The 140,955-nt window shown below is 42.1% G+C and overlaps 10 protein-coding genes across 10 annotated transcripts; 5 read left to right on the top strand and 5 right to left on the bottom strand.

The window, feature by feature from the left end:
* Positions 1-1,414: 1,414 nt before the first annotated feature.
* On the bottom strand, positions 1,415-11,891 carry tnfsf10 (TNF superfamily member 10). The gene is made up of 6 exons (XM_069667767.1): positions 11,760-11,891; positions 10,743-10,868; positions 7,097-7,142; positions 6,356-6,472; positions 5,877-6,121; positions 1,415-3,831 (listed from the first exon to the last, which is right to left on the bottom strand). Exons 1-6 carry the CDS (start codon positions 11,865-11,867, stop codon positions 3,622-3,624), a joined length of 852 nt encoding a protein of 283 aa, XP_069523868.1. The 5' UTR covers positions 11,868-11,891; the 3' UTR covers positions 1,415-3,621.
* Positions 11,892-27,983: 16,092 nt separating this feature from the next.
* On the bottom strand, positions 27,984-38,009 carry LOC138595943 (neutral cholesterol ester hydrolase 1-like). Its single transcript, XM_069667473.1, has 5 exons — positions 37,810-38,009; positions 34,812-35,034; positions 34,072-34,141; positions 33,244-33,415; positions 27,984-32,591 (listed from the first exon to the last, which is right to left on the bottom strand). Exons 1-5 carry the CDS (start codon positions 37,942-37,944, stop codon positions 31,971-31,973), a joined length of 1,221 nt encoding a protein of 406 aa, XP_069523574.1. The 5' UTR covers positions 37,945-38,009; the 3' UTR covers positions 27,984-31,970.
* A 1,574-nt stretch (positions 38,010-39,583) lies between these two features.
* On the top strand, positions 39,584-43,157 carry LOC138595700 (uncharacterized). Its single transcript, XM_069667067.1, has 4 exons — positions 39,584-39,616; positions 39,803-42,903; positions 42,980-43,027; positions 43,102-43,157. Exons 1-4 carry the CDS (start codon positions 39,584-39,586, stop codon positions 43,142-43,144), a joined length of 3,225 nt encoding a protein of 1,074 aa, XP_069523168.1. The 3' UTR covers positions 43,145-43,157.
* A 1,410-nt stretch (positions 43,158-44,567) lies between these two features.
* emc9 (ER membrane protein complex subunit 9) lies at positions 44,568-48,190 on the top strand. Its single transcript, XM_069666865.1, has 6 exons — positions 44,568-44,718; positions 44,989-45,191; positions 46,234-46,310; positions 46,448-46,517; positions 46,772-46,866; positions 47,736-48,190. The coding sequence occupies exons 2-6, from the start codon at positions 44,997-44,999 to the stop codon at positions 47,914-47,916; spliced, it is 618 nt and encodes a 205-aa protein (XP_069522966.1). The 5' UTR covers positions 44,568-44,718; positions 44,989-44,996; the 3' UTR covers positions 47,917-48,190.
* Positions 47,963-83,053, bottom strand: LOC138595699 (E3 ubiquitin-protein ligase RNF31-like). The gene is made up of 33 exons (XM_069667066.1): positions 82,908-83,053; positions 81,019-81,221; positions 80,716-80,862; positions 80,369-80,524; positions 80,221-80,277; positions 79,536-79,653; positions 79,257-79,418; positions 78,630-78,771; positions 77,138-77,289; positions 76,687-76,829; positions 75,305-75,550; positions 74,677-75,018; positions 73,478-73,663; positions 73,181-73,387; positions 72,789-72,962; positions 71,101-71,199; positions 70,005-70,094; positions 69,769-69,883; positions 68,476-68,588; positions 68,153-68,266; positions 66,417-66,465; positions 66,022-66,118; positions 63,438-63,603; positions 62,992-63,029; positions 60,953-61,013; positions 60,177-60,299; positions 59,911-60,091; positions 56,096-56,253; positions 55,267-55,351; positions 54,295-54,354; positions 52,425-52,814; positions 50,585-50,700; positions 47,963-50,296 (listed from the first exon to the last, which is right to left on the bottom strand). The coding sequence occupies exons 2-33, from the start codon at positions 81,217-81,219 to the stop codon at positions 50,132-50,134; spliced, it is 4,653 nt and encodes a 1,550-aa protein (XP_069523167.1). The 5' UTR covers positions 81,220-81,221; positions 82,908-83,053; the 3' UTR covers positions 47,963-50,131.
* A 616-nt stretch (positions 83,054-83,669) lies between these two features.
* psme2 (proteasome activator subunit 2) lies at positions 83,670-88,167 on the top strand. The gene is made up of 11 exons (XM_069667642.1): positions 83,670-83,847; positions 84,121-84,153; positions 84,262-84,324; positions 86,237-86,323; positions 86,461-86,509; positions 86,618-86,715; positions 86,842-86,910; positions 86,988-87,055; positions 87,288-87,342; positions 87,633-87,719; positions 87,811-88,167. The coding sequence occupies exons 1-11, from the start codon at positions 83,800-83,802 to the stop codon at positions 87,889-87,891; spliced, it is 738 nt and encodes a 245-aa protein (XP_069523743.1). The 5' UTR covers positions 83,670-83,799; the 3' UTR covers positions 87,892-88,167.
* lsm5 (LSM5 homolog, U6 small nuclear RNA and mRNA degradation associated) lies at positions 88,161-91,054 on the bottom strand. Its single transcript, XM_069667643.1, has 5 exons — positions 90,989-91,054; positions 90,396-90,491; positions 90,258-90,285; positions 90,087-90,159; positions 88,161-88,433 (listed from the first exon to the last, which is right to left on the bottom strand). The coding sequence occupies exons 1-5, from the start codon at positions 91,038-91,040 to the stop codon at positions 88,401-88,403; spliced, it is 282 nt and encodes a 93-aa protein (XP_069523744.1). The 5' UTR covers positions 91,041-91,054; the 3' UTR covers positions 88,161-88,400.
* Positions 91,055-91,821: 767 nt separating this feature from the next.
* avl9 (AVL9 homolog (S. cerevisiase)) lies at positions 91,822-117,476 on the top strand. The gene is made up of 16 exons (XM_069667686.1): positions 91,822-92,013; positions 95,302-95,422; positions 99,289-99,374; positions 100,783-100,854; positions 102,778-102,867; positions 102,956-103,022; positions 103,392-103,432; positions 103,513-103,551; positions 103,647-103,716; positions 105,135-105,610; positions 105,758-105,892; positions 105,981-106,200; positions 106,425-106,542; positions 106,674-106,727; positions 114,363-114,451; positions 114,634-117,476. The coding sequence occupies exons 1-16, from the start codon at positions 91,930-91,932 to the stop codon at positions 114,759-114,761; spliced, it is 1,890 nt and encodes a 629-aa protein (XP_069523787.1). The 5' UTR covers positions 91,822-91,929; the 3' UTR covers positions 114,762-117,476.
* A 2,116-nt stretch (positions 117,477-119,592) lies between these two features.
* Positions 119,593-129,393, bottom strand: kbtbd2 (kelch repeat and BTB (POZ) domain containing 2). The gene is made up of 4 exons (XM_069666846.1): positions 129,267-129,393; positions 125,484-126,065; positions 123,344-123,509; positions 119,593-123,236 (listed from the first exon to the last, which is right to left on the bottom strand). The coding sequence occupies exons 2-4, from the start codon at positions 125,654-125,656 to the stop codon at positions 121,677-121,679; spliced, it is 1,899 nt and encodes a 632-aa protein (XP_069522947.1). The 5' UTR covers positions 125,657-126,065; positions 129,267-129,393; the 3' UTR covers positions 119,593-121,676.
* An 867-nt stretch (positions 129,394-130,260) lies between these two features.
* On the top strand, positions 130,261-133,279 carry buc (bucky ball). The gene is made up of 7 exons (XM_069667924.1): positions 130,261-130,267; positions 130,405-130,557; positions 130,645-132,099; positions 132,613-132,714; positions 132,866-132,955; positions 133,037-133,106; positions 133,183-133,279. The coding sequence occupies exons 1-6, from the start codon at positions 130,261-130,263 to the stop codon at positions 133,087-133,089; spliced, it is 1,860 nt and encodes a 619-aa protein (XP_069524025.1). The 3' UTR covers positions 133,090-133,106; positions 133,183-133,279.
* Positions 133,280-140,955: the final 7,676 nt, after the last annotated feature.

The raw sequence follows: 140,955 nt of genomic DNA, 5'->3' as shown, positions 1-140,955 counted from the left end.
CTTTTAATGCGAACCAGCAGGGGGCAGAATACCCCTAGAAATGGCAAAATCTACTTCTGTTGAGCAAGCTGTTTTTATTCTGATAACTATATATTTTATTTTTAATGACAGCTGAAAGAAATGAAATGACTGCCAAAATAATCGACAGTGTACATCTGTGTTAACTTGCGAAAACTGAAGCTGATTTTGGATATTTTCAACTGTCTTTCCTCATCGTCATGTCTGAGATTCCTACTCTAAGTAAAGGTATGTAAATTATACTTTTTACTCATGTTTTCTGACGGCTTTTTATCACTTCTCAGATTACAGTATGTCAAACTCTTGTCCTGAAAAACATGCATGGATGGATGACGTGATTTGAAGGCCTAAGCATTCTTTTTGTGTTGAGGAAAATCTCATATTTGTTTAGCTAAATAAACTAAATAAATGTTCTTATTAGAGAAATAGTTTGCACAGGACAGAGAAGCAACATGACTGAACTACCCAAGAGTATATAAAGAGGTAGCAGTAAAAAGCAACATATGAATGCAGCAGTAATGGCAATCCAAACTCCTTTTTCAGTGTCTTTATTTCACATATTTACAGACAAAACCACCTGTTTATTTACATTCACATTGCGTTTTCATGTATCAGGTAGACAATTCAAATGTGTCCTTTTTTTGGTGCCTTTCAGGTGTTTCAAGGTTTCGAAGATGAACTGTGGTTGTCAATTTCTTCCATATGGAGGCCGAACATAAGGTACTGACTGCATTTACATCCCGCTTCCCGATAAGTCGACGCAGAACCACAGATTTATGTCTGTACTTTCATAGCAAGGAGCACAAATGTGGCCTAAATGCCTCAAATTTAACATGTTTGGTCCTGGAGTGTACATCTTGCACATAGCAGTGATATTTCTTGGTATCAACATAAGAGAACTATTTAAAAAAGTCTAAACATTCATAGCAAAACAAGAAATTAAGGAGAAAAGGGGAGATTGTTTATTTACACTATTGAATGCTGCATTCAAGTCCTGTTGGAAACTTTTGAGCTCATTACTGACGACGTCTTGGAAATTGAGTTTGATTCTTCACGTGCTTTCAGCCACATCTCCCACATGGCTTTCATCAGCTGTTGGTAGTTGCTCAGTTATGATCACATGACCTAAATTTGACACCCTACTCACACCATAACAGCTAGTTGAATGTGAGGTCTTATCTTTTAACTCCATCAGCTGATGAAGGCCAGGAGAGCCTTGAGTGAAGGACTTTTTAAAATCCTAAATCAACAATCCGTTTCCTTCACACAAATATATCTGCTAATTTGGGTGCTATGTGTCCCAAAATAACCCCCCATGTCTGCTAATGAACACTGATGTGCTTCAGATGTTTTCAATCTGCAGTTAATCCAACATGACATGAATGCCCAGAGCATCAACCATCAGGGAGCGTTTAATGCACCATTTGGAAAACATGATGCTGAAGGAGAGACTGTGGAGCTGCAGCCAACATAAACGCAGTACAGAGGTGATGGTGTTACACCTTGAGCAACAACTCTGCTAACTTTTAAAAGGGAAATTGAACTGAGGGAAATTTAAAAGTGGGAGAGAGTCTTCTTAATTCAGACCCCAGGCTCATTAGAAAAACAAACGCATAAAGAATCAAACAATATTTACACCTTTGCACAAACGCAGATCCAGAGAGACACCTTACATTTATACAAGAGACTCAGGTGAACAACAAATAGTTTTGTTCAACAATTCTTCCTGTTTTTCAGTAATTAATCATCAGTTTGTTTAATGTATACAAAGGGCTTAACTGCTACTCAACAGGTTTGCATGACTGAACCTCTGGGAAAAGTGAAGCCAATGCAGAAGTGCCTTACACCTGCATTCTTTTAATGGCCAGCAGGGGGCGACCACAAAACGTGGTTACTTGATTTATTCCCTTATGGTCTAAGTCTCTAGTTTTAAGTCTTCTTTAACACAACATGATGTTCCATTTTGTAAATTATTTATAAGTCAAATAGACGATAAAACATGGTGTCTTTTAGGGCATGGCTACCCCAAGATTGACAACCGACCTAAGAAATGTCTTGAGTTCAGTTGTACTAAAATAAACTCGGAGGAATCAGCTGTTCTGTTTTTGGGTGATAGCTTTTGTTTAAAGGGTAATTTGGCGATCCAAAGTCAGCACAGGAATCAGCATCACAGTGACCATGAATGGTTAATGGACTGCACTGATATAGCACTTCTCTAGTCTTCTTCAGACCACTCAAAGCGCTTTTACACGATATATGTCACATTCACCCTTTCACACTCTGATGGCAGAGGCTTCTATGCAAAGTGTCAATCTGCAATCAGGATTTTAGTCATTTATATGCTGATGGCTGAACCTTTGGAGCAATTTGAGGTTCAGTGTCTTGCCCAAGGACACTTCAACAGCTGTGCCACAATCCACAGGCTGCATCCTTCGAAGGAGGGCGTACGTTGTTTTTTTTACATTTGTATCTCGAGCTATTCGATTGAGTTAAAACCAAAGACTTTGAAACCACGTTGAATCTCGGGATACATTGGGCTGCAAAGGATGCACACACTGGATCCTTCACGTCCCTGGAAAAGGAGGATGCATTTGTCAGCCGCATAGGAGCCTTCAAAATGGGACAGCCTTCGACAGACTTCAAATACGTCCTTCAAAGGATTCAGCCCCTGGACCGGGACACAACTAACAGCTGGGGATCAAACCGCCAACCTTCAGACTGGGAGACAACCGACTCCTCCACTGAGCCACAGCTGGACCTTGCTGACCAAGCTAGCATTGGCTGATAAGATTTACTAACCCTTCACTCCCCTCCAGCTCCACTCTCTCATCCAAATATGGCTCCCTCGGGCTCCATAAAGACAAGCTGGCGACGGCAACCTGCCAAAGCTGTAGCCTATAAATCAGTCAAAGGTGTATCTGAGCTTAAAATGAAGAAACAGGTCCTCCTGAGGGGAACTTATGTTGGCTCTTTGTGAATTTGAGAGTTAAAAGATGGTCCAGTTATGGTCTATTATCACTAGGTTAGCACAGTGCTACCAGTTTATTACACAACGTAGCTAAACCTGCGACCATACTGACCTCAAGTATAGCCTGATAGTCCACCTTAAGGTTTCACGTTTTCATTTTTAACTGCGTAACAAATAAAAAAACGGTAAAAGTTGGCAAACATGGTCAAAAAATTGCAGGAATGGTGAACACAGAGACAAACAACCAGGCAAAACACATTGCAATTAAACTTTTTAGCATGTTAGCTAACCTGTCGAAACTATTACCATTTGTTTTTAATGATTCAGGACTCTACTTCTAACCACTTAAATTTACCCTAGAGCTTCTACTTCTGCCTTTTAAAGAGATGTTTGTACAACTGTCGCAATCACTTTGATGCACTGAAAAACAAATGTCTCTTGTGTTTGATTAGATTAAGAATCTGTACAGAGTTCTTTCTTCACCAGTGAAACCAGGTTTTAGAAATTCCTTTGGATTGTGTTCCTGATTGTTTTTCCTCTTCTGGCCTCGTTAGTAGAAGAAGTCTCGAGGTTGCAACAAAGTTTGACCGGACACATTCGAGTCCAGTCGAGTCACAAGTCCTGCATCTGGATGTCTAGCTGATGAGAAAGGCCCCGAAGAAGCTGCTCTTCTCGTCCATGTCCACAGCAGACGCGTTTGTCACAGTGACAAACAGGCGGTCTCCGGTGCTCAGCGGGAACAGCCCCCCCTGGTGGGCGGAGTGCAGAGAAAACTGGGAGCCCCGGGACCAGCAGGAGGTCCGGCTCGTCTTCATCAGCAGGATGGGAACCGGGTAGGAGCTCACCTGGCGGGAGAGGGAGAGGTGGGTGAGAGGGTGTGGAGATGTGACGTGTTGTGGGCAGAGCGAGGCGTTAATGTTCAGGCGTTTGTTGTTCGTAAGAAGGTTGGAATTTACAGCTTTCAGGCCGTTTAACAAACTAATACAGACCATGCACCAGCTCCCACAGACTCCATACACCCCCAACAATGATATGAAAATAATGTCCTTTAACCCTTTTAATTATGATAATGTTTGTTTCTTAATTAGGACCACAGCTCAGGGGGTCGTGATCTACATATAAATTCCTTTACTATTACAGCAGCACACATGATATTGGAGATATTTGGTAATGTAAAACAATCGTCTAAGTTACTTAGGATGCAGCCAACAAGCGAGGCATGACTTTTCAGATTCAACATGTATCACACCCGTTAAAAGATGGATCTGAACGACGAGCGTTTGTCAATATTGGGACAATTTGGACAAGTTAACAAGTCCTAAAGTTTCTTAATGGAAACTTGATCTGAGAAGTTCCTTGTGATTCCTTGAAGGCACACATCTGTGGCCCATCTGTGATCGTTCAAAGCACAGGACATGGAACATTGACATCGCGTCCACAAGAATTAGCAACTCTTTTAACATATTAGTTTACTGGACACATCAGTGAAAAACCTCTTGCATCAACTTAAGGAACTTTTATGCCTTAAAACAACAAACATAACATTACATTGAATCCAATAAAAATCCTCCTTCGTTCGACACTTATTTCTGTGGCTGCACGCTGGTGCAGTGCTTAACGCTAACGCTGCACAGCTAGAAGGTTTCTGGTTCAGACGTAGTGGGCCTGTCTGTGTGGAGTCTGCATGTTCTCCCCGTGCATGCGTTGGTTCCCTCCAGGTACTCCGGCTTCCTCCCACAGTCCAATGACATGCTCGATAGGTTCATTGGGGACTCTAAATTGCCCGTAGGTGTGAAAGGTCGTCTGTCTCTATGTGTCAGCCCTGTGACTGACTGGTGATTAGTCCATGTTTAACCCCGCCTCTCGCCCAATCACAGCCGGGATCGGCTCCAGCCCCCCGCGACCCTGACCAGGATAAGTGGTATAGATGATGGATGGATCTGATGGTTGAACCTTCTTTCTTTCTCAGCCATATCGGTATTGTTTGGCTGATACATCTCACCCTAAAGCCTGATTTAATTTACAGCTGCCACAGATTTCTTCAGTGACACATGCTGTTCAGTTAAATCTGGGTGATTGTCTTGTAAAGGAACAGATTTCATTTGTTGGACACTCTGTCAGCAATTATAATGCAACAAAATGCTTTGCAGATGCGACTTGTGTTGCACGCACTGCCCCTCAAGGCCTCCACACCACTCCCGTCTGTCTCTCTACTTTCAACCCGAGACTCAATTTACTCGCACTTTACTGTTAAAATTTTATGTGAATTTATACTTCGACTCCACAAACTTTGCTGCCTTTTCTTTTTAGTTTTTATAGTAATTGTGATGCTTCTGTCATAATTTAGAGGTTAAGACTGTTTGTTTTAAAAAACATTGTGGGAACATTTCTCACTTTTTACAGCATTTTTACAAGCCAAACAATCGATTGATTATTTGAGAAAACAACAGCAGATTAATCCGTAATAAAAATAATCATTAGCCGCAGGTAAATAGTGCAAATAGTCCAAAACAAGCTCAATCTTAAGCAACTACAACAGTCAAATGCTGCTTTACATTAGAACACAAGTAATAATAATGAAATGATGGAGTATATAAAGGCAGGACAGTCACAGGGACATTTTTCTACATTACATACTTGACCTACATTCGCTGGATAATACTTAGCATATTTTATAAGCATGAGTTTTTACCGTATAATTTTAGCACTTTTACTTAGGTAAATCTCCACTGATTAAAATAAGTTTAAAATAACTCAAGTAGAGGTCAGTGAAAGGAAATCCATCATAAAGCAGCAGCTGATGAGTCAAAATAATCATTTAAAAAATATGAAGAATACCCGGGTTAAATCAACCCGAGAAACGAGAGACAAGTGTGAAAACGATATTTACCTTTTTATAGACGTACTGCAGCAGCGGCTTCCCTCTGTCCTCCGCCTCCTCGCCCTCCTCACCCTCCTCCTCCAGGGAGTGGGTGTGTCTGAAGTAGGTCTGGGCGTAGACGTAGTAGAGGCCGGGCTGCGGCACCACCAGCTCCCCGTCCACCAGCTGGACGTCCTGGAGGAAGGCCAGCCCCTTCCGCCCCTCCCACCACGAAATCTTCTGGCCCTGAACCCGACGGCCAGCGGAGACCGGAGCTGAGCCAAACAAACAAACGGACCCAAAACCAGAATTATAATCACATCAGAAGAGGTGAGGGCCTGTTGTTAAACCACATTTCAATGTAAAAAGGAAATGACGAATAATAAAAAATTAACAGGCATGTTAGCGTCCATTAGTCACACTGAGTTAGATCAACAAAAGTCTAAATGTTCTCTGGTGCATGTTGCTTTAATCAGACGTTATTGTGATCAGATTTCTGCAGGATTCACCTCCTCCCTCTTGCTCCAGTTTGGGTACAAAGCTGCCGGTGACATGGGCTGCAACTTTAGGGCGAGGTGAAGCCCTGTCCACCATCACAAGTGAGGGCAGCACCCGAGACACCTCATCTAACAGAGGGGGAATAAAATAATATAAGAAATGTGACCATGAACAATATAACACACCGATCATAATGAATTTTTACACGTCTTTGAATGAAACTTCCATCACAAAGAGAGCAAAATACCAAAGACAAGCCATCATCCGTTTTTAACAGAAAACAGACACCAGTAAAGTTTAGGAAGGAACGGTAAAGAAAGAATATTTCTATAGGAAATAAAAGGATAAGGAAAAAGCTTTATGCTCAAAGTACGTTCTAAGAGGGGACTTAAAGGAGATCACCGCCTCGGCTGAGTGGGTATCCTCGGGTAGACCCTCAAGGCCCTGACTGCAAACTCTCTGTCGCCTTTTCTCCTCTGCCCGAGGATCTTACAGTAATTTGTCTGTATAAAATAAGTCTTCAAATGTTGTCTAAAACAAACTAGGAAGGTGTAGAAAGATGCTAAAAGAGCAGCGATGTGATCATGTTTTCAGATTCTGTGTTAAAGCCCGGCAGCTGAGTTCTGCACAGTCTGGAGTTATCACGTTTTATTGTGGAAAAGACGTGTAAAATAGTTTCTTTGTCTTTATAAGTAACAATAGGAAGTATTTTTAAAATATCCTTCCCATGGTCACGTGTTGTGTTTTCTTACCTCTGACTGCCGAGGAAATCTGCCTCTGGTAGCGCTGGGACAGAGACTGCAGGGGGAACAGCAGAGAACATTTATCAAAGAATGCATGAGCGATATCAGCCAAATAATACTTTGATAAGACGCATTAAAGGCAGGATTATGTTCTCAGAAAGGGATCTGAGCTTCCGTCAAAACACCCAAAATGATTCCAGACAAATAAAAAAACTCGGCAAAGAAGAGCCATCAGGTTGCATCACAGGTCGACCCAGCAGACGTTAACCCTGAAATCCTGCTGACATCAGGACCAGGAAGTTTGCCCCGGTGAATGAAAAGAAGCCTTCATGTCCTGGTAATCGACCCCTCTCCTCTCCTCTCTTTTTCTCTTCCTCGTGTCTTACGTTCCTTTACCCGAAAGATTCGGTGCACAAAGACGCACTACGCTGCCAAACTGATGAAAACCATTCTCTATGCTGGAGTGAATTCTGGGTGTTTATTTCTGTTTGTTTCCAGAAACCTAAAATAAATTGGGAAAACGTGGAAAACATTTTGGAAAGCATCAGAGAAGAGAGAAGAGGACACGTTGTTACATTAAAGGGGATGTTTTCCACAACATTAAATATTGTTATAATGAATTTAATGTGTCGGAGGAGAAAACTGTCACCAGCTCTGATGCATTTTCTTTTGGTTGCCAGACGAGGAGGCAAAGGTTAATGACTTCCCCTTTAAAATCATTTCTTCAGCAATAACAACAAAGAAAACAACTGATTTAAAAGCCACATTTACCAACATTCAGTCAGCAGGAAGAATTAATGGCCGAACGAGCCCCTAAATGTCTCTAAGAAAGAGATGTTCTCTGGAAACCTGCAGGTTTAATTCAGAGCCTCACTGACGTGTCAGAGGAGCAGGACTAATACACCTTGTTTTTTCCATTGTGGGTGTTTGTTACTTTGTTCGTAAAACCCAGAGACTCTGTAAAAAGATGGACGACATGACAGCTCCCTCAAAGTGAAGCCAAACCCTCTCTGTCGCCCCCTGCAGGCTGGCTGCAGTATAGCTCATAAGCCCCGCCTCCTCCATGTTAACAGATGAGACATGAGTCAAACTATAAAATCAAAATACACGTCAAATACATTTTTCTCAAACATTATAGTTAGTTCTTATCATGCTGATTTATGTCCAAGTGTTCATTTTTCTGACAAGTTTACTTTTAATTAGTTATTTGATGCTATAAAAAGGGGGTGTGGCCTCATGATTGACAGCTCTGTTGACAAATGGGGCTCCTGCAGCGTTCTGTTCCCGTCATTGACAGTCATTAGTTGGACCAACAAAGTTCAGAGTGGTTAACGGGTCGACACAGGACTGTTCCTCAACAGAACCACCGTAAACAAACTCACTGCTTCCTACTTTTAGGCCAAAGTCTGATCTTTTACTTTGAGCTGAATTTTCTCTGAGTCAAAAACATGACGTGATCTTCTGGGTCAAACTGTCCTGGCGTCATGTTTGTGTTCTGAACTATATTTAACCGAGCAGCAGAGGCGGAGGAAGAAGAGAACATAAACCAACACAAAGAGAAAGTAAAGAAGGAGGAATCACTTCTCTCTCTCTGTGCGTGTGTGTGTGTGTGTGTCTGAATATGTGTGTGTGCGGGTATGAGAGGCGGGCAGGTGAACACATTCCTGTGCTGATTAAACCACACAGGATCACATCACATCTCCGGCTATGAAGGAGCTCATTGTGCGTCTGCAGACAGTCATTTGGATCATTTCAGCATTTCTCTGCTCCTGCTAATGTTCAGAGCTCAGAAATCCTCTAATGATGATAATATTCAGAAGGACTGTGTGCTTTATTCGCTGTAATGCACTTAGAAGCACTTCATGTCCTTGCTAGTCTCTGATGTTGTTCTCTTCTTTTGCTTTAAAGAGAAACAAACTGTGGAAAGATTTAAAATGCGTCTCTTGATCTTTTTAACGTCCCGTCTGAGTCTCATTTTTAAAACAGGCTCAGCATGTGCCTAACATAAAACAAACAGGAGGATATGATGCATTTTTAGGAACTATCTTCTGCAGCGGATGAATCCACATTTGGCTCTCTTGCTAGTTTTATTATAAAGGAAACAAACTGGTAGGTTTGTTGATGTGTTGTTGCTGCATTGACTCATTGTTATCACTGTTATGTTCAGAATCTGTTTTTCCATAAATCAGTGAATCATTTTGTCTGTAAGACGTCTTAAAATCTCACAGCAGAGCTCGAAACTGATTTTTTTTACCTTTTTGCTTAAACTTCTTAAATCGAGAATTATTTTAGGGCTGTTTGTTGGCAAGAATTTGTTACAATATTTATCATGATACGTCGATTACGATTAATTATATTATTATATATTGCGAATATACATGCATCTATTATCTTTACTGCCTATCCTGTTCAGGGTTGCGGGGGGCTGGGGCAGAGTTACACCTGTCAATCACAGGGCTGACGCAGAGACAGACAACCTTTCACGCTCACACTCATTCACAGGGGCAATCTAGAGTCACCAGTGAACCTAACGAGCATGTCTTCAGACTGTGGGAGGAAGCCGGAGTACCCGGAGGGGACCCACACATGCACGGGGAGAACATGCAGACTCCACTCAGAAAGGCCCACTACGTCCTGAACCGGGATTCAAACCAGGAACCTTCCAGCTGTGAGGCAACAGAGCTAATCTTGCAGCCATATTGCAACTTTCTAAATCTAATTTGAGGAAGGTTCTTACATGAGAGAAACACAACACCATGTGCACTAAATCTAAGTTGAAGTGATAATCTCGAAGTTCTTTTTCCGGGAAAGCAGCCGCTTAGCTCCGCCTACCCTCTCTGGCAGACCAACCACTGCTGGCTGATGGAGAATGCGTCACTAACTGGGCGCTGCTTGTGATTTTTGTCACCATTAACCTTAACAGACATTTATTTACATGAGATTATATCTTTAAACAGCTTTTTTATGCAAGCTACTTCCTGTTCCATCTAAGATTATCACACTACTCTACTAGAATAAACATTTTCCTTTAATAGCAAACATAATAAAATCATGAATTAAAATCTTTGCATTTAAACTTCAATTTAAGAATCGATTCAGTGTTTTTGTGAATGAATGCAGAATCAGAATATGACACTGAATCAAAATGTTCTTATATCCCTGATTAATCTGTTGATTGGTTTGTTAAACCTCCACTTTACTCATGGCTAAATATTTGTCTCACTGAAAGGAAGAGCGGTTTGATTTCTGAAATGTCTCCAAAAAGCGAGCGTCGTCAACAAATAAGCGTTGGTATTTAATGAGGAAACTTGTGCTGAACTCTGATAACAGTCAGATAACACGAGAGACCCCCGATTATTAATAACAGCTCTGCTGGCCTGTGCAGATGAAGTGTGGGGGGATTAGTAATGTCTCCGAGCTCCAGTGGGTGGGGAGTTTTTGATCCACAGCAGGCCGGGGGGAGAAAATTGCTCTCTGAATGCCAAAAATGTCAGCAGCTGGCCAAATAATCAATGAGTCATTAATAGTGATCGACAAATACTGATGTGTGGAGGTCACTGTGAGCTGTGAGGCAGTGACGTCACGCTTCAAAGAGAGAATCGCAGTCAGGTGCAGACTTTTGAGAAGGTGTTTGTGGTTGTGTTTGGTTATTTACCTTCTCTATGAGCAGGTGGAGCTGCTGGGTGACCTGCCAGCACGGGTCCCCCCGTACGGCCGTGACGCTCTGCAGGTCGGCGCCCGTCAGGCAGGAAACGCTGCTCCTGGCAAACGTCTCCTTCATCTGCACGGAGAGAATCAAACCATTAGAAGGAACGTCTCTTTTCATTTCCCGTCAATCACACCCTGAGAAGGTATTCCTCGTCCCTCTATTGTTTGTCTGCCACTGACATTTCACCATATTGTCAGACTTCATGATAACTTCTTACATAAAGTAGATGAACTTAATGTTAAGGGGGAAACAAGGCATAAAACTTTTACACAATCTCTGCCTTAAAGTTTCTCCTGAGTCAACATATTTCCTGGCTCGTGTCCACCCTCTCTTTTTATCTGTTTAGGTTTCATTTCCGCACATACTGCTGCTTTAATGATTCACTCCTGTAAACACAGACTGAGAGGAGTTCTGGCCTGAATCCAGGTTACCAAAGGACTCTGGCTTCACCAAAACAAGCAGAGTGAGTCCAACACACACACACACACACACACACACACACACGCAGCTCTGTGAAAACTCTTCCTGATAATCACAGCTAATCATAAAATAGCTCCAGTCCACCTCTGCTGCTGCTGCCAGAGCGCTTTACTTCCTTGTCCTCTGTAACAAGGAGAGTGTGTATAAATGCATGAAGCTGTTCTGTGCAGAACTGAACTGTTTAACAATTAAAGCAGAAATTAATTGTGCAAAGACACATAAGAATTAGACGTGTGCTGTGGAGCGAAGCAACAGAATCAGAGCGCATAAAAACGAGTTCAAAAAGTCTCCCTGAATAACCATCAACACTAAGAGACGCTCTGAATTCTGCAGAAATAAAAGTCAAGTTTTCAAAGTCAACAAAAAAGTCTGTTTCTCGTGTTGCTGCGTTAAACCTCGCGGTGCGTAATGAGCGCTGATGCGTAAAAGTCTCCGCGCGTCTCCGGTTTGCCAAATCCGAACTTTTCCCCTCTTCCTCCTTACCGAGTTGAGAGCCGTGGTGAAGTGCAGCACGGTGATGGTGACGACCACAGTCTGCAGCAGAACCGCCAGCAGCAGCAGCACGCCGAGCTTCGGACCGGAGCCCGTCATAACGACAGACCCGCAGTCCGGTACCCGACCAGCGCCGTCCCGTCCCGTTCCCAGACTTCCAGGACAAGAACAATGGCAGAGTGCTGCCTCTTCCACTTCTACCCTCCCCGTCCTGCGCAGGCAGGAGGAGGCGGGGCCGGCCCGGAGAACAAGAGCCCTTTCCCTCTTTGAATTTCTCCAGGAGAGATTATTGTTTCATTTCTGCGCTGGAAAAACACAGATAGCCTTTTGGTTTATTGTGCACGCGCGTATCTTTGCTGTAGATCTCTGCACGGAGCTGTACTGTGAGAAAAACAGGTTTTACATCAGTGAGATCAGAAAAAATGTTCTACACGTGCACAGAGAGGCACAGAGGCTGGATTTGGGCATGTATGTGACTTTTATCACAGTTTTATAGAGTAAAAACTCTTAAAGCTCCTGTGAGGAGTTTTTCGCTGGTTATGAAACAGACTGAAATTAATTCTGATAACTCTGTCAGGGGTTCTTAAATTCCCCTTTTCAGGGAGAACAATTTCCAAGAACCCCCTCATAATCATAATCGTAACACCAATTACGCATAAGCTTGCAACCATTTAGACTCTTCGATGCCTTTGGATCTGTATGTATTGTACGTTTTTTCTCTGTCCCAAGCATAACACACATTTCAACCGCCGCTGGAAGTACGAGCTACTGTGCAATTGTGTGTGGCTTCTTAGCTTTAGCAATATATTGAGCCACCAAATAAGAAGCCTTCTGTGCTTTCTGAAGTTGTGGCCAGGTGTGTCGTCTGTGTTTTCTGCGGGGCGTATTCTCCACTCTTTCGTCAGTTGTTCTGTCCTTATATTTGTAATCAGATGTCGCTTTAGCTTGGCTGGCAGCTTCGCTCACTAGCACCTGAAGACACGTGATGCATTTTGGTCTCCCGTCACTGTTCTCAGTGAAACTAAACTCTATACACCTGTCTTCATATTTTCTCAGTTTAGCTAGTTTGGGCTTAGCATCACGTGACAGTGTGGACTGATTCAGATAGTTCTCCATGCTCGCCAGCTAGCTAGCTGGCTAATAAGCCATGCTAAGCAGCCGCAGGAACAATTAATTGTGACCTGAGTGATGAGTGATTAATGACAGATTGACGTGATGTGTCACAATCATGTCAGTTTCTATTGGTCCAAAGCTAACGTGGAGTAATGGACACAACATGCTTGTTTCATTGGTGCAAATTTGTAGTTAAAAAACACCACTTACGCATGAACAGGACAAAATCAGCAACGAGAGAAGAGGGACGGCTTTGTCCACAGGGGGCGCCAAAACCAACACAAAGTTCCTCACAGGAGCTTTAACTGAAGTTTTCATCTCTTATATTAAATCTCCGTGATGCTGAATCAGATATTTAGCATCGCTGAACAGCAGATTTAGGTTGATGTATTATTCACAGGGAATCCATAAATTCAGATTTACTCGAAAGGCTTTGCTCTATCAGACTTATTCGCCCCTGTTAGCTGATTTAAAACACACGTAGCAAAGATTAAACACTTTTCAGACGTCCCTGAGATTTCTTCCCCCTTTTTTAGTTTACTTAAGTTTAGTTTAGAAACCAGAACTCTCCACATTGTATCTAATCTCTAACTGTACATCCATCATGCTTCTATCGTGAGCCCAGAAATTTACTTCAAGGACACAAAGATCTTTGTGTCCATGTTTTGAATTTACTGGTGCTGGAAAAAGATTTGATCTCCCTGGACAGATATCTGAGGATGATGTGAGATTCCTGGAAGCTGAAGGCCTCTCGTCTTTATCAGGCTACCGAACAAAAACATGATGTTGTATTTCTCTCAACATCGTTGCCATCATGTTGACAGATAAAGTGCGTCGGAGGGAAATCTGAGGTTAGTCGATGAGGTCGGCAAGAGAGACAGAAACATTTGTTTTTCATTTCTCGCATTGTTTCACATCATTGACCTTTAACCCCCGGATAAGGTGGGAAATTCCAAAACGGCATCGTGACGCTAAAGTGAGCTGTTCTCTTCTGGCGCTTAATGTGAGTATGATTTAAATGAACGGCTCAGGTCGTATATCAAAAGACAGCGTCCTGCTGTGTGACGAAAAACGAAACAAATCTGTCAATTTTTGTATATTTTACAGCCTCGTCTCTCTTGTTTTGGTATCTTCTGTTATAAATCATCCCTTTAACGTTTTTGTGTCACCGTGATGACATGTCTTTATTGGCTCGTTTAATTGGCTGAATTGGTGGAAAACTGTTTTCTCATCTGGTTGTTTTGTTCAAAAACGTTTGCTGTGTCATGATATTATATGTATTAACATTGCCATAGAGTGAAATGTCATCCACTGAGCCGCATTAAACTTTTCCACATTTTGCAGAGTAAAACCAAAAGGTTTAATTGGCTCTTTATCATTTAATTATCAAAACTAACGTGCGTAGTTCCTTTAAGGTGCAAAACACTTTCTGTTGGATGAAGTGAAAAGTTTTCACCTGCCTGTCATCAGCTGCACCTGACGCTTGTTCGGAGTTTTACAGTAAAGCTCTCAAAGCTTGTTTTATATTCATAGTGATGATACAATAAATACAACCGATGAGATCCATTTTAATTTGGAACATGACAAAGTTGGGGCTGTACGGTGGTGCAGTGGTTAGCGCTGAGTCCTGCCAGCTAGAAGGTCCCTGGTACGAATCCTGGTCAGACATAGTGGGCCTTTCTGTGTGGAGTCTGCATGTTCTCCCCGTGCATGCGTGGGTCCCCTCCGGGTACTCCGGCTTCCTCCCACAGTCCAAAGACATGCTCGTTAGGTTCACTGGTGACTCTAGATTGTCCGTAGGTGTGAAAGGTGTTGTCTCTCTGTCTCTGTGTCAGTCCTGCCTCTCACCCAATGACAGCTGGGATAGAGTCCAGCCCCCCCCACGACCCTGAGCAGGATAGCTGTGTCCCAATCCACGGGCTGCAGCCTTCGAAGGAGGCGGTCCACGGAGGATGCTCATAGCCTGCGTAGACCGTTAAAGCCGACCTGAAGTGAAACGGTCTGGTCTGCCCTGGTCACCAAACGCTGCTCCTGACGCCTAGCGGGCTAACTAGCTAGCATTACTAACGTCGAGTAAGTTAACTTATTATTTTAAAGATAATTTGTTTCAAGGGCCCTTTCGTTTTCTTAAACATGTGTAACGCAGCTATTTGATTTAGTTGAAACCAAAAACTTTAACATTTTAAAGTGTATTCCTCGGCCGCGTAAAAGTCCGCCATTTCATTTTAATTGGCGCCCAATGCATCTCAGGATACGGTCCTGCCGTTAATGAAAGTCAATCACAAGAAAATCTGTTTGGGCTTCATCCCGCTGCAGTAAGCCAGAGTGCAGCCTCTGTGTAACTTCCTGTTTACAGTGAGACTGAGACTCAGCACAGACAGATGAACGGGCGCTCCCCCGGGGGATGGGACGAACCGAGAGATGACTGCGTTTATTTAGCAGACGTATCTGGAGGGAGAATTTCACTTCACTTTGATCTGAACACACGGTCGCTGCTCGAGCTGCTAACTGGACTGTAAACAATGCAGCGCACGGAGAAGGAGGGCTTGGCTGGAGGTCGTTTGTCGCTAACACTGGCTACACCTGATTCCCCACATGTTCACTGTTGCTCCTGGAGGATACATCGATGTCAGCCAACGTCTGACGTGACGTGATGTTTCTCTTCTTGGGCAATTCTTACATTTCATCATTATGGCGATGCCTTTGTTGCCTAATGGTCACTGCACAGCTTTATTTATTATCTTATAAACTATGTTCTTGAGTGCAGTTGTGGCGTAACAGTGAAATATGATGGTGCAGCATATCTGTTCCATTGTTCCCAGGCCAGAGACGGCTCATAAATCACTGCGTGCTGCTGGTTTAAGAGGAACATCTCAATACATCTCTTTTAGTATCTGACAGTGCTTTTTATTGGTTCAGTATTTTCAGACTTCTACTTTTAATCAAAGCTAATGACAATTCATCTTTTCCTCGTCCCCATGTTATATTTGTTATTGTTTAATTGTTACAGATAAAATTAGAGTTTCTGAACATATTTGTGCTCTTTTCTTTGCCTGTTCAGCCCTGGTGGCGTCCATTACTACTCTGTCTTCTTCTTAATGACAAATGTAAAATAAAGGCGCATCTCTTCTGTGTGCCAAAGGGTTTTTCCCAGCAAAAGACCTCTCTGACACGTCATGTTTGGAACAGTAAAGTCAGCAGTTTGGCTCTCTGTGGCGGGTTGGAAGGAGGATATTGGAGATCTGTTTCAGTGGTTAAAGCTGTGTGTTATATCCTCAATCTGTACTGTTTGTAGGTAACACAGAATAAACATCATACCTGCAGGAAAGAAAGTCTGAAAGCAAAAAGGATACATTCTCATTCATACCGTTAAAATGTCGGCTTCTTTTTCCCATTGTAACCGGTTATGTCGCTGCTCTCTAGTGAAATCCAAATGTCAACTTCTTACAACTTTAAACCGACCGAACACCAACATCCAAAAGCCGTACGAGCTGATTCACGAGCCAAAGGATGGCTCGGTCTAACTCAAACAGAAATAAAGACTTGAGCCGTGTTGTTATCAGTGCATTTCTGTGCAGTGAGGCGGGCTGAGCCTATAAATGGATCCTGGTCCTGTCTGCTCGTTCCTGCATCTGCAACATCTGGCCTCAATCTGGTTCCTAAGCCCCACCGCTGCCCCCACGGGAGACGCTCTCCGCTTAGGTTTCACTGTTCTCCACCGCTGCGGGCCTGCTGGGGGTAACACACTGTACAACTGTGTGAGTGTGTGTGTGAGCACAAAGAGCATGTTGAGGTCAACATCTTTTATGAGAGCATCCTGAGTACAAGCTGGAGAGAGACATAAATATTTTCCTTTCACACACAGACTTGATTTTGTCTCTTCATCGACTCGCAGTCATTCCCTGGAGACTTACATCGACCTTAACGACTAAAACGAGCCTTAAAACCTCGAATAAATCTCCTGCGGACGAGCTCTTTGTCCACGTTTGGCATCTCAGTCCTCATAATGTGAAAGGATTGTAGTCCCCACGTTGTCATTAATACAAACTCAGCCACACACTCTGAGTGTGTTTCTGAACGGCGGCCAAGTTTTGACAGGGATACTCTGACGAGAACTGACCGACTCCCCCGCAAAGTCGACTCCCTCGCTCCTCAGTCGCTTTCCAAACTTTGTCTTCCACTCCCTCATTCCTCCGCTCCCTCGCTCTCATTGTGTCCCTCTGCCTCTGCCTTTGTTTCTCTCTGCTGGCTCTGTCCTGTAATTTTTATGACATATCATATTTATTCCATCACTCTTCCCCTTTTATTTTACTCGATTTTAAATGCACTACAATTTGAATATAACCCACATAATCATGAAAACATTTGGACCCATCTGCCGCATCTTTAGAAACTGAGAGCAGCTTCTCTGGTGGAAAGTCAGACAGTCGATCTGGGGTGGTGGTCGGAGGTGATGGAAGGGTGAAACAATGCAGACTTAAACCAAAGCAGACCGGGGTTTCAATCCCCTGTAAACAAAAATCAGTGTTGAATTATTATTATAACCCAAATCATGAGTGTTCTTAATCTGACAATGTAATTTAATTTATTTTATTTTTTGCATAAACCGAACCAAGCAGGCCGTTAACCACATGTTGGACAGGAAGACGGATGCTTTGTACTAAATGGTATCCTGACCCAGAAACTAAAGGGTCCATTGGAAGATACTCTAGTAATAATAACTGAAAGAGACAATAACTGGTACCTTAAAACGGACACTTAAGGGTACACTTGATCAGAGGCTACCTGGTACCTTAAAACAGAAGCTAAAGGGCATCATAAAACCTAAAGGTTTTATGATGGTTACCTAAAAAATACTTAAGGGCACCCTAAAACTGCTGCTAATGTGTACAGAAAAACAGGGGCTACCTGGTACCTAAACTGAACCTAAAGGGCACCTTGAAATAGGCACTACATGGTACCTTAGAATAGACACTAAAGGGTACCTTTGAACAGAGGATACCAGGTACCTTTAAGCAGAAGCTAAAGAGTGTCTTAAAGCCTGAAGGATACCTTAAAACAGATGCTAAAGGGTAACTTAAAGGGGAAGCTAAAGGGCATCTTAAGACCTAAAAGATACCTCCCAACAGACCTGGGTAACCTGAAACAGCTGCTAATGGGTACATAAAAAAACACTACCTGGTACCTTTAAACAGAAACTAAAGGGCACCTTAAAACAGACAGTAAGATATGCTTGATTGTCCTCGTAGGAAAATTTGTCTTGGACTCGAATTCTTCATATATTTAGACACCAGAGGAAATGCTGAAGCAGATGCTAAAGGTTACCTTGAAATCTGTAATGAAAACATGTGTTAATTCACATTTTCAGCTTCTAGTTTTTAGAAAATTAGGTTAAAATGTGCGCCACATTTAATGCATATGAATACTAAGGATGTGTATCTAGTCCTTCTTGATCACAGTCCTTTGTCTGCATGGACAAACAGATCACAGTGTAAAGTAATGTTACCATGGTGCAAAACATTTAACTGTTTATTTCTCAGAATAACACTTAAAAGAAACTCCACGTCTTGCTTTGTTGACAACATGTTTGCAGAACTGCTCGTCACCCACTTCAAGTGTTATGAGCTGGCTAAAAAATTGGATTCTTTTGGGGACATGTGCATGCTGCAATAAACAAGTGCTGTGTTCAATGAAATTAGTGCTGTTGTATTCCTTAAGCCGAGTTTATGACCTCGTTAAATGATCGGTATGTTGGTGAGCACTGGCAGGCGAGTGGACTCTGTAAGATCCAAAACTCTCCATCTGAATGAACTGAACTGGCAGAAACACTTGATGTCCTGATGACTAAAGCAGTAAAACTAATGAGGCGATAAATAAGAACTTCATCGTGCTGAAAGCAGATAAGAGTGTGTGTTTATCTGTGTGTTCGGTCAAAAGAGACTCACTCCACTGATCCTGAGACAAAGAGTAGGTCCTTACAAGGTAATCTGAATGTTTGGTTTTTGTGAGGTTACGTGAGGTCAGAGCAGGTATGTGGAAAAAAAACAGTCATAATTTAATGTCTGTGGAAATAGAGGATTATTAATGTAAACATAGGCATTACCTATTAAAACAATACCTAAAACATAACACACTTTGAATCTTTCTCTCGCTCTGTCAGACTGCCTGCCAAGGTAAACACCCCCCTCACACACACACGCTGCATTAATTTATCCCTCCCATTAGAAAGAACATGGCCCCCAGAGCACCCAGAGCTGAACAATATCACTTATATCTGGCACACACACACACACACATCGGGAAGGGAGAGGCGGGACAAATGACTCAGCCAATGGGCAATCAGAAACCCCAGAGCCAACCAATGAGCAATCAGGAAACTTTTTGGGGACTTTCCAAACAGTTTTTTGGCTCCAACTAACTTTTGTCAGGTTTTGTTTTCTTTCATGTTGACGTGTGTGCGTGTGTGCGTGTGTGCGTGTGTGTGTGTCCTGCATGTTCCTACACACATACACACACACTTATGTGTGTGTGGTGGGTGTGAAGGCGTAATGGCTGAGGCTGCTCACTGCTTCATTTCATTTCAGGAATCAGAAGTCAAGAGAGAAGCAGGCAATCGAGGGGGCCACCACTCCCGAGAGAGAGAGAGAGAGAGAGAGAGAGAGAGACCCTTCCAGATACAATTACTAAGATGTGTATGTGTGTTAAATGTGTGTTTGTTTCCATGTCCAAGTAGTTCCTGTTTAGTGTCAAAGTGTATAGTATGTGTATATTTGTGTCAGTGCAATTATGTGTTTGTGTGGCTTTTATCTACCACACAACATGGTCAAAAGTCATTGGATCAACTTCACAAAACACAACAGTATAATAGCCAATTTGAAGCTTTAAGTTTGTCTGTTGCCATCTTGTTTTGGGGGCCGGAAGTGACCATATTTGGACAAGAGGGTGGAGTTGATAAAGATCAAGGGTCTTTTAAATGCCAAAGAGAAGCTAGTTAATGAAAGAAAGTTTACCCACTGAAAATTGGAGCTATTGCCTCATAAAGCACCTAAACATAAATGCAACTACTGTAGGACTCATCAAGTTTCAATAATGTAAATGTAGCTGGGATCACCCAAGTGTGAATAAACTACACTGCTACTGCATGCACATCTTAGAAAACCCAGCGCAGCATCGACTTTTTGCCACAACTTATTTTTTTTCAAGCACACATCCACTGAAAACAGCTCCGCGACCCAATTTTGGGTCCCGATCCACTGCTTTGTACCATAGACTGTATTAAAAGATGGCCGACATGACAGCTCCCTAAAAGTGAAGCCAAACCCTCTCTATCGCCCCCTGCTGGCTGGCTGCAGTATAGGTCATAAAGCCCGCCTCCTCCATGTTAACAGATGGGACATAAGTCAAACTATAAAATCAAAATACACACCAAATGACGGTTTTTCGTGGTTTGAGTTTGAAATGCGTTTCCTTTGTGGTGTCATAGCTGAACAAAAACAAATGTGTGCAAGTGATTTAGCAGTTCCTGGTCTTGAAGTAGCATACCTAACAACCCCTACGCTCTGGTTTCCCTGGATTTGATATGGTTTCGTTTGATCTTGGACTGAGATGTGCTGGTACCCCCTGTTGGTTTTGGCTGTGTAACACAATGCTGTGTTTGTGAGCCCTTCGATGTAGGTCTTAAAGGACTGCTATTCCTATAAAACAAACGTTGACGGTTCTGCAGATGACATCTAGTTCATAAAAGCTCAGCTTCAGGGTTCTGGAGTGCTTCATAAATGTTTTCTACTTCAAACTTCCAGATGTGTGAACGTGCCGTGCCAAAGGAGTGAGCTGCTCTCCACAAGAGAGGAGGATGCAAAATGTCTAAATTTGGGACTAGACTCTGAGGTCTTTAATCCTACATCATCTTTTTTAGACAAGAGTCCAACTTTGTGAAACTTTTTCTCAAATTTTGCTGCAACATGACATAACCCCCGCGTACACTGGCAGCTCCATTAAGCTCAAACAGTTTAGTGTTGTAGACGTGAAGAGAATCCTGACCTACAACCAACACCTTACCCTCCAACACCAGCGTTAAACACCACTGCCTTGGCTGACTGGAGTAAATCCCTGCAGCCCCTGACTTGTTACAGCAGCACCATAGACTGTAGACTGTATAAAAAATGGACGTAGCCAACGTGACATCACCCATCGGTTGCCAATTTGAAGCTTTAAGTTTGTCTGTTGCCATCTTGCTTTGGGGGCCCGGAAGTGACCATATTTGGACAAGAGGGTGGAGTTGATAAAGATCAAGGGTTTTTTAAATGCCAAAGAGAAGCTAGTTAGTGAAAGAAAGTTTACCCACTGAAAATTGGAGCACACACTCCTTGGACAGACAGTTAGTGCAATTCAATGTTGTTACGTCCCCCTGCCTTGGCTAGGGGATGAGGGGAGTAACAATAGATTTAAACCCAGGAAAAAGAAGGGATGAACAAAGTATAGGCAAAGTTAAAGGAATTTGTTTACAAACTGAGCAGAAATGGAACACAAAGCGCGCTTCTTTCTAAACATAAAGTAAGCTGTTCTATAAGACAAAAGACTACAAACCACTAAAGCCTCGAACAAAAACACCTTCCTTCCACTGAAGGAGTAAGCACGAAGACGTCTGACACGTACACAGCCGAATGGTGAACTGGCACTGGCTGTCTCCTCTCTGCTGCTCTTTATACTCTCTCCTGATTCCTGAATTAGAAACAGGTGAGCTTAATCACCTGCAGTGAAGGGAGAGCAGCACCTGAGGAGCACACAGGAGAGAGACACACACAGAAAACACAACACTACGGCATGTAACAATGCACAGCGAGCCATATTATTTGTCTGATATTTGCATGAAAAAGTCATTAAAAAAGAAGCATAAACACGGGCAAGATGTCAAGGACAGTGACTGAAATTTAGCTGAGGTGACACCTAGCAGACAGCTATCAGTTCCTGTATCAATCAAGTCGGCCACGCCCCTAATTATGCCTAACTTTAAGCATTAATATAATCTCAGTGGGTTGACTTATATAAATTCGCCCCTGTACACTTGTCATGAATAAAGAAATGAGGAATAGAGATCAAACCCTTTTTTCTACCAAGCTGTAAACATGTTTTATTCGGCTGGAAAGTCCAACATGTTAACATGGGGCCTAATGGGGATTGACTCACTTTTGGGCTCGGCCTCTAGTGGCCACTCGAGGAACTGCAGCTTTTGGCTCTTCTGCATCGGCTTCATTTTCCAGCCCTTTTCACTTAACAGTGAAAATTGTTTTGGAGCCACATGTTCAACAATAAGACATGACTGTAATGTTCAGCTGTCCACATACTTTTGGTCATGTTAGTAGGTGTGTGTGGTTTTGTGTCCATGTCTTTGCATGTGTGTACAGAATGTGTCCTTGTGGAACTTGAGGCCCACTCTGTGGTTTTGTCTTCCTCCTTACCAATCTTTCTCTGTCCTCCCTCTCTCTCTGCCATTTTGCAGTCTCACCCTCACTCGCCCTCCCTTCCACCTCTTTCCAAATTGCCTTACACTCCCTTCTCTCTCTCTGCCTGTCAGGAAGAAGTGAACAATATGACCTTTAGTCGCAGCGATAACATTCTCCCTCATGAATTCCCCGCCGCTCCGGCTTTCCTTTCACATTCTCACCGGTTTGTTCTCGCTCCCGGCGCCTCTGTTTTTCTTAGAAATGATCATCTCGGCACCCAGTGATTAACGAGCAGCACCGGGGGGGCCGGGGGAGGAAGCGTCAGGCCTCCATGGGGTCACACACAGACTACATACACTATATATATGTTCACACTGCAGCTAAGATAGTCTCATCATTGTCATCTTCCCACGAGTGTCCCAGTCTTACCTGGTGTTATTTTTAATCAGTGAGAACAGTAAAAAGCTGCATGGAGATGTGTGTTTTTTCCCCTCTTGGCCGAGTGGAAATGTCTGCTAAGAGACCCACAGGCAGGGATGGATCTCGCTGAAACAGGGCCCTGGGGCAAAATATGATTTATTGACCTCAAAACCTCCCCCAGCACTCCACATACATTATATCCTGTCATTTTGAATAGCCATCAAGTACAGTGGACACATCTCGCTGCATGCGACACCTTTAATATGTTTTGTCTGGTGCTTATTAATCTCTATTTACAGATTCTACATAGTAGAATAGTCTAGAATATGTAGGCAGGGATGTGGATTTCCAGCAAGGCAAGTCTTCTGGTTTACGTTTAGCTTGTAATCCGAGGAATATTGACCAATCACGTATCAGTTGGCTGCGTATGTAGGAAAAACAGTCCGTTAGGGGAGCAAAAGCAGGCGGAACGTAATCCGCTATAATGCCATCCCTGCTCCCATCAGCGTGATCTGACGATGATTCAGCTTCTTCTTAATCTCTATAAACAGACATCTGCAGCAAGTTCAGCTAACAATCCGTTCTAGATCTAAAATTCAACTTGAGATGAATTCCCTTGACGCTGTGTCACGAAAGCCGTTCAGCGTTCAGATTTCCCGACTTCCTCGAATGCATCAGGGTCGATCCGACCTCCGTTCAACAAACGAGCATTTTAAACGTTTTCTTCTCCTCTTGAGGACAGACCTGACAAAGCTTGAAGTTTTACTTCTTACAAATCTGCATCGTGATGATGAAATTTCGGCAAAGGTAAGACCCGTTAATAACAAGTAAATCGAGAAAGAAAGAAAGAAAGAAAGAAAGAAAACGGGTTCTCTTTCTGTAATAACCCGGAGGCTATATTGTCTCAGATTATAGCCGATGGGATCCGAGATTAGGTGTTTATTGACCAAAGGTACGGCTTTAAAATAAGTTAAATGATAAAAATGTAGTCAATATAGCATTTTTGCTATCACTTCGACAGCTGCAACCAATAATTATATGTCAGTATAAATCTAAATTTGAAATAGTGTAATGTGTTTCATAAACTTTGCTGATAATGGGTTTGAAATGGACCTGTTTAAATGATACATCATGGCACAGTCAAACAGCAACTATTCCGTGGTTTAAACCTTTTAAGAGACTGTCACTAAAAAATATTTGTACCTTTAGCTTGAAAAGGATTGTTTACTGACTAAAACTATTAATTAATTATGGAAATATTCGTCAATTAATGTTCCTTTCAATTTTCTGATTAGTTCGGCAAATCTGTTTCAGCTAATTGCTTCGATTTGGGTTATTGTTATCTTTGAGTTCAAGAAGATTGTTTGTGTGGTCCTTCAGACTGCATCTCTTCCTTCTGTAAAGTCTTGTTGTTGTTTTTGACTGTTGTTGTTTTACTTTCATAAATTGCTTTTCTATTTCTGTTTCTTGATTTTTTTTGTTTTTCTTATGGGGCCAAAAAGTCCTTGAAATTAAAAGACAAATGTTTGTCATTGAGTGTTCGGATCTTGTCTGGGTTTGGTTAAGCTAAGGCAATATAACAAACTTGGTTAAAGGAAGAACAATATAAAGGTCATTGTTATAAGAAACAATTATGTGTGCACAGTGCAAACAACTTGTTAAATGTTTTATTGTGTGGTAATGTTGCATGACTTTTAACACTTTCAGTTTTACATTACATGCTCACATTATTCTTAATCGATTTTGCAATTGATCCTCTTGGTAATTAGAACACAATAACTAAACATGACTGTACTGTTTTATAACTGCCTTCATAAAGAGAGCGAGACGTTTTCCCCAAAATATAATAGGCTACATATTTCTGTTTTCCTGGATCTTTCTGTCCTGCAAAGTCACCAATTTACTTTAATTTCCTGCAGCTGTGAGCAGTTCCTCCATTTCCTTTATATAATGCATTGCATTTATGGAAAACAGCACACTGAAAATCAAGCATTTCTTAGTCTGCTAACTGCCTTCTTTTTGTTTCTTGATCATCTATTAAAAATCTTAGATAATACAATATCAGTGGAGGGATGTAATTAAGTAAATTAACTCAATTGTTTTCATTTCTCACAAAGGTAATGTTATCTAGAAAGTGCTTTAATGCAGCTAACTAGATGATATTACCGTTACCTAGTCAGCGGCTGAAAGCTTATTGCCGTTCAAAGTTTTACATACTACAAAAGGTAAGGCTTAACTGAGGCTTGACTCGTTAACGTACTTTCCCTCCAAAGTAATTTTAGCTAAAGTCTTGTCTAGGAAATGCTTCAGTGCCACTAACTAGATAATATCACACATCATTAAGTGGCTTACAGCTAATATCACCATTCGGCAGGTCTACATGATACAGCAGTAAAGACTTAAATTAGCAGCCATAATATGAACTTGGAACAAATAACTAGTTAATGTACTTACCCGCTCACGTAATGTTAGCGACAGTAATGTAATGTTTTACTGCCACTAATTACATAATATTACTGTTAGCTAGGAAAGGGCTGAAAGCTAATATTACTGCTTTATAGTTTTACATGCTACGATGTAAAAGGCTTAATTTCCTAGCTAACATAGTATTAATTGGAACAAATAACTGCTTACTGACTCACATAATGTTAGCTAGCATAATGTTATTTAGTAAGTGCTTCAATGCGACTAACTCGATAATATAAACGTTACCTAGAAAGTGGCTGAAAGCTAATAATACAGTTTGGTAAATCATGTTAGCATGCAACAAAAAACTAGTTAATGTACTTACAAGCAAGTGTAATTATTATTAGCTATTAGCTAACTTAATCTAGGAAGGAGTCTTAGTCTAGGATGTGCTTCCATGCTGCTAACTTGACAATATCACTGTTTGCTAGGTAGTAGCTGAAACAAACATTACCATTTGGTACATAATGTTAGCATAGTACAAATATCAAGTTAACATACTCTTATCTAATGTAATTTAAGCTCATGTAATGCTGTCTAGAAAGTGTTAAATGCCACTAAATATAATGTTACCGTGAGCTAGGAAGTGGCTAAAGCTAATATTACTGTTTGCATGCTTGCAAGCTAATGTAATGTTAGCTAGCGGAATGCTGTCTAGGACGTGCTTCAATGCCACAAACTAGATAATATTCCAGTTAGCTACAAAGTGGCTTAAAGCTAATATTACAGTTTGGCAGTTTTACATAATTAAATAGTAAAGGCTTAAATTCTTTGCTAACACAACGTTAACTTGGAAAAAATAACTAGCTAACATACTTTTAGCTGACTTAGCCTAATGTTATCTAGGAAGTGCTCCAATGCTAGCATTAGCCGTGTCCAAAGGCAGCTAATAAGTTATATAAGTGTGTTGTTAAACTTTGAAATATGAGAGATTTCCTTAAGATTAAAATTGTCTGTTTATTGGCTCATTTACTGAGAAGTGCTGAAATGATAACGATTGTCAGGTTCCCTGCATTTAAACGACATACAGCCTGGATTAGAAATTTGGCTGCTGTGTGATTACGGTGAAATTTTTCCTGGGATCTGCGGTCATATTGCCTGGTGTGAGAACACGCTGATCTGTTGTGACTAAATGGGAATAGGTGGTTAAGGTTAAAACAATGGCTGAGAGAATATTCATAAGTCATGCAGCCTGTTTGGCAGCAGCTTCAGTTCAGTTCCATTCAGGCACACGCAGAACTAATACAGTTTTGGTAATCAGGACCTGATGGGCACACAAATCAAATGTTAGTTCTGAGAACTTAAACACTGCCCTGTGGCGCTCCGGATGCAGCTTTGGTTGCCAATGCCTCAAAAACAAACAAACAAACAAACAAACAAACAAACAGACCTGTCTGTCAGGAGACACCTGCTCACCTCTGATCACATGACCTGACAGGCATGTTACACTCTGTCACGCAAACATCTGACGGGTTTCTGTTTCTCTGCAGGCTTTGACTTGAAGGACTCGTGTTTATGCGAGGAAGAGAAAAGAAAGTGAAGCAAGGACAGACGCAGAAAGCTGTTTCTTTGATATCCAATCAGAGGTGAGGAAACCACGCCGATGGTGAAACATTTTTATCACAATGACAGATGGGGAATGTTTGGCTGATTTATTACACTCTGTTTTTTTTATTCCTCTGAAATATCACAGGATGTCAGATCACAGGCATGGATCAAACGCTAAATCCAGTGATTGAAGAAGAATTTGTGTGTAAATCATAGAAAAGCTAGAAAATGTTATAATGCTCAAAAATAAAAGAAGAAATGGAATAACAGACTCATAATGTGATAAATGAAATCTACGCATATTTACATCAGCTGATTTAAAGACACAAGGCTGCTGTCCGGGAGGGGGATCTGGCGCCATCTCCTGTGTCAGACTTTTAAAATGTAAGCGGACACAAACAAAACTCTAGTTCCAATACCAGCAGGAATTAACAGCCAAGTAACTATTTTAATTTAATTACTAATACTTATATATTTTTAAAGAAATAATCCTTTTTTAAATGTACAATAACTACATTGTTTTTATGAAACTGCAACTTTTTATTAAGAGGCAAAATTTCAAAATATTTCTGAATTACCCATAATTTATTAAATTATTATTTATTTATTATTTTATAACAGTATTTTTGATCAGACAAATCCTTTTTTATTTGTTACAGATGGAAGCCAATAATCATAAATAAGAATTCATACCTTTGATAACTCACAGCCTTTTTCTCGCTGCAAATATTTATTCTAACAACTAATAAATGCTTTTAAATTAAATTGCTATATTTGTATTATGTGTAAACATATTCAAACCTAATCAATCCAAAATTAATAATTAAAAATAATGATTGAATTACTTTATAATAATTATAAATTTCATACAACTAATTATTATAATGTATCATTAAATTAACTGTAATTTCATAACTAATAAGCTACCAGTGCTAAATTAAATACTTAATATGATGACCGAGTTATTATCAATAATTACATGATAATCTGTTATTTAATGAGAATAACTTTTAAAGCACAAAGCTAAACAAATCTACCTGTAATTAACATGTACATTTTTAAAGGAAACACTGTGTTATTGATTTTATAATTAAATATATTGTATAGGCTATTAAAAATGTGAAACAGTAGAATTTAAAACTGACATGATATGTAATAACTAATACATAACCTTATAGATAATAACAAACAGTAGATTATTTTATTTTGCAACAAATTACACTTTTATTAGCAGTTTATTTCCTTAAATAGAAATTTGTGGTGAATTTACGCAAAACAAGAAACCAAATCATCAATCATTTTTTCATAAATAAATCACAGCAGTAAATTGTGAACACTTGAAATATTGTACGGATAAAGTAGCGGACAAACTGAAAAACGTAGATTTAATCGTGAAACCCTGCGACGGTAAAACAGTTGAACACGGAGAAATTTACTGCGTCTCTGAGTTTTCTGCAGCTGCGCCTCAAAGCGAGAAACAAACACATCTGGAGGCGTTTTGGAGGTCAGACGATGAACTGATCAAACTTGACTGCATGACAGGTTGTATTTTACATGAAAACAGAGACGTCAAGAAAGCAACACAAATTATAAGCCCGAAAATAACACTAAAAACTGGCAGAACAAAATCCCAATGTTATTCGCACGGCAGCTTTCTTATTTCATCAACACAAAAAGTGTTGTACACTGTGAAAAAACATGTTAAGTGTTATAGTTTACATGCGAGTCTTTGAAAGCCACTTTTGTCTCTATAATGGGATTTTTTTAACGTGAAATGGTCTCACATGTGGGATGAAGGGCAGGAACTGTCAGTAATTTTAGCGTAAAGTCTGGGGGCGCCGGTTGAGCTCCGTCTGTAGAGCAGGCGCTCCACATACAGAGGGGGCGGCCCTCACGCAGATGCAGAGATGGCAGGCGCGACTCCCGCCCTCGGCCCTTTGCTGCATGTCTTCGCTCGCGCTCTTCTCCCCTTATTTCCTGTCTCCTTTCAATAAAGGCAAAAAATAATCTTAAAAAACAAATGAATTAAGGAAAATAAATATTGAATTGAAGATCATATCATGTGATCAAAAGCTCCAGAACAGCTACTACATAGAATTTTGGGTGACATTGTTTCTCATCAATTATTTTCTTCATCAATAAGCTTCTGATTATTTTTAAGTACATACATTTTTTGGTGTAATTAGTGTCAGAAAAAAGGAAAAAAGTCTGTTAAAAAATCATCAAAGAGTCCACGAGACGTCTTCAAATGTTTTAGCTGACGATCCAAAACCAAAAGATATTAAATGTACATTTATTTTAAAACAGAGGAAGAGCAGAAAATAATCACATCTCAGAGGATTTTAAGTTTAGGCATCTGTCTTGATTGATTCACATTTCCTTTAAGAGATTTATTTTTCTGTAAGAGCAAAAAGAAATAAAACAAAACTCCACTTGCGGCGTTTAGATTGTATATTTTTACAAATATACATATCAGCAAGATATCAGATCACGAACGGTTTGGGGTTTTTCTGAATCGGCTAAAATATCTTTACCAAACATATTAAATTTAGCGTACATGATAAAGCAAATCCTCTGCTTTTATCTCTACTTTAAATTCTCTATAAAAAGCTGACGACCTCCAATATGGCCGCCAGAGCTCGCCCTCTGCAGGTGCTGCCGCGCCTCTTGTCCTTGCAATCACACTCAAACATGGTCCAGGAATGTAAGGACACACGCTTAGACACATGATGACACTCAAACCGTGCACGGGGAAAAACAGTGACATAGAGAAAACATTGTAATCCTGCTCCCTACACACCGCTAGGCATGTCCCAGGAGCCAATAAAAACAGCTACTTTAGGATTTACTGGCGCTGCAGGGGTACATCTGGGGCCGCTTTGGGATATTGTCTTGGCTGAAACAACCTGTTGTATAATCCGACGTAAATTAAAACCTTATTTATACAATAGAAACTATTTAATGCATCTTTTCACACAGAAACATTCAGAAGTCTTCCTCTACAGTCTTTAACTCCATGGTTTCTTATTTATAAATTATTTATGAACTACATGTGCATATCAAACATTTTTTATCTACAAAGCGCACAAAAACGTGTCAAATGGACTTCATAAAAACTGTCTGGAATAATTTCCTCTGAAGAGAAGAAGAAAGTCTCCTGATAGCCAGTGTTTTACCTCGACGCCCTGCAATGACCACACTCAGCTCAGTGTTTCTGCAGCGCTCTTGGCTCGCCGCCTCTCCAGGGCCGAAAGCCAAAACCGAGTCAGTCTGACGCTCGCTGTCGTCGGTTCATTATATTAGTTTTGGGCCAGCAGCGGTCGGGGGAGGGAAACATGAGAGTCCTTTTGGGACGCCTCCTCTCGCGGCGGTACAGTAATAATCGCAAGTTTCTTCACAGCTATCATCATCATCATCATTGCATTTGGCCGTGCGTGTCCAGTGGTCATCAGAGGGTGAAGTTACAGAGAGTGACGGATGCTGTCAAACACACAATATTGCACAATCCAGTGAATATACACAGATGTGAACTCTGGCATAGTTTTTCCACACACACATACACACTGCAACCTTGACTTGTTTTTTGTGTGTGTGTGTGTGTGTGTGTGTGTGTGTGTGTGTGTGTGTGTTGAGGCTTTTTCAGTGTCTCAGTGCAACATAAAACAATAAAAGAGTTACTTTGACCTCAGATTAGGAGTCTGTGAGAACTCAAGGCTCATCATTTTAAAAGAAACACTGCTTTGCACCAGATTGTGACGCTGACACCATGCTGACGTTGTACTGAAATAGTTGGCTGTGTTAAATACCTGATTCTGATTGGTTAATTACGGCATTCCGAGGTCTGTTATTTCTCGATAACAGACTGTTGTTATGGAGAACAGACCGTTGCTAGGGATGCAGCTCTAATCACACAATCTTGAGGACTGACTGTAATCATATCAATCCGCCAAAAGAAGTCCGGTAAATTTGACGCCGGTCTGTTTACAGAGGGGAAAAACATAAAAGAGGCGGAAGAGTTAAGAGACGCAAAACCTACGAGAGAGCTACACACCTGAAGACGGCACACGAAGTAGACAGTAAACAGAACACAGATATGCCAGTGTTTAAAGACGGGGAATGGAAAAGAAAATGTCAACATCATCCCTTACTGAAGTCAGCTGTAAGGACGTGTAAAGTCTTGAGCCCGACTGACATATATAGGAGGGCCGATATTACCTGGTGGCCGATATGGGCGTATTACAGATATATCTGTATCTTTGTTTATGTTTACCAACGTGTAAACTTGTTTTACAGAACATATAATGCAAAAGTCAATGTTGGGAATGATTTAGAAATTTAAGCCACCTCCATGCTTTCAGCAGTGTCTGCACAGCGGAGCAGATGGTGTGCTCCATAACACACTTAATGCTTCAGAATGAAGGAAAGCAGCTTTCTGAGTATCCTTGCTCGGTCATATCGGCGCAAAATCGGTGCATCCATCCACGTAGAAAAGCTCTATTTCCATTCCTTCTCATTAATTCACTACGTCAGCTGCCATGTTGGTAAATTTCCCCTCTAAAATCGGCGTCAGTCGGGCTCTACACGAGTTTGAATCATGTTTTATTTTGCACAGGCCTTGAATAAACTCCTTGATTTTGTTTCTCCTAGAAATAATGAGCCCAAAGCCATTTGTCTTTGACTCGAGTGTGAAAGCGTCACTTTCTTTGGTTACATTTGATTGGAAAGGTTTTGGTTTCAGTGAGGACGCTTTGTGATCAAATTGCCATGTTTTGTTTACTTTCTGCAAAGTAGGCAATTCTCTGAGGAAGCTTTTCTGGATGATCCGGCCCTGATTTGCCCCCTAGTGGAGATAACTATTAATGCTCCAGCTGCACAGGCCGGTCTGACCAGAAACAGAGTCGGCTTGTAGGTAGAAGCAAGAACATCCTGAGCCTGGGATTTGGATTTGTTGATTATATGTCTTTAAATCTTACACAATATGCAGATAATCCTTTTCCCAGCAGCTGAGGACACGTGGACACAGTATATTAAACCTATTGACCTCACATCACAGGTCTGATTTTAACCAGTCGTCACATGGAGTTCATTTGTGATAACCAAAGACACTTCTCCTCTGTGCTGATCCAACTAGGAGCTCTCTGAAGTACCAGACTTTGTGCTCCAGGACTTCTTTGGTTCCACGAACAAAGAGGATCAGCCGCGCTTTGATTGTCTACAGATTCTGGTCCAGCCAGCGGATGTAGTTGTCCATGCTCCTCTGGCCAACACAAGACATCATGGGCAGGAACGCAAACACCATGCAGCCATGAAAGCCGTCCTCGTAGTGATCGCTGAACACCGTGACTCCAGCGTCCTGCAGGCGCCTGACGTACATCAACCCGTCATCCCTCAGCACGTCAAACTCACAGGTCATTACGTATGCTTTAGGCGTTCTACCCAGAACCCCCTGCTCTGCTAGCAGTGGCGCTGCCCTCACGTCCATCAGCCCCGGTACTTTGCCCATCACGGCTGGCGACCCCGTTTCTTTCAAAACTGGCCGGAAGTTTTTCCTGCGATCAGCCGGGAGCAAAGCAGTCCAGTCCAGCCTGGAGCGGGTGCTGGCGCTGATAACCGGCTGGTCCAGGGAGCTGTGGTTGTTGGCGAGCAGGAGCTGCTCCAGGGAGCGGTCGGCGCCCAGGTACTCCAGCCAGAAGCGAGCCATGTAGGGCCTGTAGAGGATGGGCACGGCCTGGTTCTGCTGGTAGGACGGGGTGTAGAAGTCGAGCGCCTGCAGCACGGGGTAGACCAGCGCCTGGGCCTTAAACTTCACTGTCAGACTGTCATCTGAGCTGAGCTGTGGACACAGACAGGCTTAAGGTCAAAGGTCAATAACGACTCTAGTTAGTTTTAAACAGAAAGAGCTGATTGCAGATCATTTTTGGTCAATATTTAATACATTTAATACCTTTAAAACCCCTTTGTGTTTGTGAATGTAGGTGATCACAGCATCTTCTACATGATTCTCATGATAAATGTTTGTTTTCTTTCTTTTTAATTCGACAAATTGTGCACCACAGTGTGTTTTTTACTCCTCAGGAGCCACAGGAAATGTTTCTAATGCTGCAGGTCGTTACATTTATTGATTATTTCTCCCATTAACACCCCTTTTCAGGGTTTAAGGCCCCCTTAAAGTAAAGGATCCAGATTTTGTCAGTTGAATTTCTGCACTTTTGTTTTTCAGCTGCGTCACTGTACAAAGAGCAACAAACAAACATAACCAGGCAGGCTGTGGATGACTAAAAATGAGTCTCTAAGGACCCCTGGTGTTCATCGTTCAAGAAGCTTTTTTCTGTGCACAATGGAGACCAAATGAGGACACCAACCCACCAAAGTACAACCAAGTAATCATTTTTTATGCTACTAGATGCCATTTTTTTGTGCATAAAACTGCTGTCATAACAAGTAGTGAGTCTTGTGTGTGTGTGTGTGTGCGTGTATTTTCGTACCTCCTGTGCCACAGCAGCAGCCAGGTTCCCCCCGGCGCTGTCCCCTGACACACACACCCTCTTTGGGTCGATGCCGTAACGCTCCAGGACCTGAGGGGACAGGAAGGCCCGCGACGCTGCCAGCGCATCGTGGTACTGATCCGGGAACACCGCCTCTGGAGCAAGGCGGTAACTATGGCAACAGGACATCATAGGAAGATAAAAATTATTTCTGTTACATAACGCTGTGACACATGAAGAAAAGGCAGAGCGGTGTGGGTGTTTCGCAGCAGAAGAAAATGTTCCGTTTTTACTCGTTTTGACTGAAATTCACGTTTGTTTTAAAGGAACTCTTTAAATTAGTTCTAATTTAAATTATAGATTATGCAGATTATGCTTTATATAATAAAATGGACTCAATCTAAATAATCTGGACTGTGATATAATTACATTTTAATTTTTCAACATCGATTCTCTTCTTCTTCTGCGTACTGTTTTTAAGTAGCTTTAAGCATCATCTAATGGCCTCGATCGTTCAAAACTCCATGAGTCAGCTTTCTTCTTGTTTGCAAACATTAATTCTGAACTTGTTCAAAGAAAAGTAAAATAAATAATGAACCACCTTCAGGAAGAGTCTGATCCAAATGTTTTCCAACAAACATTTCTTGGAATATTGGCTTTTATCACATTGGAAGTAATGAAGAAAACACGTCCAGGTTAGACGTAGCTTTTTGTCTTTGTTTTCTGAATTATCTCCAGAAGATCATCAGTAAAATGTCAACAGCTAATTCATAACTTTCAACATTTCTGACTTATTATATAAACTAGCTGTAAGCTGACAGAACTCACTCGACAGACATGACGACAGAGTCCAGCTCCTCGGCCATCTTCCGACAGAGAAGATCGTATGAACGCATCCCTGTGAACGGGGAAGATGTATGTAAACACAACATGTTACAATAATAATAATAATGTTAATAAAACTTTTTGTTTATCAGCTTTCATACAAAAAGCTCAGAGTGCTTTACACTTATGAAATCTCATGCACCAAGTGCTTCACAGGTAAAAAGACAGACTGAAGATGAGGACGGGCGTATAAAGCCATGATTGTAATAAGATGGAACATAGTTTATAATCTGTTGATGATATTAGTGAACATAAGAGAAAAAGTAAAGATGAAAACAGAATACATTCATGCGTAAAATTAGGTTAAATATTTTTAAAGACATGCAACAGTGCAGAAGTTCAAGAGAAGCCTGAAACAGGAAGGTCACGGCTAGTTAGCGGCTAACGTGAAGAGGCCACGTGAAGCGGCCACACTGATGAGGTCAGTTAAGTTTCTATGTCTGTTTTGTGCTTTTGCAGCTCTGGAGATGCGAGTTATGATCATCTGACGTTACAGTGGTGCAAGTGAATCAAAAATGAGTCAATAAGTCGAGATCTCGAGAAAACAACCAGAAATGACTCGTTATCACGGGAAATCAAATGTTTGGATGCATGTCCGCTTAGGGCTTCCGTATCTAGCAACTTGACTTTTATATTAAAATGTGACAACAAATGAAGAAACATTAAAGTCAATCTTCACTCACGTCCGCTGCCGAGTGCCCATCCTCCCCCGTGGAAATATATGATCCCCCTCTTCAGCGGCCTCCCCCCCTTCGGCTGGAAGACCCGGGTCGGCACACCGTCCAGGGTGGAGTCAGTCACGTACAAGGTGGGGCTGGACCGAGCCTCTATCACCTCCAACCACGACACCACCTGGTTCAACAGGTGGAGCCGGTGACACACACCCAGCGCGTGAGCCACGTCACTCTGGAAATAAAAAAACACATGATTACAGGGTCAGAGTTTTCTACCTGTGAGGACACAGGTAGCGTAAAGCACACAAGTCAAAACTTTAATGATAGAAAGGAAGTCCTCAGGGTGTCAAACAATTGAAGGAAATGTTTAATGATTAAGGATTTGTTTTATCAAAATGTTAAAGTCCTGCATTTAGATTTTTACTCAGAAAACAAAGAAGCACAAAAAGAAAGAAGCCATTAAGCAGAATACAGAACACTGAATTGTGAAGTAACTTAAGTTATCAAAAGAAGTGGAGTAAAAAGTGGGGCTATAGAAGCATAAAGGAACATGAAATCAAAATATATAATTACAAATTTAGATTTAAAGCACAAATAACTTGTCTCTCCCTCCCTTTTGCTTTCATAGATAAGTTTGATAAAACATTTTCTTTCTCACTTTTTCATGTTAAAGATTTAATCATTTAAGATGCTCCCTACAGAAAAATATAAAGGAATCACAAAGGAAAAGCAGCATAAAGTGGCTAAAATGTACCCAATTTTTTAAGTAGTATTTGAGAACTACTCGGTCACTTTCCACCACTGATTTCACCCTAAATCTTCCTGATAGTAAATCAGGGGTGACGTGTCTCTGCAGCCTGTGTCGACTGAAACAACAGTGGAAAAAGGTGGGGCAGAAACATCCTCATAACAGCTGCAGCTACAGAAAGAGCCAGGCGTGAAAAACCCGTCTAACGCAGAGAGAGAGTGAAAACCTGTTGCACTGCAATGACACATTTTATAAGAGCGAGGTGTGTGAACTGCCACCGTGAGCTGGTCAGCAGCTTATGTTAAGAGCAGTGTTGCAGCAGCTCAGTCACGTGTGCTCAACAAGGCAGATACTGTGTCACACAGGTGCAGGTTACAAAAGGGTCAGAGGTCATTTGCATATTGCATTCTTCCTGGTATCACGTTGCTATAAGAGCATCCGTCCTTTTAATTTGTCCATTCTCTTCTGTCCAGTTTAAATCTACCTGAGTGTGTCCTTACTTCCCTTTACTGGGAAGACTGATCCCGCCAAGAGCTCCGGAAAAAAATGTTTGGGATTATCCATTCTTAGTTTTTGATTTCAAAGAAGGAGAATTTTCTCCACCAAGAAAGGAAAGCTTAATCCTTTAAAATAACTCAAAACCAAACAAAAATATATAAATATTTGATGCAATTTAGTTAAATGAGTTGGAAATTAAAATACATCATTATACATTTAAATAATAAAACTCTATTCTGCTCCTTTTTGTTATTTGTAGTATAGTAGGTAAGGTGTATATTATTCTGTTCTATCTACTTCTATTCTCGTCTGATGTGCTATATTGTGCAATTCCCAGCCTTAGTCTGATCTATGGTATAATATAGTTTTGTATTGTCACCATGACGACCTCGAGTGTGATATTGTTTTTATACAACAGTTACACAAGCGGCAAATACAAGTAAAAAGTAACAAAAAACAACAGAAACTGGACTGTTGTTGCTAAGCAACCCAAACATTCTCCTGCACTGCAGGTTACCACAGATCAACCGTTTTGTTTTCATTAATCATCGAGACATCTAAACATACACGGTCTGCTGTACCGTCGATTTACAGTATTCAGAACACCTGGCTGAGGCGGAGTGATACACAGAGTGAAAAGTCCCAGTGATGTTGTTCTCTATATCAGCACTCATGGAATGCCTCTCGTCCAATCAGAGTACTTGGCCGGAACTAACTGTAGTATAATAGAATATAAAGTATTCTGTTGCACTCAACTGTTCTAGTATGATAACGTTTGGTATAGTTCTTAGTATTCTGCTTATTCAATTATATTCTATTCTTATTGAATGTAGTAGTATGTTAAAGTAAAGAGTATTATTTTCTCTACTACTCTTTCTACTGTTCTATAATACATTACAGTTTGGTAAAGTTTGAGGTAATCTTCTTAAATCTAATCTGCTTTATTCCAGTATAGTGAAGTATGTTATATAGTAATCTTTACCATTCTTCTCAATTGTACTATGGCATGATATACATAGGAAGTCTACTCTGTTCTTTCCTACTAAACTCTAATGTACTATTAATTCTACTCAAATATACTTCAGTATAATACAGTTTAATGCAATATAAAATATTATGTATAACAGCATACTGTATTGTATTTTATTCTGTTCTATTCTTCTGAACGTGCCTCTGCTTTTGGATATGCATGTATGTTTCAGTATAATGTTCTATTTCATTCAATTCTATTCGACCCACATCTACAATAGTATGATACAGTTTGGTATAGTTTGTAGTATTCTGCTTAAGTCTATTCTGTATTATTACACTCTTATCTACAGTGATAGCCACCAGTATGGTACATTATATAGTATTATATTTAGGCTGTTTTATTCTGCATTTCAACACTTTTTAAAAATCTGTTGAGTTTACTGCGATCTGTTATTTATTATAATTAATGTAATCATTTCATCTATTCTGTTCTTATTCACAATACTAAATTATATATTCTCTTATTTGTTCTTGTAATAAATATATATGCTAAGCTAATATCTTTATAACTATGTGCTACTACATGTGACCTATCCTTTTATGTCATTGTTTATGCATTATCTTATTTCTTTAACACTATTTAAATTCTGCTACGACTCTTTGCTACAAATACTTATTTGTTTTTCCCCCCTAATTTTATTTATTTATCTAACCCTGACAGCTCCTGTATTTCCACATCAACCTGTCCTCCTACGCTCTCCACCCGTCAGTGCATCCTCCTGCTCTCACCGCCTTCATGAAGCTCCGGAACAGCGCGTCCAGCAGCATCAGCTTCCATGGCTCGCAAACGCCCTTCGGTAGCGGCAGGTAGACGTAGTAGGCGGCCGCCAACAGCAGCACGGCTCCGGCTAAACGGAGCCTCATGGTGGCGGACTGTACCTGCTTAAAGCCTACCGGTAATACGGTTATTGCCCTCCCCCGGTCGTAGGGAATTGGTGGCTCCGCCAGAGATCGACGAAACACGGAGAATTGACCTTGATTTCAAAATAAGAGCCGGCGCTAGGGTTTTTGGGCCATCTCGTAGCAGACAACGAAGAGAAATGCTCTTATTTTGAAACATGATTCCAGGAAGTAGTGAAGGCGTTGTGTAATGTGGTTGCTGATGGGAAATGTAGTTCTTCTGATGGTAATACTAAAAACTTACCGGCTCTATATATATTTGGAAAAGCTTTTTTTAAATAATTTTTTGTGTGTTCAGAAATTGCCGTTCGTAAATAAAAAAAATATCTAGAAAATATTTGTATTTAAATAAAAATAGTTTGTTAATTTTGTATTTATTTTATTTTACATTTAATTATCCATATTGTATAAATACTACATAATGTTAATATGTTACACTGTTTTAGTACACTATATTCAACATTCAAATGATGTATCAAATCAGACTGTTGACTTTGCTGTTACCTTTTAAAGCACAAATGTTTTTCTTAGTTATAATTTTCTTATATTTTTTCACCTATGTTCTTAATTTAATGTTATATACCTCTCTCTATATATATATTTTAATCATTTTCTTAATCTATCTGGGCTTATGTCCTGTGCTGCTGAAATTATCCTCTGTCAATTATTAAAGGCTACTTTTCTTTCTATTTAATTTAACTGCACACAAGAGTTACATTCAAAAATATAGTTTTCTAAACTTAGAATTTGTTGTTATTATATTGAACCTTTCTCTGTTTGATGCATAAAATATCCACCAAATATAAACATGAAATTAAAGCCTTAGTGAATCAAATTTTTGAGGTATTTTTATATTTTAATTCTTATCTCTTTAACAGTTTAACAGTGAAAAATAACCCAGATGTGAGACACAAAACTAGTCAAGCAGATTCTAAGTTTGGTTAAAATCATGAACTCAAAATCCACCATGTTATATGAAGTGGCTGAAAACAGACCAGATATTTGGACTCTTTCCTACTTTAATCAAATGTCTGCTTTGTTGGCTGTTGAATAGTTGTTGTATAGTATAAAAGGGTTCACCTACTCCCATGTTCAAGCAATAACATGCAACTAAAAGCCTCTCAACTAGCATTTTCTAGTTCTTATTTTGCAGTTTAACTGATGGATAATTAGCCACACCTGGCCTCAACCACTCACACCTGTGTCCAGTTAATCAGCAAGGTAAGAGGAGGAAGCTTAAAAAGAGCTCCAGTATCCTAGCAGCTACTTTCTGGTCTCAGACTGGTTCAGATTTGTGATTTGGTAGGAGCTGACAGAAGTGACTGAGCTTGCTGCTTCACTGGCCTACAACTGAGGCTGGAACCATGGGGTTTCTATTAAAGTAAGTAAATTTGTATTTCTCTTCAATTGTGTAACTTGTATAAAACATGTAGTAACTTGGGTTTCTTGTGTAGATGGTTGCTCTTTTCCTTGCTAGCCGTGGGATGCCATCAAGCAAGTGGTAAGTTCAGTCAATTTGTGAAACCTTTTAGTTAGTTGTAAGTTTACTAAAGTGTTTGCTCAACAGCTTTCAGTACTGGGTCTACTAAGACGTATGGAGACGATGTTGCAGTGGCAGTCTATGAGCCGCATTCAAGTAGCTCTAATACTGGAGATGTGTTTTCAAGAAGCACTGGGACACTTGGTGGTGATGCTTCAACATCAAATGCAAATGAGGCAAGTAGCTGCAATACACTATCTAAAATACCAGCATAATGCTGAAACGGCAATGAAAAGACTTGTTGCCAGATTTTAAGTATACATTAACTTTCTTCTAACACAGGTAGCAGAGACTGCATATCAGCCCCAGCAGCTTCAAGTACCTACCTACCAGAAACCACAGGTGCCACAACAACCACAGGTGCCCCAGCAGCCTAGCTATCTGCCCCAGCAGCATGTGCAGCAGGTTCCTCAGAAGCTTAGCTACCTGCCCCAGCAGCCAGTCTTCCCACCCAAGCAGGTGCCCCAGCAGCCTCAGGTTCCCCAGCAGCCAGTCTTCCCACCCAAGCAGGTGCCCCAGCAGCCTCAGGTTCCCCAGCAGCCAGTCTTCCCACCCAAGCAGGTGCCCCAGCAGCCTCAGGTTCCCCAGCAGCCAGTCTTCCCACCCAAGCAGGTTCCCCAGCAGCCTCAGGTTCCTCAGCAGCCAGTCTTCCCACCCAAGCAGGTTCCCCAGCAGCCTGTCTTCCCAAGCAGGCAATGGCCCCAGCTTCCCCAGCAGCCAGTCTTCCCACCCAAGCAGGTTCCCCAGCAGCCTCAGGTTCCTCAGCAGCCTGTCTTTCCACCGAAGCAGGTGCCCCAGCAGCCTCAGGTTCCCCAGCAGCCTGTCTTCCCAAGCAGGCAATGGCCCCAGCTTCCCCAGCAGCCAGTCTTGCCACCCAAGCAGGTGCCCCAGCAGCCTCAGGTTCCTCAGCAGCCTGTCTTCCCACCCAAGCAGCTTCCCCAGCTTCCCCAGCTTCCCCAGCAGCCAGTCTTCCCACCCAAGCAGGTGCCCCAGCAGCCTCAGGTTCCCCAGCAGCCTGTCTTCCCAAGCAGACAATGGCCCCAGCTTCCCCAGCAGCCAGTCTTGCCACCCAAGCAGGTGCCCCAGCAGCCTCAGGTTCCTCAGCAGCCTGTCTTCCCACCCAAGCAGCTTCCCCAGCTTCCCCAGCAGCCAGTCTTCCCACCCAAGCAGGTGCCCCAGCAGCCTCAGGTTCCCCAGCAGCCTGTCTTCCCACCCAAGCAGGTGCCCCAGCAGCCTCAGGTTCCCCAGCAGCCAGTCTTCCCACCCAAGCAATGGGCCCAGCTTCCCCAGCAGCCAGTCTTTCCACCCAAGCAGCGGCCCCAGCTTCCCCAGCAGCCAGTCTTTCCACCCAAGCAGCGGCCCCAGCTTCCCCAGCAGCCAGTCTTTCCACCCAAGCAGCGGCCCCAGCTTCCCCAGCAGCCAGTCTTTCCACCCAAGCAGCGGCCCCAGCTTCCCCAGCAGCCAGTCTTTCCACCCAAGCAGCGGCCCCAGCTTCCCCAGCAGCCAGTCTTTCCACCCAAGCAGCGGCCCCAGCTTCCCCAGCAGCCAGTCTTTCCACCCAAGCAGCGGCCCCAGCTTCCCCAGCAGCCAGTCTTTCCACCCAAGCAGCGGCCCCAGTGGCCCCAGCAACCCAAAAAGCCTGTCTTCCCACCCAAGCAATGGGCCCAGCTTCCACAGCAGCCTAAGGTGCCTAGTTACCAACCCCAGCAAACCAAAAAGCCTGTCTTCCCACCCAAGCAGCAGCCCCAGCAGCCTCAGGTTCCCCAGCAGCCTGTCTTCCCACCCAAGCAGCGGCCCCAGCTTCCCCAGCAGCCTAAGGTGCCTAGTTACCAACCCCAGCAAACCAAAATGCCTGTCTTCCTACCCAAGCAGCGGCCCCAGCAGCCTAAGGTGCCTAGTTACCAACCCCAGCAAACCAAAATGCCTGTCTTCCTACCCAAGCAGTGGCCCCAGTGGCCTCAGGTTCCCCAGCAGCCTGTCTTCCCACCCAAGCAGGTGCCCCAGCAGCCTCAGATTCCCCAGCAACCCAAAAAGCCTGTCTTCCCACCCAAACAGCGGCCCCAGCTACCCAAGCAGCGGCCCCAGCTTCCCCAGCAGCCAGTCTTCCCACCCAAGCAGCAGCCCCAGCAGCCAGTCTTCCCGCCCAAGCAGCGGCCCCAGCTTCCCCAGCAGCCCCAGCAGCCAGTCTTCCCATCCAAGCAGCAGCTTAAGGTGCCTCGTTACCAACCCAAAAAGCCTTTCTTCCCACCCAAGCAATGGCCCCAGCTTCCCCAGCAGCCAGTCTTCCCACCCAAGCAGCGGCCCCAGCTTCCTCAGCAGCCTGTCTTCCCACCCAAGCAGCGGCCCCAGCTTCCCCAGCAGCCAGTCTTCCCACCCAAGCAGGTGCCTCAGCAGCCTCAGGTTCCTCAGCAGCCCCAGCAGCCTGTCTTCCCACCTAAGCAGGTGCCCCAGCAGCCCCAGGTTCCTCAGCAGCCTGTCTTCCCACCTAAGCAGGTGCCCCAGCAGCCCCAGGTTCCTCAGCAGCCTGTCTTCCCACCTAAGCAGGTGCCCCAGCAGCCAGTCCTCCCACCCAAGCAGGTTCCTCAGCAGCCAGTCTTCCCACCTAAGCAGGTCCCCCAGCAACCAGTCTTCCCACCCAAGCAGGTGCCTCAGCAGCCTCAGGTTCCTCAGCAGCCCCAGCAGCCAGTCTTCCCACCTAAGCAGGTGCCCCAGCAGCCCCAGGTTCCCCAGCAACCAGTCCTCCCACCCAAGCAGGTTCACCAGCAGCCCCAGGTTCCTCAGCAGCCAGTCTTTCCACCCAAGCAGGTGCCCCAGCAGCCCCAGGTTCCTCAGCAGCCTGTCTTCCCACCTAAGCAGGTACCCCAGCAGCCCCAGCTTCCCCAGCAACCAATCTTTCCACCTAAGCAGGTTCCTCAGCAGCCCCAGCAGCCTGTCTTCCCACCCAAGCAGGTGCCTCAGCAGCCTCAGGTTCCTCAGCAGCCCCAGCAGCCTGTCTTCCCACCCAAGCAGGTGCCCCAGCAGCCCCAGCTTCCCCAGCAACCAATCTTTCCACCTAAGCAGGTGACTCAGCAGCCTCAGGTTCCTCAGCAGCCCCAGCAGCCTGTCTTCCCACCTAAGCAGGTACCCCAGCAGCCCCAGCTTCCCCAGCAACCAATCTTTCCACCTAAGCAGGTGCCTCAGCAGCCTCAGGTTCCTCAGCAGCCCCAGCAGCCTGTCTTCCCACCCAAGCAGGTGCCCCAGCAGCCTCAGGTTCCTCAGCAGCCCCAGCAGCCCCAGCTTCCCCAGCAACCAATCTTTCCATCCAAGCAGGTTCCTCAGCAGTCAGTCTACAATGGTTATCCAACTTCTACCCAAGATATCAGTTCCCAAATTGAATCAGATGGGTAAGATTTGACTCCTGGCACTTGTTGGTAAATCAACAGAATCTGTACTAATTTGGCCAACTTCAATTTCTTCAAGGTACGGGAGTAATGATTTCATCGGTAATGGAGAGGAACGATGGTCCGGGTATGCATTATATTCAAATTAATGGAAAGTTTAAAATGATGATGAACATACCTAATCATTTATCTTTGTTTTAGGCACTACAACACTGAAGATGCTTCAAAGACTGCTTTCAACTGAATCATTTTGACTTGTCATTGAATAAAAAAACCTTGTATTCTATAATGTCTTGATGTTTCTTGACTTCTGTTACACTTTTTGCCAACAGTATCTTGAGGTTGGTTTATTCTTACTTCAATTCTACAAGTGTAATTTCTGCAATAGGGCAACAAATGTATTTCTCCATAGTTTCAAAGTTTTGCATTGTTTAAAAACATGCATTCAATAATGCCCTTGTATCTAAATGTTGGGATAGTGTAGCCTGCTCAGGTGATATGGGTTGCATACATTAATAAAGCAAAACTGACTGCTCCAATGCCATGCACCTAAACAGGATTTTAAAGTGCCATGTTTCAGCAAGTTTTGGCTTTGTTTTCAAATAACTTGTGTAATCCTGACAAGCTAAAATGCAATTTAATTAAATGAGGAATAGAGTCAAGAACTCTACTGCTTCAAACCTGCTTTAGTTTTCCCATTCTCAGAAAAAATTCAGGGACCCTCTTAAGTCAATCTTGGACCAAAGGTTGCTTTCATGACTCTTTTATTTATTTTTTGTGCAACTTCTATAAATCAACTTGCTGAAATATTTTGAATTTTCTCAGTTGTAATAGGTTGACGTTGGCAACATGATGCCATATTTAACTCGACAGCACCATCTGATGGAAACAATGGTCAAGGTATTCAGTTTTTCTCTAATTCATATAATGTAAATCCAGTTTTTCCTTTTTAGTAACTTTAAAAATGTCTTAATTTTCCTTAAGGAAATCTGTCAAGTCTGTGTACACAACTCCATAATTGTGCCAATGTGAAATGTCAAATACTTTATAAAAATTATGCTTAGATTTTTTCAGGTGTGCTTAACATCTTTAATGGTTTCTCATTAATTGAGACAAGTCTTACTGGTCTTTTTTTATGTTACTGTTGCTTTAACAGTTTTTTAATTGAAATATAAATTGTACAACAATATATGGCAAGTGAAACAACATCGGTAGTAGTCTGTTTCGAAAACGGAGAACGCAATGGAAACAAAATTGTAACCTTGTCAAAAAAATAAATAAACAAAAATAAAATAAGATAGCTAAGTGGTCTCTTCTAACTTTAAGGCACCAATATTGTTTTTTGCATTTTTCTTTTTCATATTCTTTACTTATTTGCAGTACAGTGCTAGTTCTCTCATAAAAACCACCCATAAGGATTTTTTATCAATATAATTTATTTTATTTTCTATTTGCTTCCGCTATCAGCAGACAATATTACAGGCTACACCCTCTCCACTAGGGGGAGGACTGTTGTAACATTTACGTATTATACAGCAGCCGAAGAAGAATGAAAAAAAATTGTCACATTCCTGCACCAATTGGATTACAAGAGATTGAGGTCTCGGCCAATCAGATTATTACATATAAGGTTTATGGGCGTGGCCACATGCAGCCTTTCAGACGCGTTATATGAGCTGTCAGATGAAACAGTTAGCCGTTACAGCCTCTCTGAAACCTTAAAACAGTTCAAAATCTAGATGAATTGATAGATTTAAGTGCCAGAAAATACTTATCTGTTTGTTGAAGCTACGCTTACTGTATAAAATCTATCTTCAGGTGAGTCTTCATTCAACTCTGCCTGGTTTGCTAGTATGCTAATGCTAATATATATTGCAGAAACAACAGTCGGCGAACTGGTTAATTAAGCTAGTTACAATCAGTGAGAAAACATCATTTTCTACTGATTTTTTTTTTGTAAAACTTGTGTTACGAAATACGACTACTTAAATCTGTTTGGGAAAACCGTCATTATCGTTCTTATGTGATCCTTTAGTACATTTAACCTATGCCTGGACGTCAGTTTTAGTTGCTTTGTCTGCTTCCCAGTGGTCATCATGGGCGAGGTGGAGCTGTCCTGTCGGGCATATGTGAAGATGTACCTTCACTCCTGTCTGTTCCCGAGGTGCAGCATCAACGGGCTGCTGTTGTCGTCCTCGTCGGCGGGCGGGGCTGTGTGTGTGACGGACTGTGTACCGCTGCTTCACTCCCACCTGTCCCTGGCTCCCATCACTCAGCTGGCCCTCACACAGGTAGGACTGCTGCTGATGGCTGTAGTGCAAAGTTAGGTGTCCTCACTGTTTGTTGAAACAAAGTTATAGTCTAAATTAGAAGCTACAACTAGCTGCTGGTATGGGTAATCCCAAATTCATGCCTCTCTTGTATGACCATCACATTTGAGTCACAGAGCAAAGCATGTAGTTTTTCTTAAAAAGGATAAAACCCCTAAAGGATTTTTAGCATGCATAGCTGCACAGTTGTAACTATGACATGTCCTTTTTGCAGAGAAAATATCTGCAATAGGGCTGCAACTCGGTTATCTTTCACCTTTCATCAGTGGTTAATCTGCAGGTTATTTAAATGATTTACCAGTAATTTATTAAACTTTTTGTCCATATAAAATGTAAAATAAATTTAATAAAAGCTCATCATTATTTCCAAGAGCCCAAAGTGACATCTTCAAATAGTTCTTTCACAGTCTAACAGTCTTAAACCTAAATGCTCTTCATGTGAGAGGCTGTGTCACTACAGGCTGTGATGGTTATGAATATAAAAATACTTATTTTTATTAACTGTTGTGCAGTATCACTTCACTTCTCAACAGGTGCAATACTTCTTTAGGATACACTGATTTACTTACTAATTTTATATGCCCTTTATTGTAATGTTGCAGTATCCACTTTGCTGCTGTAACACTGTAAATGTCCCCGTTGTGGCACGAATAAAGGATTATCTCATCTTATCTTATAAAAGTGGAAATGGTAACTTTTTGAATTTTGGCATTTTAGAGCTGACGAGCACAAAAAGAAACACACCTGAAGGTATCTGTTTCAGTAGAAAACCCTGCTGTTTTCTGCATTAAAAAGCCCCAGACACTGAGCTATATCTGCCTTAACTTCAGCCTAAATTGAGAGGGACTGATTCACTTATAGACTGTTTGCAAACAAGAAAGAAAAGGCCTTTTTGCCTGTACCTTGTGCCGACTGCAAAGAAAGCTTCCCTGGGCTGTGGAGAGTGACTTGTCAGCCATCAGCATACCAAGTCTTTGAACGACGGCCTGTTCTCTTGTTTCAGGTGGATGTGTGGTGTTCACAGACTCAGCAGAGGATAGTGGGTTACTATCAGGCCAACGCCTGCGCATCAGATAGTAGGTGAGTTCGAAACGTCTCCTCACACCAGTTAAACCAGAACATTATTAGATGTTTAAGATGTTTCCTAAAACTTTTCTGTCTTTACGCAATAAACACAACTTTTTGTTGAATCTTTCTTCATCTTCTGAACCCGACAGCCCGACACCGGTGGCAATGAAGATAGCCGATAAGATTGCTGAGCAGTTTGACAACGCAGTTTTGTTAATGGTAAGAATAACTGATGCTGTATTGTTTTTACTGCCCCCTAGTGCTGAATCAACACAGTGATCAATCAGTTTAATATTTGTAAGATACTCTTGCATTTCCCTTTTTAATATCACCAAAATTAACAATTTTATTAGGTTGCATTTTTAAGATATATCATTTTGAATTTGTCAGTTTTTATATTTAATCAATGAATAAACAGATGATTTTTGCTTTTCGTCTAATCAAAGTGATTATTGTTTCTCTCTGCTCCACAGCTCGATGGCGGTAAGATGTCTCCAGAGTATCGGGTTCCTCCCATCGTGATGTACGAGCGCAAAGATTCAAGATGGACGCTCAAAGACAAACACACGTAAGAGAAATTCCAAATTCCAGTGTCTCTATTAGTCACTGTTAGGTCAAAAGGTCAAGTGCATCCACACGTAAGAAACACTAGACTACAAAAAACAAGGGGGAAATTCCTGAAAGTAAGCCCTTAAAAATAGAGAATAACAAGAGCAGGGATGTCTACCTGCTGCCTGTCGTCTCCTGGTGTTAAACACCAGAGGGATGTAGTGCTCGTTTGTTTCCTGTGTCATTAAATGGACAAGGACTCTACCCCTACCTACACACTGACTTTACACTTACTTTTCTTCTTCCCGTAGTTAACACTTCCCCCGTTCACACCGACTTACCGCCTTCGTTAACATCAACCCTTGCGCTACGTTTACCCCGACTCTACCCCTCCTTCTTCTTCATAAACACAATTCTTTTGGCCTTTGCCTTTATTCCAAAGGACGGTGAAGAGTTACAGAAAACATGGGGAGGAAAGAGTGGGGGTGATGCACCAAAGGGCCGAGGGTTGGAGTGGAACCTGGGGCTGATGCAGTGAGCAGTTTGCCTCTGTATATGGGGTGCATGTTAATGTTAAAATGAAACGTTAAAGCCAGTGACAAGTACCATTTCAATTTTCAAAAGTTGTGATGTCAAAGATCTCTGTTTCGTTCTCTTTGGCGGCACCTATGGTGATAAACAGTTATTGCCAGAGCGCACGTCCCAGATATCCAGACAGTGTCGCATGTGTGACGTCCACAGTTGGCTCCGGTTGTAACTCTTGATTTTCCTGGCTGACGGACGGTTAACTTCATCTTAATCCCTGCGTTAACCATGAACTGACTCTGCCCCTACATTAACGCCAGCACTACCTCACGTCAACAGTAACCTCTTTCTCTCTCGGCTCAGGATAATGCTGCGACAGTGGGAGGAGACCCGGGAGATAGCCGGCCAGATGCTGGACTCTGGTGACCACGCGCTGCTGGTGGATTTTGACAGCCACTTGGACGACATAACAAAGGACTGGACCAATCAGAAACTGAACACCAAGATAGCAGAGCTCGCCTCGCCGGCCAACGGGAGCATGTAGACGCAGGAGCGGCGTCAATTTGTACTAGATTCATTAATGTTCTGACCCGACATCACCGTCATGTAATGTTTCTAAGCTAACACAGCCACACAGAGTTTAGGAATATGTTCACTTTAATGCATTTAGTTGACTGAACATGGACATAACAGACATGCATAAATAACAAAATATTTACAGTTTGGTAAATCTCTGCTGTCTCCCACCTCCCCCTCCCTCCCCCCTCAGAGTGTGCCTTGTGGCTCAGCCCAACACCCTGTTGAATTAAATGAAAAAAGTGTGATTTCTGGTCCCCTTTTTCCTTGCATTGCTGTATTATAGTTAACAATATGTTCATCAAGCTATAAGGGGTTAACAAAACAACAGGAAGCCTTTTATAATACAAAACTCCTGCAGTAAGAACTCATTCGTTCAAGCTCAAAATGTTTGGTGGTGAAAACACAGTTATCGCCTTTTACTTTGACCGCCCCTGTTCAGCACTTAAAGGCAGTACTGAAACATTTAACAGGTATTATACGAAGATGCATTTTAAAATCCAACATTTAAAATCCACTTACAGCTGCAAACAACTACACTTTAGTGTTTCAAGTGTTTTTACACTGCTTATCGGTGCTGAATGAGGGGGCGGAAGTAAAACATCACCTCTTGAATTTAGAGCGTCCTGCGACAGATGCACCAAAAAACAGGCATTAAACGTGCTACTTTGTACCTCCATATGCTGCATTTAAATGCTCAGACTGCCTTGTAAATCTGAAACACACTGCTATGTGAGTATTAACATAACTTGCTTGTGTAGCTGCCTTTTTCGTAGCACCGCCTGACTTCCTGGCACATTTATCGCACGCTCAATCGGTCAAGAGGAAACGTCTAAAAACTGCTGTTTTCCCCACAAAAACATCTGATGGGGACGTTTCACCTCCGACAGCATCAGCAGGTGTTTTTACTGCAGGATTTCTGTACCAAAAGGTGAGATGTTTGTACTCGCCTTTCACATCTGAGACGACGAGTTTAACAGTGAAACATTTAAAATGTCAAAAGCAGAGTCAGAAGTGGGGTTGACTTTCACAACAACACGACAACGACAAACTAGATACGGACTACTTTAGAGTTTGATTTGAGCCGAGGTTAAAAAAGTGGTGTAAATTACTGTAGAAACAACTTAAACTGCTGCTCTGAACAGCTCCTACTTTTATAATGGTGTGTTTCCCTTTTATTTATAATTGCATCAAACCGGACAATCCTATCAGGGTGCAACATGAACACCACTTTCATCAGTGCAAAGGACAGGCTGCAAACCTTTCTAGCTTTTTACCCCTTAAAACAACGTCTAATGTATCTGCGACCTCTGTTACAGGTCGCAGGTTCACAGATTGAAACCAGGTTAACCCACCACGTTCCTTTAGGATTATTACGCCTCTGTTAACGTTCTGTAAAGTGCACGGAGGCTGAATGGTGAAGTCGTTCCGCCTCTGAGCCGGCATCAGAGGCGTGATGCCGTATGTGTAAACCACAGAGCCAGTTGTTTCATTTGGATGCTTCCTACGGCCTACATCCCCCTAAATGATCCAGTTATTCACAAGGAAAAAGGCAAAGATGTTATGGTTTTACTAAGCAGAGAGCTCTCCTGTCCAGCCAGCTCTGCAGACACGATCAGATTTCCAGAGGAAGACTAAAGCTGCTAGTAATTATTTCTGGAGCTAATAATCTAATAATCGTCTATAAAATGTTACAAAACAGTGAAAAAAATTGCATGAAATTTTGCTTTTCTGACTGTGACAAAGACTAACTGCAGATAATCACATTTTAGAGGCTGGAACCAGAGCGTGGTTCGTCTTTTCGTGTAGAAATACGACAGAAACATCCAAATATCTGCTGCGTCTGTCGAAACGTGGCAGCTCTGAAGCCGACGCTCAGTGTTGGAATACATTTAGTGTTTTCAGTACACCGATTAATTCACTCACAGAACACGACTGCCAAAGTCCAATATTTCAGTTTGCTGTTTGATATGATTTGTGGTGAGCCGTCTGCTAGTGCTGAGCGATTAAAAACAGGAGAATTAGGGGCTTTTATTTTGCAATTAATCAGTGCTCTTAATTTGATCATAAGACTCTTAGACGGTGCATTTACTTGGTGACACGACGCTCAGCTCTGTTTACTCTTATTTGGTGCCAACGGGTTGGAAGTGGGTGGAAAAGTCTCTTATTTTGAAACAAAGTGCTCAGACGGACCCGCAGGTGAGGGTCTCGGGCGTCGGCGAGGGCAGCGAGACCAGGTTGAGAGTGACCTCTCCCAGCGGAGACTGACTGGCCAGAGACTGGAGGAAGCTGATGGAGTTGAAGATGGACTGAGACTGGACCTGCTGCTCGGCCCAGGGTAACGTGATCTGCAGAGGACAGGAGGCGAAACAGGAGGTAAAGGTGTTATTATTGTTCATGTTGAGGACTGTAACCTGAAGCTTTAGTTCTTCGAAGGTTCTCTGCACAATGCCAGTTGGAACGTTTTGGATCAATCACTAATAAATTAACAGCAATAGATGTAGTTGTAAGTTGTAATCTCTAAGGTCTCAGTTTCGTTCTCTTGGGCGCCACTTAATGGCAATAAACAGTTACTGCAGTGTTGCATGTGTGACGTCCAAGTGCTCATGTACAGAGAGATTTTTACGCACATTCACCTGAACTATGATGAGTTTTCTGGACGGGTCTTCGGTGTTACTCAGCTCTTCTCCGAAGCACAGAGTGACGCCGCACTGAGGAGGCTCACCGCCGTTTAGACGAAAGTCGTCCAGTTCTGATTATGAAGGAAAAAAAAGACACAATCAATTCAGATTTCACAGCATTCATTTAAAACAACTTTTAGTTTATATCCGTCCATTTCCTCCCGCTTATCCGGGGTCGGGTCGCGGTGGCAGCAGGCTAAGCCAGGTGACCCAGACGTCCCGCTGCTTAGCTACATTCACCAGCTCGTCCCGGGGGATGCATTGTCAAAACAACTACCACAGCTTGCTCTGATTATTTTCTGAGTAATGCCAGAGACAATTACCATCTCAATTTCCCAAACTCACAATTTAAATCGGCCTCTTCCTTTAATTTTACCAACCAAATCCCCCAAAACACAAGAACGCTAGGACCTACACGATGTAAAATCTGTCATGACTCATCAAATAGCTGTCAATCAATATTCAAATAATCAGTCAAATAATAAATTAATAATTGTTTCAGTTGAAGTTGAACCCAGCTTGGAAAAGGTGCAATCAGGTAGAAATCAGGTCACAAATAACCTGGTTTAGGGTTGATGTAAGCCACCTAGACTCTTACTGTGACAGCTGTGTACTTCCTGTGTAATTTTATCTTTCAAAATAAAAGCAGACAGTTGAAGCTTTAAAATTTAGAAGTCGTTTTCAATCCTTTTTAGCTTGTGACCGTTTTCTAAATGAACAGTGGTGGAAGAACGCTCCATGGTCGACACTAAACAGTTCAGGTATGAAGAACTATAATCTGTTGACTTAAAGGGCCAGTTCGCCGATTTTCAACCTCAGTCCTCTCATGCTATCATGAGGAGCTAATGCCATTATGGCTATTTCGCTCTGTGCCTTTGGAGGACGCTATCCGCTTCTCCAACCGGCCCTGGAAAACCTCCGCCAGACGACATAAAACACGTCATCTGGCGGAGGCCAGAGAGCTCGCTGAACTACACTTCCTCAATCTAGGACGCCGCCTCCGATGTCACGTCTCGTTCAGAATCGTCATGTTTGAAAAGTCGACTGCAGACCTGAAGATGTTTTAGACGATCCACCGGTATGTTCTCGTCGTGTTTCAGATTCTGTCCGGCTCTGAGCGGCTGCCTGCAGAGAAACGGTAGTACTTCACTCCAGCGTCTCTCGCTGGGCCGTTCCTTTCAGAGGGAGGGGAGCAATGCACGCTGGGTGTTGTAGGAATGTAGAATGGGCGAAACCACGAGCTGTTTGTACGACTTTCTCCACAGCTATGGCCCAATTTCAAATATTATTTCTCCTATCGATTACAGAGAACACCAGCTGTGACTGACAGCGGCTTTGTCCAGGTTAATAGAAAGTAGAAGAGAAATGGAGCATCAAATAGAAATACTCAAGTTAAGTAGAAAACTTGTACTTGAGTAAATGTTCTTCGTTACTTTCCATCACTGCACTATGACGGTAAACAGGAAACCTCCACTGTTCAAAGTGCAGGAAGTACGACGGCGTATTAGAGCCATTGTGAAAAACAACAACAAAAACCTCCAAAATTTTGACATAAAAGTCCCAAATTTGCCTGAAAACTAGCAAATTTATGAGATTAATCTCAGAATTTTTGAGTTGTTTCTCTGAATATTTCTCTTCTCCTCCGGCTGCTATTAAAGCCGGCGTAACTGAGACCTGTCTCTACTTATTTTCACCGTTTTAAAGTCGCACACGTCTGGTCACATGAAGTAATGTCTTGTTACTGTTTGGTGTCAGCAGAGCCACAGACACGTCTCGTGTCTTTGGTCACACTCACGTTGCTTGAATGCGTCTTTACTGAAGAGCAGCACCGGCTCCGTGTTCCTCTCCATCTTGTGCAGCCCCGGCGTGGTCGTGTGCGGCCCCGTCCAGAAGACCCGCCCCTGGCAGAAGCGTTTGCCATACACTCCCTGCGGCGTTGATGTCAGCACCACCCCTTTCTCCATGAAGGGCAGCAGGGTGAACAGGGCCTGCAGCTCCGGGCCCGCCTGCAGCGAGGAGGGCGGCTCCGGCAGCGGGATGCGCGGAAACCGGCCTTTCATGACGGCCGGTGTCGGGGGAGCCGGAGAGGAAGGCAGGTACGTTATCCTGGCATCAGGGCCCTGGATCTGACGTTTGAGAACCTCCTGTCCTAAATAATGAACCACCACGTTGAAGGAGTCCTGGACTGGAGAGACAAACACAGAGAGGGGAGGGGTTACAGCACGAGTAACCAAAGCTAGTCAAACAGCAGATGTCTGTCATCCTCAGAGATATTTGCAATGGAAATAAGTCTTGAACTCTCAGTTCATCTGCAGCAACGCGACAGACAAAAGAGTCTCTTTGTGCTTCAATCAGAGCCACAAATAGCGACGCAACCGTTGTAGCAGTTATCCTGGCTCGAGTTACACAAACCGCACGCACACCTGACGGCTCACTTCGCAGGCAGAAGGCACAGAAGATAATAGAGCACTTATGGGAGTGTGAGATGCGCGTGACAGCGTGTGCATACAGTTGATCGTGCAGTGAAAGTGTGCACAGTTTAGGCTATTTGTCAGAGGATTTCACTTGTTGTTAAGAGCACATCCAGGCCAGATTGATGCATTTAACACATCACCCCCTCCCAGGAAATAGTTCCAACGTCCCTGAATGACAATTCAAATATTCTAATTCATGACCCATCCCTATAAAACATGAGCCGTCAGATTGATCAGGTGTCGAGGGGTAGGAAAAAATCAATACAGGACGATATCCTGAGATTTGGAGTGGTACTATATTAATACACAGGAACCAAGTATCAGTCTGTAAGTATAGCAGTCATTACGGATGCACGATATTGGATCTTTTGCCGATATGCAGATATTTTCAACCCTTTGTGCCGATTTCGACGCCGATACATTAGGCACGTTTTTTTTCCTCCCCTGTAGTGGACGATCCAGACAACAGCCACAACGAGGGCAAAACAAAATCTACCTCGCTGCAACACCGCAGACATCTTGCGCCCTTCTTCACGCCTGACAAGAGGCGTGTTGCAGGCAGTGTGTGCGCACACTCGCGCCGAGTTAATGTAGCATCACATCCAGCTGTTTCAGGGAATCATCGAGCATTCAGGCAGAATTAAAGCGTTGTTTTAACGGCAGAAAAATGACTGCCGATAACTGAAGATAATATCGTGCATCAGGGTTATATTGCACAGAAAATTAAACTTTTTAGGATTAGAATGATAAAAACAGTTGCCTCTTCAGTCCACTAGATGGTGCCAAGACTAAGGCCCAATCCCAAACTCCACCCTAAAGCCAAAGCACTGAACACTCACGGACTTTAATGGCGTCAGGCGTGCAGCGCGTGAGTCTGTGTGGTTTTAAGAACTGTATAAAAATGAGGACTGGGACACACGATCATGACATCACACATTGCCCGGAAACCAGATTATTAAAAGCCATTAAAAGCCGAGCTGCAGCGTGTGTGTGTGTGTGTGTGTGTGTGTGTCTCAGTGTTTACATATTTTAAGATCAGATAACCACGCCTAAAAACTCACATCAACTAAATGTTGTTGGCACAAGTTTGCAACGAGCCAGCTTTCCTGCAGTGGAGAAATCTAAATAAAGACCAGTAACGTGCGATAGGATGCTAAATAAAGCCCGGCTGCACATTGGTTTCATAGTTACCTCCAGTTGGAGCAGAGAAGCTCTCCTCGATCCGCATGTCCAGCCTGATCTCGTCGACCTCTGCGGAGACACACAGAGGAAGAAAAGTGGTAAATCAGCCGTCAGTGGTTCAATCAGCACGAGGCGGTTCCCTCAAAGTGTGGTCTGTTTGCACACACTGGAGGAGTCAGGTCGAGTTGATATGAACTCTAATAACCTGGTTGTGCTTTTTTTTACAGATTTGACTTTATTTAATGGACAGCTGAAGAGAGACAGACAGGGGGTCAAACCTGCCATCAGTGCGTCAGGGGCTGTAGCCTCTGTACACGGGGCGCCTGCTCCACCAGCTGAGCTAAACCAGCACCTTGATAATCTGTTTTTGTCTTACATACAAGCAGCAGCTCAGTAACACATTACATTACGCTTCCCTCCAACCCCCGGCCTGATTTCTGAAGCCGCACGCTTGATGCAATAAGATTTCCTGATCTGTCTGTTGGCGAGTTTCAGTTTTACACAGAGTACGAGAAATAATGTTGCATCATGTTGCATCTCTGCTTTCACAGCTCCTCCTCCACAAGCCAAATCTTTCCATACAGAAGCTCAGATGTAAAAAGGACCCTTGAACTCTTCCCGGTCGTGGATTTGAAGCTTGCGTTCCTGACTAAGAAGAAGACATTCCCCAGATCTTCCTTCCAAAGAAGGTGACGGAGAAAACTTGAATTTGAGTTAGACTGCAGCTTAATAAATGTTGTACGGGAGTTTTAGCTCAAATTTGACGGTTAAAAATAAACAAGTGTATCACATCGACGTCTACAAGACAAACAATCTATCACACACTCATCCCAGGTTCCTAATTCACTAAAAACTCCCATTAATTTTCCCCCTGTAAGTCAGCAGCTTCACACATCAGACTCCTCCCTTGTATCGATTGACTCAATTACCCCTCTAAGTGCCCTCCACTGTGGCCGCTGTGTAATGATGCAGTGAGCTCACCCTCTCTCTGTATGATGATGGTGTGCTGGGCGGGTTCGTCTGTCAGGATGTTGATCTGGGCCCGCTGCAGAGGCTCGTCGACACACTGAGGAGCACAAAGAAGAAGATGTTTATCTCACCGCCCGAGTGAGAGTCAGCATTTATTCAGAGTGAGGAAGCCTCGCAGGAGTGAAGCTTTAAGGCTGCAGGTTTAAAGGGATGAATATTTAACTGACATTAAATTGATGTTCTTTACAGGATGAATCTGAACGATTTCAGACTTTTAATTTAGCTCCACCACCCATTAAACGGTGTGCTGAACGAGCAAATTATACCACAAACAATTACTGATTTAAGTCTTTTAAAAATGACTTCAACAAGGAAAACATTTAAAAAATGAACTCATCTCTGATTCCAAGTAATAATTATAGTCGGAACAGCGTGCATGACGATTTTTGAGCTTTCTGTTTAAACTTTTTGTGGGAAATAAAGTAAAACAAAAAGGTGCCGGAGGAGAAGAGAAACAATCAGAGAAAATACTTGAAAATTCAGAGACTAAACTCATAAATTTGCAACAAACAAAAACTACAAAAATGGTGTTTAAAGCAACCTTGTGATGGGGATCACACAGCTCCAAAACCATCTCCAAAATGTAAACGATTCTGTGCATTTAATTAACATGTTGTCTCACTTCCTGTTCGTTCAAAGCGGAAGCAAATAACCTCAAATTCTACTTCCGACAGAACTTCGTTCTCACTGTTTCACTCTGAGTGGGGAACAGACTGACGTGTGGCCTCGAGGCTCAAATCAATCCCATGTTTAGTCCTCACTTTCGGACAACCCGACTCACCAGCTGCGAGGTGACCTCTTCCGTCTTGATCTTCTTCACCCGGCCGCCGTCGTCGCTCTCCGATTCGCTGCTGCTGCTGCTGCTGCTGCTCCTCCTCCTCCTCCTCTTTGACCTCTTGGTGGCTTTGACTTTGCATTTCTTCTCAGGAACCACCATGCCTGAACACACGAGAGAGAAGGGACTCTATAAACTTTATTGGACGCACACGCCGAACAAACAGAGTCATCTTTGTTCAGTTTTGAGCTCTGCCACTACAGTGCTGCTTTCATCTCTGACTTCTGCCACTACATGGAACTCATCCCGGTTGTAACGTTGATGTTGGCTGAACTTTTTCGCTCCAGTGTCGGCTCACAGCTCGGCCGACTCAGCCAAAAGCAACATGAAGCTTTGACTGCCTTTTAATCCCATGGTTTTCACTGATTGTTTCACTTGTTTCAGTGAAGATAAGTCTCTTTTTAACGCTGACCCTATTCTGAAAACACCTCGTTGAAAACAGCTGTGTCGGATGTTTTTCTCTTATCTTTAATGGCACAATAATTGCAGCAAATGAACAGCAGGAGACTGTGTCAGACTTGTACTTTGGTCGTGTCTCAGTGTGTCACCATGAACACTAAGGCAGGGCTATTTGTTCAGCAGCTTTAAACACACAAACAATGCAAAGAGCCTTATGTAAGTCAGCAATGAAACTGCCTTTACAGGCAGAGCGTGGACACGTTTAACGAAAGGACTCGACGACGTCACTAAATATGCGGTAGATGATTCAAAATGCAAAATAACTGGAGCAGAGAGCAAAACGTCCTCGCTGATATCAGCCAGGCTGAAGGTCAGCTGAGATTTCAGGTGTTTAGTTTCTGTTTTAAAATGAGCAGAAAAATCTAAGTTCAGAAACAGAAGGAACCAGCAGGCGAGGAGGTCAAGGGTCAAAGCTGAAAACATGCTGGTTAAATTCACTGAGAATAAAAGCTCAAGGAAGAGACGGAGCTGTTGTTTGAGAGGAGAGTGGACGGTTAGATGTGTGATAGCAGATGGGGAGTGACGGGGAGGAAAGTTCACTGCAAAACAAGCTGGAGAGGTTTGTAAAGTCACGTTGTGTAACTTTTAATCCGATGTTTTACACCAGACAGCGACGGGTCGGTCCGGGTAAAATTCCTGAGAGTAACTAAAGTAGTTTCAGGTTCTGATTGATAACTGTAGAGTAAAAATAGCAAAGACGGTCGTGTCAGACGCTTCTGGCCCTTCGAGCGGCTGGCCCGCTGCACTCGTCGCTGCTCCGAGATGAAGCAAACCTGGTGGGACAATATGATTGTGAAGTTATCAACTTTAATCCAAGACGATAGCCTTTATATAAACGTTTCCCTTGCAAATATGACACTTTAATCTCAGGGAGTTTTTCTTTGGCATTTATTTAGATCATTTATTAATTTAAATGTTGATATTAAAGTTTTTTGGGGGCAAATCTGCGCCGTAATCTCAGATATGTTTGCTCTTTTTTCGTGGGAATGAGCTCAGATGATTTCCTTTTTCTTTTGTCATGAATTTGTATATTTTTCATGTCCAAATTAATCAATCCAAACGATAACAAACGTCACATTTTTGGAGTTTTGTCTCATTAAATGCAGTAATAGTTTAAATTGTGCATTTCTTGGGTATATTTTGGCATATTAAAAGAAATATGAATCAATATTTTTCTAATGAATTCAACCCTGAGAACTATCAGTCGTACTCGAGTCTCACATGAAGCTTTTTTATAGGACGACAAACTGAAACACTTTTTCCTGCAAGCTTAAACTTTTCTTACAGACGTTGCAGATAAAGCTTTAAATGTTGGCACATTAATATCACATTTTACACTCTCTCGCTGGCGCTGTTATCAGAGTATTTCAGACGGTCCCTGGCCTCCCGCTCAAATCAGATAAAATGATATAAAAACGGAAGCAGCCGCCTCTCGCCGTTCAGCCCAAACACAGGAAATAAAAACAGCTGCTTTTTAAGCGCTGACATGTTGACACACTGAATGTTAAATGTTTGAGCAGCGATGATGATCAAAGAAGAACTCTTGATATCAGCGGTTGAGCAAATATTCACTTTACACTTCAACCCAAGTTTTAACCAAACAACTCATCATGAAACCACAGTGTTAACAACAAGAAGGCGACATGCAACAACAAGTCTCTCCTCGTGATGACTGCACCGAACACAAACTGAGGACTCACGTATGGCCGTAGGATCTACTAGAGACGTTTGCACCACACCCAAAGAAGTCTTTTATTTTGAAATGTAGGTTGTTCCTCTCTGAGAAAGTCCTGTACCTGTTAGCCTGTTAGCTTGTTAGCTTATGTAATGACCTGTTTGTGTCTTTACAGTGCTGGAAAAAGAGGAGTTTCACGTCTATGTAAGCCGTTAATAACCAGTGCTGAGCGTAACACAAGTAATCCGTTATTTAGTTTCTTTTTCATGAACAGTAATCTGTTACTGGAAAATAAATCAGGTATTTCTCTTTTCCGTTTGTCGCCACAAAAACAGAAACTCCCCAAAGCTCTGTTTCTGTTTCTCTCCTCCTTCTTGGCAGGTCGCTGCGCCCCACCAGAAGGTAAACACAGCTGTGTCAGCGCGCATGCGTAACTAGCTAATCCAGCTAGCGAGCTGTCAGAGAGGACAGCGTTTACTTTGTGGAAATATTCACATTATTCTGAATGTTTGGGTGAAAGGCACGAGAACAACGTGACGGTGAAATGTAAGCTGTGTCTGGAGCTTGTCATGTAAAGAAGCATCTGCATCTAAACACAGCTCCACAACCCTGGTGGGACTAAGAGCCTGTGTTGTATTGTTGTCATGGAAACAGCTGTGTCTAATACTGTATGTCTCTGCCCATTTCACTGTCAGACTGTTAGCATCATAAAGAGCTGTTATGCTGTGTCTGTCATTCCTGTTATCAGGCTGCAGAGTTACAGATTATGGGCCGAAAACGAGGGAATGCAACGACGGTAGAGCCGATAGATTCAAAGGTAGACGTACAGCAGGCGACACGCCGTCCTGACGATATAACACACGTGTAACAAGTCGCAAAGGAGGTTTAATTTTTGGTAAAGTAATCTAACGTGTTACTTTTCTCAGGAGGTAACGCAGGAACGTAACAACTTACTTTTAAAATGAACGTTAGCCAACACTGCTAATATGTGACAGCTTGAACTAATAAACGCATTCTGCAATGGTTTTCCAGAGTTTGTAAGTCACAGACTTTTCTGTCAGCTCTTGAACACATCACGATACTTTACTCCTCCTCTTTAACGTTGTTGTTTGGGCTTCCATGGCTTCAAAATTCTGTTTTTTTCCAGTTGAATTTAGAAGCATGATGTTTTAGGAACACTGGGTGAGTCTGTAGGATCACATCAAGCGACAGACTACAAACTATCTTTATTCACCACGTCTCAAATATTCAAAGCTGCAGGCGGTAAGATGGAGAAGAGAGCGGACTTTGTTTCAAAATTTGAAAGATTACAACCTCCAGGTCCCTCCCCGTCTCTCCAAGGCGCTCAGTCCTGCCTCCAAAGCCCTCCCCGCAGAGGAGGCTGTCATGTGCGCGCAGGCTAGTAACCACGGCAACTGAAGAAGCCAGATATACAATATGGCAGACACACCGGTAAAAAGGTGACAACAACCACAGCTGTTAGTTTTAATAATGTCACCTACTGCAGTTTTAATTCTCTGACTTTTAGAAAGCTTCATCTTTATCCCTAATGAAGCAGGAAGTCGGCCATCTTTAAATCCAAAATGTGTGTGTGTGTGTGTGTGGGGTGAATGTGTGTGACTCTCACCCTGCTCGCTGATGGGGACCAGGCGGTACACCTTGTAGGGCTCTGAGATGTCCAGCTGGGCTCGCTCCATCACCTCCTTAAACTCCGGACTCTTGTTGAGGGCGCAGCGCAGGCGGGTCTTCCAGGACGCCGGGTTGTCTAGATCCCCTTCTGTGAGCTTACCTTTGAACTCCGCCCACGCCTGAGGGGAGCAGAGATGTTAGGTCAGAGGGTTATTGTGTTAGCTTGTGCGTCGTCTTTTGGGAGTTATGTAAGCAAGTTCAGACCTTAAAAATAGCGGCGTCCTCGTCTTTACGGAAGTCCTGCTTCCCGGCGTGTTTCCACGGGATGCGGAACATAGTTTTGGCATCGTCGTCCCACATCAGCCCCGAGTATTTCCCACTGTTCACCTGCAGCAGCCGAAACAAACAAAACAACTCAGTTTAACTTTATACTCACTAAAGATTTACTTAAATGTCCTTTTACTTTACAGAAACGGTTCAGAGCTGACACTAGTCAAATCTCCTCATCCTCAGTCTACATTCAGCTTTAAATTTAACAATCGGTAATTATAATAATCTCTCTATGATTAAAATCCCTGGTTTATACGTCTCTCAAACCTGAGTATTTGCTGCTTTCACTTTGAATTATTATTAGTATTTTTGAAAGATAGAAATGGGGGATTCAAATCTTTAAAATGAAAAGGTACCAACAGTTTAAGTTGTTTTAAACCCCTGGTCACTTTTCTTCTAGTTACTGAAACACAAAGCTAGAAATTTAAATTCTTTAATCATAAATTATTTTTAAGTTTTCCAGACTGTAGTACATTTTCTCGAGTCCTATAGTAGTATCTTACCTTAATGTAAGTACTTTTCCATAATTAAAGGGTCTGATTACTTCCAGCATCACTAATGTACAGTAATTTGTTTATTAAATCTCACTGGAGTCCCTTCTCTCTCTCTCTGTTTCCCTTTCCTTCTCCCCCCTCCCTTTCTGCCATCCTCACTCCCTCCCTCACCCCCGCTCTCTGCCGCGCACACACCGTTTTAACACATACACACACCTGTTCGACGATCCAGGAGCGCAGTCTGCGAGTGGAGCGCATTCTCCCCCCCGTCATAACTCTTTAAAAACTAAAAACACAACAGAAACACGGACTGACACAAACAAAAAACAACAAACAACCACCATTACATGCTCGTCTCAACATGTCCCGCCCCCGAGACTTTAACACACTTTATTTTTTTATAAGTACGTTATAAAAACAACAATAACAGGTAAATAAAAAGGCGTAATAGATTAAACACAGACTTATTTTAATGCTAATATCATCTGAAGACTCGTGTTAGCAGTTTAAGTTTAAGCCGAAACATCAAACAAGCATAAACTAACATTTTAAATCAACACTTTTTTAAATGGAGTCTGGTACAGGAACAAAAATCAGAAGCTCCTCGTAGCTTCACCTGTAAGCGATTATTATAGATACAACAAATATAGACGCTAAAGGTGTTAAATTAAGGAAGCAGAATTAAGTTTCGTTTACCTCAGTTGCGTTTCCTCCGCGATGCTTGCAGACTCTTCACTGTGTGTTAAGCTCTGTGGTGTGGACTGTGCAAGCTCACAGCAGACGCTCCTTTTCCCCGAAGTCACGTGACTTTAGAGAAACGTTCTGTGTGTCGGCCGCCAGGGGGCGACAGCGGACAGACATTACATCTACACGACAAAAACAGTATTTTAGACTCTTTTCTCTTTACATAAACGTCTTAATATCCCTTTTAGGATTATTTATAAATAATGTCATACCTTAAATCGTAAACATTATTATAAATTAATGATTTTACAAGTAAATTATAAAAGTAATAAACTATTAAAGTCTTCCCGTGGTGGAAGAAGTGCCTCAATGTTTTACTCAATTAAAAAAATGCAATACTACAGGGACTAAAAACTGTTATCGTTAACGTTTGTGCTTTTAAAGGTAAAAGTTAAAAAGGAAGAGCATCAAATTATACTTAAAATGAGTTTTTATTTCTGGATTGTAATTATTTATGTATTAATATGTTGTGGGTTTTTGTGGATCTGTAATTTAACATTATTTATATCCTGCTGTGTAGTTCTGGGGCTCAATAAAATTGTATTGGTGTAATCATACTATTTTTTATTTGTTTGTAGATTATAATTTGTATCATATTATTACTCTGAATCTGCCTAAACTTGTCCAGTGAGAAGTCTAGTACTTTATTATAAAGTAGCATAAAACTGAAATACTTCAGTTAATTATAAATTGTAGTTAAGTACAGCACTTGAGTTAATGTACTTAGAGTTAATGTATCTTCTGGAAGTTTTAGGGCTGTAACTTGTTGTCAGGACATAAAATTAATGTATTTATCAAAGATTTATTTCAGTAAGCTCTAATATTTAAAGGATTTTACATTCTGTTTATGAAAAATACACTTTTACTTATCTAAACTTTTACATGCAGTCATTGAGAAAATCTAATTTAAGTCCCCACATTTTTTTTTTTGCCTTCTAATATTTCCTAATAAGGTTTTCCTGTCAGTAAAACAGCTGATGTAACTCCTTATTGCTACATAATCCACCCAGGACAAAAATAAAAGGGACATCTTAAAGGGAAGGTTGTGTGAAATTAATCTAAATTAAGAGGTTTCCTTAAGAATTTTTTTCATAAAAGCTGATTTCAGGGAGGAAGGTGGAGCTTAGCGTGACAGTGTTTTCTATCTAATATCCAGTCTGCAAATAAGATGCAGAGGACTTTCATTTCACTCTCAATTGTATTAGACTTTAAATACATAAAAGAAATCTTCTTATGTACCTTTATTCCTCTTTATAATGTGTTAAGTGAGATACAAGAATCAGTCCACATAATAATCATAGAATGTTTTTATTGACTTTGATTCATACATCATATATAAATCAAAAACCCTGACAGCATCTAAACAATCTTTGACAAAATAAACCTTTTTACCACATAGATAATGAGAATGTGTATTTATATCTTTTTGCACAATATATCTTCATTCTGAGACATTTTTAACAAACTTTTCTGCTTCCAAGTGCAAAAAATAAGATTCAACTTCATCCCACGTGTAAGTTCCTCCTGAAGGTTTATGATTCTGTGTGACCTGACGAGAGAAGATAAAGTTCTAACGTTTAAAAATGGGATGAAAATCAGAGGAACAAGTCGACAGCTACATCCTGTCATTATCGGTTTATCATTAACATGAACGAGGAATTTAAAAGTTCACCGATACAAAGCAAGAATTTCTTTGCTTTCTTTGAGTCAGGAGGAAAGTCTTGTGTGTCGTGAACATCCCGCTTTAATCAACTCTGATCGTTCTTCAGGTCATGCTGGTGACGTTCTGTTAAAGAACCTTTATTTGTTTCGAGGAACTTTTTCTCCAAGAGGGACCTCCATCAGTTTCTGTGAGGGTGACGAACACAGACGACAAGTTATTCAACATTTGCAATAAAGAAAACCATGAATGATTGTCATGTTGTTCATAATTAAATGAATGATATACGTCTCTCACCACGAGCAGTCGGGCGTGGTAAGCGATATCCTCCTCGTTCTCTCCCCTCTGATTGTCCACCTGGTACCTCTCGCAGGCCCGGGTCAGCTCCTGGCCGTCGTAGAGCAGAGCCGGGTCCACAGAGTGACCGTTTATCAGACTCACCAGGTACTCCTTGTAGTGCTTCCTGCAGGAACAAACACACCTTTGTCAGAGACTCAGGGAAAAGAGGCAGATTTTCTCTAAAAGCAAGAAACATTTATAGAACCTGCTCTTGAAAAGGAGCTAGTTGGGATGTTTTCACCACTAGGGGGCAGCAGAAAGAAGATGCAACAGCAAGATCACCCTTAAATTAATAAAGCAAGCTTGCAGCTGCATTAAAATAATTATACATTTAAAGATTCACTCTCTTTTGGCTCTGGCTCTTTAGCTGCTACATGCTCCACTATGTTCTCCAGCTTGTCTCTAAGTGTTTCTGTCTGCTTCGCGCTGCTGAGCGAGTAATGTGCAGTGGATTTTTAACGCTTTTTCCTCTGAAATTGACACCAATTTATACCCAGCCAGATAAAAAAACATGAACTGAAACTTGTTATCAAGCTTTGAGGAGCTGCAGATGAAGCAGATAATCCTCTGCTGGTTCATCATTCCGAGCTACATCTCTCACACCGTCACATTTTTGTTATAAAAAGTTATTTTAGCTGCTTTAAAGTTAAAATAAGAGACTTTTTTTTTAGACGTTCTTTGTTTTAAATGTGCAGATTGACTTAGATGAGACTTGAGGTTATCCATAAGCACAGCTGTGACCGGAATCCCACACAGAGTCCGTGTCCTAAACTTGCTTCAGAGATGACCCAACAGAGAAAGAATGTGTTTGTGTTTTTTGACCTCCCTCCAAGAGAGACGAGTCAGAGCAGACAGAAACATTTTAGGATCCCCAGGAGAGAGGGCTGTCCTTCCTTTTCTGCCTCAGCAGCAGTTTTTATTCTGCAGTATTTGTTTTGAACTCTGATGAGTAGAGATAGACCGATATGGTTTTTTCAGGGCCGATACCGATACCGATTATTAGTAGTCAAGGAGGCTGATAACCGATATTTGGAGCCGATATTCATTTGCAGTAAAAGTTGGCGTCAAAATTTTGAATAATACAAACTCCAACACTTAACTTTGTTTAAATGCCTTTAAGCATATGTTTATTAAACAAACACAAAGCGCAGGGAGTTCCCAGGGTCAGCAGCATCTCTTATAAAGTTAACTGAAAATTTAAATAAATGAATAAATAACTTCCTGAAGTTTTATAAAGTAAATGAAACAAATTTAAATAAAATTTGCAAGAAATTAACTTTTTCTCCTCTCCGCCGTGTGTGTGAGCACTCTGCGTGCACAGCTCTCACTGCTGATTGGCTGTTACCTGTGCCATGGCTCTGCGTGTGACCAATCAGTGCTGTGGGTGGGACAATGCTGGAGACAGAGTAGTGACAGCAGACAGAGAGGCGCGGCTGCATCAGAGCCAAAATAACCCAGTTTTAAACTGATCTCTTATCGGCCGTCGGATTAAAAAAAAAAAAAAAAATGCCGATTATCGGCCCTGCTGATAATCGGTCTATCCCTACTGATGAGCGAGGTCACTGAAATAAAAAGACTTTAAATGAAGTGCAGTAAAAAGTGGACACAAATATGTTTCTATAAAACATGTAATCACAGCTCGATGCTGTATTCAAAACCTCCATCTGAAAAATACACGTTTTTCTTTGCCATCTTTCATAAAACGAAAACCTTCTCACGCGTTAAATGTTGTTTAATTACAAAAGCTCAGCAGTGTTTAAGGAGGAGAGACACAAGGTGTGTGTGTGCCTGAAGAAAGCCCGGAGGCTTCCCTCCTTCAACAGTTTACTTTTAATCCTTCAGGAGCACCTGGCATTCACCTGAGTTTAACACTACCGAGAGCACCTGGTATCCCTCTTTGTCCGAGCTAAGCAGTTTTTATTTAACTCAAAAACTATCTGGTCAAAGAATAAGTAAAGAAAACATTTGATACCAGCTTTTCGTCAATTACAGTTTTGTTTTCTCGCTACTCGGGACAGTTCGGTTAACAGGACGCAGCTCTTTTTGTCCCTGATGTTTGTTGTTTTCTCACTAAATTTAAAATTTAATGCTGGATTTATCGTTCCAAAATGTTGGTGCTTTTATTTTTAAATCCTGAGCAAAATGTAATTTTTTTCTTTTTTAATGTCATGTTTTGAATGTAGATATTAGTCCCTATAAAATAAAGAAAATCCACTTAAATCAAACACCAGTATTGATTAAATCAGAGGTTTACGATTATGATTACTTAAAGGGAGATTGTGTATTGTGTTTTTAGAGCCCTGGGCCTTGTTCAACAGGCTTCATTATAGAGGCAGTCAGTCTCTTTTAGCCTTGTATATATTCAGGATTACTTTGATACTCTCGCACGCTGCAGGAAACTAAATAACTAACTTTGGTATGGCCCTTGGGGGGGAGGATATACACAGTCCACTGAAGGATGCTTACACTCTGCCAAGTTTGAGACAGTTTACAGGCAGTGTTTAACAACTTCATAAGCCTCTTTTAGAGTTCACACACTCACTCGCAGAGTCCGGCCTGTCCGGGCTCCGTCTTGAGGCCACACGGTGAATCGATCTGCAGACCGTCTTCATCCTTCTGCTCCATCACGCAGCAAGCGTCTGAGTCACGGAGGAGAGAGCAAAGTCTGGTATGTTCTGTTTTTGCATCAATAAAATGATTAAAAACAGACAATAAAACAGGAAATATTCACACTTTTAATGGATGTATTGATTCAGAAAAGCAGCTCCAGAATCATAAATCAAGTTTACTAAATATCAACTGTCTCACAGACATGTTTGAACCCTGACACAACAAAGGAAAAGTCTTTAAACGTTAAAGTATGCGTTTGTTTGCTTTCTGAACACGATGAGTTAGATGAAAGGAAAGGAAAACCAGCTGAACAAAAGGACGTTTTACCAGTTTGAGTTCCGTCTGAAGGATCTGTGTTGAACTCCACGCCGCTTTTCTGAGGAGAGAAAGAAAAACAAAAGATTCAAATAATTTATTCTCATACAGCTTCTTTTTGTCCACTTTTCTACTCTAACATTCTTGTCTTAAATGTAATCTAAGTTTTAATTAGCGTTTACAAGAGCGTCGTTTGCACACAGGAAGTGAAGTATTGAAGATTTCCTGTCTGACAAACTATTAAAGCTAAAACAGCGCAGTAAAGGTTTTTGTGGTGTCAGAAGAACATAGAAATATATCACAATTTACATGTATTTTTGCTGGTTTGCCACCACATACATTTGTGGGAAACTTTCTCCAGGAAGTAAAAGTATTAGGGCCCGATCAGACAGAACGCATTTTAGCAGCTGGGGCTTTTTTGTCATTGTTTTCAATGAGAGGGACGCTTTTTGTGCGCTGCTTTTGCGTTGCGTTTTTGCTCGGGTTTTTAGGAAACGCTCCGAGCGCCTCGAGTTGAAAATACTTCAACTAAAAAGCAGAAAAGCGCCCGACGTCATGGGCGATTTTTCTCATTGTCCAAGGCGGGGAAAGGAGAGGCGGGCCTTCTGTCAGTTTACAATAACTGGGTCAGGTTAATGACAGCTAATGATTCGTTGGTTGCCTTAACAACAGTAGAAAAAAAAGGTGCAGTGAGCCGCTCTTTTTTTTTCTCCGTAGGCTTCAACAGAAAAGGCAGTGCGGTGCGCCTCGCGTTTTACAGCCTTCAAAATGCGCTCCGTCTGATCGGGCCCTTAGCCTGTTACGCCGACCCTAAGGCAGCCCTATGGGGCTAACAACTATCCACAATTGATCCAAAATAACCGCAGGAAACACCTTAAGACACTCAAATACATGAGATTTATTAAATAAACAACCAAAGCATTAACTGAAGGCTCACAAAAACAACTAGAACAAACCAACAAAACTCAAAGAAGAAGCTAAAAAAAGATGAACCGCAGTCTTGGACACCAGCTGGTTCCTCCAGAGATGAGTTACAGTTAAAACAAGAAGCCATTTAAAGCATCGAATACTGCAAAGGTGTTTCATGACCTTACATTGTCTGTGTAAATAAAGAAAAGATCAATAAAGTTTTTTCTTTTCTTTTGTTTGCATCACGTTTTTCCTTATCTGACCTGAACAACTGAAAGAGCTGCAACAATTAATCGATTATCAACTATTAAATGAATCACAAACTATTTAAAAAAAATTAATTAATCTGTTAGGATGATTTTTAAAGAAAAAATGTCAAATTTCTTTCATTCCAGCTTCTTAAATAGGATTATACATGATAATATTTATAAATATGATATATGATAATAATATTTATTTCCTCCTCTGTGACAGCAAACTGATTGTTTTTAGTTGTGGACAAAACAAGATTATTGAGGACGTCGTCTTGATCGACATATTTCACCATTTCTTACATGTTAAAGTCCAAACAGGAAATTAAAACTATAAAAAATACAGCTGACATTACACTAAGTGTATAAGGCATGCTGGTTTAGCTCAGTGGGGAGAGCAGGCGCTCCATATTCAGAGGCTACAGCCCTCAACGCAGGTTCGTCCCTTTGCTGCATGTCATCCCCCCACTCTCTCCTCCCCATATTTCCTGTCTCTCTTCAGCTTCACGATCTAATAAAGGTGAAAAATCCCCCTCAAAAATCTTTTAATTAAGTATATAAACACAGCCAAAGAAAGAGTGGCCCCACCTGCAGCAGGGCCTGCAGCCTGGGCGGCTCCCAGTCTCTGAGATAGAAGAGACAGTCTCTGGGGTGATGGGCATGTAGGCCGGTGTAAGCGCACTGGGGCGTCTTACAAACAGTCTGCAAGACAGAACGACACAAACACAATAAATACACAGGAGAGGGCAAGTTGTTTCATTGTAATAGTTTACATCCCTTGAAGGCAAAAATGTGGGTACTTTCTCTCTCCACTTCATGATAACTGTATAGCACATAAACAGGTGGTAATGCACTGTAAGAACAACGCAAAGGAGCACAAACTACGACCTGCTGATGTATCTCCAGCTCACCTTGTGGTAGGGGTTGTTGCAGCCGCTGCAGAACTGGTACCTGCACTGGGAGCAGCTGAAGTGCATGCAGCCGCCTTTGGTGAGAGCGTACTGGAACCTGCAGCTAGGACAGGCTGCAAGACAACACGTACAGGTGAATCTGTTATTACAGAACAAGGTGACTGTGTGCAGAAGTGTTGGGCTGGTTTAGATGAAGTTTTATGTGTAAATTAGAACTACAGCAGTTCAAAGCTTCGGTTGAAAGAAAACTGAAGAACGTGTGCTTAAACTTTACATTTCCTTTGCGTTTCTTGTCTTTAAATACGCAAAAAACAGCAACATTTAAGCAAAAATGTCACTTCCTGTTTGATAAATGAAACGATTTGCTGCTTTTTGGGATTTAAAATTAGTTTGACAAACAAAAACAACATGAAGACGACACTTAGAGCTCTGGGAAATTGTATATTTCATAATATTTCTAATTTAAAGTTTTATCGATTTAAAAAAACAATCAGTCGATAAATGGATAACAAAAATAATCCCAAGTAGCAGCCCTAATGTAAACATGATGTCATTGCACAGTTACAAAATAGGAAAAAGGTAAATGAATCAAAAGCAGGAAGAGGGACGCTGTTTGCCTTTTTTCCTGCAAGTGTGTAAAAGGATAGCAGACGGCGAATTAGGGCCATTGTCAAAAACAAAAACAAAACGGAGTCGGAGGAGAAGAGGAATAATCTGAGAAAAAACTTGAAAATTCCGAGATTAAACTCGTTACCAGAAAAAAAACGCCTGTGTCTCCTCTCTGCCCTGTTGGCTCTGCTGCTCACACAGGCGTGCATGGCACGGAGCTCGGAGCATATTTAGCCTCGCTGCACACAAGAAGCAGACTTCATCGAGGAGAAAGACTGAGCGACCCTCTGCTGCAGAAACACACGTTTCTATACTCCCCGTTTACCCATTTACTCATGACGGATACTGAAAGGAAACACACCTGCATTACAAAAAAAAATCATACAAAAACACTCCTATAATCACTATTTTCCTAGTTTTTGCTTCTTGCAAATAAATGACTTTTAATCTCAAAAATTTGCCATTTTTTCTGGTAAATTTACGACTTTATTCTCTGAATTTCTGAGTGTTTTCTCTGAATGTTTCTCTTCTCCTCCAGCTCCGTGTTTTTTTAATAATGGCCCTAATTCTCCGTCTTACTTCAGAGTGTAAGTAAGTGGCTGATTCGTGTGTAAACAGCGGTGGAGCGATGAAGCTAAAAAGCAGAAAACTTGTGGTTAATGTGAGTAAAGTTTGTGTCCTCACTGATGCCGTTGTCTCTCAGGTATCCGGCCAGGCCCTGCCTCTGGTACTCCGGATCGTTCTCCCTCTTCCACTGCTGGAACTGCTCACAGGAGAGATCCTGGTGCTGAGGCTCCCACTGAACACAGAGGAGAGGAAGTCATGGGTGAAGAGCAGCCGAAGGTTCAAGGCTGAATTCCTGAGATAAGATAAGTCGTGCAGACTCTTTAATGTGCTAATGTGTCGGTTCTTATACTCACAGGCTTCTTACACTGAGCGCAGAAACTCTTGTGGCAGGACAGACAGGTGACCTTCAGCTGGTCTCCTTCATTGATGAAGCCATAGGTGCACTGAGGAAGACAAAGACATTAATTACATCTCATCCTTTACACCAGACTTAATGTAAATATGCATCATTTTTGGAGTCATTTGTACTTATTTTATCTTCTTATCTTTTGATTATTTCTCCTCCTTGTGTTTAAAAGTAAACTGTTTTGATTTTGTTAAAGGAATCAATATCTCTTCAAGCCACAGAAACACACAGAATATAAAGACTGAGATTTAAAAATATTAAATTAAAAGGAGAAAACACTCAGAAAGTGACAGGATCTGATAAATTAAGGACAAAAGGAGGAAGGACAAAATAGATCTGAAGCATCTTAACACTAAAAAGACGATCAAAAGATCTTTCTCTCTTAAAAAAAAGAGGGAGGAAAAATATAAGTAGGTATTAATAGATTTTACACAAGAAAAATGTAATAAAGAAACATTAAAAACAAAGAAAAAGGGCCTCAGTTTAAACTTTTAGTGGATTTGAATTAAAGTTATTGTTGTTTTTGAATGTGTTAATTTTTTTTCATTTGGTAAAAGTTAAAATCTGCTCAAATCTAAATAATTTTGTTGAAAAACGACGGTTATTGTTAAATATTTGGTTCTGATTGGCCAATTCCAACATCCCGAGGTCTGCTATTTCTCGATAACAGACCGTTGCTATGCAGAACAGACCGTTGCTAGGGATTGTGCTAATCACAATCGAACTGCATTATCACTTACATATACATCTGCTTATCTACATAATTTAATTCTATAATAATTAACAATAATTAATAATAATAAATATGATTTAATTCTCCTGCACCAGAATCATTAAAGCTGTTTTTTATTGTCACTTTATGTTGCTTTTTCCATCATTCCCCCCTCGCCCTCTAACAGAGCAACAAAAACAGCCAAACCAATTAAAGGGAAGTGAGTATGAACAGCAGGGATGGGAGCTACAGGCGGAGGAGGAAATCAGATTTATGAGAGCTGATAGAGAAAGAACTGTGGGCAGATTTATGACGCTGGAAAAAAACTCACATGATAACACCACAGGAACTTTGGGTCTTTCATCAGCGTCTGCTCCGTCAGCTTTTTGTGAAACAGGTCGTACACGTCCAGCTCCAGGCAGCCCCGCAGCTGCAAAAACAACAACAAATGTACTGTTGTGTTAAAATAATTTAACACAATATTCTTATTATAATATTTCATGTGTTGTGATACTAGTTCTATGCATTTCAAGTTGTTTTAAAAGTGTGTTGACATAATCATGAATATATCCTTCCTGTAGGTACCTCATCTAAAAAGTTGGCTGCGTCCTATACACCGGAGCGACCAATATACCAGTATAAAATACAGGGAGGTATTTTATTGTGTTACGGTATTTTACCCAGACAATGGCGCTATAATCTAGCTAAAGCTTCCGTCATGACCGCCAGTGCAGCCGCCATCCTCACAACAATCAATGTTAGCGTAGGCTGAGCTCAACTTCAGCGCCTGCAGCTAGCAGGATTATGTCTGTGTGTGTTTTGAATGTGTTTTAAATAAAAATAAATTGAAATAGTGTTGAAATAACTAAGTTGTTATTAATAAATATCTTTAGAAAACCTTTTTTCGCTCTGGGATACTATATATTCCAGATTTTACGGTAATTTAAAAACAGTTTAAACATGTAAGAAATGCTTTGAAACATATCTGTGCATGTACTAAGATAAAAACAAAATACTATTGATGGTTTAAAAAAATTATTTGTGCAATACAAGAAAGTTTCATGTCCTTTGAAAACTCAGATCCACATTTTACGCTGCTCATTGGGGGCAGATTTCAAGTACAGTGTTACAATGTTACAATTTCATGGAGCAGACGGTTTTGTGCAAAGCAACTGAGGAGAAGAGTCTAGTTAGAGACTAAGGGCCCTGTTGAGATGGGAGGACCAGGCGCCTTTCACTGGCAGAGCGTAGTGGGCGGGACGGAGTGTAGACCTGGATGAGGGCGTTCAGGTAGGCAGGAGACGTTTTTGTTGCCGTTTTGTAAGCGAGCGACAGGGTTTGAATTTGATGCGAGTGTCGACTGGGAGCCAGCGGAGGGGTGTGAGCAGTGGAGTGACATGTGGTGTAAAGTGAAGTAGAGTATCCCTTTATGTGTCATTTTACTTAATCAAATATGTGTAATTATATCTTTAACTTTAAATTTAGACTTTTATTTTGAAAAAACAAATAACACACCCTTATTTTGTTAAATAAAACACATATTCTCAGGGTGCTGGTTTAGCTCGGTGGTCGCCTGTCCCATGTACAGAGGCTGCAGGCCTCGATGTCGTCCCCACTCTCTCTTCCTCTGTTTCCGTAACTATCCACTGATCTCTCTCCCTCAAAGGCATAAAAGCCTAAAAATATATATATATATATATATATATAAAACACATTTTCTTCATTCAAATTAAACTCTGATGTTTCTGCTGTTACAGCCTCTGTTGGTCTGGTATGATAAGAGAGCTTTAACAGAGAGAGACTAACTTTAGCGTGTTAGCAAACTATGTTGACTTTATGTGTCTTTTACTTGTTCTGCTGTAGACTCTGTTTTAATATTTAAATGAAAAGATGGAAAAAGATTTAATTGTAAAAGAAATTATCATAATAAGTAATAATTTTAAGCTAAATCTGAACAGGCACAGTCTTGAAACCCAAAGTGAAGCAGCCAATCAGATGTCCTGTCCTGCCTGCACGCACCTGTATGTCCAGCGTGGAGAAGTAGCTGTCCATCTGTTCGGGGTCGTTGATGTCCGGCCCGCTGCAGACGGGACACACCATGTCTCGGATGTGTCTGTCTCGCACGGCGATGGTGAAGTGCTGCCTGAAGCAGTCGTGACACACCGAGCACTGACAGGAAGTCAGAGACTGCATCTGCAACGCGGGAGAGGAGAAGAAGAAATGAGGAGCTGTGCACGTAACTCTGAAACTGCTCTGACTATTAGAGCAAACATGAGGATCATTTTTTAAGAGTCTGCATTCATTAAGAAACAAATTGATTACATTTTTACCTGTTTTCACTCAAATCTAAATTAAAGGAATTGGCAAATTCTATTGACCTCTGACCCAGCACGCCCTCGTCGCTGACTCACCTTGCTGCAGGGGAAGATGCAAAAACAGCAGGGACACTCGTTGTTGAGGAGACGCCTGATGAAATCTTTGTCAGGTGACTCTTTCACAGCTTGCACCACGTCCTCCAGGGTGTAGGAGGCGTCTGGCTCTTGAAGCAGCGAGAGGACGAGCTCACAGCGCCCCCAGCTGGGCAGGTCGTACAGAGCCAGCAGACGCCTGCACATCCTCTGTGGAGAAGCACACAAAGAGTTAACATGATATTAAAAGACTGCACAAACAGCACAGGTGCACGCAGACAGCCCAGCGTGCAGTCTAACCTGTTTGTCTGGGTGTTTGGGATCAATCGGCGGCTCCGGCTGTTCAGTCCAGATACGCTGATGGAAGTGCTCCAGGAGGGGGCGCTGCAGCAGAGACAGAGCCCCCTTCACCTCTCCTCCGCTCTGCCGCAGGGCCTCCTCACACTGCAACACGTCCCTGAAGCCCAGAGAGTGCAGCTCCTTCATCTGCAAACACACACACACACACACACAGCAGGGAGGGAGGTTACAGCTCAACATGTACTGGCAACAATCTGGAAATATACTGGAATGTATTGTGATCCTATAAGCAAGGTTAAACTGCAACATGCCACACCTGCTGGTATGTAAATGTCCTCAGTATAATGGAAAAGACTCCAGAGTATATTTGCCTTTAAGAAACTTCCTCTACCTTAACATTTTATTGTTTAACTCTGTTTAACTTTGCCCTCAGCTGAAAGGTATCTTTGTGTTCTCAGAGGAGTTTCTACATCATAAACCAGGGTTAAGAGGGTCACACAGCACTCCTACATTTCCCTCCCTGCACACCACAGACCCTCTTTGTTCTGAGTTATCAGACAAGGTCAGAAAGCCCGGAGTTACAGGAGACGTCCTGTGTCTCCCTTTTTATTTAATCTGTAGAAAAGCTGCTTTTCATTAATGGGACTCTACTCCCCCTGGTGTCCTGTTGGCTGAATGAAAGAGGGCCAGTTCGCTGATTTTCAACCTCAGTCCTCTCATGCCATCATGGGGAGTTAATGCCATTGTGGTAGGAAAAAAAATGCAATTTGGCTCTGTGCCTTTGGAGGATCGTCAGGTTTGAAATGCAGCCTGCAGACCTGAAGATGTTTTAGACGATCCACCGGTATATTCTCATCGTATTTGAGATTCTGTCCCGCTCTGAGCCGTCGCCTGCAGCAAAACGGTCACATTTCACTCCTGCGTCTCTCGCTGAGCCGTTCCTTTCAGAGGGAGGGGCGCAATGCACGCTGGGTGTTGTAGGAATGTATAACGGGCGAAACCACAAACTGTTTGTACAACTCTCTCCACAGTTATGGCACAAATTTCAAATATTATTGCTTCTATTGATTACAGAGAACACCAGCTGTGACTGACAGCGGCTTTGTCCAACTGCTCCTTTAAAACCAGTTTATCAACATCATGACAAAAGAGATTGTATCCAAACTTTAGCATGAACATTTGTTGTCGTGTACTCCTACCTTGAACTGTCTGTCTCTCAGCAGCTGTCTCACAGCTCTCTCTGTGTTCCCTCCTGCTGCCAGCCAGGCCAGCTTGGCCTCCGCTCGGGACAGCTTCACACCTCCACCTGTGACGCTCAAACTGCTCCGCTCGGTCCCGTCTCCGTCTCTCTCCACCTCGGGTTGTGTCCCAGCATCCCCTGCTTTGTAGTTCAGCTGGACAGAGGCAGCCATGGCGCAGATTTCATCCAGCAGGTGAGGCAGCTCTGACGTCAGCCAGTCACAGGGGTTTGTGTTGCTGCCGCCGCACATGCCGATGGCGGCGTACACCTCCTCAGGACTGACGCCTTGCTTTTCTGCTTCCTGTGACGGAGGAACAGGTGAGATGTGTCTTTATGTCTTTATGTCTACTAATTTAAACCATTTTAAAGCAAACATTCCCAATTTTTAACCTTTCAAATGTCAGGGTTTTATGTTTTTTTGTCCTGAGTCTTTGCCTCTGAGTCTTCACAGCAGAGAGGATTTGCTTTCGACAGTTTGTTGAGTAAAAGGTGATTTCAAGAGGCATTTTTCACAGGCTCACAGATCCCCTGCTAATATCTTAAAATAAAATATCGTGGCTGGGTGAGCTCTCTCAGTGTAGACCTACTCTGATCTGGTTGATGAGACTGAGGCCGTCTTCCCTCATCATCTTCTGCCTCCTCAGCTCCAGGTTCACTCTGGGCTTGGGCTGAGGCCTCACGCCCGGCTGGGGTTGATCTTTAGCGCCGGAGGTGGGAGTCTGCTGGAGCGACTGCGGCAGGGAAACTCCAGCCGAGTCTTTACACGCCTGGTTGCACATCTCACACACCAGATTGGGCTTTGAGTTTTCATAGGTGCAGAACTGACACATCCACTGTGAAAGATAACACAATTATACATTATTATTATACATGTTAAGATGATAAAAGTAGACAAAACTTAAATATGCAGAAAATCAGAGGAAGGAGAGCAGCACATTAAACTCTGTAATAAAGGGACACTTTTTGGTTTGAGGAAATGACGCAAGAAATGGACACAAGAAATGACAAAATAGACTGAAATCAAGTCGACGCTTCAGGTCTAACGGCCGAGAAATGCACGTAACACACATTAAAATAATTATTGGCCTTTATTTCCTCTAAAGGTCTTCAGGTTGGGCGCCGGTTTAGCTCACTGGTAAAATCGGTGACCATACACAGAGGCTAGAGTCCTCTATGCGGCGGCCCCGGGCTCAACTCCCGCCCTCGGCCCTTCGCCGCGTGTCATCCCCACTCTCTCTTCCCCCTTTTCCGCCACTATCCCCTGTCCTCTCTCTAACATAAAGGCGTACAAATGCTGAACTATGTTATTTTACAAAGGGGAATTCTGAATGAGACGTTTTTTTAGAAGGAGAAGAGAGCTGTAAGCTTCAACTGCAGACTAAACGAGCTTTATTTTTTGTATGAATTGACATCATTCTCTCCCGTTTTTACATCAATAGCGAGTGTAAATAAGATGTGTAGGTGTTAGCCAGCGTAACAGCAGAACAATTGAAATATATAAAAGACTGAAACGCTAAAAAAGTATCAACACGATTTAATTTTGTAATTTCTTGCGTCCATTGCGTCCTGACAGAGGAGGCTGCAACAGAACCGACCTGAGAGTGCAGGTCTGCTGCCAGACTGTCTTGGCTTATTCACACATCTTATAGTTTTGTAGCTTTACAACGACACATTTGGAGTCTGGACTCGTGTCCTCCTGGTTAGTCATTGTCTAATATTCACTCTGTTTTTGGTCTCCACCAACTCCTGAAGGAATTATCTTGTCTCTTTAGCTGCTAAATGCTTCCCTAAGTTCACCAGCTTGTCTCCATCTGTGTCTGTCTGCTGTTTGCTGCTGAGCAGGGAGTGAAAATGAAGCGGTGAGAGAGAACCAAAACAGACGATTCAGCTAATAACTCAGAAGAAATGGGACCCCAAATATCCCGAAATGATAAAGACACAGAAATGTATCGGCAGCCGTGAGACGGACCTTTGTTCCACAGTCAGACAGAGATCCTGGACTGGACAGCACCGGAGTGACAGGCGGGCGGGTGGCCAAACGAGGGCGCTCACACACCGTGCAGAGGATGCTGCTGCCTTGATTCATGACCGTGCAGGTCTTGCACTGCCACTCTGCAGCATCAAACAAAGACATTCAAACTGCTGCACGTTCAACAGCACATTTTGTCATATCGAGGTTTATTAGTTTATTAAAACCTTGTTAAACATGCTGCAATAAAATTCTATTATTGCACAAGCCACGAGCACAAACTAAGGACCATAACTGCTCATACACCAAGCAGAAAAAGGAACAAATAATGCAGATAAAACAGATGAATTAATTAACTAGGATATATGAAGTTCTTTTGTGACTTTGTTTTTAAAGGTGCTGCATGAATAAAGTTTATCCTCATGTATTTAAAGTGTGCCGTAAGTCTCACCTGAGTTGGGAGAAGAGGGAACTGACGTGAGGCTGTCTTGAACGGTGGAGGCAGGCGTGGCGAGCCGAGGTCGTTCGCAGGTGGTGCAGAGGACGGCCTGCATCTCGTTCACTGTGGTGCAGTGAGCACACTCCCACGGTGACAGAGACGGACTGGAGGAGGACAGAGCAGCAATAACAAGACGTTAGAATAAAGTCTAGCTGCTGCTTTTCTTTCTTTAAGAGCACCACAACTTTTGCAAGAGGTTATTAATTCAATCCACACTAAAACAGTGTGGTCCAATAATAACAATGCAAAAGCAATGTAGGAAATCCAACACTAAGACAAAACAGAAAACGTATAAGACTGCAGATTAAAGGAAAAGGATAAAACTAAGGAAGGGAAGAAAATGATATCTGTAACACAAACATGAAAGTTAACCTGAAAGATCAATGTACCTTATTCATTGCTGGCAGAGGTTGGAAGTAACAAAGTACAAATACTTCGTTACTGTACTTAAGTAGATTTTTCAGGTATCTGTACTTGAGTGTTTATTTTTCTGACAACTTTTTACTTTTACTTGCAACATTTGAACACAAAAATCTGCACTTTCGACTCCTTACGTTCTCTAAACAGGCTCGTTACTTTAGTTTTAATGTGAGGGGAATTATCTGCTATTTTTATTGCGGTCTCTGCACGCTGCCGTCCCAACATCAAGACTGATTTCAAAGCTGTAAAAAATGATCCAGATTTATTATACTGTCTTAAATTTGGCTTGCAGCAAAACCAGACCGTGTCCAGTGATCATCAACGAAGAAAACTATCTGAGTGTGCCGAGGACTTTTCTCGGTTTGCCCAGTTATTTAAAGAGGTTCAAACTTCTGGTGTTGTTACGACTCTAGAACAAAGTTAATGCTCATTATTGGCAGTATATAGTTTTATTTTATTTTAAGCTAGAATGTTTAAGTTTAATCGTCTTTTTATCATCATTCTTATTATTGTGAGGTTTAGTTAGATTTGCACAGAAGTGGTCGGTTAGGAAGGTAAACTTTTTACTTTTTACTACTTTTTACTTACTCTCAGAGCCTGTACTTTCTTACTTTTACTTAAGTGAAGGAGTTGAATCAGTACTTCTACTTTTACCAAAGTCTTGTTTTAGTATCTGAACTTCTTAAGGATAGAATGTGTGTACTTTCGCCACCTCTGATTGCTGATTGAGTAAACCAATTAAATAAGAACTGAAATAAAACTAAACGTAAAAGATACATGTAATGCAAATCAAAAAGATCAATAAAGTCCACTTGATTAGAATAAAAGTTTAAAGTACAAAGAACAGAAAAATCAAGTAAAATACTTTTTAAAAAAGATTTTAAATTCAAATGTGTAAGGTAATGTTCCTTAAAATGTTTGTTAATTATCTGATAACTTTTCCTGAGTTCAGTATCAGCTCTGACAGGACAAATCCGAAGCAGAACTGACGGCGTGCTGGTTTAAAGTTCCTTCCTCTCCTCACCTGGATGTTTTGATGACGCTTCTGTTGTGGCCTCTGCGGTCAGGGTGAGAGTGGAAAAGCTTGTCACAGTTCAGACAAAGCCTCTGAGCGCAGGTGAAGCACTGAGCGTGCACGGAAGAAATCCCACAGATGCAGCAGGTCTCTGCAGACAAACACAAAACAAGGTAACAAACAAACTTTTAGTTTCTGTTCTGCAGTTAAATCCTGCTTTAAAATGGGGATTCCGGTGTTCCCATCTGCTCTATCTATTGTATTATTTTTGCGCGAGGTATGCGCCGTCTTTCACATAGAAAATGGGTCATAAAGTTTTCTGAATTCTGAGCCAAGTGTGTCGGCATTTATGTCGTTAATATCAGCTGGCGCGTGCTTGTGAAAACAGTCGGATGCTTAGTTTACTGCAAGTCCCTTTAACCGACAGCCTTTTGCAGTCTGGCTGAGTCTGTCAGTGGTAAAAGCAAGCACTTTTAGTTGATGTACTTTGAGTGGTTGCATTTGGCTTGACTTGCTGCTGCTGGCTGAAGCAATCTACCAAAGCGTTTTGTGTCTGTTAAACATTTGGACCCAAAAATACTTGATAAGAATACAAAATACAATTCCCCTTAAAAAACAGTTTATTATTTGGCATACCTTGTTTTGTTTTCTGTATTTTGTCTCTCTTGTGATTGGCTCTCGCCGGATGGCGGTGAAAGAAGTCATCGCATGCGTCGCACAAAAACTGATTGTTGCAGGACGGGCAAACCAAAGATGAAGGTCCAGCACACAAATTACACGCTGCAGAAGAGCCTGCACCTGAAGAAAAAAGGAGGATAGTTTGAGTACTTTTAGAGACATGTTCAATGCTTGTGGTAGGAGACGAGAAGAAAAGCTACTAAAAAGGACTGGTTTAAAGGTGAGGTGAGAGCTCACCTGTGGGTGGTTGTCCTCCGGGTTCTTGTGTGCGTAAAGGAGAAAGAACCTGTGAGTTGTCTACGTGTTGCTGCTCCTCTCCGGGCGTGACGGGCACAGAGTCACCCTCCATCATGTCCTGAACGAACAATCATCACAGTCAACACTCTTTACAACGACAGCCGCAATCCTGTTGTTTGTTCTATTATTTCAGTGTAAGTTAACCAAAGCATGTCGGGATTTTGAACATTTACTTCACTTTTCAAAGAGACATAATTGTGTTGCAGAAATCCCCATTTATCGCCACAAGCGGGTAGAAACAGACGGTTTCTCTTACTTCAGGTTTGCCTTACATTAGAAGATATTCCTTAACTGCTTATATGTTTGAAGTGCAGCAGAGGGCAAAGGGATGCGTGACTTGAAGGAATGTGGGAAGAGAGCCGTTTTCAGGCTCCTTGAGAACAAGAGCTAAATAAGTGTCTGAATTCGTGTCTTGGAACTACAATCGTTCCCACGTCGTGCAGCTGGAACACAAGAAAAAGGTGGGTGCTCCTCAAACTTTTCTTACAACTATGATAAAACGCCTCACATCATACAGTTTCAAATATTCTGCAGGTTATTTCTGTTCCTGCATTTGTCGGATAAATGTGCACCTTCAAAAGAACACAGCTTGGAGTAAACAGCCACTGGTATTGCTTGTACACACCTGCTGGATGATGAATGGGATGATATCTTTTAAGTACTCTGGCTGAGGATGTGTGCCCTGAACAAAAAACACAAACAAGCATAAATTTCTAACACAAACGAGGCTCATCACAGGTGTTTGAGGTATTCAAACAGCTGCTAATAAATACCTGCATGATCATGTCCACCTCGGCACGTAAGGTCATGACCTCCAGCGTTAGTGCAGAAACTTTTTCAGCATCCGGTTCAGTGACTTCATCCGGGAAGCTGAGGCCGTCTATCTGCTGGTTGGTGTAACCGTACAGAAACAAAACTCTCCGCCCTCCCTAAGAAGAGAAACAAGGAATAAAATCAAGATGTTGACAGACCTTCAGACGCTCTCCTGGAAGTATATGCAACAGAATGTTAAACATTAATGTGTAAGATATGTAAAAGTAGAGACACTCGTGACTTTTAAATGCTCATATAAACTCTGAAGTCAACAAATGTTTGCATCACTTCTCTGATTTTTGCTCACCCTGATGGCATCCACCGTCCGTTTGAAGGTGGGGTTGTTGTGCTTGACGTTCCTCCAGTATTTGGGCCTGGTGGGATTCGTCAGGTTACAGCCGTACTTCTCGAGGACGCTCAATGCCTTGACCAGTCTGCTCAAAGAATCCTTAACCTGAAGCGGAGGCAAAATGTAAGTCAGCAGTGCCAAGTCGCTGCACACAGAGTAAAGTAACATTTAAACCCAGGCCATTTGTGAGGGAGGAGTTGGTTCCTCTTCAACTGTTTCATAATTTAAGTTACAGTCGTGTGTCAGTCCAAGAAGCTTTACCTCCTGTCTGTTACGGCCCACTGCGTTCTCCCTCAGCATGGCCTCCGCTCCAAAGTGACGGTACTTTTCTGACAGAGGCAGGGGGAGGCTGGCCATAGCCTGGACCTCGGCCTTCACATCCTGAGCTGAGCCTGAGGAGGAGAGGAGGGACTGAGCTCTTCTCCTCACCTCCTCCAGCTGGTCAGAAGCAGAGCTGCTCATGGCTGCAAGAACAAAAAGAATTGTTTAAATCATTGCAAAAATGTCGAGCTAATTCTTTATGTCTCGTTGTTGTATATTATTGTAAATTGCATAATCAAAGATGCTGATGCTGATATCCGATATGTTGATATTTTCCAACCCTTTTTGCCGAGGCACATGTTTTTTTTCCACCTCACTGCAGAGAACATCAAGTCTCCCCTGTAGTGGAATTGATATCATGCCTACTCTTATAAAATAACCGTAATAAATAATCGTGCTTTTTAAAATGTACACATTCACTGGGCAATATAAGAAAAGTACTTAAACCAGATTTATTTGTATGTAACATTTTCTAATAAAACTGTAATATTCAACAAGCTTTTTAGGAAATTATCGAGCATTTAGACATAATTGTTGTTGTTTTATCGTCGGAAAATATCGGCAGAATATCATCACTTTCAAGCCATAACCGACAGATACCAATAACGTGCCGATAATATCGTGTATCCCTAAAAAAAAAAGAAATTCACTGAGTATAAACACACATGCACATAATACGACAACCATCAATACTACCAGGGTATAGCATGATACCTTCAACCTATTGGAAAGTAACTATTAATAAAGCTGACTGACAAATAGAGAGTAAACGTACAATGATTTCACTTTCATTTTAAAGTGAAATCATCTCTCACGCAGACTTCTGAGAGGATAAATAACATATAAATATAAAAATACCTCTCCAAAAAAAACATCTCAAATGGGGGCAAATACAGTGTCTTTAGGAAATGTATTAAACCAAAATAATAATGATCATAAGAATTAAAGATGTGATCGTGCCAGTTAAGATACAGCTCATCCACAAAGTGATGATTTCACGTGAGGCATTAAAACCGATAAAGGACTTTAGATAATATTGAATTAAGAAATCATTAGAGGGATGATATTAATTAGCTATAAACATTACAATTCCTTAAACATTATAAGTGAATGGTGGAAATATTGTCTGTTCAAGCTCCTGTGAGGAGTTTTTCCACTCGTTATGAACCTGAAATTAATTCTGATGTCTCTATATGACCTACATAAGCAAACCAGACCATCAGCGACAACATTGATTATTTCTTTATAGTTATTTTTAATGTCTGAAACTCCTGGTGAGGGGTAGGTGTCGGACGAAGTTCCTAACAGCAGCTTTAAGGAAACCTAGCAGTAATCAGTCAAAGTCATCAGAGGTAAGGAGGTGATTTAAAACCAGGAAACTACCTTAAACTAAATTATTTGGCACTTGTGAGGTGTACAATGAGACCAGGGCTAAGGTAACACATTTCATGAGAAGGTTTATCATTTATATTTAGAGTAAGTTGTAAAACTAAAGCATGCCTTTTTTACAGGGGAGATAAGGGGACAAACAATGTCACTTTTAATTCGCCCCATGAGGACTTTGAAAAGTCCAGGCTAATCATAACTTCACTCTTCCTAACATTGCAGAAGTAAACAACCGGGCAGCTGAATATGAGATCATAAACACAAGCAAATAACACCACCAGAAATATTTCATCACGATAACATTCAATCTGTAGCAATTTAGAGGTGTCAGGTGTTAGTTTTGAATCTTATGCTAGCAAGAAACTTAGATAACAACAGAAGAGGTTACTTGAAACCGAAACTTTCACTTACAAAACAACTGCGTAAACGTTACAGCTACATACCTGCTCAATTAAGTCACCGTCTTCACGAGCCTCGACGGTTATTTCGGCCGTCCACGTGCCGAAGAAAAGTCTTTAAGTTGCCATGAAAAGAAAATAATAGCTTTAAAATCTCTGTCAGTGGTCAATTTCTCACTCACACTACTGTACTGTTGTCTGTGGCTCTGACGTTAGCTTTAAATGCGGAACTCGTGTTTGACGTTTTGACTTCCGGCGCTACTTCCTGTGCGACTTTTTTTCTTCAAAATAAAAGCGGAAGTTCTACAATTAAGCCAGCTTTATTTTTGACTTTATCAAGAACTGGAATGTTTCTTAGTATATTTACCCAAGTACTGTTAAACTTAAGGTACTTGTGCTTTATTTGTTTATTTATAAGTTTATGTATCTTTATTAATACAAAAGCATACAATATAACAAGAAACTGACATTGACCATGCTTGCTTTTACTTTTCGTACTTTTGCTTATAGTTGATTGTTTTTTTTCTGGCTGTTGTGCTTTTACATAAAATAAAGGATGTTAATTTTTTTCCCACTTTTTTTTTCTAATTGTTAACATTTATTGTCTGTATTGATATGAATATTTTAATCGTATCACGTGACTTAACAATGACCTGAGGATATGTGGTATAATATTTATTAACTTTAGTATTCATTTCTTCCGCTGTATTTTGAACAAACAAAAGGCTGGAAACGACCTATTTTAAGGAGAGGAGGGAGACAGTGGGAGGAGCAAACTGCATATTCCGACATTAAACCGAAAGTAAACTGGAGCAGGAAATAAAAATCTCCCTCTTGAGAGACATACCGTCCTCTCTTGAACCTGCACGCGTCTGCTTTCATTTGAAAACGCACACGGACGTATTTATTTGTCCTTAACTTGAAAAGTTCGTTAATCATGTCGAAGACATCAACTCTGAAAATAAGCAGCAAGAGTGCAGCTAAGGTAAGTTGATATTAACGCGCACTATTACAGCCGCATGTCGACCGTGAGGTATCAGCATGTCCGAATTGAAAAGTGATTTATTCCATCAGATAGTCTACGAAGTGTTACTAGCAAACAAGAACAATTAAAAACAGTCAGTTGCATTGCTTTAGCAGCGGAAAGCACCCCTCTGAGAGGAAATCGAAAGTAAATCCAACAAGTTTTTCTAACGTGAGTCAGCACTTAAAATATTGACATTTTCATTCCTATCATCCTGTTTTTCATTTTCCATAGGTGGACAACTTCCGCCAATCGCTGAATCGGGAGGTTTGTTGTGCAACGTTTACTTATTTATTATGTTGAAGGCTTATTTCTTAAAAAAATAACATGGATATTAATGTTAAGCTGAACCTTGTCTGTTTTTTACGTTTCCAGGCAGAGAATCTGTTCTCCAACGTCATCCCCCTGAAGATTGTACAGCTGGATGCTCTGCTGAAGGTCAGTCGGTTCACTATTATAACACACAAGCACAATAATAATACAAATCTGGATGAATCCTTTTCAAGGTATTTTCCAGAATCCATGTTACAAAGTGCTCAGTCAGAAAATCATCAGATTTTAAAAGAAAACGGAGACCAATGCAATGTAGGCAAGAATAGGAAATATTGAATTAAAGCCCCTGGAAACCCAAAACCACAAAATCCTTCTCACTATGCAATTTAAAGTCGTATGTACATACTTGTAAGCATGTTAAAAGTTTTAGAAATTACTTGTAATCCAAACTGGAGTTATTGCCATTCTTACTTTGTTAACTTCCCTGACGCTGGGGTTAAATGGGGCGTGGTCAGTGAAGATGTTTATGTCAAATAATCAACAGCAGTTGCCTCGCCCTCACAGGTGCAATAACACTTCTGGGCTCGCGATCAATCCCCTCTCTCTGAGTCTGCGCTAATTCGTGCCCACATACCTTGAACATCTCTGCACACACCTGTTGCAGTTACCTACTTAAGGATCGCCTTTTTTTCCCCATCATGCCTGTGTGTGCTGTCCCCGGGTGCACATCCACCAAATGAGATGACAACGTGTCATTCTTTATTTTGTAAATGCGGCGGACTTGGAGAAGTAGCAGCGTTTCCGCCACATACATTTAATGAATTGTTGCAGCCGCTGCTTCAGAAGTTGTAATTGAACGATTCTTTGGAGATCTCCGCTGCAAATCAACGATCGTCCATCCTCTCCTCATTGAGGAAGACCACTGAAACAGTGAACTCGTGAAGTCTTTGCAACCACATAAACAACAGCGGAACCAGTTTACTTCTAACGGCAAAAGAGGGTCCGCTCCACATCGCTGACATCGGCATACATCGGCATACATATGCAGTTCTAACACGCAGTGTAAACAATCCACGTGCCCATATCAGCTGTGCGCTCAGTATCAAACTTTCAGCTCCCTGGCGATCTCCCTCCAGCAAGCTGCACAATATTATACTGAAATGAGGAGATATTGTCTGTCTAACTCCGTACGTCCCTACTGTAAATACATTGATTGTCGCGCTTTAAAAAGCTTATATAAGGAGATGTCATTTGGTAACGATCGATCGTTTAGATCGCTACGTCATTAATAACGTTCCTCGTGCACTCGCGACCCACGTGCTGTGAGAACTGAATTGCGTAAGAGAAAATATGTAACTTTTGTGACTTAATGAAACAGACTGCTGATGAAGACAGTCAACACAGCAGCCAGAGAGACAGACAGAAGCGGGGGCGGGGGGGTTGAGCGGGGCCAGTAGTGGTGCAGGGAGCAGAGGTGCAGGTGTGTTGGGGGACTGAAGCAAAGTGATCAGATTAAAGTAGTTTGTGAATTAAAACTTAATGAGGTGAAGAAGAAAGTACAATTAAAGTGTGGAAGTAAGAAATAACCATCTAGAAAGAGGGTAAGTCTACATGTGATGTGCTTCTCATAGATTAATCACCTGACAGCAATAGTTTTGATATGATGTGCACATGCGCACATACCTGGGTGGTACAACACCCTCTACCCTGCTGCTGAAAAAAATCCTAGAGGAAACACTGCTTCCCCATGCGCCATTGTTGTGTTGACAGTTGCCATGAGAACTCGGACAGGCGGACCCGGCAGGTGTCAATCAACACGGGAGCTGCCATGCCTACACAGTCTTGAGAAATTGTCTGCACAGCCAAAAGAGCTGTTTTTCAAGAAGATTCTCTCGTGGTTCTGAACGTTTATTTTCCCTCAGATTTTGGTGGATGCTTTATGACACACTCACAACTGATATCATATATGCATTTTTGCTATTTCAAGCTGAGTTTCCAGGGGCTTTAAAACCCAAGCCTATTATAACCATGTGATTACCTGTCACTTCTACCCTTCATCCCTCCTCGCATGTTTCAGGACGATGCCTTCAGTATCACAGACATGACGTCTCTCATGGCTCCTCTGGACATCCCCATACCGGACCCCCCCTCCCCAGAGGACGAGGTGAGACCAGCTCCACCCACCTATCTCTGTCTTTCAAACCACTTTATCTTAAGTTGTTTAATATCATTTTACTCTAAGGTGTAATTTCTCCTCCTGTAACAATTGAAAGATTTTGACATGTAAATTTGATCCCACAGGAAATGGAGACAGATAAGAATGAAGACGAAGAGAAGAAAAAGAAGAAAGGTGACACTTTTTTGTGTCTTGTTTTTTTAATTATTGTGAAGGGTAACAGGTAACATCTGGAATGATGTACATATAGTAAAAAAGCCACATTTTTCTTCTGTCCTACAGCTCCAAAATGTGGCTTCATCAAGGGCAATGAGAAGATCATGAGTCTCCTGGACAGGGTGAAACCTGAGATCGTTGCTTTAAGAGAGACCATCATTGTTGTAAGTGCATCGTTCTCACTGTAAAGACATATTAACCAGTTTCCCTATAAAACGCTGAGTTTAATAGACATGATTTTGAACTGCTGGATTTAACCAGTTAAAATTTCTGCTGCTGTGTTCCTGTAGGTGTCCAGCTGGATTCAGCACCTCATCCCAAAGATAGAAGATGGAAATGACTTTGGGGTCGCCATCCAGGTACTTTTACGTGTCCATACACAGAGGCACCGTCTGGTCAAATTATGTGTAGTGTGCTGATTAGTTTTTCACTGCAGGAGAAAATCTTGGAGAGAATCACTGCTGTGAAGACCAAAGTTGACGGTTTTCAGGCCAACCTCAACAAGTAGGTTGCACATAAATGTTGGGGAAACGACTTCTTACCCTCTAAATACTTGTAGGTTATGTTTATTTTAACCAGCTGTTTTGGTAAACAAACAATTGACAGCTCTTTCCCAAGGAAAGTGTTTTTTCAGACTTTTTCCAAAGTCAGTAAACGTCTCATTTTTATGCTTATTTTGGCTGCTATCATGACGGACTTACAGGCACATTTCCTGATTGATCTTTTGAATTTCCAGGTACTTTTTAGAGAGGGGAGATGCTGTGGGAAAAGCTTCCAAAGAGACTCATGTGGTGAGTGTTTACACCTATAATTCTGAAAGGAATGGTCAGGTTATTTTCTACATTAATCTCCGTATCAACAGAACACAAGTTTGTTTTGTAAAATAGAAAATATGGTCACTTTTAGCTCCAAAAATACAAGATGGAGACAGCCAAAATGTCAAACTAAAACCCACAAAGCAATAGATGACTTCATGGTGGTAATCAGAAAGTGCTGAGAGACAAACCAGCAAATAGATATATTCTCAATGCTTTAATTAGATTATTAGAAATACCTTCAAGTCTGCTTTCTCTTCCTCCAGATGGACTACCGCTCGCTAGTCCGCGAGAAGGACGAGGCCCTCTACGCTGAGATCAGAGTGATCACTCTCGATATTCGCGGCTTCTACGTAAGTCGGACCGATTCTAGTGAGGAGTGTTTACCACCACGCTGTCATACGGGAACATTTAAACCAATGTTTTTCAACCTGTCTGCTTTAGGCCGAGCTTTACGACATCATCTTCAAGAACCTCGACAAGGTGACCAAGCCTAAAGGAGAGGAGAAGCCTTCTATGTACTGAAGCTGGAGCGAGAAAGGAGGTGCAGATTCTACGACCCTCCATTGTTTTGTTCACTGGGTAATTCATTTCCAATCAACTCTCTCTGTTCAGTAAACCATGTGTACGTCTGAATCAGTTCCTGATTCTGCTTATTCTTCTCTACAAAACAAAAAAACAACTGGATAAACATTTTAGCACTGCTGTTGTATGATGACACTTTAGTTTTGTACCAACACTTGCACTAAGTTGTAAAACTATGAAAAAAATAAATAAAATAAACAAAGACGAGCTTGTTTCCCCAAATGTGTGATTTTCATTTATTTGTAAAAAACAAAAGATCCTTTTTTGTAACGTGCAATTTACACTTTTTAAAACAAATATTCAATTATGAACCTTGTTAGAAAAGTTTCCTCCCTCAAGAACAAGAAGCAAAGATCCAAAAACAGAACGACAAAATCAACGGAGGAGCACAACAAAGGAGAAGGCATCTTTCCACAACACAAAACACTTTCAGCTGGAAGTGATGATTCTCATACTTCAGGGCCTTCTCCTCCAGGTATGAGCTGCAAAACAAGGTTAAACAGAACACTGTAAACATCTTAAACAACAGTAACAGGTTACATGGAGGTTTAAAGGGGACATATTTAAACTATGCAATCAATTTACTATTATGTTGGTTTCATTTTAAAATATTGTAAACCTATTTTAATGTAATTATTTTTCGGAGCCTCTCCTTCCTCCTGAAACGAACAAGCTGTTTTGCCATTCAAAGGTTAGACCTTAGCCACGATTGGCTGACAGTTTTTGGAGTGACCGCGTGGCCCCTCCTCCATGTGCGATCCAACGTGGGGGAGCGGACACACAGCGCTGTCACTCCAAAGTTTAAAACATGGCTGCTCTAGGATCGGTTGTTCTGCCTCATATGAACGAGCCAGAATCAGGAGGTATCAGAGTGGTAAGTTGAAATCTTGACAACTTGACTATAAGCTCGTGCGAAAAGGCAGCCTGAGGTGAATGACGGTGAATGACGATTGGTCGATTTCAGTGAAAGCAAGGTTCTACATAGAAACCTGCAGCTGTTCTGAACGACCCGTTTCAGAGGCGACCTTTTTAAACGTGATTCTGGAAGATGACGGAATTATGCAGTTTTCATTTTTTCACTGTGAACAATAAACGCCTAAACATGTGAAGCCCATGAAAATGTGAGAATATCCATTCAAAGGATATGTCCCCTTTAAAGCTGCGTTTAGACAAAAACATTGCAATTTTTTTGCTGTACAGCAGGGGGTTCTGTGCTACATGGCAGGAAACATTTCGGCTGAAATCAGGCTAAAAACATTTGCAAAACTCCAGAAAAAAAACAGATTCTGCTGCAGTTTTATTGTAAATGGCCGAAGATTGACAACATCCTGATGCATATTTGAAGTAAGTCTGAATTCATGCCTTGTCAGGCCGGTCTGCAAGGTGAGACAAGCACAAAACTTGTTTCCTTTTTGGAGTTTGGATCGACAATTTCTGATGTAACCTCAGGACTTCGGGAGAGTCTCTGACAGACGTTTTGCGACAGAGTCAATAAAGATTCCTCACGCTGGTTGATCGGCGAGAGACTCAAATTTGCATCTGTGTATTACATTTGTATGTACTTGCCCTGCAGGAAAAATTGGCTTTGCTGTTGGTCTGATCAAACATCAGCTTGTGACCCACCAGGGGGCTCAATTCAGAAAAAGATATGTGAGGTAATGAAATAAGAGACAAATTATTTTTGATCCTGTTTGCAAATTACAACTTATGTCTGTTAATTTAAAGAATATCAAGAGAGTCGCAGTTTGACATAAAACTCTTTCTTGTATATGTATTAGAAAGACTACACATCCTTATGTATAGCTTCAACTCTCAACATGAACACATTTGTAGTTATTTCTACCTTTTTTTAAACGTTTTCAATGTGCCAAGTATCAGTCAAGTTGGTAGTAGTTTACTGAGTGGATTCCCGTTCAGCGAAGTGGTCCTTTAGTATTTTTCAGCTTCATTTTCTTAAACTCAAAACATTTTTGTTGATCTAAATGGTCATACATCAATGTCATCAAATAATTATTGGACTTATTTGACATATTTTTAACAGCATAAGATCCTGTGGTGATCCAACGGAAGGGAAGGGACTTCAGCTCTCTATAAAGTGAATGTAACAGCACCATAAACGCAGGATATTCACATACCATGGTGATGTTATTGCCATTGAGGAGGATCTGGTCCAGTTTGGTTATCCGCCTCCCCTCAGGTGTGATTTCACTGAAACACACATATAAGGATTAGATCATTCAACAAAACGGTAGAGCAGTTCACTTAAACGTTCCTGTGCTTGATGCAAAAACAAGAGGACTACTTACAATTCTGTCACATCTTCCAGGACCATATCTGAAACACTGAATCAAGGGCGAATCTTTGCAAACAGTAGATTCATGAAGTAAATTAAACACAAGATAATGTGTTATTTATGTTTTTTTATTATAACCTGGAAAGGATACTGACAAAGTCATCGAAACCCAGCAGGGTGCCGACGATTTCTTTGTCGGTTTTCATGACGATGTGAATTCTGGAGCCGATACATTTGTCCACCAGCTCTGAAAAGTGTAAAGTAAAAATGTTTTAATAGCAAATTAGAGATGATTTGAAGATTGTACCACAGGCTGTGATACAAAACGACGGACATTCTCTGACTTGTTACAGAAAACTGGAACGATTAATTAAGTGGCGGGGGGAAAAATCCCAGATTAATCGATGAAAACATTCGTTAGCTTCAGTCATATTTAATGTATTTTCTAGATGTAACTCCATAAATGCTTGCAAATTATACATAATATATCATTATACATAAATTATACCGACAGTTAATGCATACTCTTTAATTACATTCACTTAATTTTTATATTCCTGCTGCTGTTAATACTACCAGCATGCGTATGCACCTGAAAGCATGATGCCAACGTTAACTAGCTAACAAACATGACTATTATCTGAACTCTGGTCCAAAACTCCGGCCAACGAACACTGAATTATTATACAGATATACAAAAAGATATTTACAACAGAAACTCAACAGTATTAAGAATTTACAAACCAAGTGGGAGCAGCTGAGAAGGATTTGTTGCTGGAGTAGCCGCCATCTTCATTCAATGGTCTCCAGCCAGAAGCAATCGACAGAATAACGTCAATAGCCAGGCTAAAGCAATCAAACATGAGTCATTAATTGATCGTCCATATGTGGCTGCCAGGTATCAGTCTATCGAGGACAGTTTGACATTTATCGTAAATCTATGAAGTGAAAAAAAACACATTAAGAAACTTAATAGAAAAAAACTATTGGCTAGACTACACAGAAAAAGAAAAGACTCAAAAATTGAACTGTGTTTTTCGATTTATTTCCACAAGATGGCACTGTGGGTTTAATACATGACGTCACTTTGTTTTAATGTAACGAAGAGAACAGAGTCTAGGACAAGATAATTACCCATCACAGTTTTATATAGCTTTATGCTTTGTTCGTATATGAACTTTATGACATTACAACACGGAATATGTTTTTACCTATTTTAATTTGTGTGACAGCTGTAGTTAGTTTGAAGATCAAGATTCAAAATATAAAACATGTTAATCTCATAAAATGACACTTTTTGATTAAGAAATAGTAAAATTAATATTGAACATTTATAGCGTTTCTTCAGCGAAAATAATTGTACTTATCACCAGGGTTCATATTACTGTACTGACTAAATTTTCAAGAGAAGTGTGTCAAACTTTTTAAAAATATGGCGCAAATCGCTGAGGACGGAAGGAATGCGGAAGTGCGCAGCAGGGAACCCTCTCGCTCTGCTCCTTCCTCTGACGCAGTGGGACAAAGCGGAAGGGAAAATCATCGCAGTGGTTGTGTTGTGCTTCTGCCTGGCTGTCTACTGCGGACTGAATCGATTCGGGGGTAAAATCGGCTCTGTTTGCTGTGTTTACATCCCAACGCCGAGTTAAAATCACACGCAGGGCTGCCAAAACAGCAGGGAGGGGGACATGGAGTCTCACGGGAGAGACGAACTTAAAGGGCCGGTGCTGCATATCGTGGTGGTTGGATTTCACCACAAAAAGGGCTGTCAGGTACGTGAACCCCTGCTTCATGCTAATGTAGCTAACTGCTAGCGTGCTCTTCCTTGTTAACTGATAATGAACGCACATTTCCGGTTTATCTCTGTATGATTTACTATTTATGAAGACTTATTATAACCCAACTCCAAAGCAGTGTCTTTCTTCTAACAGTGCAGACACAAACACTGCAGGGGTGACAATAATTGTTCACATGCAGTGAGGAGAGGTTGCAGTTAACATCAGCTGTTGGCTCTGGGCTCACAAGGTTATGTAACATGTGCTCTGCTGCCGACTTGGACATCTTTCCTCTTCAGTTTATCCAGCAGCAGCAACACTGCTTTTATAACAGGCTGCAGCCTGCTCCTAGACTTCCTGGATACAGTATTTATCTTTGCATATACCTGCCTCTTAGTCTCTATTATTAATCTAGCTGTCAAATAAAGCAGGTTAATTTAGTAGCTGGATGTCAACAATGTGAGGATATTATGGCTTTGGCTGTTGGTGCTTTTAATTTGTTGGAATAATGTGTGTTTTTGTTTCTAACTTCCTCTTGGGTTTGATCTCCATAATACTTCACGACACCTTAAACCTAATTAACTAATAAATTTAAAGAATGGTGTGACTTAACGGTAATGCAGATTTCAGTGCAGGAAAAGTCAATATTTACACCACAGGGTGATGTTTACTTGAAGGGCTGGATGCCTTCAAATTGTTCAAGAACCTAATATTTAACAATAAACAGTAATATCTAGAATATACTCAGTGTGGCGTTTTTTATACTATATGATACGAATTGAAAATCTTTGGCTTTTGGTGGCAGTTTTGACTGGCTCAAAGATTCATTTAATAAATCATTTGATTGAGAAAATAGTCCACAGATGTATCTGTTGTAATAATAGACCGTGGTTGTGGCTGTGCTTTGTGTGGCTGTGTGATTTGCAGTCATTTGCTCTCTTGCAACACAAATCTCTCTCTCACAGAGGCTTCCCAAACACAACTAAACTAACAAGCTCACTAACTCAGTCTTTCCTAACCTTTTTTTTCTCATGACATTTCAAAACAAACACAAACTCTTGCAGCCCCTTGTCACATGATGTGTTTGTCTACACGTTGAAACAATGAGGGATTCTTCGTCCTCTGTGTTGAGACGAGAAGAGGTGAAATAAACGCAAGTAAAAACAAATATTAGGGATAATGTCATGTCTATTCACTCCTTTGACAGCTTATAGCCTGTATATTTATCTTTAGCAGAAAGAACAGAGCATGTAAGAGCAGGAATAACCAGTACTGACACCACATTATGATGCTGTGTATCATAGGAAGTCTTACTTCCTTTCTTTCCGTGATGAAAGAAAAATACAACATTTCAAGTAAAATAACGTCCAAATTCAGTCAAAATAAGCGAAAATCTCATTAAAATCACAGATTGTCTAATTAAAAATAAGAATACAGATCAGCTGTTCTTCAGACAAATACCCGTTATAAACACTAAAATCTGTCGTGTTATAATGATGTTTAAACCAGGCTGAACAGTTTTTATCCAAACAACAATAAAAAAGCTCCGGTTTTCTGTCTTTTTTACTAAATATGACAGAAACTTGTTGCTGTTTGTGTCCCTGTGAACCTGCTTTTCCAAGATTATAATAAAAATCATCTCCTCTCATGTTGGCCTCTTGCCTCCTGCATGACAACAGAGCGTTTAACACCTGCTAATTAGTGAAAGTGTCTGTGAGGCATTCAGCGTAAGTGCTTCTAATGCATCTTCTAATCATCCCCTCCTCCTCTTCCTCTTCTTCTTCTACAAACTTCATTAAATTTACAGGCAGAGCCGGCGGCTATAAAAGCATAAACACTGCTCCTGCTTGTTGTTGCTGCTCTCCATCTGTTTCTGCTGAAAGAATGAAGTCTTTTCTTCGGCCTCGGCAGCTGTTGTTTGAGGGGAAAGATAAAAAAAAGGCCTGTTTTGATGTAGAAGTGAGACAGACAGGGCTCGCTCTTTGTTTCAGCTGTTGCTCGGCTGGAGGAGGAGGTCATCTGATAGCGGTCAGAGATCTCCCGATGGGTATCAGATTGGGTTCCTGGCTCTTTAATTCGTCTTCTCTTTCAGCCTCTCGACCCCCCTCTCTTTTATTCACCTGCTGCCCGTCTGTTTCTCTGGCAGGAAGCTTATTGAGGAGGCACGGACGTGTTTTTATTTAGAGCATCACTGCTGCAGAGTCAGGAGCAGCACCTCACCCTGAGGGAGTGACCCCGCACGAGTTTAGCCTGAAAGAGTGAATCATTGTTACCGTGCTTGTGTTGCGTTCAGGACGAGCAGGTTTCAGATTAATCTTGTCGCAGGCAGGGCTGTGTGAACGACAGTGACAGCTTCTTCTTGAGATCACAGGAAACATAATGAGGTCAACGACGGACTGAAATAGAGTTCATTATTAGGAAAAGAAGAAGAGATGTCTGATCACTCATTTGGTTTCAAAATCATGCAAAACAGGTTGTTTAACTTTAGTCTGATTGGAGATTCACAGCGCTCTGAACGTGGATGACAGAAGCAACCAATCAGGCGTGATCAGGTGTCACTAAATTATAGAGGAAGGAGGAACTGAAAACGGTTGCAATGACAGAATGAAGGAAGGAAGAAAGGAAGCAAGGACAGAAGAAAGGAAGGAAGAAAGAAAGGAAGGAGGGAAGCAAGGAAAGAAGCAAGAGAGAAAGGAAGGAAGGAAGGAAGGAAGGACAGAAGAAGGGAAGAAAAAAGAAAGGACAGAAAGAAGGGAGCGGGCTAGAAAGAAAGGAAGGAAGCAAGGACAGAAGGAAGGAAACAAGGATAGAAGGAAGAAAGGAAGGAAACAAGGATAGAAGGAATGAAGAAAGGAAGCAAGGACAGAAGGAAGAAAGAAAGGTAGGAAGGTAGCAAAACAAGGAAATAAGAACCGAAGAATGGAAGAAAAATAATACAGGAAGCAAGGAAAGAAAGGAGGAAAAGGAAAGGAAGCAGGGACAAAAGGAGGAAGAAAGAAAAAAGCAAGGGAAAAAGGAAGGAAGGAAGGACAGATGGTAGGAAGAAAGGAAGGAAGCAAAACAGAAGGAAATAAGGACAGAAGGATGGAAGGAAGAAATAAAGGAAGGAAAGGAGGACTGAAAGAAGGAATAAGGACAGAAGGATGGAAGAAATAATAAAGGATGCAAGGAAGGATCTGTTTCCAGATGATGAAGGCTGAGGCAGCTGTGGAGGAAACACTCACCTGACTGAGAACAGGAAGTGAAGGTTAAAGAGCTGACTGTGCATCTCCTCTCTCCTCTCAGGTGGAGTTCTCCTACCCCCCGCTGATGCCTGATGAGGGTCACGACAGCAACCTGCTGCCGGAGGAGTGGAAGTACCTCCCTTTCCTGGCTCTGCCTGACGGAGCGCACAACTACCAGGAAGGTACGTCACACCTGCAGTGCCGAACCAATCGAGCTACTAACTTATTTGATTAAAATGGGAGGATGTAGCGTGTTTATGCCCTGAATGTGGTCTGAAGGCTTCCTCTAATGCTGCATTCAATTTGAGGCCTGGGACTGACGTCACACTCAGTTGACTGCGTACCTGTACAACATGTTGGAAAGAAGGTGGAAGTGTGGTTTGCTTTAGCGAGGTTAGCCATCGTTAGCAACACTACTTTATAACAATTATGCATTCTGTCCACAGGAAGACGTTGGATCGCACTGTGTAAACAAATGATTCAATAAAACAGAAGTGCTGATAAACAGTGTATTAATACAGCTGTCACTACTGCTGATGCACAAGCAGCCATCTTGGATTTTGAGGTGGGGGTTGGTGAGGTTTGAATGTCATTTCAGGGGGCTTTCCTGTTGAAAGGAACTCAGAAAAGTTTGCGGTGTTCTTCTGTACACACACACACACACACACACACACACACACCGGTGTATTAATCAGTACCTTAAACATCCTCAACCAGCAAGGCACCACAGCCTGTAGCCTGTGAGGCGAAACCCAGGGCAAACAAGGCGTAAACAAGGCTCTGATGTAACAGTGTATTCTTTTGGGCACAGCAATAATTGAAGGCTTCTCAAATGAGACTATCAGCGTTTATCTTCTTCTGTTGTCTGAGCTGTGACACCTGGACGGTTTGAGGAAAATACTTGTAAAGGTCAAGGCTGTAAAGAAGGATTTAAGGTTGCAAACTAAGTATGAAAGTGTTTTTTAGGATCCTTTTATGGCTGCAGACAATGAGCGATTGAAGTGAGGCTTCTGTTGTACTTCTCTTGTGTTTATTTAGTAAAAGCAGGTCAGGTTTGAAAAGAGGCTGTAAAGAGAGATCAGGTCTCTGAGAGCTTCCTGGCAGAGTGTCCTGTGTGTTGTGGCTGCTGTCATGTGATCGTGTGGTTCACCGCTGCTGTTCAGACTGTCCTGGGAAGGCAGGAAGTGAGCCAAAGTTCACATCCAGACTTTCGACTAAAACTTCCAACACTTTGAATTTACTGGTCGCAGCTTTCTGTTGTTCGTCGGACTGAGGAGTGAAAATGTCCCCGAGCAGTCCGCCTGATAAAGGAGAATACATGACATGTTTTTAACAAAGTTAACAAAGTTAACAGACAGATTTTGTGTCTGTTTTTGCTTTAGAAACATGCAGAAATACATCTGAAGATTTGAGTCCATCCCTGGCATGAATTGCTAAACCCTTTGTGTCCTTTGTTTCTGCTGCTCCGTTTGTGTTGCAGACTTTTAGCTGATTAAAAAACGACAGACTCCCTCTGCACTGCGGCGCGTAAAGGCAGCAGTCACACTGATATGACTCAGTGTTTGTTACAGAACAATACAGTGTTCTGCTGCAGGAATAAAACGAAATCGGATTTAGACGATTTGGTCTCACGGGCTGCCTGCCTTCTGTCGCTGTACCCGTCGTTGTCGGAGGTGAAGCTGGACTAAAGCTGTTTACTCCATACTAACATTTGTTCAGTGTGGGAAAATGAAAGAAAGTATTGATTTTTTTAATGTTCTTTTGATGTTGTCCCACAATGCAATGCTCAGAGGAAATGGAGGAGCCGCTCATGGCTGCATAATAAGATAAGATAACGCTGTATTGATCCTCAGAGGGGAAGTTCAGGTGTTGCAGAAATACAGACAGAAATACGTCCAGATAAATGTTAAAAAGTAAATTAAACTTGATAATATATCTATGCAGGATCAGCTAATTAAACTAATTAAAATACCATTGACTATTATAACACATATATATATAAGAAGCAGCAGACTAAAGGTCGTACTTGGTAGAAATGTTTATGTAACTTCGTTTCAGCCCCTCGTTTTTCAGCCCTTTAAAGCCGAGAGTTAAAGGCTGCGTTTCTGGCATTCTGCAGCTGTGGCCTCCGTCCAGCTGCCCTGTGGCTGCCCAGTCTGGACCCCCCCTCACACCCCCCCACCGCCAGCCTCTGCACCAGGCTCTTAATCTGTGACGTCCACAGTCTAACCTTTGAGAGATCTTAAACCACATTATTAAATGCTCCTCTGATCGAATGAAGGCTGATGTTCTGGCATTTCACGTCTTTAGCTTGTTTTTCCTGTTAGAGGCGCTTTCTGTGATTTTATCTACTTTAATCATCGATAATGATTCTTTGAATCCTATATTATTCTGTACTAACAACCATACATCGCTGACCTCTTTCCAAATCCAATTTAAAATGTTAGTGTCTCCGATGTCCAGAGTGTCTTTGAATGCATCAAAATTTTGAGGACCGTGAAATCATAAAGACAAACAATAAGGACATTTTTATTGGCTCGAAAGATTATCCGAACTTCATTTACTGCAGCAAAACAGGTTAGTGTCTCCGATGTCCAGAGTGTCCTTGAATGCATCAAAATGTTTAGGAAAATAAACTAACAAAAACAAACAAAAAACTGATTTTAAGTGGTTGAAAGAATGATGTGAATTTGGTCATTTGTTGCAGCAAAAAAGGTTAGTATCTCTGATGTCCAGAGTGTCTTTGAATGCATCCACGTTTTTAAGGAAAATAAAATCACAAAGACAAACGACAAACACATTTTAATTGGCTGAAAGGATGATCAGAATTTGGTCATTTATTGCAGCAGAAATGTTAGTGTCTCTAATGTCCAGAGTGTCTTTGAATGCACCAACATTTTGAGGACAATAAAATCACAAAGACAAACAAACTCATTTTAATTGGCTGAAAAGATTATGTGTTAGTTCCTTCCTATCTTTGAATGCACCAAAAGACAATAAAAGACAAACTGAAAAACTAATTTTAATTGGCTAAAAAGATCATGTGAATTTGGTCATTTAACGCAGCAAAAAGGTTAGTGTCTCTTATGTCCAGAGTGTCTTTGAATGCATCGCAATGTATGCGTTTTGAAGACAGACTGCAGAAAACAGCATGACATCACTGTCAATCAAATTATAATTACTTTTTTAAAAGCCAGCGTCTCAGTGACGTGATCCAATCTGAACTTTTATCTGAGCAACATTTCAGACCCCCAAGCTGTTCAGTTTCTGTGATCTAAAACAGAAATGTTCAATTATTCTGTGTGACCTCAACAAAACATCAACATGTGCTTAAATGAACACAGTGTTTGTTTGATCCAACCAACAGTCCAAACCTTTAAATTATTACAAATACACCTACAAGCTTAAATATTTTCAAAGTAAAAGCACCAAATATCCACGTCTGAGAAAGTGGAGCCATGAAATCATATTTGTCTTAATCAACTTACTGTTTACGCTCTACTTATATTTACAACAACATATTTTCTGAGCTCTTTATTTGTTTTGTGTGCAAAAATCTTGGTTCCTGGTTGTTGTTGTTATTGGGCTGAACATGCAGAACAACTCGTTGGAAGATGTCAGTGTTGTTTCAGGGGTGAAGGTGGGAGATGAACAGGTCTGAACAGTTTGTACATTTTGTCCAGTTTATCCAGTTTGGCAGCAAACATGTGGCTGCTCTGAAGCTCTTCTCTGCTGCAGAATAATCTGTGAAACGTCTCCTCGGCTGCTCTATCTTTGAGTTAAAGTCTCTCCTTTGTACCTCCTCTCTTACATAAGCATCCTCTCTGAACCTTTACGTCTCGCTGTCAGATGCATGCAGTGATGCAGCAGCCGAAGCTCAGCCTGCAGTGTGGGTGCAGTGTAAATCCTGCACGAGTCAAACTGTACTTACATGTGATGTAATCTGAAAATGTCCTTCATGTATCCTGCTGACTGATCATTAGCTCTCTGCAGACAGTTAGAAAGCATAACTCTGCACATTAATGTGACTAATGTTTTGTGTTTGCAGACACTGTGTATTTCCACCTGCCTCCGCTCAGTGGAGACATGAAGTGTGTCTATGGAGTGTCCTGTTATCGCCAAATAGAAGCAAAGGTCAGTCTTTGACTTGTTTTCTTAAAGTCAAGATGAAATGTAAAACAGCTTTTTGACCCTCTTAGATAAAATCTCTGCTCATATCGGCTCCACATTAACAATACATGTGGACAAAAACATGTAAAAACAATCCAATCAGCTCTTCCCCTGTATCACTAAATATGCTGTTAAAGCTGGAATATCGCCCACTCATAGAGCTGTCCTTTACTTTCAGAGACTCGTACACAAACAACACTGTGCAGATTACAGGCTGAAATATCAAAGAGCTTTAATGCATTGGTAAAGGAATGACTCTTCCCATGCAGAGCAGTCGTAGCAGCAGATGGCGTCCATGGTTCTGGAAAGATCTTTGCAACAATCCCCTCTGGGTTCAATGTTTTGGTGTCCACTTAATTATAGCTGCACAGACAGAAAGCATCGCTGCTTTATCCTTCCTCTTCTCCTTCTTCTTTTTCTTTAACGTCTCCTCCTCCTCCTTCTTCTTCTTCTACTTCTTCTACTCCTTCTTCTTCTTCTACTTCTTCTACTCCTTCTTCTTCTTTTTCACTAACTTCTCCTCCTCCTCCTTCTTCTTCTACTTCTTCTACTCCTTCTTCTTCTTCTTTTTCTCTAAATTCTTCTCCCCCTTCTTCTTCTTTTTCTTTAACTTCTCCTCCTCCTCCTTCTTCTTCTATTTCTCCTCCTTCTTCCTCTTCTTCTTCTTCAACTTCTTCTCCTTCTTCTTTTCTTATCTTTCTCTTTCTTATTCTACTCATTCTCCCCCCCTCATCTTCCCCCTCCTTCTCCTTCTGCTTCTCCTCCTTTTTCTTCTGCCTCTCCTCCTCCTCCTTTTTATTCTTCTGCTTCTCCTCCTCCTCCTTCTTCTTCTTCTCCTCTCCTCCTCCTTCTCCTCCTCCTTCTCCTCTTGCTTCTCCTCCTCCTCCTGTATCTTCTTCTTCTGCTTCTTCTCCTCCTTCTTCTCTTTCTCCTCCTCCTCCTCCTCCCCCTTCTTTTTCTTCTCCCCCCTCCTCCCCCTCTTCCTCTATCTTCTTCTTCTTCTGCTTCTTCTCCTCCTCCCCCTCCTCCCCTCCTCCCCTCCTCCCCTCCTCATCCTCCCCCTTCTTCTTCTTCCCCTCCTCCCCCTCTGTCGTTGTCATCCTCCTCCTCCTCCTCCTCCTCCTCCTCCTCCTCCTCCGTCATCCTCCTCCTCCTCCTCCGTCATCCTCCTCCTCCTCCTCCTGTGTTCTTGATTTGATTACAGAGGAAGTAAAACATCTCCAGTTCTATTTTGGTCTCATGACCTCAGCGTGTTGTTGTCATGAGGTCTGTTACAGAGCGATTAGTCACACGCTGACCTCACAGTGTGTGTTGTATATATTTTATCTGTATGTATACATATATATCTGAATGTTTTAACCCCTCTCTCCAGGCCCTGAAGGTCCGACAGGCTGACGTGACGCGGGAGACGGTTCAGAAGAGCGTCTGCGTCCTCAGTCGAGTGGTGAGTCAGGCGATGATGCTGCTTCCTTATGACAGAATAAATCTTGATCTCCATGCTGGAGGTCACAAGATCCGGGGTCAGTCTCTGAGCCAGGAAACATCAGCCTGATCTTATCTTAATCAGAGGAATGTGGAGGAAAAAAATATGATTCTTCAAGAGATAATTATCTTCTTCTCTAACGTTAAAGAATCCTGTGAGTAAAGCGTCCGTCTCCTCTCGTCTGAAGTGATAACAGAATCAACACGAGCGCTCCCACGAGGAGAATACTCTTTCATGAGTCCCCTCAGAGATTTAAATGACTTACAGTCACTGTTTTAATGGCGGAGGGATTCACAGCGGGACGTCAGCCTCTGAGACGGTTATATAAGACACGTGAGGAGACCTTAGATGTATCAGAGGGGAAAATCAGGGAGGAAATCCGGTTTATTATCACCCTTTTTGATGAAACACTGCTCTGTGAACAGACGATCATAGTGTTATATATGCATATGTGGTAAGTTTAGACCATAACTGCTCGATGAATTGACCATGTAAATAATTGCTGCCTCAGTGCTGCAGTCATCTGATAAAGCCGCTGACATGGGTCCAAACTAGGGATGTCAAAACTGTCGATACTTTTCAATACCACGTGTTTTAAAATGATTCATTGTCCGCTATGTTTACATTCACTAGTGTCCAAAGGGAGCAAAGCTGTAAAAAAATAACAGATCTACAGTCAGATCTTCTTCTTCTTCAGATTTTCAACCCAAAGCTTCCGCCAGCGAAAAAGAGGGAGCAGCTGTGGTCGAGCGACACAGACAGGAAGTGAAAGAGCGAGCGTTAATGTAAATACATCAGCGAAACAGAGAAATAAGACATTCTTTAGTGATTGTTTCACAGCAGTTAAACAGCAAACGAACACGTCTACACTGCCGTACGACCGCCGTACGACCGCGCAGGAAGGGACAGGGTTTCGTTTTTACAGGTGAAGTCGACTGTGTGTGTCTGCTCTGTGACACAGCGGACAGCGGACTGTTCTCAAACACAGAACAGCAAATTAAGACGTTTTGTCCCTTCACATCTCATAAAGATGCAAACGTTACAGACAGACAGAGAGCAGAGAGACAGACGCAGAGCAGAGAGCAGAGAGACAGACAGACACAGAACAGAGAGCAGAGAGACAGACAGACACAGAACAGAGAGCAGACAGACACAGAACAGAGAGCAGAGAGCAGAGAGACAGACAGACATAGAACAGAGAGCAGAAAGACAGACAGACACAGAGCAGAGAGCAGACAGACAGACACAGAGCAGAGAGACAGACAGAGAGACAGACACAGATCAGAGAGACAGACAGAGCAGAGAGACAGACAGACACATTTTCATTGAGTCCCGACCTGCAGACTGTTGGCTGAGCTCCAGACCTCTGCCCAGCGATGGACGTCCAGAGAAGTCATAAACACAGCACCACGTTACTACGACTACTACTTCTTGTTGCTGTTACGAATAAGGATTATAATATTGTACCTGTAGCTGCAGTAGAGCTAATTTAATTAAAGTAAAGTAACTCAAGAAGAGGATTCAGACTGTTGGAGGTGTTAATGATTGTCCAGCTGCTTGTTGATCCTCTTACAAAGTTTCTCGTCTGCCCGCCTCATCTCTGCTATTTCCTGACAGCACGTTTCTGGTTGGTGGGAGGGGCTTTTTTTATCATGTAAACAAACATGTTTTAGACATGTAGCAAATGTCTTTACCCAGTGAAAACAGGGAATACAAGAGGCCGTCGACCAACGAGTGAAATGAACATTAGAACAGTAGATGTTATCATGTCAAAGACGAACATGTTGTTTTGAGAAAAAGTGGATGATTGAGTGAAACTGTCCTGTGAAGGTTTTAATGAATCATGACTCACACTGGATCTGCTGTGTTTGCTTTCATGTGCAGCCCCTGTACGGCCTGCTCCAAGCTAAACTGCAGCTCATCACACACGCCTACTTCGAGGAGAAAGACTTCTCTCAGATCTCCATTTTAAAGGTGGGAGTGTGACACCTGTCTGTTAATATATAACCTACCTGTTATCACCTCCGCTCACCTCGCGCTCCCTGCTCGTTTGTCCCTGCAGGAGCTGTATGAACACATGAACGGCTCTCTGAGGGGCTCGGCTCTGGAGGGATCACAGGTTTATCTCGGTGGGTACATTTTTCAGACGTGTCTTCCTTCTGCAGAGGAATGTGACAGAAATAAGAGTTCAACTGGACACGTATTTGTACTTTCTGTTTCCTCTTTCATGCATTTTAACATTTGAGTGTTTGGAAAATGACAGAGGGTTGCAAATATGTTTCATTTTATAAGACGAAGATCATGCAGGTCTGATATCACAAAAAACCTGTTGCCTCTAAAGGTGTTAAATTAAAACAGTAATTCTGAACAGTTTTGTTGTTCCAGAGATGCAGCGATTATAAACACAGAGCATGTTTGTGGTTATTGTTCTCGTCAGGCCGTGAGATTGTTTCTAACTGCACTAAAATCTGCAAAAATATCTTTATATCCTTCCTCAGGGTTATCACCAAGAGATTTAATACTGCACTTCAGACACAAGGTAGGAAATAACAGATAATGCTAAAGGGTTAAAATGTGTCTGTGAGAAGTTGTTATCTGTAATTCTCGTTGCTTTCGCAGGTTCTCATCCTCTTCAAGCTCATTCTGCTGGAGAAGAAGGTACGGCTGGACGTTTATTTCCTCCTCTCCTGTAGTTTAAACACTCTAGATTAAAGAAGTGTCTGTTTCTAATGTTTTCTTCATCGTGTCTGCAGGTGCTGTTCTACGTGTCGCCTGTCAACAGACTCGTCGGAGCTCTGATGACCGTTTTATCACTGTTTCCAGGTCAGTCACTTCATTCACCTTCTCTCCTCTTGTGCGTTTACATCGGCCTTTTGTGAGGACGATGCAAAGGGGTTTTTATGTATCTTAACAGCCTTATGATATATGAACCTAAAAAATATGCAAGTAATTATTTGGGAAGAATGTATTAGTGATAAATCTGGTTAAACCCAGGTTATGAGAGAGTTTGGAACTATGTAGTAAGCTAATATAACACACTGAGAAACATGACGTGTATCAGGGTAAATAATTCTCAACACCAACAAAATGGCAACATAACATTCCTCAAAGGGTAAAACATTAACGTTTAGGCAAAGAGAGGTCAGAAAATTAGCATAACCATAAAAAGTCTTTGAGTTAGTTAAAGATTAAATCTCAAAGATTTCAGTTTCGTTGTCTTTGGCGGCACCTAATGGTGATAAACAGTAATTGCATTTAACCAGACGTCCACGGTTGGCTCCGGTTGTAACTCTTGATTTTCCTTTTCAGACTGTTTGCTTCATCTGAGCGTCGAGTTTGTTTCTTCTTCTTTGGATTTTCACTTCTTGTTGAAGTTGTATCTGTAGTCATCCATCTTTTCTTTGTTTGTTCAGCCATAGTAGATTACTGTTTACTCGCAACACTTGCAGAGAGCGGAAAAGCAGCCGCTTAGCTCCGGCTACCTTCTCTGGCAGACCAACCACTGCTGGCTGATGGAAAACGTGTCACTAACTGGGCGCCACTTGTGATTTCTTCCACATATGTCGCCACAGACACCCAGTTTGTAATACTGCACGTGTAAAGGCTTTCATCAGTGGGCCATAGGCTCCATCACCATCGTGTTACCTCATTTGGCAATATATAGAGACTTAACAGACATTTATTTACATGAAAATCTTTGAGATTATATCTTTAGCATACACTAAAGTTACACAGCATCACCTCTCTAAAGCTTGCTAACGTCAGAAAACATCATGTGGCCACCAGCTGGGAGGAGAACAACACTGACAAAGAGGCCAGAATGGGGACTGTTTGGGGCCTTTTACTTGCTGCCAACAAGGTCTTTATTCGGGAGCTATCATCTGTACTTTATGTCCAGATACAGTGACGTGAATGTTGTTCTGAAAGTGAATCCAAAGGTTTTTTAAATGATTGTTGTCTTCCAGAAAGTCTGAAAAGGACAAGACTGCAAAACATGATCACGATGAAACATCAATTCTTTAACAGCTTTAAACTTTAAATTCTTAAAAGGAGAAATGTGTTTGTCCTCTTAAAACATCTCAAAGCCTCCATTTAAGGTCAGGAAGAATAGAAACTGTTGAAATGTAGAGACATGCAAAATAGAAAAAGATTAGAATACAAAGTAAAATGGATGAGGAATGATAAACAGACTGAAGTTTAATAAGTTGCACTCACATTTCCCCTCCGTCCGATCCGTCCAGGTATGATCGAGCACGGCCTCATGGACTCGTCCCACTACAAACCAAAGAGCAGCGTGTCGGAGGACCTGAGTCTGGTGGAGAGCGTCTCAGGAGCCGAGGAGTTCGTCTCCGTGTCCGTCACTGACATCGCGCTGGAGGGGGAGGGCACCGCCCAGCCCGCCGCAGAGTCTCTGTCCTCGGGGAACAGCACGGAGGGAGACAACCACCTCCTCAAACCCCCGTCACGCACCTCCCCAGAGTCCTCGGAGAGCGACTGGGAGACTCTGGACCCCAGTGTGTTGGAGGAGAGCGCTCCTAAAGAGGCAGCCGAGGGGAAGGAGGCGGGGTCAGAGCTCCCGGACGCCTTTGACTCCAAACCGGGGACGCCCATCACCGTGCAGCCGCAGTCTGCCAGCGGTCAGGGAGGGGTCGTGCAGGGTCTGGTGTCCGGTCTGGAGGAGGATCAGTACGGCCTCCCGCTCCCCATCTTCACTAAGGTAACACTATAAAAGTGTGCGCCCAATTAGCTTCAACTGAGATGACTGAAATGGCCTTCCTCCTCTGACATCATCACACAGATCAGTCGTGTCTGAGATGGAGATAAACACTGGCGTTTACACGTGACCTTTGCCCTTTATTTCCAGGGTTACCTGTGTCTGCCCTACATGGCCCTGCAGCAGCATCACCTCCTGTCAGACGTGACGGTGCGTGGCTTCGTTGCTGGGGCGACCAACATCCTCTTCCGGCAGCAGAGGCACCTCAGCGATGCTATCGTTGATGTAAGTCCTGCATGTATAAGATATTTGACTAGAATAGAAAATGAATAATATAAAGTCTAATTCTGAACGGTGTTTTTTTGTGTTGTAGGTGGAAGAAGCCGGCGTTCACATCCAGGACCCCGAGCTCAGAAAGATCCTGAGCCTGACGACAGCAGACCTGCGTTTCGCCGACTACCTCGTCAAACACGTGACGGAGAACCGAGACGACGTCTTCCTGGACGGGACGGGCTGGGAGGGCGGAGACGAGTGGATCAGAGCCCAGTTCACCCTCTACCTCCACTCCTTACTGTCCTCCGCACTACAGCAAGGTACCAAGACTTAGACAGCCACTTCTTTTGTGCTTAGTGTTTGAAACACTTTTCTGCCCATTAAGAGGTTATTTTAATCTGAATTTAATGTTCCTGCTTTCTTTTAAAACGTGAACAAATGAAACAAACAGATTAAATATTTCTAACATCTGTCTTTTTAAGTTCACCAGATGTGTCTTTGTCCCTGACTCTTCTGCTTTGTTTCTTGTGTCGTCTGCGTTCAGATAACGAGAGACTGCTCGCAGATTACGGCGCTCCTTTCGTCACAACCTGGAAAATCACCCACAACTACCGGGTGTGGTTCAGCAACAAGCACCCCGCCATGGCCGCCATCACGCCGGGGTACTTTTGAGAACCACTGGACCAATTTTCCAACAACAAAATCCAAATGATCGTGCATCATTTGTCTTGTATTTGTAATAATAAGTAAACTAATACTTGTGTGTGATTTGTTCTTTTCCTCTGTGTCGCAGACATCCGTTCCAGGGTCAGTACAGTGTGGCTGATGTGAAACTACGACTCTCACAGTGAGTATTCTCTAAACACCATCATACATCTGTATTGATCACTGTACTGAGGACTACACTTCTGCTGTAATGCAACTTTAAAACACAAACAATAAGGAATGAATTGTAAAAAAGTAATGAAAATAGAAAGAGGAACTCACAGTGGAAAGTTTCTGCACAAAGTTGCTGCACAAATATATGCATGTTGCTGCCCTCGTGTGGTGACGAGATGACATGACACTAACAGATTTCAGGGTCCTTTTACTCTGAAAGTACAGTGTAAGAAACAACCCCTTTAATAATAGAATAATCCAGTCCAGGTTGCTGTCAGACCCCTGACTGTGCTTTTATTTTGAAGGAGCTGGTGCCTCAGTGTAAGCTGCCTGATTTGACTCATTTATCTTTTGTTTTTAGACACAAAAATGTGGGTATACTATTCCTGATTCTGCCTGTTTTAACCCTTTTATATTTATTTCAGTCCTTAAAAATGTAAACAGCAGTGTTTTTATTTATTTAAAAGCAAGTTTTTAGCAGCTTAGGAGCAAAAATTACGTATATTTCCTTCTCCTAACACCGAATAAGCTCCAAACTTCCTGAAAGAAATAAATGTCCTCTTCAAAATAAAAGTCTAGATGAAAGCCGTAAGTGGCATCTATCAGAATAAATGTATATAATGTTAGGGCCCTGATGTTAGTTTGGGGCGCCTGCTTTAAATAAAGGTAAATTGTTAGTTTCGTCGGTGCTCTTGGAAGTTGGCAGATATTTACTGGGAAGAAACAAGCAAATAACTAAATTAAAAAGATGACTTAAATCTGCGATTAAACTCTAAAAGTTGAGACCATACTTCTGCTGTCTCTTTTTGCACCTCTAATGATGATTACATTTCCAAAGCTTGTCGCACTCGGTGCACTCTAAGCTGTGAATACTTTATGAATGCTGTTTGCTACCGACAGCAGCGGGCCGTGTTTTACCCCACGCTGTGTTTGTGGGTGGATACGGAGCTCTCAGGTTAAAGGTGGGGGTGGGTTTGTGGTGGCAGCGAGGGTCTCATATCGGCCGAAGTCATTAATTATGAGCCAGCTTCATTCTGAAAAACAGAGCTGGAGACTTCTTCGGCCTCCGCTCGGGTTTCATTCCAGGAAGTGTGGATGAAAGGCGACTCCGTCCACAGCTGGAGCGCCGCTTCTAGTGTTACACGTCTGATAAACGCCCCCACCACACACGCACACGCGCACACACACACACACAGAGTAGAGTGTGTCCCCATCCCTAACTTAGCTTTACGGTGAGGACTCGGGCAGATCTGCTTGGCTGTGATACTCGCAGCTCTCGCTTTACCTCGGGGGGGTTTGGTGACACGACCGCGGTGAACTTTGTCGTAAATCGTCGGTAAACAAACACGCAGAGAAACAAACTGAACTGGGTTTGGTTTACTTCTTCTGCAACATCGTCTCAATCAAAAATGGGGGAAAAAACTCTTTAAAATATGATGATGAAAAGCCTTAAAAAAAGAGCCAGAAAAGATGATTGAGGATGATTTCAGGAGAAGTAATTAAATGCGTAGAAGTTGTGACACCTTCTGCATTAATACAGGTGTAACCAAAGATCTCTGTTCAAGTTTAACACATTTATAATGAATCAATTTACAGCTTACAAATGTTCTTCTTTCTGTTTATTGCTGCTTAAAATAGCAAAGTAATAAGCTGTCAACAGTGGATTAAAACGACCCACTAATTGAGCTGATCTCTACGGAAGCCCTAAGTGGACATGCATCCATTCATACGTCCTCCCGAGTAATTTCCGGTTGTTTTCTCGAGATTTCGACGTATTTATTTTGAGATAACCACGCTGCACCGCCGTAACGTCACATGATCATAACTCGTATCCTCAGAGCTGCAAAAGCACCAAACAAACAAAGAAACTTAACTGACCTCATTACTGCGGGCGATGGCAGCATGGCACGTCCTGCTCTGTGACATCACAGTGAGCAGCCTGTTGTTCTGTTTTCTACATCGACAGAAAATTCATGTTATCACGAGAAAGCCAGCTTTGTTATCTCGACATAAATAAGTCGAGATCTCGAGAAAAAACAACCGAGAAAACGGAGTAAATAAAATGTTTGGATGCATGTCCTCTTAGGGCTTCCGTAGAAATGCAACAAATTGGCTCTTATAAATATTTTTGCAATCACAAAAATTATAACGATAACGAGGGAAACATTATTTTTAGCACATCTTCCAACAGGTTTGTTGTGCATAAAACAAGTACTTTATTCATGAACAAGCATCATGTAGCACAATGTTGTCACTAAGATAAGATAATTCTTTATTCGTCCCACAGCGGGGACATTTACAGTGTTACAGCAGCAACGTGGGTACTGCAACATTACAATAAAGGGCATTTAAAAATAAGTGTATCATAATAAATATGTACAGAGCTAATAAGAGTATTGCACATGTAGATTATGGAGAGTTGCAGCAACAGTTGCACTACAACTCAAGGCTATTAAATGAGGCATCGATGATCCATCCAGCAACTTTCCAACAAAGTGTAGAAGTGCTTCAGAGAACAAGTTAAAATAGTTCTCACAGTCGAGGTAAAAAAAAAACATTTAAGTAGGCGAACAAATGAAAAAAAGGTTTTCCTGTAAAGGAGAGAGGTGATGTCGAGCTTTTCCTAATTATACCAATATTTTTTAAGAGCTGAAAAAATAAGTCTGTTAATTGATTAGTAAACTGGCAGAAAAAAATCATTAATATTTTGGAGCAAAAACACCATCTAAAAATCTACTTTTTATTTTGTTCTATGAGAGTAAAGTGGCTTTATTTGGATATTTTTAAAGTGCAAAATAAAAAAGGTGAAACTGTTGACAGAGAGAAACATGATTAGAGTTTTTCTGTTTTCTGATCTTTAATATAGTGGTTCTCAAAGTGGGGTCCTAGGACCCCTGGGGGTCTGCGAACCATAGCCTGGGGGTCAGCGAAATAATTCTAATAAATTTATAATCAATTATATAATTTAGCTGCATCATTAAAAACTGCACGTCTACAGATGAGGACCATTTGTGCCAATGAAACAAGCATATTGTGTCCATTACGTTACCCACGTTAGGACCAACAGAAACTGACTGACACATCTGTCACGAATCGCTCAACTCACTCAGAAAAGTCTAAATGCTGTCAAGTTGAGTCCACGAGCAGTTTGAATAAAATGAGCCTCTGTTTTAAAGTATACAAGTGATGTTAACATGATTCAAAGTGAAACGTTGTTCTGTCAATCACTATGAAACAGGTCTGAAGTCTTTAAGTTGATAAGTTTTACAATACAAATAGTTCCAATGGCATCAAGAGTGCAAACTGCGATTATGAGGGGTCCTCTGTAGGGCTCCCCGGCCCCCAAAAAGTTTGTGAACCGCTGCTTTAACAGACCAAACGATTATTTAAAAAGTATTCAACCGGTTATTCAGTAATAAAAATAATCAGAAGTTGCAGCTTTTAATGATGCATATTCAACATTTTTTTAAATAATCACATAAACATGCAAATTAATTGATTAAAAACCAGCTGATAGACGGTTAATAACAGTCCTGGCCTCGTCACATCTCAGGTGATTGAGACTTGTATTTCTTGCTTTATGAGAGGATTCCAGTTCATGGAGTTCACAGAGCGGCGGGGGGTTAAAGGGGCACGGCTGGCTCCCCGCTCCCCTCGCTCCACTATAAAACTCTGGATATAACCGGCGTAGTGGTGGGAGCGGGGGTGTCGGGGTGCAGGCAGGAAGTTTGGCACTCAGCCAGCGGAGCTTCTTGGGAATAACCGCGTCTCATTTCCTGCCTCAGCTTTGTGTCAGAGGCTCTAAAACAGGAGGGGATTCAGCCGCTCTGGTGAACTGTGTGTGTGTCTGTGTGTGTGTGTGTGTGTGTGTGTGTGTGTGTGTGTGTGTGTGTGTGTGTGTGTGTGTGTGTGTGTGTGTGTGTGTGTGTGTGTGTGTGTGTGTTTGTGAGAGAGAGGTTTTCCTACACGTGTTGGCTAAGCGGAGGCGGCAGATAAACAGCTCAGTCTCCACTGCGTCCTTGACCATCAGAGACGAGTGTTTATCGACTGTCAGGAGGTTCGCGCCTCGCAGGAAGTCCGAATCGTCCTCACACGGACAAAAAAAATACAATTAGTCAACACAACAACTTTAAATCAATTAAAAAGATGAACTAATGTGGAATTTAAGTTATTATATTTATTTAAGGCAATAATTTTGGACAGAAAAGGAGACTTCAGACACAAAGTGCTTTACATGGACATAAATATAGACTGTATAAAAAGATGGCCGACATGACAGCTCCCTAAAAGTGAAGCCAAACCCTCTCTGTCGCCCCCTGCTGACTGGCTGCAGTATAGGTCATAAGCCCCGCCTCCTCCATGTTAACAGATGGGACATGAGTCAAACTATAAAATCAAAATACACGCCAAATACATTTTCCCAAACATTATAGTTAGTTCTTATCATGCTGATTTATGTCCAAGGGTTAATTTTTCTCACAACTTCTTTTAATTAGTTATTTAATGCTGTAAAAAGGGGGCGTGGCCTCATGATTGACAGCTCTGTCGACAAATACGGCTCCTGCAGCGTTCTGGTCCCGAGTAGCAGAGTAGAGGAGGAACAGCGAGAGGAGACGTAACTAACACTAACACTACAGTCACTGAACTTTCCATCAGCGTGAATATCTGCTTCAGACCGACACAGGAAGCTGTTCTGCTGGTAAACACGCCGACATGCGGGATCTTTGTCCTTTTTATGTAAATTAAATGTTTGTTTTGGTCAGTGGAAGGGGCGGGACATCGTTACCGTGGCTACGGCTGATCTCTACTGTCTCTGGCTCCAAATAACATCACCAGCACTTGATGGCAGCGCCTGGCTCGGGGGTGTTTTGGCTTCAAATAAGTACAATGAGAGGTTTTTTTACAGTCTATAGAAAAAACATACAGAATCCAAAGAGATCTGATTCTAGCTCAAAGTGTTTTTCTTTCCTTTCTCCTGTCCATCCGTCTTGAGACCCTTTCAGACCCCGTAGCGTTGCCTTGTTGTCTCTCATCAGTCCGAGACAAAAGAAACCTCTCTCTGGTTTCCTGCATCACTAAACTCTGAGCTGTTTTCTGCAGCGTTCAGCTGGAGGACAGGGGGGATTCTGGGGTTAGTGGGACAGACGCTGCCTGCTCTGATGTTGCTGCTGGATGAGAAAGTGAAAGCGGAAAGCTGAGTCTATCCTGCTCATCACTCTTTGTCCCTCTGCTGCCACCTCCCCTCTATTTATACTCCCCTGGAAAAAATAAAACCCAGGCCCTACGCATGACTTCCTTGTGAATGTGCTGTGTTGCATGTGTATTATGGAAGCACCGCGGGCGAACACAGCCGACCCCTTTTCATGTTGTCATCAGAGTTGGACAAAGAGCGGCTGGTGGCAGAGATGTTCTCAGAAAACAGGAGTCATGTGACGCGCTGCGGGCTGCAGGCGGACACTGTTAGAGGATCTGTCTTTATTGTCGGCGTAGCGCGCAGCGCTGCATAAGGAGCTGTTTATTTGGGTCAGCCAGCGAGATGGAGAGTCCGTGCGTCCGCCAGTGTGCACAGCAGCTCGGGGAAACACTGCTGTCTGTTACTATGAGAGAGCTGGAAGCTTCTCTGAGGCTGCAAAAAGTTTCATCATGAATATTTCACCGCAGTGTTTCCCCTTAACAGCTTCAAAGTTTTTCCATGCTAGTTTGTCACACTAAGACGGACATTTAAATCCTGATTCTTGATGTTTTTTTCATTATTTTCCTGTAATTTATTTGATGTTTTTGAAGCTGTGAGAGCTTGATGATAAAGTTAAAGGCCAATTAGACTTTGACCACAGACAGAAGCCAAAGTGAGTAAAATATAAATTAATTAAATTAAGCACAAAAACATCAATTAAAAATCTGTATCCGAAACACAAAGGGGGACGATACTGAAAGGATTTTTTCTGATTCTGATGCCTCCAAACTATTAATTAGAATTTATTTTTAACACATTAAAATATAATATATCGATGTGTATTACTCTAAGCCTTATGAGGGAAATTTGGACGTAAAAAGCCTCACGTTTTATTCATTTTAACATCAAGACGACATGAAAGAGACTTTTAACTTTACACCCAAAATGTCCAAATATTTATGATTTTTAAACACATGTTGTAATGCATTATTGCATGTATTTGTAGAAATTAGCCTAATAAATGTATTTTATAATAGAAATATATTAAATAAATCTACTACAACTATTAATAATAAAGCTAAAATTAAGATAATTAAACAAAACAGCTACTCTGCCTGTAATGCTTTTGATTTTCAGTGCTTTAACCTTTAAAATAACCTTTTATTAGACTTTATCAGACATTAGCTTCACTGAGAAAAGTGTCCGCCTTAAAGGAATTTTAAAAAATGATGAACTAATTAACCAACTTTCAGAGAGTTGGAGGAGAAGATCAACACCCCTCTTACAACTGTGCTTCAAGAAAAGACAGGAGTAAGCAGTGAGCCTAGCTTAGCATAAAGATTGGAAGCAGGAGGAAACAGCTAGCTTAGCTTTGGCCATTGGTAACAAAATCCACCTGCCAAAACCGCTGAAGACACTGTAGTAACACACCGTATCTTGAACAGAATGAGGCTAGCCGTTGCCTCCTACTTCCAGTCTTTATGCTAGGCTAGGCTAGGCTAGGCTAATGGCGCTTGGCTTTAGCTCCACACTGAACACAGACGTGAGATTGGTGTCCTTATTTTTGTCTGGCTCTCAAAAAGAAGGCTGAGTTTATGTGTGTAAAATGTTGTACCCTTTCTTGGACATTACAGAACTTAATTTAAGTATTAATAAGCTAAATAATTGATCAGGTTTTTCTCTATTGGAAAAAAGGGTGTTGTAATTTTACTGAACAAGCAAAAAGGGCGGGAAACACACAAAGGAAACCTTTTTTAGTAACCTCTAATTATCCACAGAAATCGCAGAAGATGCAAAAAGTGTTTCCAGTTGCTTTGTGATCTGAGATATTTCCTCCATTTCACTTCTTAAATTCACTCAAGCTGTGTGTTATCTCTCTGTTGTGATCATGACACTAACATCTACTACAGGCAGCTGCAGTGTAGTGAAATTCTCAGCGCCTGGGTTTATTTTCAGAGCGAATAATTGGCTCATTAAAGGTGTGAAAGCACAGAGTGTCAGCTGCAGACACGTATCCACGTCGTCTCTTTAATACTGCGCTGCACGGGGCAGCAGTGAGATTCCTGCTGAATGTCAGGTCAGTGGGGATCCGTGTGAAAGGTTGCGGCTTGGAGTCGCACCAGGCTGCTGTTCGGATAAACACTGGCCGGGCCGCATTTAGCCCAACATTTGTTGTGAAACGTAGCCCGCTTGTTTCCGCTCTCAGGTCAGCTCAGATCATCAGATACTCCACCTGTCAGCCCTCTGTGTTACATAATCCCTCTAACAGCTTCCCGCAACATTCAGCAGTGCTGCTTTTGTGTAGTTTGTTTCCTGGAAAGGAGGAAGAATTCCCACAATGTCACACCAGAGACAGAGACATGAGGGGAGTGAATGCACACTTGATTTGTTAACCTTTTGTTTGTCTCTTCTCCTCCGTGTCCTCTGCAGCTCGGTGCAGAACAGCGAGAGAGGGAAGAAGATCGGGAACGCCATGATGACCACCAGCCGCAGCGTGGTGCAGACGGGGAAAGTAGTGGGTAAGAGAGCTCAGAAACAATCCCACAGTTGAACCAAAATAAGAGATTCCTCATTCTGTTTTAAAAGATGCACAAAACACAAAGATCATTCACAGACATTACTACACACACTTTTTTTATAAGATGGAAATCCTTAAAAGATATTTATTTGTAAACTTCATGTTCTCCATTTCCGCCCTCAGGTCAGTCGGTAGGCGGAGCGTTGACCAGCGCCAAGTCGGCCATGTCCTCCTGGTTCTCCACTCTGGCCCAGCCTGCAGCCGTGCCCACCCCGGCCGGTCCGGAGCCCGCTGTGGAGGCCAAACCCTGAAACCAAAACCCCAGCAGTCCTCCCCTGTCAATGACTGTCTCCTCGTCCTCTGATCCTCTGGTTGCTGTGACGCCTGAGGATCAGTGGAGTGAGAGCTGCTTTTATGAAGGATGCCGGCAGAAAAATGGTCATACCTGGGACGCCACTCTGAACAGGAAGTCAGCAGCGCCGTTATACTAACTGTACAGTCCTTATCCACTGTGAGGCAGACTGCCAACGATATTGATCAAAGCCCAGAAATCCCAGCAGGCTGCATCATGTCAGACCGCCTGTTTGTCACCGCTGCAGTTTGTGTTGCTGGACGCTATCCTGTGAGACACTAAAAGATGCTGTCGTTGGGTTTGCGGTGTTCACTCTTTGCTGCATATTTCTAGAGTTTGTCTATAAAACTGACTATTTTGCTGAGATATTATTTTAAAAAATAAATAAATCTGTGTCACAGGGTTTGACAGAAAAGCATGAGCTGTGGCATCCCTGAAGATTTTAACAGTTTATATTTTAAATTCACTCTGGCTCATGTTAAGTGATGCCTCTGTAGTAACATTGTGGTTGTTATAGTAACAGCGTGAATTCCTCTGAAAGAAATTGCATAAGAATACGTGTTTAGCAACTTAAAAAGGTTGCAGCTGCAGTTATTGATTATTTTGTCAATGATATTTTAAGAATATTTATTTATTTTTAGAGCAAAAATATAACAAAATAAAAAATTGTAAGCCTTATAATTTAATAGGTGTGTAAATAGATACATAAAACCTTATCATTTTCCTTTCACCTCCAATTGTTTGGTTAAAAATAATGAAAAAGCCTTTTTTCTCTTGTTAGAACAGCTAAAGCATTTTAGCTAGCAAGAAAAGCGAAAATTAGCTAGCTAACTAATGCTACTAAGAAGTTTTTGGTTTATTTAACTTATTTAACATTATGAGGAAAAGAGACATTAAATCATACACATTTGAAAATGGTGATTGTTGAGACCTTAAACTCTAAACTTCCAAGTAGTGTTAGCTAGCAAACTTCGCTAGCAATAACTTGCTAGCTAACATAATTTAGCTACTGTTACAAGAGAAGTTTGCAGTATGCATGATTAACATTAAACCCCACTGGCTGGTGTAGTTTTAATACAAAGTTAGCGTCAGTTAATTAGCTAGCAAAATGGCTAATAATCATTGTGTTACTCTAAACTTCCTAGTAGTGTTAGCTAGCAAACTTCGCTAGCAATAACTTGCTAGCTAACATAATTTAGCTACTATTACAAGAGAAGTTTGCAGTATGCATGATTTACATTAAACCCCACTGGCTGGTGCAGTTTTAATACAAATTTAGCGTCAGTTAAGTAGCTAGCAAAATGGCGAATAATCATTGTGTTTAGCTATCGGTATTTTCAGTTAAGCTAGCTGCCATACTGATAAGATACGAAGAGAAAAGTGGGAAATGTTGTGTGGGGGAAATATGTAATTACTTGAATGTGCCAAGACCACAAACAGGAAGGTGTAGGTGTTAAAATAACACTAGAAGTTACATTTTTTAAATTTAATTGTTTTTATCAGCTCGATTGTGTTTGAGAGAAAGAAAATGTAAAGTTCCTAAACTAGCTCGTATTATTTATGAAGGTATTGAGGTTATATTTTTGAGTAGTCTGACAACCTTTGGTCATATTAAGAGATCTTCAAATGACTTGTTTTGTGCAAACTGTCCAAAACCTGTAAAATATTAAATTTTAGATGATATAAGAGAAATAAAAGCAGTAAGTGTTGCTTTAAAATTTGCTTTAAATTATTAAACTATTCCCGAAACTTGAAAAATAAACAACTAGTTGACTCATAATTTCAGCTCTTTATTACATTTCCTTTTTACACGTTGTCTCTTTCAACTGCAAAAAGCTAACACAATAAAATGACTTGAAATCTAAAGCTGTTGCTGCAACAACCACAACGTTATTACTGAAATCCTCGTGCTCCTTACGCCTGAATCTGTGCCCTCGATAAACGTGATGAAACCCTCCTTTAACTATGAAGGAACCCTGCACCCTGCTGTGTGTGTGACGGGGTGTTATTATCCCTCACCCAGGCCTTTTTGTACTTTGCTGTCAGAACATATATATTGGGAGAATTATATTTAGTAAATCTGAAGCTAGTTTAAAAGTCAGATATCTTATTTATTTGTTGTGTATAAACTGGTACTCTCATAGATATCCATGTTTTGTCTTGACAACACTGGAACAAGTCCTGATCTGTGGACCACTGTGTGTATTTGCACAAAGCAGCCATTATATTCTATTTATGTGGATCGTTATCTTGTATAACTGTAATTTTGAGGTGCTTACAGGATGTTTTTCCCTCCATGCTACAAATATTCAACTACAGTTGGATTCAAAGTGGTCCAGTGAGCATGCTCAGTCCAGTCCAGTTTTACAGCTGTAATGAGTGTCATCTTTCTGTCTTTAAAACTTTGACTGTTTCTTTTTTTTTTGTCATGCTTTTAAACTTTCTTTGGACATTGACTCATTTCTGGAATTTTCTGTTGATTTCTGGATTAAGTTTGAAAAGATATCAGCTGTTAAAAGCTGCGTTTAGTTTGTTTTTTTATCCTCTGATGATATATTTTCATTTTGTATTTAAAAGATTTGAATGTATTGTGAATTTAAAGTTCACAGAATATTTTCTTGACAGATGCTTTTAACGTATTTGAGAAGAAAGTGATACTATATTATATTGCCGTATTAAAAGTGATTAAAATACACTGCAGACTTTTATTTTTTAGTAGGCTATGGTACAGGAAGTCATCTATAACGCCTCTGGGTCGTATTTGTCTGGGTACAAATGTAGGTCAGTCAAACAAAGTTGTTGATGGGCTTGTTGTTGTGGTGGTCGGAGTACGTAGCCAGACAAAAACACACACGTGCTGTTCGACAAAAATTCGGCAACATCACAGGGACGCATGAACCCGGTGACCTCAGGCTGCAGGAATTCACACCCCCGATCCTGGACTGAGGGAGAGGACAAAGATGTTTTCATCATCAGTTCACACACTGATTTAAACTCCTTTAGATTGATTATTTACCAGATCTTTAAGGATCCTTGATCTTTTATAAGCAGCCAAAATTCCAAGTATTTAGATAATGATGTGAATCAGAAAAAAATACTTGATAAAGTTATAGAACAGTTTGGTTTTCAGAACTAATTTCTCAGGATGCTTTCATTTTAAAATCCTTAAGCTTCCAGCTGAAGATGGTTAATATAACTGCCGGTTACTTTTACTTAAGGATTATCTTTCCCAATTAAAATTGCATTATCTGAAATGATGGCGTCCATGTTTGGAGAAAAGTTAATTTTATTTGGTTGCTAGAAAATGTAATGCTAGTGTTCAAACACAAATAGAGCAAAAACATTTATACATTTAAAACTTCTTTTTAAAAATGCAGGAAAAAGGCTTTTTGCCTATTTTGGAAAATGGCCATTAATGCCGGATCTTTTCCATCGCTTTCAAGTTTAACGGGTCAGAAAGTTTTATATTCATCGATCTTGTTTATTTCTTTTAAACATGAATAAATCAGACTGAAAGAATATCGTTACATTGTTGATCGTATATTTAAAAAAGCTTATTTTGTTAAAACAAATTAAAAGGTTATAAAATGATTTCTGTTGGCGATGCATAATATCATCGGCACGTTATCGGCATCGGCAGACATGTCATTTTTCTGCTGATATTTTCCGCCCATAGAACAAAGCTTAAATTATGCCCTCATGTTTGGCGATTCCCTAAATAAGCTTGACGTAATGCTGCGAGTGTTTGCGCACCGCATGCACCATGCCTCTTCCATCAAGCGTGAAAAAGGGGGCAAGATGTCTGCGGTGTGGCAGTTTTTCAAAGTTTCGGAAACGGTCAGTAACGGTCATGCGAGAAGAGGCAAAATCTCCTTCATTCAACACTACAAATATAATCGCCCATGTCAAGAATCTGCCAGCGGGCGACTACAATAAGAGTAGGCATGATATGAATTCCACTAGAGGGGAGACTTGATGTTCGCTGCAATTAGGAGGAAAAAAAACGTGTCAAATATATCGGCATCGAATCGGCTGTTGGCAAAAAGGGTGGAAAATATCGGCGTATCGTGCATCCTTAATTACTGTAACTTTAAAAATCACAAAGGAAAAGGAATTTCTTAATTTAAGGCCCTTCCATTATTTTTCTTGTTTAAGTTCCTCTTTTTGTCATCAAATCACATCATCAAAGAGAAAACGTAACTGGAAGGATCCAACCACACGCGCCAGCCTTCGCTCCCCACACGCATCAACGAACCTTCGCCGCTCGCGACCCTGACGTTGGTTTTCCTTCCTTGGACCACCTTTGGCATGTCCCGACCACTGCAGACCGGAAACACCCCACAAGAGCTGCAGGTTTGGAGATGCTCTGACCCAGTCGTCTAGCCGTCACAATTTTTGGCCCTCGTCAAAGTTGCTCTTACATTTTTCCTGCTTCCAACACGTCAACAAAAGAAGCTGTTTATAATAAAACTTTGCTTGAAAAATACGACATACATTTTAGTTCACAGTTTGCAGCGGACTTAAAAAGTTTGGTGAATCAATATTAAACCATTATTACTAATTTAAATAAAACAACCATGAGAACGAACACCAGCACAAAGAAACAGGAGCATGGAGTCAGTTTCAGGAACGTTTTTGGTATGTTTTTTAATAAATTAACGTTCAGTCAAAATACAGTGCCAAAGGAATATGATGCAGCCAAACATGCTAGTAAGGTTTGTCATGAAGCACCTGTGCTCATGTTTTTAAGGTAGGAGGAAAACCCCATCCCTCCCTAACCCGCCCCCCCCTCTTCCATTACTGCTGGCGGTTGCAGGTGGCAACAGCCGTGGGCCCGCCCTCTCCTCTCGCAACCAATCAGCAGCAAGAATCCTCAATGTTCACTCGAGAGAAATTAAACCTTGATAGGAAAAATGGATATCTACCCACAATCACACTACAGTAATGTCTGATATTAAATTAAAAAAGACACTAATACAAAATAGACCTGGTTATTTTCCCCACACTAGAACAGTTATGAAAAATATATATTTTTTATATATATATTTCAGCAGCTTGGAAATAAAAAAAATGCATGAGCCCGATAACCTGTGTTCGTACTGAGAGTGGAGTTGTGTGTGTGTTTGCAGAGACCCTGGTGGAAAAGAAAGGTTTCATGATCATGTGACGATGGCAGGATGGAGTGAGGTGTAGACTGCCGGCTGTGTGGAAGACCTGTGCACAAACAGACGGACAGACGGGCGGTGGAGGCTGTGGTGGAGTCCGGGTGGAGGACAGAGCGGTGAGGGAGGAGAGGGGGACGGGTGACCGGACCTGCAGTCGCCCTCTTTTTAACCCTCTCCGCCTCTCACGTGTTTCCCCGCCAGCCCTCGCAAACCCCTTCTGAAAAAAGCCACGGCCCCTGTTTCCTCTCGTCTGTGTGGCCTTTTGAAGAAGTAGATGGAGCCTGTATTTTTTTTTTTTAAAGGAACAGTACGCAAAAAAATCTGTCTTTAGAGTATCAAATAAACCTGTAAGCTTCAAAAGGTGGCTCGTATTTTGCTCTTTTGTAGAAGACAGAAGTTGCCCCAGAAACACAGCAACTAAACATGTTTAATTTTGTATTTCAGCTCTTCAAAAAACACGTTTTGATTTGCTTTTCTTTCAATCAGCTAAATAGCGTTTGGTTTCAGCTCTACATTGAAGCCATTTTTCAGACACAAAAAAATTAGCTTTTTATCCTTGTTAAATTTAGACTTTTTGGACTCTGGACTGACGGATGGATGAATTAAGTGCATTTAAAGATGTAAGCCTTGGCTTGGGAAGTAGATGGGGATCAGTTTTGACTCTTTTCGGACCGTTTATAGACAAAAAAAAGGATTGATATTGATACAAGCCAACATATTTATGACCTCAGTTATCTTACGTTTTTCCCGTGAGACATTAACATATAAAGGCCTCAAAATGTTCCTCTAAGTTTGAGCCAAACTTTAAGTACAAAATAATTTAAAACTACGTTTACATGCTCAGAAATGAACCTTAAAGCACCTCGTCAAAACGAACATTAAATCTTCTGAGACCACTGCTGCCTCATCGATTTTCTCCACCACTGAACCCTGTGAACTTGAGCGAAACGTAAGTAATAAGTGCTGTCTGAATAAATATTATTAGTACAAAGCGAGGAGCGGTTTAAGACGTTTAATCATTTTGATACTTTATATGATACTTTATTTCAATTGTTGAGGTTGTCATTTGGATCCATTTTAACAGCTGCGAATCAACACCGGGCGACTGATCTGCTGCCTCTGTCGATCGGAGCGAGCTACAACCATTTAGAGCCTCCGCTTCGAGCCTACAGGGAATACTTTCGACACTCTAGTGAAAGATTTTTATTGCCATATTCCTTTGTAAGTGGTGTGAATAGAAAGAAGAGAAGAGAGGGAGGGAGGGGGAAGAGAGGGAAGTCTTGATCAGAGTGGGGGGCTGGGGGATTTTGGTACAGTTGCCATTGTCATTCCTAGAAGGTTTACCAGTTAAGTGCATCATCACCCTCATCATCATCACAAAAATCAGTTGACGTTCAGATCATCACATTGTAGAAACAGTATGACAGACTTGTAATAATATCTAACAGATGTCACAACTGACAAAATAAGAAGGAAAAAAATGAAATTTTCAGATTACTAGTATTTTTGAGGCGCATCTTTTTCTCTCCAAGCTCGCTTTGGCTGCATCGTCCATCAGCAACAGCTGAAGCTAACGCAAGCCTCTGAAGTCCAGAGACCCTCCACAACACAGAAAACCCTTATAGATGTGATCCGCCCCCCCTGCATGTTCGTCCCTCAGCGTTACAGACTCCTGCTCAGTCAGCGAGGTAGGGGAGGGGGGGTAAGAGCTATACGTGAGGGAGGGTCACAAGCTCCCCGTCCACCTCGAACTCCTCGGCTCCATCGGGGGAGAAGAGGTAGGTCGGGGGTTTCCAGGGGGATTCCTCCAGGCAGGAGGGGTACAGCTTCCCCACTGCACAGCGGAAGTCCTTCCCCAGGTCCCACAGCACGCGCTCGGACACGGGCTGCCGCAGGTACCAGCGGTCCAGCTCCAGGTCGTACTGGTAGATGGCGTACTTGGCGCGCTCGTTCATGTGAGTTTCACGCATGAAAATACAGAGCGAGTTCAGAAGCACCACCGCACGCACGCACGGGTCCGAGTAACGCTTAGCGGGGATGTTGGCGGCAAGGCGCCACTCATTCTTGCTGACATCGTAGATCTCCACGGTGACGGAGGAGCCGTCGATGGTGCTCGTAGGCAGGCGGATGCCGGAGTTGCTGACCACGTGGAGGCCGCCGATGTAGAAAATGAGGTCACCGAAGGCGGCCGCAGAGGCGAAGCAGCGGCTGGTCTTTCGCATGGCCATCTCCACCCAGGTGTCGGCGCGGGGGAAGTAGCAGTACATCAGGTCGTGGGTCATCACGTAGATGCAGTCGTGCGCCACCACCGACGTGCTCCAGTTCCAGGCGAAGGGCAGCGGGCTCATCATGCTCCACTCGTCCTTCTCGCAGTCGTAGCGCTCCACCGTGCGCTTGTTCAGCTCTCCTCCGACGTTATCGCCTCCGATTGCATAGATGAACCCCTCGCAGTAGACGAGCGAGGGCTTGATTCGGGCGCACAGCATGGGCGTTTTGGGCACCCAGGCGTTCTGCTGGGCGTCGAACCAGAAGAAGCTATCGACCGAGCGGAACATTGCCTGTAACTTTCCGCTCTTGCCGTGGTTGGTGATAGAGTTTTTGAGGGGAATCTGACCTCCAGCGATGAACACATCATTGTCCGGTGTAACGAGAGTCCCTACCTTCTGCAGGTCTCCTGGGGGGTTACTGAGCTTGTATACTTTCTCCGCCTGTGGGCTGTAACAGACTACCGTAGTGGGCAGGGACTCGAACATTACGTATCCCTTGGCTTGTGTTTCTGACATGGCCTCCATGAAGATGAGCATCTCCTCCTTGGTCATGCCTAACCGAGGTTTGAAGAACTTGGGCATGGACTTGTAGAGACCCTGCACCACCACCGACTTGTCGTTGGGAGGCAGACCCTGAAACCAGGCGCGCTGCGTCACCTCAGACAGCGCGTCAATGCGGATCTGACTGAGCACAGAGGACAGGTGCTGCGAGCGCGCCTCCATGTTGTACTCCAGCCACAGCATGGCCGCCTCGCGCACCGTCTCCTCCTTCTCAACGTTGAGGTTGTCGCTGCTCAGGACGTCTATCAGCAGCTCGTGCGAGAGCTGCAGGAACGCCTCCTGTCTGTACACCACGGGGAACTTGTGCTCCACCATGCGCTTGGCGCTCTGCTTGAGCTCGCTACAACTGAACAGGTCGCCGATGCTCAGCATGCGGACGCAGTTCTCAGCGTTAATCTTCTTCACCAGATAGTCTCTGCACTGCAGCAAGACGTCCTCCACCTGGATGGAACAGACGACAAGAGATAGAAGACAGTCAGTGTGTGGAGCACTTCAGGATGACAGAAGGACTTTCACCGTAAATGAGCAATGCTGTGTGTTTCACAGACCTGTAGGAAGCAGGCGGTCTCGTAGAGCGGCTCCACCGTGCTGTCGCTGATAGCCAGGTTCCCCGTGTAGGCGTAGGTGATGATGATCTGCAGGGTGGCTGGGTCCACGTTCCTCAGGTGGACGTGGGTCTGTTTGCTCTCGCTGAGGCCGCTCATGAACATCGCCCTGCAGGAGAGGGACGACAACAACGCGGGGTCATCAGTCAACAGAGCGACTAAACAAGGAAGTGAAATAAAGTTCTGACACTGATTAAGATTCACCAACTTCTCAGATAGGCAAAATAAACTACATTTATAAACCTCATACGCATTATAATCCTTACAATCAAGCAGAATAGAGCAGATACAAACCCCAACTCATGCTGGTCAAAGAGTGCTAACCACAAAAAATAACACATTACAGTCATAGCAAATTTATTCTTTTCTCCAGTGGCTGAAGTTCCTGAACGTTTTAAATGCCCGCATCATAATAAACAAAAAACACAGGTCAGCTTTTAGTGCACGTTCAGTCTTCTTTTAAATAAACAGAGCTCCCTAATGACAGCTGGCCACTCGCAGAAATAACTAAAAACAGACGTCCAGATTCAGGGTACCTGAGACTAAATCAAATCATATTTTATCGTCTTATTGTGCGGTAACTAAATATTTGGGGTTCTGACCTGTTGGTCTGACGAAACCAAACAACTGGAGACGTCATCTTTGGCTCTGGGAACTTGTGAAGGACAAGTTTTACCAAATCTTTTCAAGTGTAGCCAAAGAAATTCATCACTTTTCTATATTTTCTGACATCGTCGTATATGATTTACAGACAAAATAAACAAATATGTCAATGTTACAACTATACTCTAACTATAATTTGTCTGCAGCACAGCTCTGCCCTGGCGTTTGGGGGTTTTGGGGGTGTGTGTGTGTCTGTGTGCTGCTCAGCAGGGGCTAAACCTGCCAGGCCGTATTACGCAACCCTGCAGGCAAACCCCTGCACCCCCTCCCTCTTTTTCCTCTTTCTCTTCATCTCTCACCAAGACCTACGTGACCAGACTTTCCCCTCCACATGAGCTCCCTCCAGAGTCTCTCACCCCCCCTTTCCCCTGAAGCGAGGCGTGCGAGGAGAGGGGAGAGGCAGCAGACAGAGAAAGGGAAGGAAGGAAGGAGTAGCAGTTTAGGGGAAGCGCTGCGGCATCTCTGAAAAACCTGCAGGGGAAATGCTTAGCATGTTCGCACCAGATAACGAGTGCGTGGGAAACTGAGGGGAAGATCGCGGGGAGGTTTGTGCGAGAGCGGCATCAAGTTGTCGGGACCTTTTCTTGGAATGCGTGTGTGTGTGAGTGTGCAGTTAGAGACGGGAGGGAGGGAGGAAGGGGGAGACGGGGTGTTCAAATGCAGCATGAGCTCCTGTCATGTACAGATGGACTCTTCCCAGAGCCGAGGCTGCTGCTCTGTCATATTCACCGCAGTGCACACACACTTCATTATGCAATGTTGTGCGTACAAATGAGGCCTCCCGAGGGCCTTGAGGGATCCGTCTGTACGACTGCAGGTTAGAGGTTGCTTCATTTATTCCGTGTTGTGTATCTGAGACGGTGCAGAGGGCGACTCGAGCCCCAGCTTTCAAGGAAACAACATCCCTGTGTTTTCTATCCTGCGTGTATAGAGTGTGTCGCTGTTGCTGTACGACGCGGTGCATTATTTATCGTAACTGTAGGAGGTGAGCACTTACAGACATAACAACAGCGTACCTACACCTCAACACAATCAGACCGAGGGGAATAATTGGTGTATTTAAACACAAAAGCCCAGCGCTGTATGGTGCATTATTTAGTGAAACTGTAGGAGAGAAACTCAGAGGAGCTATACGACACAAAGCATGCTCGCACACAATGGTTCAGGTGATATGTGAAAATAATGTTAACATCTTTAGTTGCTACACGAGTTCAAAAACGCCTGGATGCTATCTTACTGTTCATCATAACCAAATTGTGTATTTTGCATCACGTTTTAAAGCAAATCTTTAAATTTGACACATTTTTTTAAGTCAAATGAAAGGCGAACACACCACCTCACATTTGGCACGTATCACCTTGAATACAACATACAACACAAGCTATTCCACACACTCCGACAACAGCGGCTTTGCACTCACCTGAAATAGGAGCTACATGTGGCCAGGACCATCTTGTGACACGGGAACTCCGTGTCCTCCACCAGCAGCACAACGTCAGTCAGTAATTTCTGTTCGTAAAAGAACTTGAGCTGCTCCAGCAGGGAGACAGCGTAGTCCGTGTTGACCGGCCTGCGCTCACTGAGATCCGACATGGTTGCATCCCATGAATCGCGCCCCAGTTTTGAAAAGTCACACGGCCGGCAGAACCGGACTCAAGCCAACCAGGAGAAAAATGTATTCTTAAAGACTCGGAGGGAAGAGGGGTTTGAGGAGAGCTCTTTAACACCCCCACTGGTCCGAGTGGAGGTGTTCAACTCCTCTCCGGAAGAATTTCTGCTGTTTCTTCTGCAGGAGATGAGCTGAAAGATGAGATGGTGGAGGTGTCGTGGCTACAAAGTGTCACAGTCAGGAGTCCAGAGGAAGGGGGTCCTGGGTGAGGAAAGGAGGCCGTTTCCCCTCGTGGATCTTTTTGTCGTCTGAGGTCATGCAGAGAGGCACTGGGGGACCGGAGGTAGAGGGAGAGCACGACGACTGTCGAAACACTGCTACATCAGTGCTCGTCTGAAAAACACAGGACAAAAAGAGAAATGATGAGTCTTTGGAAACTTACAGTAAAGAATAACTACTTTTTTATCTTTAAACAGGCACAAACATGAAATATTGTCCCCCCCATGCAGGTCACTTGCTGCCATCTCTGCCTCCACCACACCCTCCCCTCATCCCTCACTTTCAGAGACTCCGCTAACAGCTTTAAATCGTCTGCAGTCAAGTGGGAAGCTGCCTCTAAGAAATAAGTATTTTACAACGACCGCAATCATCTGTTTATTAACCTTACATAAAATAAGACAGCATCTCAATTAAACTGATTCACATGGGCAGTTATTAAAAAGCTACTTCACTCATTCTCTTGTTTATCAAACAATCTTTAAAGCCACAACAGTTTCCTCTTTATATTCATTGCAGAACTAGGGCCCCAAGGGCTCTTGTAAGTGTAAGAGCTTCAGTCACCTTAGCTTTAAAAGGTTGAGTGTGCAGTTCTGAAGAAATATTCTTGCTCATAAAGTGGCTATAAAACACCTGAACGGACAAACAGTTGAGGCAACATTGACACAGCATTCAAGGTAATATAGCTAACATTAGCTTAGTTGTGTGTTAGTAAAATGTCCCAACTCTCTCCTCTCTTTCTCCTCGCAAAAAAGTAAGCCATCAAACCGTCTTCATTAGATAACAGGAGGATATTACAGTCCATGAATATATGTGCTCCTCAATAAGATAAACCAACATCTGCTGTAATGAGAGTGAGTTTACAGGGGGACCAAGACATATGTAAAACATGCAGACATCACAGCATGCTTTCATCTGTAAGCCTTGAGCTCTTACATCCTAAATGACTTTGGGACTTTTTGGCAGACAACCATGACAGAGCCATTAAGCCACCTACCTCCAGTGCCCCAAGTACAATCTACCATAACAGTGTGTTTTATTAAAGCACCGTGGATGTTATTCATGGCAGCAGGGGAACATAAAAAATATATATACATATTAATGATCTAATAAATATCATGGGTTTTATTAGGGATACACCGAACGATCGGCGGAATTGGGCTCTAATTAGGGGATCGGTGATCGGCCAATCAACTTTCAAATGCCGATCGCGTGGCGTAAAATTATGAGCCACTTTCCCGCACCACCATGCAGATTAATGATTTTTTTTCCGCAGTGACAGCAAAGGAAAATAAAACACACATCGTGCGTAATCAGGGAAGACTGCTGGAGATGCGATTGTCATTTGGTTTTGCGTCTTTGCCTCGGACACAAAACTTCTCATGTTCTGAGGCTGAACCCGCACTCTGCTGGAATTACCAGCATTGCTTCAGCCAAAGTTTACAAGTCGGGCAACATTTATCCCAGGGAAGGAATCAGAAGTTAGCAAGATTCACTCAACGGATGCAAGCACTCGCTTTACCAGGTGGAAATCCTGCATGCGCTCATCGTGCTCCAGTGGGGCAGCGTCACCACTGTGATCACAGATGCGCTCCACAGACGGCAATCCGTTTAACATACTATAAAAAATAAATATATATTCACACTCTCAACCAATGGGACAGGGCGGTGAATGACTTCAAATTACGAGATCGCACTCAGTTTTCTAATTTATCAAACCGAAGGACGACTTAATATTGTTCCATTGTTGTTAAAAATAAACCCGTCATTAACGAAAGTACAATAAGATGAGATCACCCACTGCAGGCGTTACACACACGTGAGCCTGTTGATAAAGTTCCTTGTGTGCACTCGTCTACATTGCACTTAATTGTTCTGAACAGTGCAGTTATCAACTGCAATGGCCAAATAACACTAAGATCATAATGTATTAAGGTCTCTCTCTGTTATGATTTTTATATTCTTAGAAAGGTTGGAAAAATGCATTTAAATATTTAAATTGGTGATCGGCAGATCTCACTACAAAAAAAATCGGTAATCGGTATCGGGCCTAAAAATCCTGATCGGTGCATCCCTACGTTTTAATCCACCTGCCAACTGAATATCTATCAAATTCAAGGTTGTTTATCGCGAAGTTTACATCCATCTCCACACATCACTGAATCAGGACTGTCGGATGCTGATAGCAGCAACCATCCGAGACAACCTCTGATCTGGTGTCAGCTTCTCGCCCTGACACCTCTGCTGTTAACACGCCCTGCGACAGCTGTCAACATGAGATTCAGAATATCTTCAATTTCTGTGAATACTGGTGTGTAACGTTAGCGAGGAAAGCTAGCTAGCAATTTAGCACACCAAAGCTAACAGCACCGCTAATGGTCAAACACATTAAAAAAAAAAACAGTGCTCAATTGAAATATGAAATCTTTAAAATTGGTTAGCTGTTGAGTTAGTATTTATATGTCATGATATTTTATTATGTTGTCTAGTCTCCAAGTAGTATTACAAACAGTTGACCAACACTGTGTGCAGGCTATAGGTAGATGTTAGGCCATCTACATACATCAACTTCAAAAGCATTAGCTTAAATTGCTACCGAGAAAATGATAGTCAATTAGCGATATTAACCCTCAACAACAAACTAACTAACGGCTTGCTTTTGCACATAAAAGTTGACATCTAAATAGTTTTAATCTCTAGCATTTTAGCTAAGTTAGCACGTTACCGTTAACCACCGCTCCACTTAACACCATGTCCAAAACAAACCCTGTCTGCGCTCTTAAACAAGGCAAAGTAACATAAGACACGCAGGCCTGTTCAGAACACGTATCTTGCTGATATTAGCTAACCAGACAAACCTTAGCATCATCCCTGTTCCTGTAGATTAATCTCAAATGACACTTTCAACATGGTAGCCATCCTCATCTTTGATCAACGGACCAATACATCTAATCAGCTAGCCTTGATGTGATGTTACATCGCTAGCTCAAGCAGCGACACTTGCTCGATTACCACCCGCGGCAAGTTAGCAACTTTAGCTTCCCTGAGCTCCACAGTTCCGGGGTAACGTAATAGTTAGCCAACGGGGTAGCCAGTCTGCTGATACCTACTCGGCGGCTGTTTGAAAGTCAAGCGCCTGTTACCAACGATTAAAATTATTACAGTAAGGACATGAGCAGTACAAACTGCTGCAGCAGGAAAACTAGAGAGCGGTCATGCTGCTAGCAGGCAGCTAGGCTAACTGCTAAAAGAGCTATATAAACGTAAGCTAGCTACCTCAGTGAGCCACTTCAACAACAGAAATCCAAGCTTCCTTACAGTAACTGTTCGCAGACTCCACACAGTGAACCGTCGCAATGGCGTTTTTCGTCAGCAGAAATTGCCAAGTAAGCTCCTCAAGCCGAAATTAGACATTAAACTGTTGTGTAGAAGCGCTGAGCGGCGGACAACCTTTCAGCGCATCATAAGCGCCTGAAAGACTAGAGGCCAAATCAGGATACTGCGCATGCGTTCAAACTGGGCGGCCAGTGTGCGTTAAGAGAGGAACAGCGACCTCTGCTGGACTAATGGAGACGCAACAGCACTGGAACTATGACAAACCATAAACACGACCCCCCCATTAAAAGTGTTTAATATATTTGTATTTATTTAAGGGTCTGTACAATTAAAAAGAACAATCTTCTCATTTTGCTCTGAAGTGACTCGACGTTTTGTACATGTAAAAGCAGATTATCGATTAATAAACCTGTTTTTTTTCACAAAGGATACTGCACATGCGCCTAAACTGGGCAGCCTGTCCTGGATAAGAGAGGAACAGCGACCTCTGCTGGACAGATAGAGACACAACAGCACCTGAATACTATAAAAACATCAGTCCTCCATTTAAAGTTAAGAATATATTTTGAATTTATTTGTGTATTTTTTGGTGTTGATGTTTTTTTCACTGGCTTAATTTTATTATTTTCTCTTTGATTTGTTTTTACTATAAACTATTCATAATCATTTAAAACGTCACGTAGCCTACAAACGATACAACGTGTGCAGGTTAAACTGACACGATTATACCTAAATGCTAATTTGTCCTCGTGCAGCAGCAGGTGTTTCCTATATGACTAATTAGCGGACATGTTTCTGCTTTAGTGAGTGGAGCGTCATGTGGACCTGAGAGAGAAGCGATTCTACTGCTGTTTATTTATCGAAGAATTGACTGTGCAAGTGTTATTATTTTTCGAAGCTGGGGGCGTTTATTTGGTTGTTTTCATCCCTCTGCGGTATTTTATTTCTGACAGGTTGAGCAAGCACGTGAAGGAAAATGGACGGTAAGGATTTCTTCTCAATTTCTTACCAAAATGTTGATTTAATCCCATTTAAGCTACGTAAAAGTATATTTTATGAACCCAAATGAGTAGAACAAACTTTTGTTGACACTTTTGTCTTAAACCGCTGCTTCCTGTAGACGGAGGCAAACAACCACACGCATTTGGGGGTGGACAGCCGAGAACTCACCACCCCAGACCTTTTTTCTACGTCCAGCCACCGTCTCAACCTTACTACCTCTACCAGCACTGGCAGCTGAACAACCCATACAATCATTATGGTGTTCCTGGAGGTAGCAAGCAATTTAAATTCTCTATTTTCGTATTCATATTCTTATATTAATTACCTGAAACCTTACTGTGTGCATTTGTGTGTGTAGGTTTTAACTTTAACCGTCCCTGCATGCACCCCTACCAGTACATGCAGTATCCTGGGTACGTTTTCCCACACGCTCCCATATATCCGATGGATTACAGGCGCATGTTTGAACCCCGCTTTCAGGCTCCTCCTACCTGGAATGATGTTCCCCGCCAGCAGCATCATCTGCAGCCTCAGGGGCGGCGAGAAATGGCCTGTTCAGAGGCTCAAACCGACCCCAGCGACGCCATCACCAAACTCATCGAGTGCCTGGATAAAATCCGAGTCAACGAGCTGCAGGGCGCCGAGAGGGAACTCGACTCTGGTGTTGCCTCACAGTCCTCTGGGATGTTTTCTCCAGGAGAGGAAAAGAAAAGTGAAGAACAGGGTCACGTCCTGCCTACAGTGGCTGATGTGAGCCATTTGGAGTCCCCAGCTGTGACCTTCAGCGACTCCACGACAGCGGTGTACGACGGAGAGTCCAGCCAGAGGAGCTTGGATGGCCTGAGCCCTCATGGATGCTGGCCAGGAGGCCTGGAAGAGCCTCTCGATAGCTCCTCTGTTCACGAGGAGAGTCCTGAGCTCGAGCAGGCTGCAGGAGTCGAGCACTTCCTTTCTCTTGAGAAAGCAGAGGTCACGGATATCCAGCCAGATATCTCTGTGACTGATCCGAAGTGTGACACAGAAGAGCTCCTGAATCAGAGAGTGGATCCAAACCTGCATCCAACATCTTCAGTGCTCTCTCCTCCTCCTTCCAAAGATGCTAAAAGTTGCGACAAATCCTCAAAAACAGAACACCAGAAAGACGATCCAAGCTACAAGATCCTCAAACTGCCCTTTGAGAGTGTTGTGACCTCTGGAGAAGCTGCAGCCGGCCATCTTTCCTCCCCTACTAACCCCTACTACTACAACTACCTCTCCATGCACTCCACCCACGAGCGCATGAGCGTCCTCAGTCCCTCTCTAGATGAGCTCTCCTCCAGAGATGAGATGTTTTCCACAGATCTGGACGATGCAGATCTCTTCCCCAAACACGTGTACGCAGGCAGGAGGCTCGCAGAGGTCATGACGGGGTCGCCACAGGCTGCTGCAGACGTAGAAGAAGTGTGGCTGCCGGGCGCAAAGAGGTTCATGTGCGCCTGCTGCGGGAAAAATTTAGCAAAAGGAACAGGAAGGAGCAAAGTTCACAGTGCAAAGATGTACAGGGATGAAGCGGGAGACTCTGAGGAGGAGAGCAGGTATGGGAGAGGGTGCGAGCAGCCTGTCAGAGTGGTTGTGAGGAAGCATTCTGCACCGAGGAAGACCCATTCTGTCCCACAGAGACAAGCCGCAAAACCCTGGTACAAAAGAGGTCAATACAAAGATGTGTCGGATCCAGTAAACCAGGAGGAAGGACACGATGTGTGCAAGCAGGAGGCCGCTGATGTGGATGTCGGAGAGGTGACTGCTAATGAGCTGCAGTGCAGAACGTGTCAGGGTAGGTGTCTTTTGTTCAGCAGACTTTATGTTTGAAATCTCTATGTTGAAGATCATTTGTTTTAGGGATGCACCGATTGAGAAAATCAGGGCAGATACCGATGTTTCAAACAATGTATTTTTTTTCAATAACTCATTTTTAAATTATGAATGCCCTCGTCTGGGGCCAAGGGGCCAAACTTAACTTTAATAATAAAATCACTCTTTGAGAAAGCATGAATTCAATCTTTCAAATTCCCAATCCATCTTTTTATTTAAACGTAAACAGAAAAATCTCTTTAGAATCACCTGCTCACAGTACAAACATTTTTCAGTGCTTACATAGCCTAACAAAAATCTGAAATACTTTTGTTACAATTAAATTTACTGCACAATTAAAGCAGTCAAATAATAAAAACATCGGCGCATGCCACCTTATTTGTCGATAGGCCAATGCGGCCGATATTTTCTGATGTTCAACCGATGCATCGGGGCATCCCTAATTTGCCTTTTGAATGCATGAACTCTCTTGCAGACAGGCTCTGCAGAGAGGATCTGAGCACGTCCGACCAGGGCAGGAGGGGAGACGGAGACGTGATTCCCAGGAGGAAACAAACCACCTCTCTTCAGCGACAAGGTTGAGTTTAGCTTCTCACTTTTGTTGTAGAAAAAAACAAACCTACAAGTTCAATTTGTCAGGAATATTTCTTCAAATAGATAAAACACCCGCTCCTTTACTAAATCTATACTTTGTTGTTTTATATATTGTGCTTATATACTTTGCATAGAGATGAACACTCAGAGGAAAGTGATGTACCACAGGCCGAGAGACGAAGACAATGATGACGATGAGCCGCCGCTGTTACCCTGGGAGAGAGGTTCATGTCTGATTCTGTTATTTCTCTGATTTTGCCGTCACATTTCTTTTAACAAGGTTACTTTTTTTTGCATTTTTCCAGGCTCTATGATGAGAGGAGAACCAAGATGTTTAAGTCCCAGGATTGACTTATGAACGAAGTGTGTTGAACTGTAAGTGAAATGCGCTTCACACTGCAAACGTCAACTTTAAAAAATGTGTTAATGACGCGTTTTCTTTCCTCCTCAGGTCCCCCTGAAGGTGTAATTGTTCCGGGATAATGTGTTTGAAAGTATTTAGGGCACCAGGTGAAATGCACTGCACAGAAAGCCTCTTTATGTTTAGATAAAAGTCAAAAAAATATGTATAAAGTTTCTGCGGTGACGCTGCCGAGCACTCTTCATGATTTATGAATTTCACTAACAGGCGAAAAAGGTGTTTGCAGACGAGGGTGAGCCACTGTGTGGGGCCAGTCCAATAAAATGTCATTATTTAAGATTTGTGTTGCATCCTTTTTACATCTGTTCACATTATAATAGGCGATTTATGCTGTGTTCACAATGCCATGCTATACCAGCAGTACGTACTGATTTTGCCAAAATGTAGTCTGCAGTATGCAAACAAAAGCAAAATGTGCAGTATGCCAAAAATGCCCGGATGTCGTACTGATTCGGAGAAAATTTCCATTATACATCGGACCAGTCTACCTCGCCTACTGTATCCCACAATGCAAAGCGCTGGAATGTCACAGCGGCAGTTGAAATGACGGACAGCAGCAGGATTCCAGCAGAAGGGGGCGCTGTAGCTGAAGAAGCGGCCGTTGTTTACTTCCACCTGGCGTAGCATACTGCAAAATGAATTTGAAAAGCTCCTTCATACTACACACTACCGCTGAACGCAGTATATAGTATGCAGTATGTCGTATGTAGTACGGTGTTTCGAACACAACCATACTCTTATTTTCCAGCAAGTCGGATAATTTAAACAGGTCTGATGTCTGTGATGTGCACGCAGCCGAGCGTGTCCTTCTTGTTGTTTAGTTAACTTAAAAGTTGAATCCCAATTTATGGACTCTTTGGGCGATGATACTATATCTACTTATATCACAAAATGTTATTTTATTTTGATACAGTTCATTAGCCTGCAGTGGATATGACACTCTTCTATTCCCATTACAAACAATCTAAACAGGTAGAGGGACTGACCCGAACCTGCTGACTGTCCTTGAGACTTTCAGAATAAAAGCAAGTTAAAGTTGCCAAAATGAATCTATATTTTCACTTTGCGTTGATGACATTGAATCACTGATCACTTCATTGATACATCCAGTTCAATTTATCGTTGAAATCGGCAGGTTTCCTGATTTACCTGTATTTTACCTGGATGGCTTTGAGTAAAACCAGTTAAAAGTTCAAAAATCGTGCAGTCTAGGGTTTTACTGTCTTTTAGATTCTTTAACAACATATGTCATCTACTTCATATCTTAAATCTTATTGGATGATAGATACTGCAGCAAATCACTATCTGTAGAATCGGGTGCTGCTTTTGTCCAGTATCTGTGCCACGCCTTTTTCTTTGGACCTTTGTCTTTCAGAAAATGCAAATTTTTATTAAAATATTTCCACTTTAATGGCATATTTTAGCCCCAATGATCAGAAAAATTAACCATCATATTCAATCCTTTTATAAATCTATAAGACACAGTTAAAAAGGACGGTTGACCAAAGTGCTGTACAGACATGTAAATATGCAAAGCCATTAAAACGCAAATCAACTAAACTCAATGAGCAACTTTGTAAGATGCAGCCCTCTTGTAAACTAACCTCTGTGTGCCATCAGATGCCTTCAACAGGTTACTGTTGTGCTGTGTCACAGAGAGATAAGGCAACACCTGCTAATTTAAATGATCCGTCTTTAAGGCGAAGGCGATGTGCTGTTCTGTGAATTGCTAAGGTGGATGTATCGATTAGGGCGGTTCTGAATTTTCATTTATCTGCAAAAAACAGTTTTTAGGGATGTTTTGCCTTGAAAGCAAACTGACCAGAATCTAAACCTTGTTAAACAGAAGCACTGATTTAAAATCACTGGTCAGTCAACAAACTGGTCTCACAGAGACATGTTTATTCTTCATGGATTGTAGCGTCAATAAATTCTGCTCCAGGCCAACAAACAGGCTCTCATCTTACCTCATAATTGGCTGTTCAGGGATCCAAAGTGCATCTAAGCATGAGCGTGTGGATATGTGCTGTGCATTTACCTGAAAACCAGGAAAATGAAAGATGCTAAAAGGGACAGGATGTGCCACTTTGAGACATATTTTTGTAACCTGTGTGAGTTATTCCCACAACATGCAGGCCTGTTCTCCTTAATTAAAGCCTTACATTCAATCCTACGTTTTCACCTATCTCTGATCTATGGTCAGCCTACCCTCAGGTGAGTTAATGCACCAAAGTGGGAGGGAACGAGTGGGAAACAAACATTTCTCATTGGCCTTGTAAGAAGGTCATTAAGATTGCACCTGGAACCAAAATCTAGCCAATCCGGGCAGTGCTTGCTGAGCTAACCTGCATCATGAGTCCACAGCTCTGATTTCCAATTGAAAACATACTTTGAAGGCGGTGTAGCTGCATGTAGGTACACTTTTCAGGTAGTGTTTTGTAGTTAGAAAAATACAAAAAAAAACTGGTATCTTGCAGCAGTTTGCCAAAAAAAGAACAAAACAGTTCGATTTTCTCGTCTCTTTTGTCAGCCATGGAGGCTGCAGCGTCTGCCATGCAGCAATCTTTGGGTTACGGCCCTCGGGGTCCAAACCCAGCACATGGAGCTCAGCAGGCCCAGGGTCCACACTCTGGGCCTTCAGGAGCTCCACGTCCGGAGGAGCAGCACAAGCCGCACCACAAACCTTTCTTCTACATTCAGCCGTCACAGCCTTACCTGCCCATGCAGAGTCTGCAGTGGCCTGTGCCAATGCCCATGCCTGTGTCCTACAACCCGTACTATGGCTACCCTGGTTTGGGTAAGTGAGTTTAATCTTATTTGATGCTAAAGAGTTGGTACAGCTCTCTGGAAACTTCCCAAAGCACACATTAACTCATCAGTTTTATATATTTTTTTTATTTCCATCAAAAGCAATGAATGACTATGTTCTGTTCAGTAATTTAATAATTTGTATGTACAGCCTGCGGCCAGTGCTAATGTAACAACTATTGCTTGTGTTACATATTTTATGAGCTGCAAATTCTGTTAACTTGAATGGATTATGCTTTTTGTAGTTTTTTACTAACTGCGTGCTACACGAGACCAAAGTTTGTGCAGACATTTGTATTTCAAAGTATCCTGATGACTTCAGTTACCCTCTGGCATTTCTTCTAGCGCCGCCATGATTTTGGCTTTCGTGGCTTTCAGTGAAATTTCTCAACAACTAATGGAAGGGTGGGGGTTTTTGTTCTGACATTAAAATTACCCCCAGTATAAATTATAGTAACTTTGGGGATCATTCAGATGCATGATTACATCAATTTCTTTGCTTGTCCAACTTTTAATGACCAGATACTTTTTGTATGCTAATTAGCTAATGTGAGCATGCTTAAATGCTAAGCTAAGATGGTGAACAAGGTTATCATCATACCCACTAAACATCAGCATTCTGATATTCTTTTGCTTGTTTAGTGACCCTTTTTGGTACATAGTTTTTTATTGGTGTTAAGCCGAGACGTTGCCCATACTTAAATCTCTAGCCATTTCTGTACCAAATCAGTTCAGATACGTTCTAGTACATTTGCTAACATGCTAAACTAAGATGTTAACTAACCTGCTAAACATCATCATGTTAGCATTCTCATTGTGAGCCTGTTTGCTTGCTGATGTTAGCATTTAGCTATAATCAAAGCTGTGCCTGGTAATCCTCCCAGAATTGATGGTGAGGCTGTAGACAGTCTAGTTTTGGTTTACACCACTAGCCTATTTCGCTGCTGCTGTGAACCCATTTTGCATGTAGTTTCTCTTTGGTGTTAAGTTCTGTACACCCTTAGACTTGTACCCTACCCATACCAGTATCTGTAAGACACAAACCAGCTAAACTTAATTGGTACAATAGTCGGCTAACATACTTTTTTGCCTTCTTTCATCACTACTTACTGTTGGCATTCCAGGTTTATGCTATGCATTCTCTTAATTTTTTCATCATAACCTAAAGTTTAATACTTTGTTGAGACCTGTTACATTGACTATCAGAACTCGACTGTTGTATGACAAGAACACACCTGAATACTCAAGACTCTTTTTCTTCTCCAATTAAAGGTTATGGGATGCCAGTGATGCCTCACTATCAGCCAAATCCGTACATGGAGCCTCCGAGCTTTGTTGTACCACATACAAACCTCCATTTGATGGACTACAGACGCATCCTCAACCCTCAGTATTACCAGACCATGGCCTACCACTCCCGCAGGTTCCGCTACCAGCACAATGGCCAGACCAGAGAAACGACCAGCTCTGAGGTTCAAACTGAGCCACTGTCGGCCACCCAGAGGACCAGCACCCCGGGGTCCAGCAATGTCGAGGCCTCCAGTAGCCTCTCAGCTAGAAGCAGCGTCAACATCCCTAGCATCCCAGCCAGTCTCTCACAAGCCTTAGCTGTGCAGAACGGGGATCGTTCTCTTGAGCCGAACAACCTAACACCTTCTTCCACAACCAGGACACCACCAAATAGCAGCTTTGTTATTCAGACAGAGGAAGTGAGGATTGAATGCTGCACAACACCAGTTGGACTACAACTCCTGCACTCGCACGAGACTGCAGAAGTGTCTCATAGCTTTTCCCAAGATGTGGTCCAGCGTAGCACTGTCCTCCAGGGTCGTCTTCTGCAGGATAAGGCACTGAGCCCTCCTGCAGACCAGTCGGAGAAGGCACTCCAAGCTTGTCCTGATATCTTGTTAGTTGGGACAGCAAGTGGCAATGAGAAGATCCCTGGTCCAGAGGAGTCTAGGAACCTGCCGGATCCTGTGGTGGTTCCCTCGGATATTGGTTCCCCAGCAGAGGTTCACGGTACTGTTCAGGACCCAGGTATAGAGAAAGATCTGAGTGTGACATCCAAGAATTTTCACTTCAAAGTCGTTCACCTGCCATTCGATCCCAAGTACCTGGATGAACTTAGGAAGATGGAATCTAGTGTCTGGTCAATGGAGGACACTTTGATTCCCTCCCCGGAATCACTGGTCCAAAATGGCCATGCACAGTTTCATAATGAACAACTGGATGCTGAAGTTCCCTCATCAGATGTGCTGAGGTTGAGAGAAGACACTCCTGCAGACGATGTTGTCCCCATGATTGAGATGCCTCCTCTGGTGGAGGATGAACTGGAGGACATTGTCCCAACTATGGTGGGTCCTGGGGATCAGATGTTGCCTGAAGATGATATGTACCCTCGGATGGATGTTCCTGTTGCAGAGGAAGCTCCCATGACACACAACGAAGAGGTGGCTCATGTACCTTACTTGCTGCTGTTGGATAATTCGTCTCCAAAGGCAGAAAGAAGCCAACACAGACGAGAGACGCATATGCAGGATCACCAGGACACTTCATTCGAATCGTTGCCTGCTTACCTCCCTTCAACCAGCTGGCTTGCTGACTTTGATAACGTCTACTATTGTAGCAAGATGCCACCGACTCCCAAGAAGCAAACCAGACCTGTGAGCAACCACCCTTTAGATGTGCCTTCAAGAAGAAGAAAACTAGACCTAGAGTACAAAGATATGCCTACTGTCCGCAAGCCGAAAGAGAGGTACAAACCCAAAGGCAAGGTGGATCGGCGCAGCCTCTCTGACCATGAATGCTGCATTAGTAGAAACTTTAATGAGAATGCATTTACTCCCTATGCCTCCAAGAGGGAGAGACTTTGCTCCAGATGTCTGTCAAAGCGCAGGATCTGCACGTCTACAAGTCCAGGACTCGATGGTCGGACCTTAAATAGGAAAGCTGTTCCTTTCCAGCAGAGGAACGACACACTCTTACCAACATGTGAAGCCTGTAAATCTCACTCCAAGAATCAATTGATGAGAAAAGGGTCCAGTCATCACGGACATGACACAGAAGGAGAGTCTTCTGAGAACAGCTCATGTCGCACAGGCCCAAAATGGAGGCCAGCTGATGATCCCAGGAAGCTCAACGATCTGAAGAGGCCACTCGCGTCCAAGCAGAACCTGGAGAAATGTCCTGCAGCGATGTATCCAAAGCTGAGGGAAAAGAACTGTGAGTGTAATGAGCCGCAGCATCAGTCTGCTGCATGGGAGAGGCTGCGACACTGTCCACACGGAAACACCATCAGAGAAATGGATGAGAACTGCGCCATGCCGCTTTCCCCCCAGGACAAATGGAGGAACATGAATCAGACTTACCTGACACACAGGTGGCACACCGGTAAGCAAATGGTTTCACTTTGAAATCAGGAGAGTTAACCCTTTACTTGATGTGTTGTTTAACTTTACTTTTCTTTGTCACATTTCACAGAGAAGTCATGGAAAGCAGTGATGCCTAACGTTGACGGCTCCAAGAATGAAGTCAGATCGCAACACTTGAATAAACACATGAAATCACAAGCACAATCACAAGGTATTGCACTCTAAAATCAGCTTAATGTTTGCACAAATACAGGCATTAAAAGACATTTAAAATACTGAAAAGGCTGGATTTGCAGATTCTGCAGGCTTGTTTCTAGAAAATGGAGAAAATGCAGGAAAAGTACATTTTCAGTACAACGTATATTTAACTTAACCTGCTTTTAATCCATTTTTAAGAGATGTCAGCATAAATCAGCAAGTTGTTTTTTCTGGCTTAATGCTAAATTTATTCTTGTATATTGCCCACTATTACATTTCCCTTCCTTTTCTCTGTGTATGAACACTGGCCTGTTTTTGTAGCCCTTTTCCATTTTTCCTGTGATTCAAGATCTACCACTTTGCATCTATGATAAACTGACATACGTGTTTGTGGACGTAACTTCCAAATGCATACTCGAAATATGCTCCTCCTGATGTCGGCAACAGACTGTATTAAACAAAATTCACAAGGCCGCCATTTTCCTGTCAAAATGCGCTGCTGTGCTAACGTCACCATTTGAAAGTGTTACAGGATTAAAAGTGTAAAAAATGTTAGCTAGCTAAGGGTTATGTTAGCTAGGAAGTGGTTCAATGCCAACAATAGCTGTTGTGACTTAGCTGTCCTAATAAGTAGCAACATATATCTTGTTTTGATTACTTATTTGTTACCCACAACAGCTAAGGTTAGCAATCAACTAATAACTAGCTTAAATGACTGCTTATTAGCTTTTAAATTAGCTAGGAAGTTGCGCTTTCCCTCTTGTATCTTGTTACACAGTCACATGGTAACTTTGGCTAGGCTGTTGTGACTTAGCTGTCATGAGTTGACTAATTGTGTTGTTTTTGTAACTCTTATGCTACTTACAGTTAAGACACAACGGCTAACTTTAGCATTTGACAAATTCCTAGCTAAGATTACTGTTGGTTTGCTAACGTTACCATTAGCTAGGAAGCTGCTCCTTTCCTCCTGTACCGTGTAACACACTCGCATGGTAATGTTTGCAGTCACTTAACTCTTAGCTAAGCTAAGTTAATAGTTTATTTGAAGAAAAGGGACAGTTGGCTAACACAACTTTGGGTGAATATCTTTAATCTAGCAGTGGTCTTCCTCCTACTGCTCAGCCATAAATCTGTAATTGTGTGGTGGACAAATCCAGTATTCAAAAGTCCGATCATAAAGAGGATTTCATGAATATGGAGAAATAAGGTTGGCTTTGTTGCTCCTAATATGTTCTAATATTTGCTTTCTCTCTGCAGGAACTCGAAGAAAAGACACAAGATGCTGATTTGCACAAGAGCACGATTCAACCAAGTGAAAAACACACTTTTAAAAAATATATATGTACACTTTATTTAAATTATTTCCACATTAATATATTGTATAATAAATCACAATGTTCACTATTTATTAACATCATAATAAAAC

This window comes from Semicossyphus pulcher, unplaced genomic scaffold (assembly GCF_022749685.1).
Source record: "Semicossyphus pulcher isolate SPU_LCO1_2020_fin unplaced genomic scaffold, fSemPul1.0.p SCAF_18, whole genome shotgun sequence".
Classification (NCBI taxonomy): domain Eukaryota; kingdom Metazoa; phylum Chordata; class Actinopteri; order Labriformes; family Labridae; genus Semicossyphus; species Semicossyphus pulcher.
Note: the sequence above shows the minus strand (reverse complement) of the source record. Positions and strands in the feature narration are given on the sequence as shown.

Coding starts and splice junctions, on each gene's coding strand:
- LOC138595700 (XM_069667067.1), top strand. CDS start 39,584: ATGTTGCAGTGGCAGTCTATGAGCCGCATTCAA. Junction 39,617..39,802: donor AGTCTATGAGCCGCATTCAA/GTAGCTCTAATA, acceptor CTTCTAACACAG/GTAGCAGAGACTGCATATCA. Junction 42,904..42,979: donor TCCCAAATTGAATCAGATGG/GTAAGATTTGAC, acceptor AATTTCTTCAAG/GTACGGGAGTAATGATTTCA.
- buc (XM_069667924.1), top strand. Junction 132,715..132,865: donor CACCTCTCTTCAGCGACAAG/GTTGAGTTTAGC, acceptor TACTTTGCATAG/AGATGAACACTCAGAGGAAA. Junction 132,956..133,036: donor GCTGTTACCCTGGGAGAGAG/GTTCATGTCTGA, acceptor GCATTTTTCCAG/GCTCTATGATGAGAGGAGAA.
- lsm5 (XM_069667643.1), bottom strand. CDS start 91,040: ATGAAGATGGCGGCTACTCCAGCAACAAATCCTTCTCAGCTGCTCCCA. Junction 90,286..90,395: donor GGGTTTCGATGACTTTGTCA/GTATCCTTTCCA, acceptor TCAGTGTTTCAG/ATATGGTCCTGGAAGATGTG. Junction 90,160..90,257: donor CTGGAAGATGTGACAGAATT/GTAAGTAGTCCT, acceptor TGTGTGTTTCAG/TGAAATCACACCTGAGGGGA.
- LOC138595943 (XM_069667473.1), bottom strand. CDS start 37,944: ATGAGGCTCCGTTTAGCCGGAGCCGTGCTGCTGTTGGCGGCCGCCTAC. Junction 33,416..34,071: donor TCTGTCGTCATGTCTGTCGA/GTGAGTTCTGTC, acceptor CTGTTGCCATAG/TTACCGCCTTGCTCCAGAGG. Junction 32,592..33,243: donor CTGCTGCTGTGGCACAGGAG/GTACGAAAATAC, acceptor CTGTGTCCACAG/CTCAGCTCAGATGACAGTCT.
- emc9 (XM_069666865.1), top strand. CDS start 44,997: ATGGGCGAGGTGGAGCTGTCCTGTCGGGCATATGTGAAGATGTACCTT. Junction 45,192..46,233: donor CTCAGCTGGCCCTCACACAG/GTAGGACTGCTG, acceptor CTCTTGTTTCAG/GTGGATGTGTGGTGTTCACA. Junction 46,867..47,735: donor ACGCTCAAAGACAAACACAC/GTAAGAGAAATT, acceptor CTCTCGGCTCAG/GATAATGCTGCGACAGTGGG.
- kbtbd2 (XM_069666846.1), bottom strand. CDS start 125,656: ATGTCGGATCTCAGTGAGCGCAGGCCGGTCAACACGGACTACGCTGTC. Junction 123,510..125,483: donor ACATGTAGCTCCTATTTCAG/GTGAGTGCAAAG, acceptor CCTCTCCTGCAG/GGCGATGTTCATGAGCGGCC. Junction 123,237..123,343: donor AGACCGCCTGCTTCCTACAG/GTCTGTGAAACA, acceptor TGTTCCATCCAG/GTGGAGGACGTCTTGCTGCA.
- LOC138595699 (XM_069667066.1), bottom strand. CDS start 81,219: ATGAGCAGCTCTGCTTCTGACCAGCTGGAGGAGGTGAGGAGAAGAGCT. Junction 73,664..74,676: donor TGAGAGACAGACAGTTCAAG/GTAGGAGTACAC, acceptor GTGTGTTTGCAG/ATGAAGGAGCTGCACTCTCT. Junction 66,119..66,416: donor TTCAGACGGAACTCAAACTG/GTAAAACGTCCT, acceptor TCCGTGACTCAG/ACGCTTGCTGCGTGATGGAG.
- psme2 (XM_069667642.1), top strand. CDS start 83,800: ATGTCGAAGACATCAACTCTGAAAATAAGCAGCAAGAGTGCAGCTAAG. Junction 86,911..86,987: donor ACTTTGGGGTCGCCATCCAG/GTACTTTTACGT, acceptor TTTTCACTGCAG/GAGAAAATCTTGGAGAGAAT. Junction 87,056..87,287: donor TTTCAGGCCAACCTCAACAA/GTAGGTTGCACA, acceptor TTGAATTTCCAG/GTACTTTTTAGAGAGGGGAG.
- tnfsf10 (XM_069667767.1), bottom strand. CDS start 11,867: ATGACGGGCTCCGGTCCGAAGCTCGGCGTGCTGCTGCTGCTGGCGGTT. Junction 10,869..11,759: donor TCACCACGGCTCTCAACTCG/GTAAGGAGGAAG, acceptor CTCTCCGTGCAG/ATGAAGGAGACGTTTGCCAG. Junction 6,122..6,355: donor ACTGGAGCAAGAGGGAGGAG/GTGAATCCTGCA, acceptor TGTTTGGCTCAG/CTCCGGTCTCCGCTGGCCGT.
- avl9 (XM_069667686.1), top strand. CDS start 91,930: ATGGAGTCTCACGGGAGAGACGAACTTAAAGGGCCGGTGCTGCATATC. Junction 103,552..103,646: donor TCATTCTGCTGGAGAAGAAG/GTACGGCTGGAC, acceptor TCGTGTCTGCAG/GTGCTGTTCTACGTGTCGCC. Junction 106,543..106,673: donor ATGGCCGCCATCACGCCGGG/GTACTTTTGAGA, acceptor TCTGTGTCGCAG/ACATCCGTTCCAGGGTCAGT.